This window comes from Anomaloglossus baeobatrachus, chromosome 5 (assembly GCF_048569485.1).
Source record: "Anomaloglossus baeobatrachus isolate aAnoBae1 chromosome 5, aAnoBae1.hap1, whole genome shotgun sequence".
NCBI classification, from domain to species: Eukaryota; Metazoa; Chordata; class Amphibia; order Anura; family Aromobatidae; genus Anomaloglossus; species Anomaloglossus baeobatrachus.
In genome coordinates, this window is record NC_134357.1 from 26,818,124 (window position 1) to 26,946,260 (window position 128,137).

The 128,137-nt window shown below is 46.2% G+C and overlaps 2 protein-coding genes across 2 annotated transcripts; one reads left to right on the forward strand and one right to left on the reverse strand.

Moving 5' to 3' along the window:
* Window positions 1-9,904: 9,904 nt before the first annotated feature.
* Window positions 9,905-66,418, forward strand: LOC142310723 (early activation antigen CD69-like). The gene is made up of 9 exons (XM_075348347.1): window positions 9,905-10,018; window positions 11,192-11,230; window positions 11,375-11,425; window positions 11,563-11,613; window positions 44,066-44,140; window positions 45,831-45,893; window positions 47,351-47,517; window positions 47,652-47,761; window positions 58,926-66,418. The coding sequence occupies exons 1-9, from the start codon at window positions 9,955-9,957 to the stop codon at window positions 59,038-59,040; spliced, it is 735 nt and encodes a 244-aa protein (XP_075204462.1). The 5' UTR covers window positions 9,905-9,954; the 3' UTR covers window positions 59,041-66,418.
* A 16,067-nt stretch (window positions 66,419-82,485) lies between these two features.
* Window positions 82,486-83,720, reverse strand: LOC142313237 (killer cell lectin-like receptor subfamily B member 1B allele B). The gene is made up of 3 exons (XM_075352222.1): window positions 83,630-83,720; window positions 82,955-83,067; window positions 82,486-82,825 (listed from the first exon to the last, which is right to left on the reverse strand). The coding sequence occupies exons 1-3, from the start codon at window positions 83,669-83,671 to the stop codon at window positions 82,705-82,707; spliced, it is 276 nt and encodes a 91-aa protein (XP_075208337.1). The 5' UTR covers window positions 83,672-83,720; the 3' UTR covers window positions 82,486-82,704.
* Between the last annotated feature and the right edge of the window lie 44,417 nt (window positions 83,721-128,137).

Consider the following 128,137-nt stretch of genomic DNA (forward strand, 5'->3'; position numbering starts at 1 on the left):
TGAAAGGGGGATGATCGATTTGGGGAGATTGTCCGTGACGCCACCCACGGTTTGTGGTGACGGTGGCACCACCGCTGCCGGTGACGGGGATCCTGGGAGAGATGACAGGAGGCAGCGAGGATGTTATCCCCTCCGTGGGTAGAGGGGGTTGGTGCTCCCGGGGCCCGATGGTGAGACGGGGAGGCTTGACTGGTGGGGTGCAGGGTTGCAGGGACAGCGCGGCGCGGTGCCGGACGGCACTGGTGTACTCAGTCAGATAATAAATGACAGAGTCTCTGGTAAACCAAACGGCCGGATGGACGGGTCTCGCAGCCGGCTGCAGTGCTGCTGTTGTGCTCTCCCCAGACGGCTGATGGTGGCAAACATTTTTATTAACATATGGACGGTTGTCTTCCGCTCTCCCACCCAAGCAACCTAGCCCTGGTGCTGCCCCTAAGAAGTTGGCAGCACCCCTTTACCCCAGTCCAGGTTCAGGCTGCCCGAGCGGGAACGGGTATGGTGACTCGCACCCGACTGTCACTTCAGGGCATCCCACGTCCAGGGGGACCCCTGACCCTCGGAGGATGGCCACCGGTCCAGGTGGTGGCCGGACCCCAGCCTGCTCCGCTGCGGGTCCCTCCTCCAATCTGCCTCTCCGGAGGCGGCACGGACGGAAAACGGCCCAAACATTATTTACAATCCCACAAGTTCGTGGGTGGCCTGCCAGTTCTCGGCCTTGTCCATGAGTAGTCTCTCATGCAGCAATGAAACACAAAAGGGTCCCTCCGAGGACAATGTACTTCAAACGGACGGTAATCAAATAGACAATCAGGTGAACACTCGGTTTGATTCATTCATTCAACGGTGCTGAGGGTCCCAACGGGGACAACTGTTGTGCAACGGAGGACGGCTGCCTACTTGAGGTCACACCCTTCTAGGACCCCTTCCAGTGCAACATCCGGACAGGACGGTGGAGGAGGGGGCTGGGGCTGCAACTGCTCTCCGCAGCTTTCCCTCTGCTTTACATCCAGGGCAAACCAGCCCCTCTCCCCGCAGTGTCGGGTGTAGGTGACCAGATCGCCCGGCAGCAGGTCACGACCTGGGTGTCCCGTGGGAAGGTGCGCATTTACGTCGCGATGGGCCACAAAGATTTCGGCCTCCAGGCCCGGCTCATAGATAAATCCGTACCCCCTGTGGGGGTCGAACTTCCGGACCTGACCTTCGTACACGGGGCCCCGCACCCGAAAGGTAGCATGACGAAGCGCGTCTTTTTCTCTTATGACTCGCGCTACCACTTCAGCCTTCTGCTGCTCCCTGGCGGCGATTTCACGGCCCAACCGGCTCGGTTCCCTGTCCCAGAAGGGGGCACTGGCATGCCCCTGCGCTCGGGTCGGGCCCCGCTGGACCGCGCCCACACCGGCTACAACCGGTACTCTCCTGTGGGGGTCCTGCGGTGACATGGCCTGGGGTGCTGCCTCACAGCGGCGACCCGGCGCAACCTCAGCCGAGGTGTGGAATTTGGGGACAGGGCTCCTTAGCGGCTGAACCTCCGCCTCCTCCAGGATCGGGTGGACCACCGGGGCCGGAACAGTCTCAGGTGCGGCCTCCTCTGGCGCCGACGGTTCTTCCTCTCGGACGGGCACCTCCCGCGGTATCTTCCAGGGCAGCGGATTGGATCGTCCAGGGGCATCGCTGGCAGCCCGGCCCTCCTGGGCGGACGGACGGAGCTCCACTGCTGGTTGTGGGGTTAGCGGGCCTAGTGGCGGGGCGACAGCAACCAATGCGGGTAGTGGGGGAGACAGCAGGGTGAGCGGGCGCAGACCGGGCCCCTCAGCCGCAGCGGCCGGTCCTCAGGGACGTGGGTTGTGTACCCGCTCCTCCAATTCTGCGTCCACCTTGCATTTCGCACACCCACCGCCACCTCCGCCATGTCGGCTGCCCATCCCCTCAAGAGGGCCTCTATCTGAGCCCACAGGCGGCTGTACGTCCGAGCGGTCCGGACCTCCACCCACGCCGCTGTTCCTGGCGTGGGCTCCGGGGCTTCAACGATGCCGGTCGGATGGGACATTCTCAGCAGCGATGTTCCAGGAACCATGTGGTCTGCAGGGTCCTGGCGTCCCTGCTTTTTATGCCCTCGGCTACATTAGGCAGGCCTTCGCCCGCCCCCCCTTCGTACTTTCTAGCACGCTTTCTCTCTGGGGGCGGGGCTTCCCTTTCGTGCCTTCCCTGCTCGGGGAAGACGCTCGAGCGGGAGATCTTCGCGCCAAAGATGGCGGCGCTTCAAAATTTTCTGCCGGACGCCGCCGGCGGGGACCACAAGGCGCACGTCTACTGGTAAGTAGACTGGTCAGATCCTGTTCGTGACGCCAAGTTGTCGCGGGCGGCGGGGCGCTGCGCTCGCTAACACTCGGGTCCGGCGCTGCTGCTGCTCGGTGGCTCGAGCGGTGGGCCGGATCCGTGGACTCGAGCGGCGCTCCTCGCCCGTGAGTGAAAGGGGGATGATCGATTTGGGGAGATTGTCCGTGACGCCACCCACGGTTTGTGGTGACGGTGGCACCACCGCTGCCGGTGACGGGGATCCCGGGAGAGATGACAGGAGGCAGCGAGGATGTTATCCCCTCCGTGGTGTAGCGGGGTGGGGGTCCCCCAGGACGACAAAGAGGCAGTGACCCAAAAAGTCCAATTAACATCAGTTTATTTACCGCTGCCGCACAGGAATATACGTCTTTCAGGATACATCCAGGCTATACAGTCCATAGGTTACCACGTCACACAGGTACCCGCTGCCGTAGAAGTCGGTCTTACTGTACCCCGTACTGCTTTTCAGGGAGCCCCACAGACCTGTGTTATCACACCACACGGGTCTGAACTCTCTTCAGTTTCCTGCTCTGCAGCTTACACAACACGCTCTGCCCCACCCAGGCCTTTGCAAAGAGCTTTTAAACGAGAACTGTGGCCATGAGCCACCTGCATAACCCGGCCTGGAGGTTACTGGACTGACCACTATGTAGGGCTCTAATATGTTTCTATACGCATTCTGGGAGATACGTACCGTCCGTCACATATCAATGGACCCACTATCTCACATACCCCCCCCTCCGTTCAAACCCGAGGGGATGAACGGACGCTCCCAAACAGGCCGCCCGAGACAGGGCATCGGCATTGCCCTGGGACGAACCGGCCCGATGGTCCACCGTAAAACTGAAATTCTGAAGGGACAGGAACCAGCGGGTGACCCGGGCATTCCGTTCCTTCGCATTTCTCATCCAGACGAGGGGTGCGTGGTCTGTCACCAACCGAAACTGTCGCCCGAGCAAATAATAGCGCAGGGACTCCAAGACCCATTTAATAGCCAAGCACTCCTTCTCCACTACGCTATAATTCTTTTCTGCCGGGGTAAGCTTCCGGCTCAGATAGGTAACCGGATGCTCAGTTCCATTCACCTCTTGCGAGAGTACGGCCCCCAGACCCACCTCGGAGGCATCTGTTTGCACCAGGAAGGTGTTACCGAAATCGGGGCTAATGAGGACCGGTTGACCACACAAGGCAGTCTTCATGGACCGAAATGCTTCCTCAGCCTGAGGGGTCCAGCGTACCATAGCCGCCTTCTTACCCTTCAACAGATCAGTCAAAGCCGCTGTTCTCCCGGCAAAGTCCGGTATAAACCGCCGGTAATACCCAACAATGCCGAGGAACGCCCTCACCTGTTTAGTGGACACTGGTCTGGGCCACTTTTGGATGGCCTCTATTTTATTTACTTGAGGTTTGATCACCCCGCGGCCAATCACGTACCCCAAATAGCGGGCTTCCTCCAGACCGATTGCACATTTTTTTGGGTTTGCGGTCAATCCTGCCGCCCGCAGGGAGTTAACGACGGCCTGGACCTGGGACAAGTGGGTCTGCCAATCGGTACTGAAGATGATGATGTCATCTAGATAGGCGGATGCGTACTTCTGATGGGGCTCCAACACTATGTCCATCAGTCTTTGGAAAGTAGCCGGGGCTCCATGTAAACCGAAAGGCAAGACAACATAGTGATAGAGCCCCTCTGGTGTAATAAAGGCCGTCTTTTCCTTGGCTGATTCTGTCAGCGGCACCTGCCAATAGCCTTTGGTAAGGTCAAGCGTCGTGAAATATTGAGCCTTTCCCAACCGTTCAATAAGTTCGTCCACCCGGGGCATAGGGTAAAGGTCGAACTTGGAAACCTCATTCAATCTCCTGAAATCATTGCAGAAACGTAGCGACCCGTCGGGTTTTGGAATCAGCACAATGGGACTAGCCCAGTCACTCTTTGACTTCTCAATCACCCCTAGAGTAAGCATCTGTTTCACCTCTGCTGCAATGGCTTGTCTCCGGGCCTTGGGCACCCGGTACGGTTTCATACGCACCTTTACCCGAGGCTCGGTGACAATGTCATGTTGGATAACCAAAGTACGGCCGAGTAACTCGGAAAACACATCCGAGTTCTGCTATACCAACTTCCGAACTTCACGACGCTGCGGTATAGTGAGGGTGTCGCCTAGGTGTACCCCCCCTTCGGGTCCCAGGATGAGCGGCACTACAGGATCCTCACATGCCCCCACCGGTGTTACTCCCGTCACCATACAGTCGCGGTCTTTCCAGGCTTTAAGCAAGTTAACATGATACACTTGTTCCGGCTTCCTCCTCCCCGGCTGATATATTCGGTAGTTCACCTCCCCCACCTTTTCCCGAACCTCATACGGCCCCTGCCATTTGGCCAGCAGTTTACTCTCGGCAGTGGGCACCAAAACCAAGACCCGATCCCCTACATTAAAAGATCTGAGGGTGGCTCGTGTGTTATAAGTGCGCCTTTGTGCCCCTTGTGCCCTTGTCAAATGTTCTTTTACGATAGGCAAAACCGCTGCAATGCGGTCCTGCATTAGGGCCACATGTTCAATCACACTTTTATATGGGGTGGGCTCCTGTTCCCATGTTTCCTTGGCTACGTCCAGCAAGCCCCTAGGGTGTCTGCCATAGAGCAACTCGAATGGTGAAAACCCCGTGGACGCCTGCGGTACTTCTCGGAGCGCAAACATAAGATAGGGCAACAGCATGTCCCAGTCCCTCCCGTCCTTGGCAACCACCTTTTTAAGCATGGACTTAAGGGTTTTGTTACACCGCTCTACCAGCCCATCGGTTTGTGGATGGTACACCGATGTGCGCAGGTGCTTTATTTTCAACAGTTTACATAATTCTTTTGTCACCTTGGACATAAACGGAGTCCCCTGGTCAGTAAGGATCTCCTTCGGTAGCCCAAGACGACAAAACATGGCAAATAACTCCCGTGCAATAAGCTTCGCGGAGGTATGGCGCAGCGGAATGGCCTCTGGATAGCGTGTGGCATAATCCACAACCACCAATATGTGTTGGTGACCGCGCGCGGATTTTACCAGGGGTCCTACCAGATCCATTGCAATTCGTTCAAAAGGTTCCTCTATAATAGGGAGAGGCACCAATGGACTCCGGAAACTTGCAATGGGCGAAGTCAACTGGCAGTCCGGGCAGGTTTCACAGAACTTCCGTACCTCTGCGTACACTCCCGGCCAAAAGAACCTCTGTAAAATACGCTCTTGTGTCTTGGTAACCCCTAGGTGCCCCCCCAGGGGGTGTGTGTGAGCCATGTTAAGCACTACCCGACGGTGGGATTGGGGCACTACCAATTGTTCTACTATCTCTTCCCTGATTTTGTCTATTCGGTAGAGTAAATCATTATAAACCGCCATGCGGGGAAAGACAGCTTCTGCCCCTGGTTGTTGGGCCACCCCATTCACCTTTAACGTTACCCCACGCGTGGGAGAGGGTAGGATCCCTGAGCTGTGCCGTCCCGAAGGCCTCCCGGGACGTGTCCAGCTCCGGGATCGCTACTGTCTCTTCGCTGTCTCCCGCCAATACTTCTAGGGGACCCCGGTCAGGTTCTCCCCCTGTCCCAAGGTCGGTGATCCCTACAGCCGGTATTCCCGCCTCGGGATCGTCGGGCTCTGGACCCGAACCCATTCTTGCTTGGGAAGATGTCCCATTTCTCTCCCACAGGCACCAGAACAACGGAAAATCCCTGCCCAGCACTACCCCGTATGGTAGAGTTGGCACCACTCCTACTACATGTTTCACATCTCCACACGGAGTGGAGAGGCCTACCTCTGCTGTTGGATATTTGCGGAGCTCTCCATGTATACATACAATCCCAACCTCCCTCTTCGTGGACTCCAACCCCGATACCAGCGACCCATGTACGAGGGTCACTATACTGCCCGAGTCCAACAGGGCCTCTGCCCGATGTCCATTTATATACACAGGACAGAGAGGAGGTTCAAGAAAAGGGTGTGCAGCACACACCGTATTAGCATACATAGACATTCGGCGTGTACCCACAATCCATGGCCTCCGTAATCAAAGAGCAATAAGCTGCGATATGGCCGGGCCCTTGACATCTCCAGCACTTCATAGCGGTGGCCCCACCAGTTTTTGTTACCATTCTTGGGGGGACTAGTCTTTTGCCACTCTCAGTGCGGGTTACCCCCTCAGTATGGGTTTGGTTTTTGGGGTTCACCTGCGCCGTACGTGTCTCTCGGCCCAGGTCCTGTGGCCGCCGGGCCTGACGCCCTGGGGCAGAGTCTCGTATAAAGTCCTGGGTGGCGGTATAACGCTCAATTAGACTCACCACCTGGTCCAGGTTACCCGGGTCCCCTTGCCCCACCCAGCGTTGTATAGCGACCGGCAGAGTCCGCACCAACCGGTCAACCACCACCCGTTCCACCATCTGGGCTGGAGACAATATCTCCGGCTGCAGCCACTTTTTTACCAATTGAAGTAGGTCATATGCCTGAGACCTGGCCGGACAGGTCTCCACATAGGTCCAGGCAAATACCCGCTGAGCCCGCACGTAGGTATTGACCCCCAGACGGGCAAGGATCTCACCTTTCAGTTTCTCGTAGTCCAAGGCATCCTCCCGGCTGAGGTCAAAGCAGGCTTTCTGGGCGTCCCCAATCAGGAACGGAGCCACCACTTCCGCCCACTGATCCGCCGGCAGTTTTTCCCGCTCTGCTGTGCGCTCAAATACCGTAAGGAAGACCTCCACGTCATCCTCCGGGCTTAGCTTCCGTAGGGCAGAGCGAACCCTGTCCCGGTGTACCCGTTGGTCGGAGGCAGTTGCTGGCGCTGTCTCACGCAGGGCCGCAATCTGCTGCTGTAGCAATGTGTTCGCCTCCTGTTGTTGTCACTGGGTTTCCTGATGCTGCCGCTGGAATTCCTGGTGCTGCCGCTGTGATTCCTGGTGCTGCCGCTGGAATTCCTGGTGTTGCCGCTGGAACAGACCCAGTTGCTCCTGTTGTTTCTGCTGAATGACTACCAGCTGCGGCAGAAGCTCCTCCATGTTGTCAGCGGGTTTATACAGTAGCGTAGCAGGCTTGATTATCAACATGCAGCGGTGGGGTATGCCTCAAGTCTCAATGCCCGCATTCTCCACCATAATGTAGCGGGGTGGGGGTCCCCCAGGACGACAAAGAGGCAGTGACCCAAAAAGTCCAATTAACATCAGTTTATTTACCGCTGCCGCACAGGAATATACGTCTTTCAGGATACATCCAGGCTATACAGTCCATAGGTTACCACGTCACACAGGTACCCGCTGCCGTAGAAGTCGGTCTTACTGTACCCCGTACTGCTTTTCAGGGAGCCCCACAGACCTGTGTTATCACACCACACGGGTCTGAACTCCTCTCAGCTTCTTACTCTGCAGCTTACAAAAGCAGCTCTGCCCCACCCAGGCCTTTGCAAAGAGCTTTTAAGCGAGAACTGTGGCCATGAGCCACCTGCATAACCCGGACCGGAGGTTACTGGACTGACCACTATGTAGGGCTCTAATATGTTTCTATACGCATTCTGGGAGATACGTACCGTCCGTCACATATCAATGGACCCACTATCTCACAGTGGGTAGGGGGGGTTGGTGCTCCCGGGGCCCGATGGTGAGACGGGGAGGCTTGACTGGTGGGGTGCAGGGTTGCAGGGACAGCGCGGCGCAGTGCCGGACGGCACTGGTGTACTCACTCAGATAATCAATGACAGAGTCTCTGGTAAACCAAACGGCCGGATGGACAGGTCCCGCAGCCGGCTGCAGTACTGATGTTGTGGTCTCCCCGGACGGCTGATGGTGGATGTCTTTCCCTGCACCTGTGCACTCTGTTGACTCCGATGGTTCCCCAAACGGTAGTCCGCTCCCCGGTGTATAGGTACCGTAGGAGCCCTTTTGCCCGCAGGCGCTGGCCCTTGGATCTCTAGCCTGTGGTGGTGGCTGTATATCCTCAAGGTGTGAGCGGTTGCCTTCTAACGGGACTTGGGTTGTTAGGAAACCCCTGGGGTTCCGGTCACACTCGGTATTTGACCGTTGCTGGCGACTCAAAGCCTGGTCGGGGTTCGATGGCCCTGCCTGTGTGCTTAACTTCACTCCGGTTGTAGCAATATGTATATGCTGTATGTCCCCTAGGGGCCTCTAGGGGTCTCTCTTCTTGTATGTGTTCACAAGCAAGTGGGAACTTGCTGGTACTGCAGACAGAGTGCAGGCAGCAGGGAGAGATGCAATGGCTGACAATACCACCTAATAAAGAGCCTGAAGATCACCACTGAGTGTGATTACTGAGAGACACAACAACAGAACACCGGTCCCCGGTTCGGTACCAGTGGGCCACCGCCCAGCCCCGGTCCTACGGTTCTGCGGAGATCCGTCACTCCTGCAGACGGCCACCACCGTCTGCCAACCTTGCTGTAGGCGCCTGGGCTCCGACCCAGACACCGCAGTAGTATACTCCTTCCACTTTCACCTCCAAACACTATCTAACTGCTCTCTCTTCCCGCCTCCAGGACTGTGAACTCCTCGATGGGCAGTGCCAACTGCCTGGCTCCGCCCCACCTGGTGTGGACATCAGCCCCTGGAGGGAGGCAACAAGGATTTTTGTTTGACTGCTGTAACTGCCTAGGGTGGGGGTGTGTGCATGTTGTTGCAGTCTGTGACCCCTGGCTAGTCCAGGGCGTCACATTAAAGCTATGTGCACACGTTGCGTACTAGCCCTGCAGAAATTTCTGCAGCGATCTGAAGAGCACACGTGCGCTTCAAATCGCTGCAGAAAATGTCCGTAGAGAAAAAAAAAAAAAGCCGATTCCATGCGCTCTGCCTGCAGCTCCTGCCATAGACAGAGCAGGAGCTGCCGGCAAAGCGCACTGAAGAAGTGACATGTCACTTCTTGGAACGCAGCGCTTCGGGCAGCAGCCGAAGCGCTGTGCTCTAATACGCCACGTGCGCACGGCCCCTGCACAATCTCCATAGATTATGCAGGGGACGCAGGACGCATGCAGTTACGCTGCGCTACAAAGCACAGCGTAACTGCATGTATTTACGCAACGTGCGCACATAGCCTAACATTGATTGTGGCAAATGTATGTTCTCTTAATTCTAAGGTTACAAATGTCACTGCTGAGCTGAGTGATTGGCAGCAGCTGGTAGTGGACTGATGGACAACACGGTATCATTTTATCAGCAGAGAATCCGTAGGGAGCATTCCCTGCTTTTTGTCCAGTTTTAATACATCCCACAAAATCCCTTTACTATCCGAGTCTTTCCAGTTGCATCTGTAGGAACCATGTAGAAATGAACAATTATGTAAAAACTGAGCCAATTTGTGGTACAGCAGCAGGTCTGAGCTGTTTTTCTCAATGTTGGCTATACATGTTTCATTATCTTAGTTATTTAGAGCAAGAGGCAAAGCCCTTGAATATAGAGAACAGTGCAGCCAATTCTCAGAAAGAGCAGTTTCTATTCATGTAATACAGTCATTTCCTGGTACGTCAGCTCATTTCTTGTGCTCCACTGGCTATAATCTTTGTACTGAACACCACACACTCACTGAAGATCACTGCGTCGCCTGTGAGGATCACTACAGCAGCTGTAAAATTGCAAAAGCCATGGGAGCCTGTAACGACGACGAAGATCCTAAACAGGTCATGATAGACAACAAACAGACTACTGGTGAGGATGGCAGGATACTTATAATATTCTTTATATTGTTATTATTTGTCCTGCTGCCATTATTATGTCTCATCTAGATGGTTACCCTGAATATTCTCTTATTCGGAGGATCTGATATATAGATGATCTCTTTTTGAGCTCGGTGTCTCTTCTATCCTCTACCGTCCTCAGGAGGCGTCACTAATCAGCAGAATATCAGAGATCTGAGCAGAACTCTCCAGCCCAGGACTGATACATTGTACGCAGCAAGAGCTGACACTGTGAACTCATTACTTCTCGGTTCCCTTCTCTACATACTGGAATTACTCAAGAACACTCTGAGGTTTCCACATTGCTAAGGCTACTTTCACACATCAGTTTTCTGCATTCAGGCACAATCCTTTTTTTTCCTGATCCAAAGGATCCGGCAAAAAAATGTAAAACCGTATCCACCAGATCCGGTTTTTAACGGATCCGTTATGTCGGATGCATACAAAACCTGATCCGGTGGATACGGTTTGCATCCGCTTTTGCATCCGGTTTGTCCTTTTTTTTGAAGGATCAGCTTTTTTAATTAATTTGGTGCATGCGCAGTTTACAAAAACGGATCCGGTAGCCGCATCCATTTTTTACCGCATTGCGCTGGATCCGGCGTCCATAGGCTTTCATTGGAAAACACGCCGTATCGCGCCGGATCCGGCGCGATGCGGTTTTTTTTTGCCGGACAAAAAAACGTTGCGAGACACGTTGCCTCCGGCCGCCGCTTTGATAAATTTTGCCGCATCCGGAAAAAAATGGATGCAACGCAAAGCCATCAGGTACAATCCGGTAACAATGCAAATCTATGGGGATAAAACGGATGCGGTACCGGATCCGTTTAACCCGTTTTTTTCCGGATTGTACCTGATGGAAAAAAACTGATGTGTGAAAGTAGCCTAAGCTGAAACCCATGACTTTTTCGCCATATTAACCGTCTGCTCTGCAATATTTCTACCATCTGCAATAAATGCTGCAGACCTTGGACTCCTGCTCACCTTTATCATTTATAGGTTCTTTTACTTTTATCTTTGGAACTATGGCAAACACAAACCTGACCTTTTATACCCTGATATTTATTATTTTTCTTCATTTATCATTATTACTGCCTTCTAGATTTCAATATTTTCCCTACATGCTATTCTCTTTTTTTTGCAGAATGTAATCTTATGACTATCTACCAGAAGAATGAAGCAGGTAATTAATACATGATACACTTATCCTGCTCTTTACAAACCTGACATTTATACCCTGATAGTTATTATTTTTCCACATTCATCTTTATTACTTCTAGATTTTAACATTTTCCCTACATGCTATCTTCTTTTTTTTTTTTTACAGTAAATCCAGAATATAATACTCTTCCGCCTCCCTACCAGAAGAATAAAGCAGGTAATAAGTACATGATGCACTTATCCCCCTCTTTAAAAACCTGACCTTTGTACCCTGATAATAATAAATTAGGAAAAATAATAACTATCACTGCCTTTAACATTTCCTCTGCATGCTTTTCTTTTTTTTTTTTGCAGCCAATTCAGAATATAATATTCTCAAGCATCTCTTCCAGAAGAGTAAAGCAGGTAATATATACACGATACACTTATCCCGCTCTTTACGGGCAATTGTGTGAGATCAATGATAACCAAAACTGGAGGCTGAATTTTACTGTACTAAAACCCAGAGCACAGGATAATGACAAGTGCTGCTTTTCTTACTATCAGGGAGTGGATTCAAATACAAAAAGAGTTGCCACGTCGTAATCACTGGTTTGTAACACATACCTATATTTCCAGTACTGATAATTTCCATATTGTATACGGTATATGTGTCCATGTCATAATCACTGGTTTGGAACACATACCTGTATTTCCAGTACTGATAATCTCCATTTTGTATACAGTATATGTGTGATGTTCCTATTAAAGGGAATCTGTAACCAGATTTTTGCTATGTAATCTGAAAACAGCATGAGGTAGGGGTTAAAACATAGAATTAAGCAATGCCACTCTTATCAAGGTTTGTGCTGTTGCTTATTTGCAATGTTTGTTTTAGCATCAGTAGCTTATCATTGCTGTGACTTTCTGGCTCCTCCCATGTAGTCCGGCATGCCCTCTCCTCTGAATGGCAACTCACTATCAATGTAGACTTTCTATACAGAGGATGGTGTGGGCAGGGGCAGCTTTTTTTTTTTTTACCTCTGCTGCATTGCTAAATCTAAAAAGTCAGATTGTGTCAGAACAGCTACACCCAGTAATCTAAGTGATACATCGTCTGATTCAGAATTTCCTTGCCTACATCATGCAGCTCTCAGATGAGGAAGCAAAACCTGCTCTGACAGATTCCCTTTAATACTGTCAGGGTGCTGCTATAGGGAGTGCAGATGCATTAATATTGATGATCTTGTGATAGTTGATTGTCTGTTCATCTGACTGCATATTTGGCAGTATTCTCTGTAGCTAATCCAGAAAAATTAAAAAAAGTTATGGCTGTTTGATCAGGGCCACTTCACTGTCCCCTGTTTTACCCAAATCAGACATTTGGAAGAAGTCAGAGTTGTGACAGCTCTGCCACATTGTGTCAGGAGAACCTCAGGAGAGCCAGTGCCAACATCATTGGAACGACATCTGAATTGAGTATAGGTGTTATTAATATTACAGGGTAAACAATAATTTACAAAAACTCCAATTTTTTTTAATTTTTAAGTATATATACTGTTTATATACACACATATACATATATATATACATATATATATATACATACATATATACATATACATACACTATCTATATACATACACTATATATATATATATATATACACATACAATATATGCATATACAATATATTTATACATATACTATATATATATATATATATATACGGTATATATATATATATATATATATATATATATATATATATATATATATATATATATATAATCACACAGCAAAATACAAATAAGAGGTAATGTCAGGAAGGGAGTAACTGCTAGTGATAATCAACATATTCATCATCTGCGGATCCTGTAACAGATTCCTAAAAAATTTCCCCAGTGATTCATTTGTCTATTATATCCACAAGATGAGGAAGAAGATATAATTACCTCAAAATTCCCAATCTAGAAATCTCCCATAAGAATCACCCCACACTATGATGACAGCACATGTAAGAACTTGTGATGGGTTTTTCTATAACAGTTGCTATTTTCCATCCTTTCTGCGGTAAATTCCAGGTTAATGTCTCAGTTTTGGAGTTTAGTCACACTCGGTAGATTTCTTTCAGAAAATCTCTATCTCAGGCATCTGAATGAAGCCTTCAGAGAATCTTGTGCTGTAAATAATTCCATCTAGAAGATCTGAGTTGCTTTTCAGTTGCAGAAATTTTTGACACAAATCTGCCATCTAGAGTATTATTGGATAAATATGTTGTGCGCACTTTATCCCCCGTGTCGTACAATAACCAGTGACTGCACCTTCCTGACCCTGCTGGTCAGCGTCTGCTGCTTACTGCATACACAGACTCTTGCAAGAGGAAGAAAGCAGGTCTCTAGCACCACCTAATGGAGATAGCCACCCTACAAGTCAATGTTAACCCTATAATGAGCTGTGCCGTATGATAGTTAACCATACCAGAAAAGTCTATATTTGCAGGCATCTGTTTTCAGACTCCTGCCTCTCATCAGTGCAAAACAGGAGACTGGTTGGCTGGTGAGAGGTTTACTGGTGAATAGTTTGTGAACAATAAGTATGGAGTGTGTTTGCTTTTTCACAGAATTTAAAGGGGTTGTTCACTACTCCAGCAGCCCCTTCTCAGACCCGCAACACACATCCGTGTAATTTGTACGTGTGCGGTACGTATTTGCACGTACCGGAGACACGTACACACGGAGACCCATGTTATTCAATGGTAGATGGCACACGTACGTAAAATCACACGGAACGTGTGTCCGTGTTGTAAGTACGTGTGTGCGCTTTTCTACACGGACGACATGTCCGTTTTTGGCCGGCAACACGCAGGCACGGAACCGCTTTAGTCTATGGGTCCGTGCCTACACGGACCGCACACGGAGTATGTCCGTGTTCAGCACGTATCGTCCGTGTCCGTTTTTCATCACAAAATGTGAAACACTTGTTACCAATCTGAGGTCAATTGATGGCAAACAACAACACCAGGATCTCATGATGAATGATTAACAACGTTAATTGGGTAAGAATGCGGGCCTTTAAAAACGGACAGCACACGGACAGCACACGTACGTATTTTATGTCAATAGGGACATTCCACACGCACACACGGCTCGCATATGCCATCACACGGATGCCATACATACCGGAGAAACGCCCCAAAAATACGGAACACGGACGTGAAAAACGGACCGTGTCATACGGATGTTTTTTTTGCGGAAGTGTGTTTTAGGCCTCAAGCACTGTTTCCCCAAGTAAAATAATAAGTCCTAAGACACAATGCAAGAAAATCGGAGCGAGTGGAGTGCGATAAAACATCGCATTCCACTCAGACCAATATTACTTTATGTCCCAGCACCCATGAGCGATTATTTTCTCAGCCCTAATCGGACCGAGAAAACAATCACAGCATGTTGCGACTGTAATGCGATCCTTGTTTCTCTCGCACCCATTCAAGTCTATGGGGCGAGAGAAACATCGCACTGCACTCGCAGTACACTGGTGTACCACGAGTGCAGAGCGAGAATGGCAATAGCCGGCTACAGAGGAGAGAGGGAGATAAATCCCCCCCCTCCTCAGAGCCGGCCCACCCCTCCTGAGAGCTGGCCCGCCCCCCGCAGCTGTGGTCCAATCACATGATCAGATCTCAGTCACAGTGACACTCGGCTCCTGCTGTGCTGACAGCGTGAGCCGAGTGTCATGCGAGGATCACAGTAGTCCCCCGTGTGACCCCGCCCTTAAACTTATATTCACCTCCGGTAGCAGTGCTGTTGCAATGATGTTGGAACTGGCTCTCCTGGGGCTTACATGACACAAAAATGTCACAGAAGCCCAAGGAGAGTCAGTGCTGACATCACTGCAACAGGACCAGCACCGGAGGTGAATATAAGTTTATTATTTTATTTGTGAGAAACATAGTGCTTGAGAAAGGTCTGTCTGAGTATTGAACAACCCCTTTAAGACTCATGCTCAATGTTTCATTATATTTTGCACCTTTGCTTTGGTTTTAGATTTATGCCTATATACACATAAAGGCTATCACAAGAATCAACTCATTTTTTAAAGTTATCAGATTATTTATTCCGTACAACGAATGCCTAAAACAACCACACAAAAAAAAACCCAGTAAAATGTATTTTCTTTCCATTTCCAAATCCAGAAAATCATATTCAATGATTTTTTAAATGATTAATTTGCATTTAATTGCATGAAATAAGTATTTGGTCACCGACCAACAAGCAAGAATTCTGCCTCTCACAGACCTGTTATTTTTTTCTTTAAGAAGCTCCTACTCTCCATTCATTACATGTATAAATTGCACCTGCTTGAACTCTTGCATAAGGGACACCTATCCACACACTTAATCAATCACACTCCAACCTCTCCACCAAGATCAAAGAACTGTCTAAGGACACCAGGGACAAAATTGTAGACCTACTGTACAGAAGGCTGGGTTGGGCTACAAGCCAGCAGTTTGGTGAGAAGACAACAACTGTTGGCGCAACTATTAGAAAATGGAAGAAACACAAGCTGACTGTCAATTTTACTCAGTCAGGGGCTCCATGCAAAAATCGAGCCTCGTAGGGTAAGGATGATTCTGAGAAAGGTCAAGAATCAGCCCAGAACTACACAGGAGGACCTGGTCAATGACCTGAAGAGAGCTGGGACCACAGTGTCAAAGATTACAGTTAGTAAGACACTACGTCGTCATGGATTAACATCCTGCAAGGCACGCAAGATCCCCCTGCTCACACCAGCAATTGTCCAGGCTTGTTTGAAGTTTGCCAATGACCATCTGGATGATCCAGAGGAGGCATGGGCAGAAGGTCATATGGTCAGATGAGACCAAAATATATCTTTTGGTATCAACTCCACTCACTGTTTTTGGAGGAAGAAGAAGGATGAGTATAACCCCAAAAACACCATCCAGCCTTGAAGCATGGGAATGGAAACATTATATTTTGGGGGTGCTTTTCTTAAAAGGGGACAGGATGACTGCACCGTATTGAAGGGAGGATGGATGGGATCATGTATCGCGAGATTTTGTCCAACAACCTCCTTCCTTCAGTAAGTGCATTGAAGATCAGTCGTAGCTGGATCTTTCAGCATGACAATGACCTGAAACACACAGCCAGGGCAACTAAGGAGTGGCTCCGTAAAAAGCATCTCAAAGTCTTGGAGTGGCCTAGCCAGTCTCCAGACCTGAACCCAATAGAAAATGTTTGGAGGCAGCTGAAACTCAATTTTGCTCAGCGACAGCCCCAAACCTGAAAGAGCTGGAGAACACCTGTATGGAGGAGTGACCAGATGTTGGTGCTATATAAAAATAAAATAAAGATCTCTCCATTCTTTGTAGGTGGGAATACAAGCCCTCGCAAAAATTATGGACACACCAGGCTCTGAGGATGTTCATTCAGTTGTTTATTTTTGTTTAAAAAAAGCAGATCACAGACGGCACAAAACTAAAGTCATTTCAAATGTCAACTTTCTGGCTTTAAGAAACACTAAAAACAATCATGAAAACATAATGTGCAGCCAGTAATGGTTACTTTTCAAGACCAAACACGGGGAAAAAATTATGGAATCACTCAATTATAAGGAAAAAATTATAGAATCACCCTGTAAATTTTCATTCCCAAAACTAACACCTGCATCAAATAAGATCTGGTCGTTAGTCTGCATCTAAAAAGGAGAGATCACACCTTGGAGAGCTGTTGCACCAAGTGGACTGACATGAATCATGGCTCCAACACGACAGATGTCAATTGAAATAAAGGAGAGGATTATCAAACTCTTAAAAGAGGGTAAATCATCACGCAATGTTGCAAAAGATGTTGGTTGTTCACAGTCAGCTGTGTCTAAAATCTGGACCAAATACAAACAACATGGGAAGGTTATTAAAGGCAAACATACTGGTAGACCAAGGAAGACATCAAAGTGTCAAGGCAGGAAACTTAAAGCAATATGTCTCCAAAACAGGAGATGCACAACAAAACAAATGAGGAACGAATGGGAGGAAACTGGAGTCAATGTCTGTGACTGAACTGTAAGAAACCACCTAAAGGAAATGGGATTTACATACAGAAAAGCTAAACAATAAAAAGATGACTGCCTGAAGAGAACATGTAAATTTCCACAGTCATTGATGATATGGGGCTGCATGTCAGCTAATGGTACTGGGGAGATGTCTGTCATTACATCTTCAATACATGCCCAAGTTTACATTGAAATTTTGGACACTTTTCTTATCCCATCAATTGAAAGGATGTTTGTTGATGATGAAATTATTTATCAAGATGATACTGCATCCTGCCATAGAGCAAAAACTGTGAAAACATTCCTTGAAAGAAGACACATAAGGTCAATGACAGGACCTGCAAATAGTCCGGATCTCAATCCAATTGAAAATCTTTGGTGGAAGTTGAAGAAAATGGTCCATGATAAGGCTCCGATCTGCAAAGCTGATCTGGCCACAGCAATCAGAGAATGTTGGAGCCAGATTGATGAAGATACTGTTTGTCACTCATTAAGTCCATGCCTCAGACACTGCAAGCTGTTATAAAAGCCAGAGGTGGTGCAACAAAATACTAGTGATGTATCGCATGATCGGACCTCAGTCGCAATGACACTCGCATTGCACTCTGCTCTGCTGTGCTGCCAGCGTGAGCCGAGTGTCATACGAGGATCTCAGTAGATCCCCGGCCTTAAACTAGCACTTCTCATGCAATATAAATCGCACTAAGTCAGGCAATGTGGAACCTTTTGTAAAAAGGCTACAAAACCATCTTTAAAGAGATTAGACTTTACTAATCTACAATCAGAGAGATTGTGTAGAAATGGAAGAAAATCAAGATCATATTACTATCCCCAGAAGTGGTCAACGGGAAGATATAGAGGCAGAGCTCCAACCCCTCCTCTCCTCCTATCTACATAGAATCTCATCAGCACCAACTGCCATCTCTTATCTCAGTAATGGGAAAGTCTTCACTAAATACAGACTTTACCTCAGAATTGAGAATTTTGATGACTGATCAATTCTGGCATAGAAAGAAGCAAATTTGGCTGATTAGATATATTACAGAGTTACTTATTTTCATGTGTACTATTGATTTATTAAATAAAAATTAAAACGATTACACTTTATAGTCCTGATCGTAATCTTATAGAAATGTTGTGGAAGAACCTGAAGCGAGTTGTTCATGGGAGAAAACCCACCAACATCACAGAGTAGAAGCTGTTTTGTAGGGAGTAAAGGGCTAAAATTCCTTCGAGTAATCAGCAATTAACGTAAAAGTTTAGATTCAGTTATTGCTGCACAAGGAGGTTACACCACATACTGAAAGCAAAGATTCACTTACTTTTGCCACTCATGTGATATTGGAGAATTGTTCTAATTTAAAAAAAATAACAAAGTTGTTTTTTTTTAACTCATTTGTTTGATTTGGTTCTTGTTACTAATTTTAGGACTTGTGTGTAAAAATCTGACATAGTTTTACAACAAATTTATGCAGAAATATGGAAAGTTTTTAAAAGCAGCACTCCAGCAGTTTTCTTTCAGTGCTGGTGTAGCACCTTAAATCTAAATCCCCTGCCACCCGTCTTATACTCACTTTCCGGCACTTTTGCCTCTAATTGATGCCTGCGGCAGCATCTTGTGACCATAACGCCTAACTGGTCGGAAGTCAAAAGTTACATTTCAAGAGCTCAGTGCAAGTCTAATGCGGGCGTCACACGGTACGATATATCGGGCGCTATGTCGTCGGGGTCACGGAATTCGTGACACACATCCAGCATCGTTCGAGGTATCGTAGCGTGTGACACCTCTGAATGACTGTGAACGAGCAAAAATACTCACCTAATCGTTGATCGTTGACACATCGTTCATTTTGAAAATCTCGTTCCTCCTTCTGTGCTCTGGTTGTTCATTGTTCCCGAGGCAGCACACATCGCTCCGTGTGACACCCTGGGAACGATGAACACAGCTTAACTGCGTCCCGCCGGCAATGCGGAAGGAAGGAGATGGGCGGGATGTTATGTCCCGCTCATCTCCACCCCTCCGCTTCTATTGGGCGGCCGCTGTGTGACGTCACTGTGACGCCAAACGTCCCTTCCCTTCAGGAAGAGGATGTTCGCCGCCCACAGCGACGTTGTCCGGGAGGTAAGTACGTGTGACGGGGGTTTAACGACGTTGTGCCCCATGAGCAATTAATTGCCCGTGACGCACAAACGACGGGGGCAGGTGCGATTGCTCATGCGATCGCACAATTAATCGTCCCGTGTGACGCCCGCATAAGAGAGCCGGAACGAGGTCCTCATAGACTTGTATTGAGTTGTGACCTCTGGCGCGCTCCATGAAACACCGAAATTGCCGGGAGGTCACAACAGACCGATGGCGGAAAAAGGTGAAGCCGCTGAAAGATGAGTCTAAAGCGGGCTTTACACTCTACGATTTCGCTACAGCGATCTCGTTGGGGTCACGGATTTTGTGACGTACATCCGGCTGCTGTAGCGATGTCGTAGCGTGTGACTCCTAGGAGAGATTTTGGATCGTTGCAAAAACGTCCAAAATCGCTCCTCGTTGACATGGGGGTCCGCTGCCAGTTATCGCTGCTGTCGCTGGGGCGAAGTTGATCCTCGTCCCTGCGGCAGCACACATCGCTACGTGTGACGCCGCAGGAACGAGGATCATCTCCTTACCTGCCTCCGGCCACAATGCGGAAGGAAGGAGGTGGGCGGGATGTTACGTCCCGCTCATCTCCGCCCCTCCGCTTACATTGGGCGGCCGCTTAGTGACGTCACTGTGACGCCAAACGGACCGCCCCCCTTAGAAAGGAGGCGGTTCGCCGGTCACAGCGACGTCGAAGGACAGGTAAGTATGTGTGACGGGTCCGCGCGATTTTGTGCGCGACAGGCAGCGATATGCCCGTCGCGCACAAACGATGGGGGCGGGTGTCATGCTAGCGATATTGGGCCGGATATCGCAGCATGTAAAGCCACCCTAAGACAGGGGGCAGTGGAGTTAAATTTAAAGCAACACTCCCGCACTGAAATTAAATTAAAAAAAATGCTGAAGTGGTGCTTTAAAACTACATGCCCAAGAGACAATGTACCCATGGATTTTGCCCCAGAAAGCCTGTGAATTTATCTGGATTTTCTAGATAAATCTGCAGGTTCTAGCAAGTACAGACACTCCCCATGTTATCCTATGGGACATGGAGAATGCTGTGTCCATGCTGCGTTATGTGCGGCTGCAGAATATGCTGCGGATGTCCCGCAGCCACACGTAAGTGCATGTCAATTATTCCTGCGGAAATATCTGCGGATGTCCCGCCTTTCCACTATGGAGATAGGGCCGGGACTTCCACAGGTAAGTCGCATGAATGTCCGCAGGTTTATTGCAGATATTTCACTGGAATCCGCAGCTATGGATAGCTGCGGATTCCGGGGAACAGCTGCGGGAAACCTGCGAGCTCCCGTGGGCACATAGCCTTAGAATTCACAAGCTTTTAAGCATCTACAAGTGGGCTGTGTAATCTGTTAGGCCTAATATCTGCCGACAGAGGAGCATCATGTAATTGGAGGCCAGAATGAGTATGTCCGATGCAAGTACAGTGGAACTTTGCATTGCGAACATAATTGGTTCCGGGAGTGTGCTCTTAAACCAAGTTATTCTTATATCAAAGCGAATTTTCCCATAGGAAATAATTAAAACGAAAACAATTCGTTCCACAACCCAAAAATATTTACTGTATTTATATAAACTTATTATAGTAATACAATATAATGCCAGTATTCATATAAAATTACTACAGTACACTAATACAAAATACTGTACAGTACAGTAAAAGCATAAAAAAAAAAATTAAACTGCACTTTGCTTATACTGTACCGCTCGCACACCAACAATTCTATTGTAAGCTAATGTGCTGCACTGGTTATCAATAAGAAAGTACAATACTATATCCACAAATGCAAATTAATAGAAATGCTATATAGTTTATACTGTACTGTACAATGGTATACTGTATATGTGGCGCCCCTGACCTGGTCAGGCACCACTGAGTACTGCACGCATGCTGGGTCAGTACTTCCAGGTAATCCAAAGGCTGAAATATGGTGTGTACGCACAGACACATAGCAACCAGGTCTCCCACACCTTAGAGGGGACCCTTGGGTAGACCCAAGAGGGGGCGTTCCTCCACATCTCATCTAGGGGTGCAAGGGAGGGGCTGGAAGCTAGGTTGCAGCGGCAAAAAAAGGAGGAAGGTGAGGTTAGCCAGTCTGAGGACAGTGAGTTGCAGTTGCTAAGAGAGAAGCAGAGGTGCAGACACTGTAGTCAGACCCTGCACGTGTAGTAGCCATTAGCGGGGGAGAACAGTTACCAGCAAGTCGGTCAGAAAGACGCTGAGGAAGTCAGCTGGTCGAGTACGGAGACTCCTGGGAACTAGGCATGCACGGGAAACAGGTTCCCAGAGCAGGCTCAAGTTTAACTACCTGCTAAACTTGCCGGTGAGGGGACCACAAGTCCATCACCAACCAACTAGAGTCCGAGCATCAGCAGCAACGAGGGGCCCATAAGGGGATCGAGCTTTGAGCTGTCCACCTTGGTCCATGCTGCCAGCAAACGGGCCAAAAAGGGGAGAAAAGGCAGTAGCAACTTCCCTGGATGAATCCCACGGTACTACAAGTCAGGGATTATCCCAAACAAGAAGTGCTAGTGACCCGCCCCAGGGCCGTGGGGTACTCGGTTCCGGGTGTTGGTTAATGGGATTATGTCACGGGGGCCTGTGCCCGGTTCCGTGGCCCTGGTGGTCGCTGAAAGTCAATAAATAATAAAATAAAAAAAAAATTAAAAAAAATAATTAAGAAAAAAAATATAAAAAAATAAATAAATAAATAAAAGTATTTCGTGACGCCACCTACGGTTCCAGTATGGTTACTGGGGCTGCAAGTCAGACCTCTGGGGTGATGGTTAGGCAGCCAGTTGTTTACGCTTCTCGTAGGTGAAGCGGGGTCCCCAGGGCAGTTTTAGTAGTACACAGATATGGCGGCCGTTTTTCCTCACAGCCTTTTCAACTGTCACTTTAGTGCAGCAGCCTATGGCTCCTCAGATGAAGAAATAAATTGCGTCACACCAATTCATTAACTCTGACCAGGTTTTACTTGCAGGTGTTATTAAAAATGGGTTCAGTTTCTGATGTTACAGATTTTGGGTAATCTGGGAACAGTTCAGGATCTCTGCAACAGGTCAGTTGTGTGGCATCTCTGCTGCGCTGTTTCTCCTTGGTACTAGGCTGCCTGTAGCTATACCTTGTCCCTCTCTCACGGTCTTCACCTGTATGGCAGGCGGCGGGAGCTTCTCTAAGGGGCACTGCTGTACTCACTGCGGTCCCTAAGCTCTGTGTAGCGGCTTTGCCTTCAGATGCTGCTGCGGCCAGGAGATCTGCAGTCTCCCTGGCCCCCGGTCTTTATTGCTGGACAGATTAGATCCCTCACAATCTCGGACACCGGTGTCCGATAATCAGTGCTGTTCCTTGGGGATGAACCGATCTGGCTCCACCTCCCCGGTCTCTCCTCTTTTGCCTCACTCTTGATCCCTCAGGCGGTCACACAGTTACTTGTGCGGGCTAAGCACTGCCCTCTCCATTTTGATGTCTCCCCTCACTCTCTGCTCGCACAGTCTCCTTTTCTCCAACTGTCAACTGTCTCTCTGACTCCACCTCCAAACCTGGATTTAAAGGGGACCTCACCTGAACTCGACTTGTAGAGCTCCCCCTCCAGGCTTGGAGTGGAAATGTTGTATGTGGGATTACCTGATGTGGAGATCCTTCCCTGCCCAGGTACAGGTATATTTGTGGCAACTGAACCCTGGGGTGCCACATTCCCCCTTAGTTAAATTCAGTACTTCTGGACTGGAAACACAAACTTATAAAACATTAGCAATAATAAAGAGTATTACAAAGTCTTAAAAAAAAATAAAAATTACAAAAACCAATAAAACAGAAAAATGCAGTCCTTCCCCTGCAAAATGTGAGTATGGTATATATAAGAAAGATTTTGACCACTATCAGTTCTGTGGTCCATTGGTCCAAGGATACAAGTTCACATATACAGTACATATGTACAGAAAGTTTCCTCCAGAGCGGGTCAGAGCGCGGTGAAAGGACGGACCCGGAAGTGTGCACGATGGGAGTTTGCTCTTATTGCAAATCATTGCTCTTAACCAAGTTACAAATTTTTAGAAAGCTTTGCTTGTCTTGCAAAACGCTTCCACTGTATTGCGGCTCTTAGGAACAAAGCAGAAAGTCCTAAGCAGTATGTAACAAAAGAACCGTCAAAAAGTGTAACCAACTATTAAGTGTGCTGTACCTATATTGTTGGATGGTCACCATGCAAATGTTGTTACTTTTGATTATTATCTATTTTGTGTGAATAAAGGAATAGTAAACATTTTAATAAAAAACTAATATAGTCAGCTACTGTTCATTTAAAGAGGACCCACTTGACCTTTCTCAAACTAAATAAATTGGGATACACTGTATGCAAAGTTCTCAACCAAAAAAAGCAGGAGATTTTTCACTGGTAAAAATATATTTATAATCCAAATCTATAGAAAAAAATCTTTATTAAAATATACTCACAAAAACAAGATAATAACAAATATATAACAATAAAACAATTTTGTAACAAAAGCATGCATAAAAACAAAAGGTATTTTGGACCTTAAGGCTATGTGGGCACTAGAAAATGGACTTTTCTTAAGAAAAATCTGCACCGTCTGGCAGAATACCACACCCATGGCATAAACCGTGGTAATAACGCACCCGCGGTTTACCGCGATTTTTCCGCGGGTTGGTACCTGCAGATTTTTACCATTATCTATGGCAAAGACCGCAGGTACCTGCAGAAAAGAAGTGACATGCTCATTAATTCCGCAGCGGAAATTCCGTGGGTAAATCCGTAGGTTTAAGAAAACGCAGTGTGCGCACAGCATTTTTTTTAAACCAATTGGTTTTGCTGGGAAATGACTGCAGAAATGTTAGACACATTTTCTGCAGCAAATCCGCGGTAAAATCGGCGGTAAATCCACAGCAAGCGCACAGGGCCTAAGAGAGCAACACTGTTCATGGAGACAAGGCCCCCTTTTCTCAGGCTGACATGTTGGAGGCTGCGTTGCAGACTTGATCAGAAAATTAGCATTAAATACATGTCGTTATCCAACCACATAAACAAGAAAGTGATTATTTTCTCTAGAAACACAGTATATGTGTAAACATATTTAAACATAGAATTACACTAAAGGGGCTATAGCGTCTGTATTTGTAGGAGTGCACAGCTTCTCTGCTTCATATTTTCCTTTGCTCCTACTTGATTGACAGGGAAACACCACAAAGAAGTGAGGAACCCACAAATCAAATTGTTCAATAAGTACTTAAGTACAGCCAGGAATTATACCACTGTATAAAAATATGTCAATATATGTAATGTAACTAACTGCAAAATCATATTATAAACAGAGGCGCTGAAAGATGCAAGTATCCAACACCAGGTTCAATCCACAATAAAAAACAAATGGGGAAGCGCTCATAGAAGAATCAGTATACAGCACTGATAACATGGTGGTCTGATACCAATGCTCATAGAAGGATCAGTATACAGCACTGATATCATGGTGGTCTGACACCAGCGCTCATAGGAGGATCAGTGTACAGCAATGTTACATGGTGGTCTGACACCAGCGCTCATAGGAGGATCAGTGTACAGCACTGATATCATGGTGGTCTGACACCAGCGCTCATAGGAGGATCAGTGTACAGCAATGTTACATGGTGGTCTGACACCAGCGCTCATAGGAGGATCAGTGTACAGCACTGATATCATGGTGGTCTGACACCAGCGCTCATAGAAGGATCAGTGTACAGCACTGATATCATGGTTGTCTGACACCAGCGCTCATAGAAGGATCAGTGTACAGCAATGTTACATGGTGGTCTGATACCAGCGCTCATAGAAGGATCAGTGTACAGCAATGATAACATGGTGGTCTGATACCAGCGCTCATAGAAGGATCAGTGTACAGCAATGATAACATGGTGGTCTGATACCAGCGCTCATAGAAGGATCAGTGTACAGCAATGTTACATGGTGGTCTGACACCAGCGCTCATAGGAGGATCAGTATACAGCACTGATATCATGGTGGTCTGACACCAGCGCTCATAGAAGGATCAGTGTACAGCAATGTTACATGGTGGTCTGACACCAGCGCTCATAGGAGGATCAGTGTACAGCACTGATATCATGGTGGTCTGACACCAGCGCTCATAGAAGGATCAGTGTACAGCACTGATATCATGGTTGTCTGACACCAGCGCTCATAGAAGGATCAGTGTACAGCAATGTTACATGGTGGTCTGATACCAGCGCTCATAGAAGGATCAGTGTACAGCAATGATAACATGGTGGTCTGATACCAGCGCTCATAGAAGGATCAGTGTACAGCAATGTTACATGGTGGTCTGACACCAGCGTTCATAGAAGGATCAGTATACAGCACTGATATCATGGTGGTCTGACACCAGCGCTCATAGAAGGATCAGTGTACAGCACTGATATCATGGTGGTCTGACACCAGCGCTCATAGAAGGATCAGTGTACAGCACTGATATCATGGTGGTCTGACACCAGCGCTCATAGAAGGATCAGTGTACAGCACTGATATCATGGTGGTCTGACACCAGCGCTCATAGGAGGATTAGTGTACAGCAATGATAACATGGTGGTCTGATACCAGCGCTCATAGAAGGATCAGTGTACAGCAATGTTACATGGTGGTCTGATACCAGCGCTCATAGAAGGATCAGTGTACAGCAATGATAACATGGTGGTCTGATACCAGCGCTCATAGAAGGATCAGTGTACAGCAATGTTACATGGTGGTCTGACACCAGCGCTCATAGAAGGATCAGTATACAGCACTGATATCATGGTGGTCTGACACCAGCGCTCATAGAAGGATCAGTGTACAGCACTGATATCATGGTGGTCTGACACCAGCGCTCATAGAAGGATCAGCATACAGCACTGATATCATGGTGGTCTGACACCAGCGCTCATAGAAGGATCAGTGTACAGCACTGATATCATGGTGGTCTGACACCAGCGCTCATAGGAGGATTAGTGTACAGCAATGATAACATGGTGGTCTGATACCAGCGCTCATAGAAGGATCAGTGTACAGCACTGATATCATGGTGGTCTGACACCAACGCTCATAGAAGGATCAGCATCCAGCACTGATAACATGGTGGTCTGATAGCAATGCTCATAGGAGGATCAATATACAGCACTGATATCATGGTGGTCTGACACCAGCGCTCATAGAAGGATCAGCATACAGCACTGATAACATGGTGGTCTGATAGCAATGCTCATAGGAGGATCAGTATACAGCACTGATAACATTGTGGTCTGACACCAGCGCTCATAGAAGGATCAGTGTACAGCACTGATATCATGGTGGTCTGATAGCAATGCTCATAGAAGGATCAGCATACAGCACTGATAACATGGTGGTCTGACACCAACGCTCATAGAAGGATCAGTGTACAGCACTGATATCATGGTGGTCTGATAGCAATGCTCATAGGAGGATCAGTATACAGCACTGATAACATGGTGGTCTGACACCAATGCTCATAGAAGGATCAGTGTACAGCACTGATATCATGGTGGTCTGATACCAACGTTCATAGGAGGATCAGCATACAGCAATGATAACATGGTGTTCTGATACCAGCGCTCATAGGAGGATCAGTATACAGCAATGATAACATGGTGTTCTGATACCAGCGCTCACAGGAGGATCAGCATTCAGCACTGATAACATAGTGGTCTGATACCAGCGCTCATAGAAGGATCAGCATACAGCACTGATAACATGGAGGTCTGATACCAGCGCTCATAGAAGGATCAGCATTCAGCACTGATAACATAGTGGTCTGATACCAGCGCTCATAGAAGGATCAGTATACAGCACTGATAACATGGTGGTCTGATACCAGCGCTCATAGAAGGATCAGCATACAGCACTGATAATGTGGTGGTCTGACACCAGCGCTCATTGAAGGATCAGTGTACAGCACTGATATCATGGTGGTCTGATACCAGCGCTCATAGAAGGATCAGCATACAGCACTGATAACATGGTGGTCTGATACCAGCGCTCATAGAAGGATCAGCATACAGCACTGATAACATTGTGGTCTGATACCAATGCTCATAGAAGGATCAGTGTACAGCACTGATAATATGGTGGTCTGATACCAGCGCTCATAGGAGGATCAGTGTACAGCACTGATAACATGGTGGTCTGATACCAATGCTCATAGAAGGATCAGTATACAGCACTGATATCATGGTGGTCTATTAGCAATGCTCATAGGAGGATCAGTATACAGCACTGATATCAAGTTGGTCTGATACCAGCGCTCATAGAAGGATCAGCATACAGCACTGATAACATGGTGCTCTAATACCAATGCTCATAGAAGGATCAGTGTAAAGCACTGATATCATGGTGGTCTGATACCAATGCTCATAGAAGGATCAGTATACAGCACTGATATCATGGTGGCCTGATACCAGCGCTCATAGAAGGATCAGCATACAGCACTGATAATATGGTGGTCTGATACCAACGCTCATAGAAGGATCAGTGTACAGCATTGATAACATAGTGGTCTGATACCAGCGTGCATAGAAGGATCAGTGTACAGCACTGATAGCATGGTGGTCTGATACCAGCGCTCATAGAAGGATCAGCATACAGCACTGATATCATGGTGGTCTGACACCAACGCTCATAGAAGGATCAGCATACAGCACTGATAACATGGTGGTCTGATAGCAATGCTCATAGGAGGATCAGTATACAGCACTGATAACATTGTGGTCTGACACCAGCGCTCATAGAAGGATCAGTGTACAGCACTGATAACATGGTGGTCTGATAGCAATGCTCATAGAAGGATCAGCATACAGCACTGATAACATGGTGGTCTGACACCAACGCTCATAGAAGGATCAGTGTACAGCACTGATATCATGGTGGTCTGATAGCAATGCTCATAGGAGGATCAGTATACAGCACTGATAACATGGTGGTCTGACACCAATGCTCATAGAAGGATCAGTGTACAGCACTGATATCATGGTGGTCTGATACCAATGCTCATAGGAGGATCAGTATACAGCACTGATAACATGGTGGTCTGATACCAACGTTCATAGGAGGATCAGTATACAGCACTGATAACATGGTGGTCTGATTCCAGCGCTCATAGGAGGATCAGCATACAGCACTGATAACATGGTGGTCTGATACCAACGTTCATAGAAGGATCAGTGTACAGCAATGATAACATGGTGGTCTGATTCCAGCGCTCATAGGAGGATCAGCATACAGCACTGATATCATGGTGTTCTGATACCAGCGCTCATAGGAGGATCAGCATTCAGCACTGATAACATAGTGGTCTGATACCAGCGCTCATAGAAGGATCAGCATACAGCACTGATAACATGGTGGTCTGATACCAATGCTCATAGAAGGATCAGTATACAGCACTGATAACATGGTGGTCTGATACCAATGCTCATAGAAGGATCAGCATACAGCACTGATAACATGGTGGTCTGATACCAGCGCTCATAGAAGGATCAGCATACAGCACTGATAACGTGGTGGTCTGACACCAGCGCTCATAGAAGGATCAGTGTACAGCACTGATATCATGGTGGTCTGATACCAGCGCTCATAGAAGGATCAGCATACAGCACTGATAACATGGTGGTCTGATACCAGCGCTCATAGAAGGATCAGCATACAGCACTGATAACGTGGTGGTCTGACACCAGCGCTCATAGAAGGATCAGTGTACAGCACTGATATCATGGTGGTCTGATACCAGCGCTCATAGAAGAATCAGCATACAGCACTGATAACATGGTGGTCTGATACCAGCGCTCATAGAAGGATCAGTGTACAGCACTGATAATATGGTGGTCTGATACCAGCGCTCATAGGAGGATCAGTGTACAGCACTGATAACATGGTGGTCTGATACCAACGCTCATAGAAGGATCAGTATATAGCACTGATATCATGGTGGTCTATTAGCAATGCTCATAGGAGGATCAGTATACAGCACTGATATCATGGTGGTCTATTAGCAATGCTCATAGAAGGATCAGCATACAGCACTGATAACATGGTGGTCTGATACCAATGCTCATAGAAGGATCAGTATATAGCACTGATATCATGGTGGTCTATTAGCAATGCTCATAGGAGGATCAGTATACAGCACTGATATCATGGTGGTCTATTAGCAATGCTCATAGAAGGATCAGCATACAGCACTGATAACATGGTGCTCTAATACCAATGCTCATAGAAGGATCAGTGTAAAGCACTGATATCATGGTGGTCTGATACCAATGCTCATAGAAGGATCAGTATACAGCACTGATATCATGGTGGCCTGATACCAGCGCTCATAGAAGGATCAGCATACAGCACTGATAATATGGTGGTCTGATACCAACGCTCATAGAAGGATCAGTGTACAGCATTAATAACATGGTGGTCTGATACCAGCGCGCATAGAAGGATCAGTGTACAGCACTGATAGCATGGTGGTCTGATACCAGCGCTCATAGGAGGATCAGTGTACAGCACTGATAACATGGTGGTCTGATACCAGTGCTCATAGAACGATCAGCATACAGCACTGATAACATGGTGGTCTGATACCAGCTCTCATTGAAGGATCAGTGCTCAGCACTGATATGATGGTGGTCTGATACCAGCACTCATAGAAGGATCAGCATACAGCACTGATAATATGGTGGTCTGATACCAGCGCTCATAGAAGGATCAGTGTACAGCACTGATAACATGGTAGTCTGATACCAATGCTCATAGAAGGATCAATATACAGCACTGATAACATTGTGGTCTGATACCAGCGCTCATAGAAGGATCAGTGTACAGCACTGATATCATGGTAGTTTGATACCAATGCTCATAGAAGGATCAGTGTACAGCAGTGATATCATGGTGGTCTGATACCAGCGCTCATAGAAGGATCAGTATACAGCACTGATAACATGGTGGTCTGATACCAGCGCTCATAGAAGGATCAGTATACAGCACTGATAACATGGTGTTCTGATACCAATGCTCATAGAAGGATCAGTATACAGAACTGATAACATGGTGGTCTGATTCCAGCACTCATAGGAGGATCAGCATTCAGCACTGATATCATGGTGGTCTGAAAGCAGCGCTCATAGAAGGATCAGCATACAGCACTGATATCACGGTGGTATGATACCAGCGCTCATAAAAGGATCAGTATACAGCACTGATATCATGGTGGTCTCATACCAATGCTTATAGAAGGATCAGTATGCAGCACTGATATCATGGTGGTCTGATACCAATGCTCATAGAAGGATCAGTATACAGCACTGATAACATGGTGGTCTGATACCAGCGTTCATAGAAGGATCAGTGTACAGCAATGATAACATGGTGGTCTGATACCATCGCTAATAGGAGGATCAGTATACAGCACTGATAACATGGTGGTCTGATACCAGCGCTCATAGAAGGATCAGTGTACAGCAATTATAACATGGTGGTCTGATACCATCGCTAATAGGAGGATCAGTATACAGCAATGATAACATGGTGGTCTGATACCAGCGCTCATAGAAGGATCAGTGTACAGCACTGATATCATGGTGGTCTGACACCAACGCTCATAGAAGGATCAGCATCCAGCACTGATAACATGGTGGTCTGATAGCAATGCTCATAGGAGGATCAATATACAGCACTGATATCATGGTGGTGTGACACCAGCGCTCATAGAAGGATCAGCATACAGCACTGATAACATGGTGGTCTGATACCAGCGCTCATAGAAGGATCAGCATACAGCACTGATAACGTGGTGGTCTGACACCAGCGCTCATAGAAGGATCAGTGTACAGCACTGATATCATGGTGGTCTGATACCAGCGCTCATAGAAGAATCAGCATACAGCACTGATAACATGGTGGTCTGATACCAGCGCTCATAGAAGGATCAGTGTACAGCACTGATAATATGGTGGTCTGATACCAGCGCTCATAGGAGGATCAGTGTACAGCACTGATAACATGGTGGTCTGATACCAACGCTCATAGAAGGATCAGTATATAGCACTGATATCATGGTGGTCTATTAGCAATGCTCATAGGAGGATCAGTATACAGCACTGATATCATGGTGGTCTATTAGCAATGCTCATAGAAGGATCAGCATACAGCACTGATAACATGGTGGTCTGATACCAATGCTCATAGAAGGATCAGTATATAGCACTGATATCATGGTGGTCTATTAGCAATGCTCATAGGAGGATCAGTATACAGCACTGATATCATGGTGGTCTATTAGCAATGCTCATAGAAGGATCAGCATACAGCACTGATAACATGGTGCTCTAATACCAATGCTCATAGAAGGATCAGTGTAAAGCACTGATATCATGGTGGTCTGATACCAATGCTCATAGAAGGATCAGTATACAGCACTGATATCATGGTGGCCTGATACCAGCGCTCATAGAAGGATCAGCATACAGCACTGATAATATGGTGGTCTGATACCAACGCTCATAGAAGGATCAGTGTACAGCATTAATAACATGGTGGTCTGATACCAGCGCGCATAGAAGGATCAGTGTACAGCACTGATAGCATGGTGGTCTGATACCAGCGCTCATAGGAGGATCAGTGTACAGCACTGATAACATGGTGGTCTGATACCAGTGCTCATAGAACGATCAGCATACAGCACTGATAACATGGTGGTCTGATACCAGCTCTCATTGAAGGATCAGTGCTCAGCACTGATATGATGGTGGTCTGATACCAGCACTCATAGAAGGATCAGCATACAGCACTGATAATATGGTGGTCTGATACCAGCGCTCATAGAAGGATCAGTGTACAGCACTGATAACATGGTAGTCTGATACCAATGCTCATAGAAGGATCAATATACAGCACTGATAACATTGTGGTCTGATACCAGCGCTCATAGAAGGATCAGTGTACAGCACTGATATCATGGTAGTTTGATACCAATGCTCATAGAAGGATCAGTGTACAGCAGTGATATCATGGTGGTCTGATACCAGCGCTCATAGAAGGATCAGTATACAGCACTGATAACATGGTGGTCTGATACCAGCGCTCATAGAAGGATCAGTATACAGCACTGATAACATGGTGTTCTGATACCAATGCTCATAGAAGGATCAGTATACAGAACTGATAACATGGTGGTCTGATTCCAGCACTCATAGGAGGATCAGCATTCAGCACTGATATCATGGTGGTCTGAAAGCAGCGCTCATAGAAGGATCAGCATACAGCACTGATATCACGGTGGTATGATACCAGCGCTCATAAAAGGATCAGTATACAGCACTGATATCATGGTGGTCTCATACCAATGCTTATAGAAGGATCAGTATGCAGCACTGATATCATGGTGGTCTGATACCAATGCTCATAGAAGGATCAGTATACAGCACTGATAACATGGTGGTCTGATACCAGCGTTCATAGAAGGATCAGTGTACAGCAATGATAACATGGTGGTCTGATACCATCGCTAATAGGAGGATCAGTATACAGCACTGATAACATGGTGGTCTGATACCAGCGCTCATAGAAGGATCAGTGTACAGCAATTATAACATGGTGGTCTGATACCATCGCTAATAGGAGGATCAGTATACAGCAATGATAACATGGTGGTCTGATACCAGCGCTCATAGAAGGATCAGTGTACAGCACTGATATCATGGTGGTCTGACACCAACGCTCATAGAAGGATCAGCATCCAGCACTGATAACATGGTGGTCTGATAGCAATGCTCATAGGAGGATCAATATACAGCACTGATATCATGGTGGTGTGACACCAGCGCTCATAGAAGGATCAGCATACAGCACCGATAACATGGTGGTCTGATAGCAATGCTCATAGGAGGATCAGTATACAGCACTGATAACATTGTGGTCTGACACCAGCGCTCATAGAAGGATCAGTGTACAGCACTGATATCATGGTGGTCTGATAGCAATGCTCATAGAAGGATCAGCATACAGCACTGATAACATGGTGGTCTGACACCAACGCTCATAGAAGGATCAGTGTACAGCACTGATATCATGGTGGTCTGATAGCAATGCTCATAGGAGGATCAGTATACAGCACTGATAACATGGTGGTCTGACACCAATGCTCATAGGAGGATCAGTATACAGTAATGATAACATGGTGTTCTGATACCAGCGCTCATAGGAGGATCAGTATACAGCAATGATAACATGGTGTTCTGATACCAGCGCTCACAGGAGGATCAGCATTCAGCACTGATAACATAGTGGTCTGATACCAGCGCTCATAGAAGGATCAGCATTCAGCACTGATAACATGGTGGTCTGATACCAGCGCTCATAGAAGGATCAGTATACAGCACTGATAATATGGTGGTCTGATACCAGCGCTCATAGAAGGATCAGCATACAGCACTGATAATGTGGTGGTCTGACACCAGCGCTCATAGAAGGATCAGTGTACAGCACTGATATCATGGTGGTCTGATACCAGCGCTCATAGAAGGATCAGCATACAGCACTGATAACATGGTGGTCTGATACCAGCGCTCATAGAAGGATCAGTATACAGCACTGATAACATGGTGGTCTGATTCCAGCGCTCATAGGAGGATCAGCATACAGCACTGATATCATGGTGTTCTGATACCAGCGCTCATAGGAGGATCAGCATACAGCACTGATAACATGGTGGTCTGATACCAATGCTCATAGAAGGATCAGTGTAAAGCACTGATATCATGGTGGTCTGATACCAATGCTCATAGAAGGATTAGTATACAGCACTGATATCATGGTGGCCTGATACCAGCGCTCATAGAAGGATCAGCATACAGCACTGATAATATGGTGGTCTGATACCAACGCTCATAGAAGGATCAGTGTACAGCATTGATAACATAGTGGTCTGATACCAGCGTGCATAGAAGGATCAGTGTACAGCACTGATAGCATGGTGGTCTGATACCAGCGCTCATAGAAGGATCAGTGTACAGTACTGATAACATGGTGGTCTGATACCAATGCTCATAGAAGGATCAGCATACAGCACTGATATCATGGTGGTCTGATAGCAATGCTCATAGGAGGATCAGTATACAGCACTGATAACATTGTGGTCTGACACCAGCGCTCATAGAAAGATCAGTGTACAGCACTGATAACATGGTGGTCTGATAGCAATGCTCATAGAAGGATCAGCATACAGCACTGATAACAAGGTGGTCTGATACCAGCGCTCATAGAAGGATCAGCATACAGCACTGATAACATGGTGGTCTGACACCAACGCTCATAGAAGGATCAGTGTACAGCACTGATATCATGGTGGTCTGATAGCAATGCTCATAGGAGGATCAGTATACAGCACTGATAACATGGTGGTCTGACACCAATGCTCATAGAAGGATCAGTGTACAGCACTGATATCATGGTGGTCTGATACCAATGCTCATAGGAGGATCAGTATACAGCACTGATAACATGGTGGTCTGATACCAACGTTCATAGGAGGATCAGTATACAGCACTGATAACATGGTGGTCTGATTCCAGCGCTCATAGGAGGATCAGCATACAGCACTGATATCATGGTGTTCTGATACCAGCGCTCATAGGAGGATCAGCATACAGCACTGATAACATGGTGGTCTGATACCAATGCTCATAGAAGGATCAGTATACAGCACTGATAACATGGTGGTCTGATACCAATGCTCATAGAAGGATCAGCATACAGCACTGATAACATGGTGGTCTGATACCAGCGCTCATAGAAGGATCAGCATACAGCACTGATAACGTGGTGGTCTGACACCAGCGCTCATAGAAGGATCAGTGTACAGCACTGATATCATGGTGGTCTGATACCAGCGCTCATAGAAGGATCAGCATACAGCACTGATAACATGGTGGTCTGATACCAATGCTCATAGAAGGATCAGCATACAGCACTGATAACATGGTGGTCTGATACCAGCGCTCATAGATGGATCAGCATACAGCACTGATAACGTGGTGGTCTGACACCAGCGCTCATAGAAGGATCAGTGTACAGCACTGATATCATGGTGGTCTGATACCAGCGCTCATAGAAGGATCAGCATACAGCACTGATAACATGGTGGTCTGATACCAGCGCTCATAGAAGGATCAGCATACAGCACTGATAACGTGGTGGTCTGACACCAGCGCTCATAGAAGGATCAGTGTACAGCACTGATATCATGGTGGTCTGATACCAGCGCTCATAGAAGAATCAGCATACAGCACTGATAACATGGTGGTCTGATACCAGCGCTCATAGAAGGATCAGTGTACAGCACTGATAATATGGTGGTCTGATACCAGCACTCATAGGAGGATCAGTGTACAGCACTGATAACATGGTGGTCTGATACCAATGCTCATAGAAGGATCAGTATACAGCACTGATATCATGGTGGTCTATTAGCAATGCTCATAGGAGGATCAGTATACAGCACTGATATCATGGTGGTCTATTAGCAATGCTCATAGAAGGATCAGCATACAGCACTGATAACATGGTGCTCTAATACCAATGCTCATAGAAGGATCAGTGTAAAGCACTGATATCATGGTGGTCTGATACCAATGCTCATAGAAGGATCAGTATACAGCACTGATATCATGGTGGCCTGATACCAGCGCTCATAGAAGGATCAGCATACAGCACTGATAATATGGTGGTCTGATACCAACGCTCATAGAAGGATCAGTGTACAGCATTAATAACATGGTGGTCTGATACCAGCGCGCATAGAAGGATCAGTGTACAGCACTGATAGCATGGTGGTCTGATACCAGCGCTCATAGGAGGATCAGTGTACAGCACTGATAACATGGTGGTCTGATACCAGCGCTCATAGAACGATCAGCATACAGCACTGATAACATGGTGGTCTGATACCAGCTCTCATTGAAGGATCAGTGCTCAGCACTGATATGATGGTGGTCTGATACCAGCACTCATAGAAGGATCAGCATACAGCACTGATAATATGGTGGTCTGATACCAGCGCTCATAGAAGGATCAGTGTACAGCACTGATAACATGGTAGTCTGATACCAATGCTCATAGAAGGATCAATATACAGCACTGATAACATTGTGGTCTGATACCAGCGCTCATAGAAGGATCAGTGTACAGCACTGATATCATGGTAGTTTGATACCAATGCTCATAGAAGGATCAGTGTACAGCAGTGATATCATGGTGGTCTGATACCAGCGCTCATAGAAGGATCAGTATACAGCACTGATAACATGGTGTTCTGATACCAATGCTCATAGAAGGATCAGTATACAGAACTGATAACATGGTGGTCTGATTCCAGCGCTCATAGGAGGATCAGCATTCAGCACTGATATCATGGTGGTCTGAAAGCAGCGCTCATAGAAGGATCAGCATACAGCACTGATATCATGGTGGTATGATACCAGCGCTCATAAAAGGATCAGTATATGTGGCGCCCCTGACCTGGTCAGGCACCACTGAGTACTGCACCCATGCTGGGGACAGTACAACACAGGTAATCCAGAAGGCTGACTGGGGTGTGGAACACAGGCGCATAGTGATCAGGTCTCACACATGTACCCATGAGAGGACCCCTGGGGATCCCAGGAGGGGGAAAAGCCTTGACCTTCACTGGAATAGTGGAGGGGGCCAAAAGCCTCCATCTCCTCTCAAGGGGTGTGGTAAGAGAGTCTGGTTGCTAGGTGGCGTAGGCAGGCACAAAAGGGAAAAGAGAAGGAGGAGTAGACAGTCTAGAGTCTGAAGCAGAGTGTGGAGGAGTGAGGAGCAGGAAAGTGAAGCTCTGACAGGAGCAGCAGTGAAGGTCCCAGATGTGAGCCGGTTCAGAGCAGAGTCCAGGGAGCTCCGAGGAGAGCTGACCCCTTCCCCTGGGCTGCTGTAGTCTGACAGCGTCCGCGCAGTGGCTACCGACGGGGGAGAACGGTCAACTAGGAGTGCTACCCGAAACCCATCTCAGCTAGAGAGAAGAGCACGGAGTGGGAAGTAAGGAGACTGCTGGAGAGTACCAGGCCCAAACGGGCGGCAGATCCCGAAGCGGAGATAGATCCAGCTTTCTTTTGCTAAACCTGCCGGTGTGGGGCTCTCAAAGCCCACGCCACAACACCACAAAAGCCGCAGCCACGTAGCCACAGTTAGGGCCCATAGGTCACAGGAGGCAAGCAGCTGGAGTGGCCTGGCCCAGGGGACAAGCACACGGCAAACGAAGGGGAGAGAGGCTTCAGCATCTTCCCTGGGTGACCCCCATAGGGACTCAAAGTCGGGGTTACCCCAAACCACCAAGGGCTAAGGAAGGCGAGTTAGTAGTCACCCTCACAAGTCAGCCTGAAGGACACCTGGTTCCCACTTGGTTCATCCCAGCTACGCCCGGGTTACTCACCCTGCCACCTGAAGTGAGTAAAAACCCTGAAAGACCTTCTGCCTGTGTGGAGTTATTCTGCGCCTTGTGGTACTACGCACCTACACCGGGCCCTGGGGCTTGCCTCACTCTCAGGAGGCTATTCCAACTAACTGCACACACCATCAGCCCCAGGCGACCCTCAACCTGCAGTGGCGGTCCCTACTGGCCGCAATACTGAGAGTGGCGTCACGACAAATAGAAGATCTCCTACCTGTGACAAGATCCAGCCGAGTGGAGTCCCTGAAGGTAATGCACCGACACTGCACCTGTGGGGCTTCACATCTGGCGTCACGAACAGGATAAGGACTAGACCTGTTCAGACAGGTGACCATGTGCCTGGGCGGTCCGCTTGGAAAATTGGAAGCGCCGCCATATTGCCACCATGAAAAGCGCGCTGAAAAACAACAGCAGCCCGCGCTGGGAGAAGTTACCGCCCACGAAGAGGTGTGGCTACCCAGAGATCCCCTGCAGAGTTCTGACCTCGCTTGTGAAGAGAGCGGAAGCGTCCAGAGACGTCGGGACAGAAAGGGAGCCAGAAGCCTGCTGCTGGGAGAGGAGCTGCTGAAAGAGGCAGAGCGAAAACTGAACAGCTTGCTACTAGAGGCAACGGCGAGTCCACTGCTGGGAAATCGTGCAGAAGAGGGCGCAGAAGAAATGGCGTCTGACCGCAGAAACCCAGAACCGGGCTCCGCTGCCTGGTGGTATCGGGAGCTGGCCCAGTTCTGCGACCGACTGGAGACCCGGGTCGTGGAGCAGATCAGGGAAGAACGCATGGAACTTCTGGAGATGGCTGCCGCGGTTCAGGCCTATGAGAGGGGAACCGCACGACGAGTGCCAGACCGGACGGCGACGACTCAGACCCCGATGCTGCCACCGATGGGTGAGTCCAGTATTACCCCTGCCGGCCCGGATGCCCCGACCCCTGCTGCCACGCCCGCGGTCCCTGAAGAGGCGCCCGGCGCGGCGACGCTGAGCCAGGCCGCAGCCACGCCAGGTGCGGCCCGCCAAGACCCGGCCGCCGCAGCGATGCCCTGCTCGGCCCGCCAAGCCCCGGCCGCCGCAGCGATGCCCTGCTCGGCCCGCCAAGACCCGGCCGCCGCAGCGAGGCCCTGCTCGGCCCGCCAAGCCCCGGCCGCCGCAGCGATGCCCTGCTCGGCCCACCAAGACCCGGTCCCTGCAGCGACGCCCAGCCCAGCCTGCACAGATCCCATCGCAGCTGCGACGCCGATCCAGGCCGCCGCCATACAGGGCGCGGCCCGCCAAGACCAGGCCGCCGCCATACAGGGCGCGGCCCGCCAAGACCAGGCCGCCGCCATACAGGGCGCGGCCCGCCAAGACCAGGCCGCCGCCATACAGGGCGCGGCCCGCCAAGACCAGGCCGCCACCATGCCAGGCGCGGCCCGCCAAGAGATTGCATCACCATTTTCCCCGGCCTGCAAGGCCAGAGCAGACACCGCTCCCCAGTCCAAAGAGGTCCCTGCTGGAAAGCCCACGCTGGGGGAGGACCCCGCATACTGGCAGCTAAAGGCTGACATGGAGGCCAAGTTTCCACAATGGTTGGTGGACCGGTACATGCTCCCTCCGCATACCCCCAAGAGGATTCCAGCAACCCCTGCAGCAACCACGCCAAAGAGTCCCCCGCCTGGGCCTGCTGAAGAAAGCCCATCCCCAGCACTGCCACCAAAGGAGTGCCAAGAAGAACTAAGGGGGAGAGGAGGCCAGGAAACTGAGGAGCTGACTCAGGAGCCACCAGCAGTGGATCCATGCCCAGAGCCGGAGATGTTGCCATATTCCCGCTGGGACGAGGAAGACCTGACACCTTCTGCTGAGGAAGATCTGCCCCAAAGCCTCACCTGGGAGCTTGTAAGCTGCACCTCGCAGAATCCAACCCGCAAGATACAGCGCCGCAGTAGAACCCAGTCTTTCCCTGCACCGCCATCCCCAGAGCAGAGAGAAGTCACGGCCAGAGACCTACAAGAAAAACGGTTCCTGAGAAGGTCCAAAGCCCAGGTCAGAGGACCCCTTTGTAGAGGAGTAGTGGAGGACTTCAGCCTAAAGTCAGGATACGGGTTCATTGTTGCACCTGGTATCAAAGAAGGTATCTTCGTCAATAGAAGAGATGTGAGAGCTCATTTGCCCAGAGGACATCCTGGAAGAAACCTAAGAATGGGAGACACAGTGCAATTTACAATGCATCAAGAAGAAAGGAAAGACAGTAATAAAGAAAGAAAAGACCAAAGACCTAATGATGAGACCACTACAGATGAGGAAAAAGGTCAAGAAACCAACAGGTGCCGCAGCCCTACAGGCCCAAGCCCTGGTGAAGAGGAGTCTGCATAAGTTCAAGTAAAGTACAGCAAGTTTTGACCAGTTGGAAAGTTTGTTTTGCAACGTTTTAAAAGTTCAAGTATGTGCCCACATAAACTTGTGTGAGAAAACCATAAACCTTAAGGCTATGAACTGGCTATAGCCACAAACTCTCGCAGTGTAAATAGTTACACCAGAGGGCACCACCACCACCAGAGCCAGCCTGTTTAGGGGCTTGGCTCGTCTGCAACCAGGAGGAGCCCGTCTGTATATAGGGCCTTGGCTCGCCTGCGACCAGAGAGCATGCCTGTTTATGGGGCCTGGCTCTCCACCACAAAGAGGGTACCTGGTCAGCACCAACTGTGGAGGCCGCCTCTACATCCTGCCAGAAGAGGCTGAAGGCGCGGATCCACCAAGCCAGGTATACCCTGAAACCACCAGACCATGAAAGCCGCCTCTACATCCTGCCAGAAGTGGCTGAAGGCGCGGCCAACGTGAGAGGGTTTTGGGTTGGTTAACGGACTTGTGGGTGGAGGGTGGTGATGTATGGTACCTGGTGCTTTTAAAAATGTTTTACATGTTTTAATGTTTTATGCATTTTAAAATGTTGTCTTGCAGCCCGAGGACGTGCTGGTGATAACTAAGGGGGAATGTGGCGCCCCTGACCTGGTCAGGCACCACTGAGTACTGCACCCATGCTGGGGACAGTACAACACAGGTAATCCAGAAGGCTGACTGGGGTGTGGAACACAGGCGCATAGTGATCAGGTCTCACACATGTACCCATGAGAGGACCCCTGGGGATCCCAGGAGGGGGAAAAGCCTTGACCTTCACTGGAATAGTGGAGGGGGCCAAAAGCCTCCATCTCCTCTCAAGGGGTGTGGTAAGAGAGTCTGGTTGCTAGGTGGCGTAGGCAGGCACAAAAGGGAAAAGAGAAGGAGGAGTAGACAGTCTAGAGTCTGAAGCAGAGTGTGGAGGAGTGAGGAGCAGGAAAGTGAAGCTCTGACAGGAGCAGCAGTGAAGGTCCCAGATGTGAGCCGGTTCAGAGCAGAGTCCAGGGAGCTCCGAGGAGAGCTGACCCCTTCCCCTGGGCTGCTGTAGTCTGACAGCGTCCGCGCAGTGGCTACCGACGGGGGAGAACGGTCAACTAGGAGTGCTACCCGAAACCCATCTCAGCTAGAGAGAAGAGCACGGAGTGGGAAGTAAGGAGACTGCTGGAGAGTACCAGGCCCAAACGGGCGGCAGATCCCGAAGCGGAGATAGATCCAGCTTTCTTTTGCTAAACCTGCCGGTGTGGGGCTCTCAAAGCCCACGCCACAACACCACAAAAGCCGCAGCCACGTAGCCACAGTTAGGGCCCATAGGTCACAGGAGGCAAGCAGCTGGAGTGGCCTGGCCCAGGGGACAAGCACACGGCAAACGAAGGGGAGAGAGGCTTCAGCATCTTCCCTGGGTGACCCCCATAGGGACTCAAAGTCGGGGTTACCCCAAACCACCAAGGGCTAAGGAAGGCGAGTTAGTAGTCACCCTCACAAGTCAGCCTGAAGGACACCTGGTTCCCACTTGGTTCATCCCAGCTACGCCCGGGTTACTCACCCTGCCACCTGAAGTGAGTAAAAACCCTGAAAGACCTTCTGCCTGTGTGGAGTTATTCTGCGCCTTGTGGTACTACGCACCTACACCGGGCCCTGGGGCTTGCCTCACTCTCAGGAGGCTATTCCAACTAACTGCACACACCATCAGCCCCAGGCGACCCTCAACAAGCAGTGGCGGTCCCTACTGGCCGCAATACTGAGAGTGGCGTCACGACAAATAGAAGATCTCCTACCTGTGACAAGATCCAGCCGAGTGGAGTCCCTGAAGGTAATGCACCGACACAACACCTGTGGGGCTTCACATATACAGCACTGATATCATGGTGGTCTGATACCAGCGCTCATAGAAGGATCAGTGTACAGCAATGATAACATGGTGGTCTAATACCATCGCTAATAGGAGGATCAGTATACAGCACTGATAACATGGTGGTCTGATACCATCGCTAATAGGAGGATCAGTATACAGAAATGATAACATGGTGGTCTGATACTAACGCTCATAAGAGGATCAGTATACAGCAATGATAACATGGTGGTCTGATACCAACGCTCATAGGAGGATCAGTATACAGCAATGATAACATGGTGGTTTGATATCATCACTCATACGAGGATCAGTATACAACACTGATAACATAGTGGTCTGATACCAGTGCTTATAGAAGGATCAGTATACTGCACTGATAACATGGAGGTCTGATACCTGCACTCATTGGAGGATCAGTATTTAGCACTGATAACATCGTGGTCTCATACCTGCGCTGATAGAAGGATCAGTTTACAGCACTCATAACCTGGTGGTCAGATAATAACATTCATAGGAAGATCAAAATACAGCACTGATATTATGATGGTCTGATACCAGAAGGATTATCGATGCTGTATACTAATTCTTCTATGAGCGCTGGTATCAGACCACCATGTTATCAGTTCTGTATACTGATCCTTCTATGAGTGCTGGTATCAGACCACCATCATTGCTGTATGCTGATCCATCTATGCTCACTGGTATGAGACCACCATGTAATCAGTGCTGTATACTGATCCTTCTATGCATTCTGGTATGAGACCTCCATATTGTCAGTGCACAGTGTCTGAGGTAAAACCTATCCTCTGTGTGTGAGGTAGATGACTCCACACCAGTACATGAGGTGATGGAGGAGCAGGGCACAGTGTCTGAGGTAAAACTATACTCTGTATGTGAGGTAGTTGACTCCACACTAGTACATGAGGTGATGGAGGAGCAGGGCACAGTGTCTGAGGTAAAACCTATCCTCTTTATGTGAGGTAGATGACTCCATACCAGTACATGAGGTGATGGAGGAGCAGGGCACAGTGTCTGAGGTAAAACCTATCCTCTGTGTGTGAGGTAGATGACTCCATACCAGTACATGAGGTGATGGAGGAGCAGGGCACAATGTCTGAGGTAAAACCTATCCTCTTTATGTGAGGTAGATGACTCCATACCAGTACATGAGGTGATGGAGGAGCAGGGCACAGTGTCTGAGGTAAAACCTATCCTCTTTATGTGAGGTAGATGACTCCATACCAGTACACGAGGTGATGGAGGAGCAGGGCACAGTGTCTGAGGTTAAACCTATCCTCTTTATGTGAGGTAGATGACTCCACACCAGTACATGAGGTGATGGAGGAGCACGGCACAGTGTCTGAGGTAAAACTATCCTCTTTATGTGAGGTGGATGACTCTATCCCAGTACATGAGGTGATGGAGGAGCAGGGCACAATGTCTGAGGTAAAACTACAGAATTGTCATCTGTTTGTGGGGCAGATGGCAGTAGACTAGTACATGGTGTGTTACTCAGTGTGAGGGGAATTTTCCCAGTTCTGAGCCCCAGTTTTAAGCTCCTCAATAATGTAGAACTGTTTGTCATTTCTTTTGATGAAAGTAAAAGTAAGCGACAGTAAGTTATATTCCTTCATAAACCGTACCCTCCCTACAGTAAACACCAAGCACACAGACAGACCATTATTTCTAAAAAGGCAACCACCCAACCTAAATTTATCACCATAAATATAGATAACTAATATAAGAGTGGAGGATCCCTCCTTCCTACAATTTTGTGTCCTCTTCACTTACCATAGTACTTTGGAGGTTCACAGGACAAATACAAGTAACACAGTTGTAGTACCAAGAATGACCACTAGACTCTAGATTATGTCATTGTCTTCTCGGAGATCCACAAGTAATAATCATTCTCTATATTGTCTTCTCCGCAGTGTGTCTCCTGATTGCTGCTCTCATATTGGTGATAATCGGATTAATATCAGCTCTCTTCATTGTCTCTACTTCTAGTAAGTATCAATATTTAATATCTTATAGCAAAAATAATGTAACTATTTGGGGTCTTCACTTCAGTATTTAAAGGCTAGGTTCACACAGGGCATCTTTTTCTGCGGTTTTGGTGCATTTTTGAGGTTACAAAGATGCACCCAAAAGCATGCATTTCCCAGCAAAGTTCATGAGATTTCTATTTTGCTGTCCACACTGTGCATCTTTTTTTGGTTGCATCTTGGCTGCGTTTTTGAAGATGCAGCATGTCAATTCTTTAAGAGTTTTTGCCAGCGTTCTTGAGCCCTCCCAGTCAATAGATTTGACTTATAAAACGCATTGGGCAAAATGTGGTAAAGAGGCGTCAAAAACGCTTAAAAAATGTATGCTTTTTTTAAGCCTTTTTGCTGCGGGTGGATTGGGGCCAAAAACACTGCATCTTTGTGGTCAAGAAAAGATGCAGTGTGTGAACATAGCTAAAGTTTTGTTTTTGTATATGATGGCGAAATCTATCGCAGGAGATTCATTAAGCAATATGTGCAGAAAATCTGTCTCAAATTGCTGCAAAAAAATTGATGTCCTTGCTCTGCAAAAATTTATTATGAAAGGTAAGCAAATGTAAACTCAAAAGTCAGCGCAAACAAAATTTACATCTAGAGTCATAACATAATAAGAATGATAAAGTTGCGCTTAGTAATGGACTGTGAGAGGTTACGTACAATATACATGAATTAAAAAAAGAGAAAGTGCTCAAATGCAGAATAAAATTAATAATTTTTATTAAGTAAGATTAAAAATATATAACAATTGGTAGTAACACCACAAACAGCCATCAGGTGGCACCACACTCAACTACAAATGTCAAAGAAAATATAAATGAAAATATAAATGTAATTTTAAATTGCAATAAACCAAATACCAAAAAAAATATATGTAACAATTGCACAAACCCATAATAACTCCCAAGAATTAAATTACTATTGTGCCAATATAAATTAAATTGCACTGGCCTAATGTAATATTCCACTAGAAAATCACAATGAAAATAGCCCAAAATTACTAAGTAATAATGTATAGTAAAACTTAAATAATAAGGAGGGCAAAAAGAAGTAGAAAGCAATAAATATGTGCAAAAAGTATTGCAAAAAATGAATTACTAATGCACAACATAAATTATATTGCACTGGCCCAATAGGATAGTGCACTGAAAATTCACAATGAAAATGGCCCAAATTAATAAGTAAACAAATAAATTAGAAAGTAAAAGGGCAAATGTAAAAAAAAACAAAATAGTGCTATGCCAGGCAAATAGAATGTGCAAAATTGTAAAGCAGGGGACGCGGGAGACAACAAAAATCAAGAAAGTACAGCTGAATCAGTGTAATAAAGTATTGAGTAAATGGTGATGAGTGCTGAAAAATCAATAAATACATCAAATCCAAAATATAAAGGAAAATATTACATCCATGTGATTAGCGTATTGCTGTAAAACAACTTCATCCTTTTCAAATTGAAGTTCTGCAGCAGCTGAGCCGAGTAACTTGAGGTTCTGCAGCAGCTGAGGTATGCAGAATGTTCTGGAAAAGCATAGAACAGAACTGTATACACATGGAGCACTATGTGAGATTGTAGTAGTAATAAATAATTGATTCAATATATATAGCTTGATATAACAAAGAAGTAAAATATGAAAATTACTACTGTTCTGTTTAGGATCCTTATCATGCGACCTGAATAATAAGGATGAGGAACACAATACCTTTATCAGTGTACCAGGTGAGTAGATATATTTATGATTTCCCAGTTCTCTTTCCTTAAGCGGGGTTTATACACTACGATATCGTTAATGATTTATCGTCGGAGTCACGTCGTTAGTGACGCACGATATTAACGATATCGCAGTGTGTGACACTTTTGAGCGATCTTAAACGATCGCAAAAGCGGGCAAAATCGTTTGCCGCAGAGAGGCCATCCTAAAACAAAAAATCGTTAAACGTTTATTAACGATGTTGTTCCTCGTTCCTGCGGCAGCACACATCGCTATGTGTGACACCGCAGGAGCGAGGAACATCTCCTTACCTGCCTCCACCGGCTATGCGGAAGGAAGGAGGTGGGCGGGATGTTTAAGTCCCGCTCATCTCCGCCCCTCCGCTTTTATTGGACGCCTGCCATGTGACGTCGCTGTGACGCCACATGAACCGCCCTCTTAGAAAGGAGGCGGTTTGCCTGCCAGAGCACCGTCGCAGGGCAGGTATGTGCATGTGACGCTGCTGTAGCGATAATGTTCGCTACGGCAGCGATCACCAAATATCGGCTGTACGACGGGGGCGGGTGCTATCACGCTCGACATCGCTAGCAATTGCCAGGAATTGCCAGAAAGCCAGGAATCGCTGGAACGTCGCTACATGGTCACTGGTGAGCTGTCAATCAGGCAGACCTCCACAGCGACCAGTGACCTGTGTAACGATGGCTCCCTGCTTACTCAGAACGGGCGCTCATTGGTCTCCCGCCGTCAAACACGCCGATGCGCGCTGCACAGCGTGAGACCAACGAATAAAAAATGGTTCTGATCATTTTGTTACGATCAGCGACCTCGGAGCAGGGGCCCGCTCTCTGCTGCTTTTCACATACAGCGAGATCGCTAGCGAGGTCACTGATACATCACGAAACCTGTGACTCAGCAGCGATCTCGCTGTGTGTGACAGGAACTTTACACTGGCAGTGTCTGTGTTATACTGCAGCTTTTGCAGCTTTCCAGTGTCCTCAAAGATTACAATGTAATCAGAAGCACAGGTAATAATCCAGATATGTACGATATTAGAAGGGGAAATATCCCACCCCTCCCCAATATCCACCATATTCACTGATAAGTTACAGCTCGTCTGATCATTGTATCCTCATCTACAGACACAAGTCCTGAAGCAATGTGATCTTCACAGTGTAATAACAGGATTGTATTATCTATCATATTACAGGAAATATTATATGTGTATATATATATATATATATATATATATACATACACATATATACATCTTGTTTTCATAAAATTTCCTGTTGACCATTACCTGCAAGAAAAGCTCCGAAGTGATGTGTAGAAAAAAAATCGGAACTGTCAGGGGATTGTGTGATCTACATTATTTATTGTAGAATGGACCATATAAAGCTCGAAACCTTTTACTCCAAATATAAATTGGTGAATTGACACAAATGATGATGTGTTCCTTGTACAGATAATGAAATCAGGAACCAGAAATCTGTTCCATGTGAGGATGATTGGATCTGGTATCGGGGAAAGTGTTATTACTTCTCTGAAGAACCTGATACCTGGAGAAACAGCGAGAAATTCTGTAACTCACATGGAGCGTCACTGGCGACTATAGAAAATAAAGAGGAACTGGTGAGAAACTGATAATGTACAGAATAAACATGGAATATCCACACAGGATTATACATACTTGTATAATAATAATAATAATAAAAATAATATCCACACAGTATGCTATATAATAATTCATTATTTTATTATTGCAGGATTTTCTGTTCCGGTTTAAGGGTTTAGACAATCACTGGATCGGTATGAGACGCACAAATGATAATACGGCCTGGACCTGGACTAATGGAACACTATATAATGAAAGCTTGTAAGTTGCCACAAAATACTAAATATAGTTGAACTATTGTCTATTAGATCTCACAACATTAAACTTGAGCTTTACTTTTAGTAAACTTTTGACATTGCATTGAGACATTTTTGATTAACTGTGGTCTGGGAGCTGAGAGTCTCCCATCCTTAAGGCTATGTGCGCACTTTGCGTCGAGGTAGTTGCAGTTCTAAACACATCCTCTGGCAGAAATTGTTTTTGCCAAAGTTGCTTTCTACCACAAAAACGCTGTAAATACGCTTGCGTTTTTACCACATTTTACATGCTTTTTCATTGCTTAAAGTCAGATGCGTTTTGATGACAAATACACTACTAAATAAAGTTTTAACATTCAAACACTATGTAAAAATGGGAAAAAAATGATAACAAGTGTCATGATTTAAATCATAAACAAAATAGCTGATTTTATTAAAATGATCAATATTTGTTAATATTTATGTCTAAAATAACGTTGAATTCATGTTTATCTTAATTTTAAATGTCAGACTATGTGTGTGTGTGTGTGTGTGTATGTGTGTGTGTGTGTGTGTGTGTGTGAGAGTGTGTGTGTGTGTGTGTGTGTAAAGGGACATATCATGCCTTTAATATAATGTCAAAAACGCATACAATTAAATTGTCAAAAACGCTTGTTTTCTGCATCCAAAAAGCATGTAAAACGCTAGGATTTTGATGTTTAATGCGTTTTGCAACTTCTCATTGACTTCAATGTTAGCAAAACTCTGCCAAAACGGCAAAAACAATTGACATGCTGCTTCTTTGAATGCAGAGTTTTTGCCTAAAAATATGCAAATTAAACGCTACGTTTTTTTACAGCATTGTGCGCACAAGAAAGCCCTATTTCCCATAGACTTTGCTAGAAAATCAAAACGCATGCATTTTGGCATTAAAACGCTGCAGTTCAAAACGCAAAGTGCGCACATAGCCTAAGCCCATATTCACACATTGAGCATTTGGTGAGTTTTGTTACATCAGTAGTGGTAGCCAAAACCAGGAGTGGGTGAAAAATACAAAAGTGGAGCCCTTGTTTCCTTTATACTTTTCCATTGATTGTTCCACTCTTGGTTATGGCTACAAATACTGAGGTACAATACTAACTAAATACTGAAGGTGAGTATGTGACCTAAAACAGAGTATCAGAAACCCATAGCTGAGCGCTGCTTACTTCCTAGTTTGATAACTGCCTCAATGTAAAGTTCCCCACCTCACCAGTCAGAGAAGAGCAGCACAGAACCCAGCACCTCTGTTCTGATGTCCCTATGGCAAGTTAAGACCATGTGTCCATGATGAGTGTTTGGTAAGTTTTTGATGCTGTGGACTTTCTCTGCATCACAAACGCAGCGTCTTAGGGATACTTTACACGCTGCGACATCGCTAGCATCGGCTAGCAATGTCCAGCGCGATACCACCCGCCCCCGTCGCACATGCGATATTGTGTGATAGCTGCCGTAGCGAACATTATCGCTACGGCACCATCACACGCACATACCTGGTCGGCGACGTCGCTGTGACTGCCGGACAGTCCCTCCTTTAAGGGGGAGGTGCGTTCGGCGTCACCGCGATGTCACCGCGACGTCACTAAGCGGCCGGCCAATAGAAGCGGAGGGGGGGAGATGAGCGGGACATAACATCCCGCCCACTTCCTTCCTTCCGCATTGCCGGGGGACGCAGGTAGGAGATGTTTGTTGTTCCTGCGGCTTCACACACAGCGATGTGTGGTGCTGCAGGAACGACAAACAACATTGTATCAGCAACAGGAGCGACATTATGGAAATGAACGACATGACACAGATCAGCGATTTTTGACTGTGTTGCGCTCGTTCATCGTCGCTCCTAGGATTTACACATTGCGATGTCGCTACCGGCGCCGTATGTGCATCACAACAACCGTGACCCCGACGATATCTCAGTAGCGATGTCGCAGCGTGTAAAGTATCCCTTACAATTCCAGCAGAGTGCATGGGATTTATACAACTCTCCAGCTCGCTCCACTTCTTTTTTACTCAGTGTAATCTAACCTGTAGTGTGTTTCACATCCACAACATTGCGGATACACTGAGCTATATGTGCGGATTTTCCCCATAGACTTGCATTCGGTTATGAGCCTGGTGAACTTTTGATGTGGCAGATTTTATGCACCTATTATGTAAATTTACTTGTGTTTTTTTATGTGGTTTTTATCCCATTTTTGATGCAGCAGTTTTTGTCTCTTTTTGGTATGTCATGTTTCCAATAAATCACTTTTGTTTTTGCTACCTCCTGGTATTTGTCTTTGACAAACTGTTATTGATACAGTCATGTGCTGATTACATACGTCTTTGATGTTTTTCCACCTTGGAAGTCCACTAAAATAAATGTGCATTTTTTATAAGCAGATTTTCTTGATCTAAAACAAGTCTATGGGGAAAATCTGCACTTAGGCCCTGTGCACACGCTGCGGAATTGCCGCGGATTTTGCCTCGGATTTGCTGCAGAAAATGTGTCTAACATTGCTGCAGTCATTCCCCAGCAAAACCTATGGGTATAAAAAAAATGCTGTGCGCACAAGGCGTTTTTTATACTCGCGGATTTACCCGTGGATTTTCCGCTGCGGAATTAATGAGCATGTCACTTCTTTTCCGCCAGTACCTGCGGTTTTTGTCATAGATAATGGTAAAAATCCGTAGGGACCAACCTGCAGAAAATCCGCGGCAAACCGCGGTAAATCCGCATGCTGATGTCATTGCGGTTTTAGTGCGGATATTTACCGCGGGTGCGGGATTCTTTCAGAGGGTCCGGATTTTCCTTAAGAAAAGTCACTTTCTAGTGCGCACATGGCCTCACAGGAACTAAGGCAATGTGGAAGAAAAAAAATTAACTTTTTAAATTTTCCCATTTGACACGTCTCGGGGTGGGTGGGGGAGAAAACTAAAGCTATGTGCGCACTTTGCGTTGAGTTAGTTGCATTTCAAAACGCATCCTCTGGCAGAAATTGTCTTTGTCAAATTTGGTTTTGACCATAAAACGCTAAAAATACGCTTGCATTTTTACCGCGTTTTGGCCGCGTTTTTACCGCGTTTTACATGCTTTTTCATTGCTTAAAGTCAGATACGTTTTGAATACAAATACACTACTAAATAAAGTTTAAACATTCAAACACTATGGAAAAAAAAGAAAAAAATGATTACAAATATCATGATTAAAATCATATACAAAATAGCTAATTTTATTAAATTGGTCTGTGTTCTAATATTTATGTTTAAAATTACATTAATTTATTGATTTTCATTAATTTAATTGTCGGACTGTGTGTGTGTGTGTGTGTAAAGGGACATATCATGCCCTAAATATAATGTGAAAAACGCATGCTTTTATTTTGTCAAAAAAGCGTGTATTCTGCATCAAAAAAGCATGTAAAATGCTGGGATTTTGATATAGAATGCGTTTTGAAACTTCCCATTGACTCTAATGTTAGCAAAACGCTGCCAAAATGGCAAAAACAATTGATATACTGCTTCTTTAAACGCTGAGTTTTTGACAAATTTTCAGCATCAAAAACGTTGCGTTTTTAACAGCAAAGTGCGCACAAGAAAGCCCTATTTCCCATAAACTTTGCCTGGAAATCAAAACGCATGCATTTTTGCATTAAAAAGCTGCAGCTCAAAATGCTGCGTAAACCCATGAAAAAAAGCAAAGTGCGCATATAGCCTTACTCTCTTAGGCTATGTGTTCACGTTGCTTTTTACCTGCTTTTTTGCTGCTTTTTCAACTGCAGCGTTTAATGCCAAAATTGATGTGTTCTCCTTTTCAAGCTTAGTCTATGGGAATTTGGGTTTCTAAACGCCACTATGCAGTTCAAACTGCAGCCTTTTTGTGGCAGAAATTTGGGCAAAAACTCAGCTTTGCAGTGCAAAACCCAAATGGCAAAAACAATTGACATGTCAGTTGTTTTTGCCATTTGCAATTAGAACTGCAAAGCTGAGTTTTTGCCCAAATTTCTGCCACAAAAAGGCTGCAGTTTGAACTGCATAGTGCGGACAAGAAACCCAAATTCCCATAGACTATGCTTGAAAAGCAGAACACATCCATTTTGGCATTAAACGCTGCAGTTGAAAAAGCAGCAAAAAAGCAGGTAAAAAGCAACATGGACACATAGCCTTAGGCTATGTGCGCACTTTCCGTTTTCACCTGCGTTTCAGGTGCGTTTAGGGTCAGTTTTGAACTGCAGCGTTTTTGTGCTCAAATGCATGCGTTTTGTTTTTCCATTAAAGACAATGAGAATTCATGATTTCTTGTCCGCACTTTGCGTTTCAAAACGCATCTCAAAATTTGCATAAGTTTGGTCAAAAACTATGCGTTCAGAAAAGGACCCTGTCAATTGTTTTTGCCATTTGTGGTGCGTTTTGTTAACATTGAAGTCAATGAGAAGTCGCAAAAAGCAAAAAATATCAAAATTCCTGCGTTTTACCTGCTTTTTCATTGCAGAAAACATGCGTTTTGGACTACCAAACGCATGCTTTTTGAACATCAAAATAATGATTTGATATGTCCCTTTACACACACACATAATCCGACAATTAAATTTAAGAATAATATGCATTTATTGCTATTTTACCGATAAAATGTATATTAATGCTATAATTTTATTAAATATATATTCTTCCATTATTTTTCCCATTAATATAGATTTGTCCCTTTTTTATCTTTTTTTCATTCTATTTGACTGTTTAAACTTTATTTAGTAGTGTCTTGATGTGCAAAACGCATCTGTCAAAACGCAGGTGAAAAAGCATGTAAAAAGCGCTGAAAACGCATCAAAAACGCTGTAAATGCGCATGCGTTTTCAGCGCTAAATTTCTGGAAAAGGCAACTTTGGCTAAATCAATTAAGGCTAAAATGTGCATTTACAACTGCATGTAGGACGACGCAAAGTGCGCACATATAGAAAAAACCATATACAATAGGACCAATTGAGTTCAATATACGAAAAACAAAAAACCTCAATTTCAATTAATATTAAACTTTTATTGATATATTTTAAAATTTAGACACCCATTAATAGTGAACACACAAAGGGCGTAGATGATGAAGGGGAGGAGCTAAATATATGGGGTCCCTATAGCACCCTATGGGACCTTGCTCCTACCTACCAACGGAGGGTATGACGCCGTAACTGTTTTGGGTGCCCCCGTTCCACGTCGGCTCACCCTCTAGTTGCCCTAGATAGTTAGTGAATTAAAATAATAATTACACTACGGATGGCCATACAATAGTACTAGAATGTATTAAGTACAAAGTGCTCATGTAATCACACTGTCTGATAGATAACAGCTTCCTATCAGGAAAACCAGGACAAAAAATCAAAAATTAAGCCCCAGTATAGGCAGGCTTCTGCAGAAAAATTAGTCCATAGTACATGATCCAGTACAAATTAGTACATGGTACAACAAAGTGCTCATATAATCACACTGTGATAGATAACAGCTTCCTATCAGGAAAACCAGGACAAAAAAAAAACAAAAACACAAATATTAAGCCCCAGTATAGGCAGGCTTCTGCAGAAAAATTAGTCCATAGTACATGATCCAGTACAAATTAGTACATAGTACATAATACACAATCTACATTAACATAATGGAGGAGCACGTTAACATAATGGAAAATTCAGTTCCATCTGTCAGTTTTTCCTCCCATGTCCCAGTGTGATATAGTATGGCAATCACACATGGATAAACTTTTACACAATCATAATTGCACAGATCTGCACTGCATAAACCGATGCTGATACATGTAATGCAATGCCTGAGGGCAATCATGCAGATGATTCTTATAGAGCAGAAAATAGGGGTATAGAAAACCCCACAGGGAAGAAAAAAATGCAGTTATCAGATGTGAATGTAGGAGTAATCCATGGCTGTGTGCACACAGCCATGGATTACTCCTTCATTCACATCTGATAACTGCAATCGTCCAGCCTCCTGAAGATCCTTATATCATGGAAAGGGGAAACGCGTAGAGGCGATACAGAGCATGCTGCTAAAAGGGAAGTAACCATTTTTTTCTTCCCTGTGGGGTTTTCTATACCCCTATTTTCTGCTCTATAAGAATCATCTGCATGATTGCCCTCAGGCATTGCATTACATGTATCAGCATCGGTTTATGCAGTGCAGATCTGTGCAATTATGATTGTGTAAAAGTTTATCCATGTGTGATTGCCATACTATATCACACTGGGACATGGGAGGAAAAACTGACAGATGGAACTGAATTTTCCATTATGTTAATGTGCTCCTCCATTATGTTAATGTAGATTGTGTATTATGTACTATGTACTAATTTGTACTGGATCATGTACTATGGACTAATTTTTCTGCAGAAGCCTGCCTATACTGGGGCTTAATATTTGTGTTTTGTTTTTTTTTTTGTCCTGGTTTTCCTGATAGGAAGCTGTTATCTATCACAGTGTGATTATATGAGCACTTTGTTGTACCATGTACTAATTTGTACTGGATCATGTACTATGGACTAATTTTTCTGCAGAAGCCTGCCTATACTGGGGCTTAATTTTTGATTTTTTGTCCTGGTTTTCCTGATAGGAAGCTGTTATCTATCAGACAGTGTGATTACATGAGCACTTTGTACTTAATACATTCTAGTACTATTGTATGGCCATCCGTAGTGTAATTATTATTTTAATTCACTAACTATCTAGGGCAACTAGAGGGTGAGCCGACGTGGAACGGGGGCGCCCAAAACAGTTACGGCGTCATACCCTCCGTTGGTAGGTAGGAGCAAGGTCCCATAGGGTGCTATAGGGACCCCATATATTTAGCTCCTCCCCTTCATCATCTACGCCCTTTGTGTGTTCACTATTAATGGGTGTCTAAATTTTAAAATATATCAATAAAAGTTTAATATAAAGTGCGCACATAGCCTTAGCGTCCTAAATCCTGTGATTGCTTTTTAGGGGTTTAAGCAGCCAGGGGAAATGTGGTCACTTTTGCTCCTGGTGACACTTGTGAAGGGACGGCTCCTGTGCCTGCATAATAGCCGTCACATAACTGTGCACCATACTTAGGGAAACTCTTCCCGACCATGATGTATAGGTATGTCAAGGGTAGTGAACGGGTTAAAGGATGATTGACCAAAATGAGTCAAAAATGCAGCATTAAAAATGCGATAAAAATGCAAGTAAGCTAATTTACATTATAGGTGCAGAAAATCTGCAACATGAAAAACTCACCAAAAGCTCATCATCCTACTTTAAAATGATTTTTGTGAATTTGTTGAAAAATGTATTAATAACAAAGTTATTCTATGTTAATTGAATGTTCCCAATTATGCTCTGAAGTCTCTTCAGACTCCAGAGCATTAAAATCATAGGGTGTAAAAAAAAATAAAAAAATATTGCTCACCTCGCCGCTCACCCGTTGCAACTCCTTTTTCTGTCCTTTCTAGAGTGCCCTCCATCCTCTTTTTCTGATGCACAACATCCTCTTCTGACATCTTCACAATGTGACAGGGATTCTGGCGCCTGTTAGGCCTCATGACATCATGACCTGCATATCTTAAGGCCTACTTGGTGCCAGAATCACCAGCACAGGGTACAAAAATGCCAAAAAAAGATATTTTGCGCCAAAAAAGAAAGTTTGTGGGGGCTGTGGTGGTGAAACAGGTGAGCGGCGAGGTGAGTTTTATTTTTTTTTTTCTTCACTCCTCACTCAGCATTCTACAAATCAGCAAAATAGCAGATGGTCACGGGACACATGTCATGTCACTAATGTGACATTGTGTGGCCAAGTAAACGGAAAATCCGACTGGAAGCAGAATAGTAGAAAGAAGATGAATGAGCCGATTGGAGGACAGGCGACTATGGAGATCCAAGGAGAGGTGATCACAAGTATTATTTTAATCCCTTCCTGGGTCATTCAATTTGAAACAAATTTCTTTGATGCAATTAAAATTTCCCCTCTAAGTTAAATAAATCTTCCCAAATTAAAATTCGGAAGATTTTCTGAACTCAATTTACTCGATTGTAGAGAATAAGAGGATTGTTATATTAACAAAAAGTTATAACATTTTCCAATATACTTTCTGTACTATCTGCTCTTAGTTTATAAAATCTCTGCTTGCAGTCATCCATTGTGAACAGTCAGAATTATTTCTGAGGAAAATCTATCTTGTGCCCAACACCAGGGGGGTAACGATTGCGATCGCAATTGGAGGTGGTGGGGGCTGCTGACTCTATCGCCTAAGCTGGATGTGCATCTGAGAGTCTAAGGGTGCACATCCAGCTGAAATGCATTGCAGCACTCAGACCCATTGGGTCCCTGTGCTGCAATAAATGCGACTGTCTGAACCAAGGCCGGAATCTGGCGGCGACATGCTCATGACACCATGACAGTGATATTATGTGCACACTGTCAGCTGCTGGCTACAGGAGAGAACACTGTGCAACATAGGACCCAGGGAAGCTGAATAGAATGTTTTTTGGGGTTTATTTATGCTTTAGAGACGGGAACTACATATACCAGGAAAGGGCCCAGGATAATGATATATACCAGGATGGGAGACATATTTACAAGGATGGGCCCACAATAAGGATATATATAACAGGATGAAGACATGTATAGCTGGCAGTCGTCGTTGTAAATGGTTAGTAACACACACAACACCAGAGTTCGCTTACCCAACCAGAATCATTCACTTTTATTCTTCACATCAGACAGACATGGCCTTCCTTTCCTTCTTTCCTCTCAGTGTGGGGTACTGCTCCTCAACCAATCCCAAGCTATCTTGGATCTTGTCCTCAAGCTCTGCGCCTCCTTCCCCTAACTCCATTCACCTTCGTCTGATTCTTGGCCCCTGACAGCTGTCTAGCCAGACAATTCTCTAAGCTCATTGGGGTGAGCCGTAGGCTCCGGACATCTCACTATTACTTCAGGGTTCCCTGACTGGCCCTAGCACAGAGGCCACATCTTTTCACACTTGAACCCCATTATCCACTGGTCTTCTCTCGATCCTTCCCTCCTATTCTCTTTCCCGTCATTTGCCACTCCTCCCTTCCACTACCTTAAGCCTATCTTATCTAACATCTAATCTAAAATCAACTTGCAGCTAGATGGCAGCCATTGGTACAAACATATACATCTTATAGTGTTCAACAGGCTATAAAACATGGTATATTCTTATTAAATGACAGCAAACAGATCTTGAATTGATAGTACTCGATTGAGCATTATGGTGCTCGGACACGCTCAGTGCTTGATCAAATACCATGGGTGCTTGAGCTAAATACTCAATACCGTTCTCTTACTTGCTGTGACACAGCCCTCGGCTACCAAAGTCACCACAGCAGCACACATCACCTGGCAACCTCTGTTCTGTCTTCCGGCCTCCATCAGTCTCCATCATGCGCCTGCAGCTGCCATGGCCCTGCAACTTCCATTCTAAGGCCCTGTGCGCACGCTGCGGATTTACCGCGGATTTGCTGCAGTCAAATCCCCAGCAAAACCTATGGGTTTTAAAAAATCCTGTGCGCACACTGCGTTTTTTTATACCCGCAGATTTACCTGCGGATTTTCCGCGGCGGAATTAATGAGTATGTCACTTCTTTTCTTCAGGTACCTGTGGTTTTTGCCATATTTAATGGTAAAAATCCGCAGGGACCAACTTGCGGTAAATTCGCGGCAAAACCACGGCAAAAACGCGGGTGTGGGATTCTTTCAGAGGGTCTGTTTTTCTTAAGAAAAAGACACTTTCTAGTGCGCACATAGCCTGAGGGGTACTTTGCACGCTGCGACATCGCAGGCCGATGCTGCGATGCCGAGCGCGATAGTCCCCGCCCCGTCGCAGCTGCGATATCCTTGTGATAGCTGCCGTAGCGAACATTATCGCTACGGCAGCTTCACATGGACTCACCTGTCCTGGGACGTCGCTCTGGCCGGCGACCCGCCTCCTTATTAAGGGGGCGGGTCGTACGGCGTCACTGCGACGTCACACGGCAGGCGGCCAATAGGAGCGGAGGGGCGGAGATGAGTGGGATGTAAACATCCCGCCCACCTCCTTCCTTCCGCATATCCTACGGAAGCCGCAGTGACGCCGGTACTAGATGTTCCTCGCTCCTGCGACTTCACACACAGCGATGTGTGCTGCCGCAGGAGCGAGGAACAACATCGGACCGTCGCGTCTGCGTAATTATGGATTACGCCGACGCTGCACCGATGATACGATTACGACGCTTTTGCGCTCGTTAATCGTATCATCGAGCCTTTACACACTACGATGTCGCATGCGATGCCGGAAGTACGTAATTTTCAATTTGACCCCACCGACATCGCACCTGCGATGTCGTAGTGTGCAAAGCCCGCCTAAGTGCGCAGTCCAGATGTTCCCCCCCTGGCCAAAGAAACTTGAGTAAAAAATATGCTCATGTCCTCAATTGACTCCTATTGTGCTGGGTCCCGCTCACCACTGTGGCTAAGCGTTGGAGCTTGCTCTCAGGGTTCACGCTTGGGATTTTCTGGACTGTTTTAGTGGAATGTCCTATCCCCCTCGTTGCGCTAGTACCCCGATTTTGGAGTGGGTGGAGAGCGGATCCTGAAGGCTCCGTTCTCATCGGGTAAATTGTCAGGTTTGGTCCAGCTCCTCTAGGCCAAGACCACCGTCTGCCACCTAGTGACTTCCAAGGAGCCCGGCTCCTGACCTCCTCTCTCCTTCACTTCCAACATGCTTCTCCCTACTCCTGACACTCCTGACCTCCCCTTACCAACCCCCCCTAGTGGGCGACCCTATTCCACTCAGGCCGTCCACTGGTGTGTCTGGTGGGTGTGGTGCAGGGTGTATCTAGGATTTTATTAGCTGATGTAGGCAACACCATGTAGTTGGGGACCCATAACCAAGAAGGAAGTGGATATTGCACGGGAGGGCAGATTGTGCAATACCCTGTGACGACCCGATAGTCCAGGGGCATCACACAATCACTAGGAATTGATACAGAAAGCATATTGTAAAATTGTAGGAATTATTTGCTGAAAATGGAACACAATGTAATACCTCTTTATCCATTAATATTAAAGTAACCGCAGTAACTTATTACACACAGATGCAAAGTGGTAGTCATCTGATTAAACATCTGATGTCATATTTCTTTCTTCTTTTTTTTCAGGTTTAAAATCAGAAGATCATCACCTGAAAACATTGAATATGTTTATTTGAATTCTAAAGATGTGGGAAGTGACGGAGGAAATTTTGATTTTAAATGGATTTGTAAGAAGAACTAAAGGGGTTATCCAGTCAGAATACACTGATGATCTTTTCCCATGGATGGGTCATCAATATCAGTTCAGTGGGATCGGATCTAGGACCCCTACCAATCAGCTGTTCCATGCTTCAAGATGTAAATATAATCACCCCGATTCTTCATTTGCCGATTTGTTTCAAGTCACTTTTCTTTATTGTCTTGTGAAAGTTGTTGCCATTTTTTATTCAGAATTCTTCAAAATAGCGCATGTGGTTCAATAATCTGAACAAAGTAAAAAAAAAGGCATTTTTTTCCTGTCTTTAACTCTTTTTGCAGCTCATTTGCGCAAAAATTGCACCTTCTGGTAATGCCGCAGTCAGAATAACTGATATATTCAAAATCACTATAGGGGTGACTGGAGTTTATTTGCGGCGAATTTTGACATTTTTTTAAAAAGTTTCAAGTGATCAATCCTGAATTGTAAAGCGCTGCGGAATATGTCGGCGCTATAGAAATAAAGATGCATTATTATTATTATTATATTATTATTATTAATACGGTGAACATTTTAGCTAGTCTTGCACTTACAGGCATAAGATAGGTAGAAGAAAAAAATAAAGAGCATTTTTAATTTTGTGCAAACACAAATTTGAAGTATTCGGCACAAAAAAATGGCAACGCATAACACAAGACAAAATAAAATGACAAAGAAAAAATGCAAATGATAAATGGATACCGTTGTGTGGAGATGCCATGTGAAGCGGCATTTAGTGTATATTAGCCACTGCTGGATGCTGCAAAACAGCACATACTGAGATTGTTGGGTTTTGACACATGGCATCTCCATTGATCAGCTGCTACAAGCTCAGGCGACTGCTGGATGTGAATACATTGAACAAAGCTGCATGAGAAGCTCCATTCAAAGTGTTGTGGTCACTGTTAGGTACTGCAGAACAACGTCTACTCGAGAGTGTGCAGGACCTGGTGGGGCTGCCAATGGAATAGCACCCTGTGTTTACATCCGGCCTCTACTGGAGCTTGCTGATCAGTGGAGGGTGCCAGGTGTTGGAGACCCACCAATCTGATATTCATAATCTATCTAAGGCTGCTTTCACACCTCCGGTTTTAGCAGAGCCGGCCAATCCGGCTCTAAAACCTATGCAACGGATGCGGCGACAAAACCGCATCCTTTGCATAAGTTTTTTACATGCGGCCCGTCCGTTTTTTGCCGCTTACGGCAGGCTACTGAGCATGCGCACTGGAAAAAAACGCATGCGGCGGCCGGACGCAGTTTTTGCCGCATTGCAAATCGATGAGTTTTTTTTTGCCGGACGAAAAAACGTGCCAGGCAACGTTCCATTCGGCCGCCGCATCGGCTAAATCTGCCGCATGCGGAAAAAAACGGACTGAACGCAAGCCCATGCGGCACAATACGGCACTAATGTAAGTCTATGCAGGAAAAACCGCAATCGGCGGAAAAAAACGGTTGTGTTTTTCCTGCAGAGCGCTCTATTGTGCCGCGAGGCAAAAAACGGATGTGTGAAAGCAGCCTAAGGGTGTGCTCACACGAGCGTATGACCCGCATGATTATTGGATCGCATCACCCAGCGCGGCTGCAGACTCTTCGGACAGGAGCGGATCAGATACATAGGAATACATACAGCTGACATGCTCCTGTCCAAAGAGTGTGTGGCCATGCCGGGTGATGCGATCCGATAATCATGCGGGTCATACGCTTGTGTGAGTGTACCCTAACGGAGAGGTCATCAGTGTGTTCTGACTGGACAACCCCTTTAAAGGCCCCCAAAAAAATAGATAGATGTTGATGGAACATTTATTCCACCTGTCAGCTATCTTCCCGACCCCATATAGCATTCTCTGTTTCTCTATTAATCAAACTTTTCTGCTACCTCCTTAATTCCAGAGAACAAAAGGAGTCGGGGGGGCCCCCATGTACATTAAACTATTGGCTGGTATCAGTGGATTTGACTGGCTTTAGTCTAATGTATATGGGGACATTTAAAGTAGAATTTATCAACTTTGTATCATGACTTACACATTTTTACTGAATTTGCACCTATTTCTACTAATACCACTTGTGGAAAGTGAGTAGAATTAGGCCAGCATGTCGGCAGGCTAATAGTTTATATTGGTTATGTATTCTATTTGCCACAATAACGGGTAGTATCAGGGCTAAATCGTGAGGGAGCACAAATCATGATCTGAGCATTCTCATAGTACAGATGTAGCAATAGTTATCTTGACTTACAACTCATAAATGTTATAACTTGTTACAGAAGGTTATCTCATTTAAAAAGAATAAGGCTATGTGTAGACTTTAAGTATTTGGTTGTAGACATTTCTGCATCCCTTGGCAGGAAAAATGCAATATTTTTGCCTCTTTTTGTGTTTTCTATGTGTTTTTGATGCTTTTTTTTCATATTTTTTTTAATGCTTTCAAATGGTGAAAAATGCAGCCAATAATGCTGAAACAATTGTCATGCTGCAGGTTGTTTTCTGCACCAAATCTGCACAGGAAACAAGTTACCATATGTACAATCAGAATATAATAATATCTAATTTTAGAGGTGTCACTTTTGTCTCAAAGCAAAATCTGTAAAAGGCCCCAACTACCCAGTGACATTTATATTATTGCTGTCTTCTTACATGGCAGAAGGGAGTTTTTACTCCCCAACATCAGAGCCTAGAAGCAACTGTTACCGCTGCACCCCCTTTTAGTTATTCTCCCGGACAATCTTGCTGTTCTTGCTACCCGATCTCCTGAGCAAAAAAAAACACCTGACAAACTGTGATAGCCAGTTCCAGAGAGGACATATTAAAATGTTTCTTATAGAAATAGATGGTTCATCGGTCTATAAGCAGCGTCAATCATTTGTAATTTAACAATACTGAAAGCAAGATTTTTATCAAATATTTATATTTTCGTATTATTTTTGGTTGTCACTGAACTTAGATTTTAAAGGTTTTTTTTTATACTTCAAACATTTATGATTCAAAATTTGATATAAGAAATACCACACAAAAAAAGACATTGTAACCCCTCAAATACTAAACAATATACCATTGTGGTATAGCAATCACAAGGGATGTTAGCTGCTGAAAAAAATAACAAATCTTATGTATAAAAATGTTTATTTCTTTTCTATATATAGGATTGTTTTTTCATAAATTTATAATGATACTAAGGCTCTCTTCACATTTTCTGCTGTCATTCACCTGTAACTGATCTAGTGCTAAAAGAAGAAAAAAGAATAGTTCCATTGCAGACTGAGCAAAACTTGATTGACAAACAAAATCTGTCTTTAAAAAAGGGATCTGTTTAAAAATGGTCACTTTGGTTACAATTTTGCATCTGTTTAGGTTCTGTTTGCATTTTGGGTGTTTCTGAACACCTTTAGGCTATGTGCCCACAGGACTATGCACCCGCGGATTTTGCCGCGGAAAACCTGCGGATTTAGCTGGATTTTCTAAATAAACCCGTAGGTTTTAGCAAGTACAGACACTCCCCATGTTATCCTATGGGACATGGGGAGTCCTGTGTCCATGCTGCGGTATGTGCGGCTGTGGAATATGCTGCGGATGTCCCACAGCCGCACATAACTACATGTCAATTATTCATGCGGAAGTCCCAGCCCTCCACTATGAAGATAGAGGCCGGGACTTCCGCATGTAAGTCGCACGAATATCCGCAGGTTTACTGCAGATATTTGGCTGGAATCCCGCAGCTATGTATAGCTGCGGATTCCGGGGAGCTGCTGCCTTAAACCTGCGGACATACCTGCGGATATATCCGCAGGTACAAGGTCCCATGGGTACATAGCCTAAGTGTTCTAGGCATGTGCAGTGCTTGATAAAAGGATTCATTAACTGATGAAACAATGGATTTTGATTAGTGATAGGCAAGCACAAAGTGCTTGGGTACTCGGTACTCAAATCAAGGAGCTCAAATCAATGCTTGAGTGCTCGACTCGAGTACCGAGCACAGTAGGAGTCAATGGAGGATAATTTTTTACTTGTCCCCATTCTCTACCTGCCCTGACACAGCTCCTGACCTCCACAGTCCCCATCATCTGCAGGCAGCAGACATCACCCTGCAACCTCTGATCCATCTTCCCAGTATCCACACGACGTCTGTTCCATGTGTGCTGTTAAAATGTTTCTCCTCCCCCGGCCAAAGTAACTGTGCGATTAGTTCTGCTCAAGTTCCCGTCCCTCCCTTTTACGAAATGGGGACTCGATTAGAACTAACCACACAGATACTTTGGCCCCGGGAGGGGGAGAGACATTTGTATGCTCACACGGAATGGAAGTTATGGGCGATGTCAGTAACATTCTAGATGATGGAGACTGGGAACACGGAATGTAGGTTGCTGGGTGATGTCTAGTGCTCTTGGGACAGTGGTGGCCGGGGTTGTGTCAGGGCAGGTAAGAGAACAAGGTGAAGCATTTAGGTACTTGATTGAACACCAAGCGTGCCTGAGGACCCCAATGCTCAATCGATTACCAAGCAGTGCCGAGCATGCTTGCCCATCACTAATGTAAATCTGTTATGATCTGCTTCTGTGAAGCCCCACAAGTGTTGTGTCGGTGCATTACCTTCAGGGACTCCACGCAGCTGGATCTTGTCACAGGTAGGAGATCTTCTATTTAGGTTTGTCGTGACGCCACTCTCAGAATTGCGGTCAGTGGAGACCGCCACTGCAGATTAAGGGATGCCTGGGGCTGATGGTGGGTGCAGTCAGTTGTAATAGCCTCCTGAGAGTGAGGCAAGCCCCAGGGCCCGATGTAGGTGTGTGGAACCACAAGGCGCAGAATAACTCAACACAAGCAGAATGTCTTTCAGGGGTTTTACTCACTGTTGATGGCAGGGTGAGTAACCCGGGCGTAGCTGGGATGAACCAGGCTGGAACCAGGTATCCTTCAGGCTGACTGATGAGGGTGGCTACCGACTCGCCTTCCTTAGCCCTTCTGTGGTTTGTGGTAACCCCGACTTTTAGTCCCTATGGGGGTCACCCAGGGAAGTAACTGCTCCCCTCGTTTTGGCCCGTTTGCTTGTAGCCTGGACCAGATCACTCCAGCTGCTTGCCTCCTGTGAACTATGGGCCCTAACTGTGGCTACGTGGCTGCAGACTCTGTGGTGTTGTCTTGGGGGTTTGAAGTGCCCCCTCAAGCAGGTTTGGCAGAAGAAAGCTGGATCTATCTCCGCACTGGGACCTGCTACCCGTTTGGGCCTGGTACCTCCCTGGCAGTCTCCTTACTTTCCACTCCGTTGCTCTCTCTTTAGCTGTGTGTGGATTTCGGGCAGCACTACCAGGTGACCGTTCTCCCCCGTCGGTAGTCACTGCGCGGACGCTGTTAGACTGCAACAGCTCCAGGGTCTGCTCCTCACGTCTGCTTTCCCTGAGCTGCACACTAAACTGGCTCACTCGTGGGACCTGCACTGCTGCTCCTGTCTGAGCTCCACTTCCATGCTCCTCACTCCTCCACACTCTGCTTCAGACTGCTCTTCTCCTCCTCCTTCCTCTTTTCCCTTTTGTGCCTGCCTACGCCACCTAGCAACCAGGCTCTCTACCACACCCCTTGAGTGGAGATGGAGGCTTCGCCCCCTCCACTCCTCAAGTGGAGGTGAAGGCTTTGCCCCCTCCTGGGATCCCCAGGGGTCCTCTCAAAGGTACATGTGTGAGACCTGATCACTATGCGCCTGTGTAGTCACACCTCGGTCAGCCTTCTGGATTACCTGTGTTGTACTGTCCCCAGCATGGGTGCAGTACTCAGTGGTGCCTGACCAGGTCAGGGGCGCCACATTTCCAATAGACTTCATAGTTAAAAAAAAATGTACTTGCTATCCTTTCTTTTGGACGTACAAAACAGTTGTGCAGACTACATTTTATGATGCAGCTAAAAATACTGAATTATTAGATTCCAATATTATTGGAATATTTCCACTTTTTATTATCCCAAAATGGAAATAGCTGGATATGTGAACAGACCCTAATGTGTTGTTCCCTAACACTTATCTTGAGGACATGTGCGCTGATTGCTTTTCAAAAAGCCAAAGCAATCAGTTGTGGTAGCATGTAGGAGTCCAACCTGTCTTTGTTTCATTTTGTAGGATTAGGCCCATGAAAGAGAGAGAGACCTGTTGTATGCCTACGCTGTATAGTGCAGGCACCCATCTGTATCTCCTATTGGTGCCTTTTTGTCTGCAGAGTCTTTACCTCCTGACTTAGGTGGTGGGACTCTAACAGTAGTGTGGTAGCACTTACTCAGTTTTATTTCTCTTTTGTAACAGATCTGGACATGGACTCGGTCCTCTACCAGCGGCTACCCCTTTTTACACTTTTGTGTAATGAAAATAATTTAGTTTTTTTGAGCGCTAGTGGTATTTATTTTTTATTTTACCCATCTGACTGAGGTCGCCTTGGTGTGGCAGATGGGCTCACATTTTAAAGTGGACGTCTTTAGATTTCAGAATACAAACTTCATACATTTTCAAATAGTTTTTAAGGTTATTAGACCTGTTGAACGTGATGAGACAGATGTGATTACTGAGAAAATCTAGTTTAACAGCAATATACTATTTTCTGAAAGTTTATACTCAGTCTCCACCTAGTTAGCCAGCCTGACAGCTTCTCAGTGTTTTCATAAAATGCTCATTCTAATAGGTGGATTATGCAGCCATACTGACATGGATTTTCGCAGGTATTCCTCCATCATTATACAGTAGATCTCTTAGACTGATGAAACTGATTTTGAAATGGTGAAAGCTGATGACATCCGTTTTATGAGTGCCAAGAACCTCACATTAAAATCAGCACTGAGATATCACAGGACAAAAAAAAAAAGTGTCGCCTAACTCGATATCTGCCAAAGGGTTCTTCAACATTCTTCATATTTCTTTTAAGTAAGAGCCTTCTGTGACAAGTTATCCAAATGAGTAAAATACAGCTAGTCTTTATTTGCACATGGCTTAATTAATGGGTGATGCCTCATCCTTGTGTTTGTTTTCTTATATCTGAATTTATATGTTATATTACACAAGATCCCTTGATAATAATGGTAGCTGAGTGTATGACTACCAGCTTCAAACTGTTGTAGTGAGCATGACCGGAAGTACAGGCACATTCTCATCTTACTCACTGAGCCGAAAATCAGCGGTAGCAGCAAAGAGGTGAGAGCAACTATGCCGCTGCTTTTCAGACTAAATCATACATGACACAGGGTAATTTCATTTTGTGTGTGTTTTTAAATTTTTTAATACATCTTTCTTTACTTTTTAGTATATTTGTTTATGCTTTCAGGGAACTTGAACCTGCAATCATCTGATTACTTGCACTAATATATATATATATATATATATATATATATATATATATATATATATATATATAGCAATACTTCAGTATTGCGTTACAATTTAAACATCATGGTCTCCACAGGCTGGGTTTCAATGAAGCTCTATAAAGGCAGGCATGAGGGTCTTCAGCAGACCCCAGGCTGCTATAACAACTCATTGGGATGACGTGCTTCCATGCCGGGGCGCACTGTTAATGCCTCTCTATCAGAGATTGAAAGTCGTATTTAATAGGTTAACAATCTCTGCTCCACCTGCGGCTGTTAGTGGCATATCCTAGCTGTGAGGTAAATCCTGGGATATGAAGAGGAATTATGACTAGAAGTCATAATTGCTCTCATCACTCCCTGGCAGTGCCCCCCTCCCTTCTTGTGCTCAAATGTCCAGCATCTGTGAAGGTGTCACATCCCACTTACACCTCCAACAGCCATCTCCTCTGATATGGAGATGAGATGATGTGAGGACAATGGACCCAGGATGACTCCCTGCCGTCACCCTGTAACCAGAGTTGTATCTCATTAGCAAGGCTTGGAAGTAGCCAGACAGAACGACTCCAGTAAAAAATGGTTCATATCTCACAAGCCATATCTCCGATAAATATGGCAACCATAAAAATGGTGTTTGCGCAGGCGGACGATGCTGGCACACCTTTTTTATGGAAGGGGGAGCTTGGGAAATACCCCAGGCGTGATATCAGCCATATGGGAACTCGTAGACAGGTCATGAGTCCCCTCGTTCTGTAGCTAAATTCATAACTGTCACAATGAGAGCATTGGCGTCTGCCTACGACGCTCCCAGGCAAAGTTATGGCCAATATCCCCTTTGCTGGATAATTCTGATCCATGCAGGGGGAGTGGCAGTGCTTCCCTGTGAGGTCACTAAGGTAGGAGGGGACCTGGATCTGCCCAGGTTGATAACCCTACTTCGGCCATTTTCCAGTGTTCTTCTGCTCGGGGGCCTGGTTGGGAAACATCTGTGGGAAGAATCCTAGAAACCTGGTCTACAGCGCCCCCCTGTGGCCAGACACACAAGGTAACTGATGTAATTGTATACCTGTTTGTAACCCATGCTTTATCTGTAACTGTACTCTGACATATGTATATTCTGTAGATTCCCTATTGTATATATTGTAGTTCTAGTGTGCTTTAGGCTGATTAAATTATATAATTAATCTTGGGCTGTTCTGTTATCTCGATCTTGAATCCCACGTCTGTGTGTTCGGCTAATAGTTACCGTGAAGCGGTTGGTGGCAGCGAGTTGTGCCAAGGATTATTGTGGGGAGGCCAGTGAGATTCGGGAAGATATTATATATTCCGCCCGCGGAGGTCGGGGGAATATATACCCTACTCTCACCGGGGACCCTTCAATAATCGGCATAAGTAGTATAGCGGCCTCCTTGCTTATTGTCGGGCAATTCCATAATTGGCCTGACTATAAGAGGGGCGCTAGAGAGCGCGTCACGTGCTCTGTCTGTCGGTCGGGAGGTATAAAGGAGGGGTGACCCCCCACTTGTTACCCCCCGATTGTGACGTACTGGTAGCCAGCGCGGGGGACTTCTGAGTGACCCCCCGGTGGTTTGTGACACTAGCTGTAACACACAGCCATTACCTGCTGGGTATGGGATGGGCTCAGCCTGTGAGCCGGCTTCATACAACCGCTCACAACTTGCACCATACATGTATGTTGGATGTCAAGAAGGAGTTAAACCATTACTATTGCATGAAATGGATTTATGCATCATGGAGCAGATCGGGTTGTGAGCCAACATCTTGCTGTAATAGAGTTAAGCTGAGCTTTTGAGTGGTCACCAGTGCACTTGCTCTGGCCCCCATTGTCCTAAAGCGATGTGATTGCAGAACACCAATGGATAACCATGGCTGGATGCCTTCTAAAGCTGAACCTCATAGGAAACAATTATTACTGTAATACTGCAAAACTGTTACCAAGAATCACAGAATCAAGTTCTGTAACCAACTCCAGTGCTCAATAGCCACCAATATTTTTTTATTTTTTATGCTTTAAGGATTTCCGTAGCACAAGGAATGGAATTGTCACCTGTGCAATATTAAGGAAATTCTCAAAATATGCACTGTTGGTGGCTCTTGAGGACTAGAGTTGGGGAACACTGCTGTGAGGTGCCTAAAAAAAATGCAATTTTAAAAAATGTTTTCAAAATTAAAAAAACTGCTAATCACTCACCTTTTTCTCTGATAAAAATAAAGAAATTAAAATTACAAAAGAAAATAAAAGTATTTGGAATGCTCCTATAAAGTGGCTCCTCATCAACAGAGGCAAGGAGAGTATTGCCTCCTATAGAGATGTCATCCAATTTAAGGAGTAATTCTGCTACCGTCTGTGACGCACATAAGGACGAAATACACTATCTAGATAAATACTAACATTTTGTGCAAGAGGATACGCACCTGCTACAATGGGGGATGTCCCCTTAAAGGCTTAAGGGACTTATGGATTTTAGGAAGAAAAGAAAACCTAGCAATTGTTGGAAAATTAGGAATCACAGAATCCATTTCTTTGTTTAGAAATAAATAAGCCTCAAACCTTAAAGGGAACCTGTCAGCAGAAATTTCCCCTAAAACCTAAAAGATTCCCCCTCTGCAGCTCCTGGGCTGCATTCTAGAAAGGTCCCTGTTATTATTGTGCCCCCTTTCTGACCAAAATACAGAGTTTATAAAGTGGTACCTTTTTGGATTTGGATTCTGTAAATGTGACACGGGGGCGGGCTGCCTGATGGCCGTTATTCTGCCTCCTGCCGCTTTAGGCCGTCCCCCATCACTCCTTTGCATAGCTGTGAACGCCGCCCAGTGCTCCACAGGTCCCCGCGCATGCCCAGTGCTCATCTCTCGTGGATGAGCAGTGTGCCCAGTGTCACCGCTGGTGACGTGCACGCAGGCTTTAGATTATGGGCGGTGCTGTGATGTTTATTACCAAGCAACCGCCCATAATCGCGGGACCGCGCTTTCCCCCTCGGCGTCCTTCGTTCTGCGCAAGCGCGGTGCTGCTGACACCACGTCACCTCCTTCCCATCTTGCCCTGAGGCAGGAAATAGATAGAAGGAGGTGACGTGGGGTCAGCAGCACCGCGCTTGCGCAGAACGAAGGACGCCGAGGGGGAAAGTGCGGTCCCGCGATTATGGGCGGTTGCTTGGTAATAAACATCACAGCACCGCCCATAATCTAAAGCCTGCGCGCACGTCACCAGCGGTGACACTGGGCACACTGCTCATCCACGAGAGATGAGCACTGGGCATGCGCGGGGACCTGTGGAGCACTGGGCGGCGTCCACAGCTATGGAAAGGAGTGATGAGGGACGGCCTAAAGCGGCAGGAGGCAGAATAACGGCCTTCAGGCAGCCCGCCCCCGTGTCGCATTTACAGAATCCAAATCCAAAAAGGTACCACTTTATAAACTCTGTATTTTGGTCAGAAAGGGGGCACAATAATAACAGGGACCTTTCTAGAATGCAGCCCAGGAGCTGCAGAGGGGGAATCTTTTAGGTTTTAGGGGAAATTTCTGCTGACAGGTTCCCTTTAAACAAGAATGTGAGATCATGAAACAGTATATAGTAGAGTCTCTTCTGGAACCTCATATGTGGTTTTATCAGAAAGTATAGAGTAGCATATCCATTTATATCCATCATTAACCAAATGTCCTCCCTTATCTGAAGATTTTGGAATAGTATGTGAATTGTTTTCCAAATTGAAGCGTGATGACATCTTATCACTAGTCACATTAAGCGTTCAGAGATAAATTTTGTTAGAGTATGTAATTCTTTTTTGAATACTCTATTATACCGTAGATGTCTATACAGACAAGTTTACTAACCCGTGATGTGCTCTTTTTTGCCATTCACACAATTTTTGGGTGCCCCCTCCGTGCCTTTGGTAGGGTCATTATATAGAACTATGTCCTTTGCACCCCTCTTTTTTCTTGGAGTGGGGATAAATTTTGTTTTCAGTACATCTTATGGAATGTGTTTTTAATAAATCTTTATTTTTTATATATAGCGCTATCATATTCCGCAGCGCTTTACATACATCAGGAACACTGTCCCCATTGGGGCTCACAATCTAAATTCCCTATCAGTATGTATGTTTTTGGAGTGTGGGAGGAAACCGGAGTACCCGGAGGAAACCCACGCAAACACGGGGAGAACATACAAACTCCTTGCAGATGGTGTCCTTGGTAGGATTCGAACCCAGGACCCCAGCACTGCAAGGCTGCAGTGCTAACCACTGAGCCACCGTGCCGCCCTAGTATATTATTAAATAATAACTCTTGTTATTATCTTTTAACAACATTATTTACTAAGAGGAGGTAATATTTTCTATTTGTATAAATTGTATGCATTTCCATGCACTTTAACTTTCTTTATCTAGAAAAAGCAGGACTTTATTTTCCCATATATGCAGGATATCGTAAATATACTTTCCTGATTTTTAAAATGCTGTAACAAAGCAAAACAATGTAGAAAACAAGATTGTATTTTGATTGTATTTGAACCTTTTATAAATAAAGATTTTGTACTAATACGCCTCTGCTTTTTTTTCCTGTAATGATTATACAGATACCAAACATGCCAGCTTATGTTATTTCTTTAGACTTGTATAGCATCTAATTACCTTGATGTGTTTTCAGTTTAAGAAGGGAATTGTATTTTCAAATCATGGAAAGGTGTGACGTTACTTTATAGAACATAGCATACATATAACCCCCCCACATTTGTGGCGCATAATATATGTGTATATGTAGAAATTATGGAATTATGGAGCCTCATAGCAAAAGTCCCCCCATCTCCATCCATTATGATGCTGACACAGTGACTCCAACACTTTATAATACCTCCCACAGCATTGTGCCCCCCTAAAAACGATATGATGGTCCCCACAGACCCCTATATGCAGGATGATGGCTCCACAACCCCAACAGGCAAAATTAGGTCCCGCACATACAATGTGATATCCACCACATCCACCATGAGTGTACATAAAGTCCCCCACACATTATGATATTCAGCACAGGCAGTTATGAGGGGCCCACAAAACTCTCAGCTCCCTGTGGCACCACACTATTCTACAGTATTTGCAGATACCATTAAAATTGTGACAATGGGTGGGAGGATTTGGGAAGGGAGTGACACTTTGGACCAGGTTCACCCAACTCACAGGCCCCATAGCAGACGCTTGATTTAATGAACAGACATGCATATGGGTACAGTTTGCCATTTCATCCTCAAGTTTTTTTTTCTGTATTTTGATTCATTCTTTCCAAAAAATTAAACAAAACAAAAATTTGGATGTTTCCAAAGCTGAGATGAACAAATCTATTGATTGAAAATTTGATTTCCTGCGAATCTAAAGTATTTCAAAACCTCTGATTGTACAAACAAGGTGTCACGCTGTACAAAGGCTAGTAAGACTTAGTACAATGTAATCCCCACTAGGTGGCAGCAGAGCAGTGAAGGAGAGATAAAGAAACACTGTAATTGAAAGGCAGCTGAAGTATACCAGAGTAACTCCAGCAGGCAGTTAACAGGGGAACCACCCGGGGGCAATAGAGTAGTCAAACAGTCAGGGTCTAGCCAGTAAAGTTGAGTCACTGCAAAGGGAGGATCAATATCAAAGTCAGAAAACAGATCCGAGTCAGAAGTCGGGAGATCAGGTGTGCAGAGGGAAAACACAAACAACAGGCAGGAGAGGGAAGTCAGGGACCGGGACAGGCAGACGAACGGGGGAGGGTCCAAGTCCGGACACAGTAACAGGGAGGCAGAACAGATCAGGAACACTCACCAGAGCCAGTATACATGCTGCAAGGCAGAAATATCACTGGCACTGAGCCATAGGTAGAAAGACAATATATAGCGTCCTGGGATCTAGGACGAGGCAAGGAAAGTTAACCCCTGACATGGCCAGGCCAGAGCTGGGTGTAACCACAGCAGGGAAAAGCCGGCCTAGATCATGACACAAGGACTGTGAAAATGTGCTGCTACGGTAGACCTCTGACGTTACAGTGGTGGGTCCGTGCGACCGTACCGGGCACGAGCGACAGGCTTTTATGATCGGCGTTAAAAATAATAATAATAATAATAAAAAGGGGGAGAGAGAAATAATAAAATAAACAAATAAATAGTTTGAACAGAAAAAAAAGGCCAGCTCACCACTTTATGTGCCGAGGGTATATGCCACGTTTGTCCGCTCAGGACTCCCAGGCAAAAAATAGAATCCAGCGGACCATAGGCAGAAAAGTATATAAAAAACTTCTTTACTTACCAAAGATTAAAATCTTTGCAGTATAGGCTCACACATTGAACAAGATAATAGCTCCATCTAACGCGTTTCAACAAATGAATAGTCACTACATCTTAATCATTGATACAGAATATTCTGACACAAACTCTTAAAAAGGTCTAGACATATCTCATCGCCAATGGGATGTTATGTGCGAGCCTGAACCGTGAAGATTTTAAACTCTGGTAAATAAAGAAGTTTTTTTTTATATACTTTTCTGCCTATGGTCCGCTGGATTCTATTTTTTTGCTATTTGAGAGTTTGTGGTACCAGTTTGGATTTTCGGCTGTGGTGTGGCCGGGCATTGCTGGAGGTCCCTAGGAGTTAGGTGGTGATGTGCAGTGCCAGAGGGTAGTCCTCTCGCCCTCCCTGGGTCCTGGGGATGTTGAGGTAGGGATGGCTCAGCAGAGAATAATTCAGCCAGAGACAGGACAGAAGCATTTACCTGTTACTGAAGTTCTGCAGAACAGTCCGGAACATTCCTTACAGCCTTCACAATGATGGTGGTTTTTCCTGCCCCAATGAGAGTTTGGTTTCTCTGCCGTGTGGTGTAGTGTATTCTCCTGCTGCTACGTCACTACCTGGCAAAAGGTGTCTTGAAATCCTGGAATTTTCAAGACAAGTAAACTCTGGATCTTTGACCTCTTCCAGTGAGCAGCGACTCGAATTCTGAGGGAAAACTCTTTGTTTCTTCTAGAAGTTTCCAGACTCAAACATGTCTCTGAGCTCCTGGGAAAATCCACTGCTCCTTATAAAGAGGCTAATAGCAGTCTCTCAGTTTGCCACTGACACTGGAAGTCCTGGTAGTGTGGCGCCCCTGACCTGGTCAGGCACCACTGAGTACTGCACCCATGCTGGGGACAGTACAATACAGGTAATCCAGAAGGCTGACAGGGGTGTGGAACACAGGCGCATAGTGATCAGGTCTCACACATGTACCCATGAGAGGACCCCTGGGGATCCCAGGAGGGGGCAAGCCTTCACCTTCACTGGAATAGTGGAGGGGGTAGAGCCTCCATCTCCTCTCAAGGGGTGTGGTGGAGAGTCTGGTTGCTAGGTGGCGTAGGCAAGAACAGGAGAGGAGGAGCAGTGAGCCAGTTCAGTGTAGAGTCCAGGGAGCTCAAGTGAGGAGCAGATCCCTGGAGCTGTGCAATCTGACAGCGTCCGCGCAGTGGCTACAGACGGGGGAGAACGGTCAACTAGGAGTGCTACCTGAAAGCCAGCTTCAGCTAGAGAGTGCAACGGAGTGGGAAGTAAGGAGACTGCTAGAGAGCACCAGGCCCAACCGGGCGGCAGATCCCGAAGCAAGGATAGATTTACCTTTCCCTGCTAAACCTGCCGGTGTGGGGCTCTCAAAGCCCACACCACAACACCACAAAAGCCGCAGCCACGTAACCGCAGTGAGGGCCCATAGGTCACAGGAGGCAAGCAGCTGGAGTGGCCTGGTCCGGGGAACAAGCACACGGCAAACAACAAGGGGAGAGAGGCTGCAGCATCTTCCCTGGGTGGCCCCCATAGGGACTCAAAGTCGGGGTCACCCCAAACCACCGAGGGCTAAGGAAGGCGAGTCAGTAGTCACCCTCATAAAGTCAGCCTGAAGGATACCTGGTTCCCATCTGGTTCATCCCAGCTACGCCCGGGCTACTCACCCTGCCATCAAATGTGAGTAAAGCCCTTGAAAGACAGTTCTGCCTGTGTGAGTCATTCTGCGACTTGTGGTACTACAAACCTACACAGGGCCCTGGGGCTTGCCTCACTCTCAGGAGGCTATTCCAACTAACTGCACACACCATCAGCCCCAGGCGACCCTCAACCTGCAGTGGCGGTCCCTACTGGCCGCAATACTGAGAGTGGCGTCACGATCAAAACCGAAGATTCCCTACCTGTGACCAGATCCAGCTACGTGGAGTCCCTGAAGGTAATGCACCGACACAACACCTGTGGGGCTTCACAGTAGATTAGAGACTGATACCCTGTCAATGTGTACCTGTCCCCTCTAGAGGTTTTAGCAGTCACCTCAGGACAGGACGTCTCCATATTACACACCTCACTTCACCTCACACTGACTGCAACCCTCCTATTTGTCACTGAATTTACCTCACACCTAAGCTCCTCCCCTTTCTCCTTCTAGGGCGCATACACAAGCTCCTCCCCTTCTCCTTCTAGGGCTCACACACAAGCCTTGTTATCAGCTCAGGTGAACAGCCCCAGTAACGGAGTTTGGGCGAATGTGTGTTTGTAGTGAACAGCAGAGAAAACCAAATTCATTACAGCTGGCAATACATATTATACAGATTGAAATACACATGTAACTATTATTTGTGGTGACTATGCACAGGGAACCACAAATAATTGAACAGTTTTTAAGCTCTTTAACAGAAACACATCCTTAGTAATGTCAAACTGACCTCAAAATACTGCATAAGGCTATGGGCAAATGAATGGTGACCAAAAGCCTTTTTATCTCCTTATGTAAACTACATTTTTGTCATAGGTGGCTAAGGAAAGTATGAAGGCTGCTTCATACCCCACAGATGCTGGCATCTTTCTGTAGCTGCAGCAACCAGAGGTTGCTCCAATTGCGGCAGTTTAACCATTTAAATTCTGTTATCAATTTCTGACATCTGAATTTAAATTACATCATTGCTGATGCAGCTCCCATCAGACTCCTGAGCCTGGGTTACCATGTTACTTGGGGGCCTGCTTAAGCCTGCTTTACATGCTTCAATAGATCTTTCAATCCGTCGTCAGGGTCAAGTTGTAAGTGACGCACATCCGGCATCGTTCGTGACGTATTTGCGTGTGACACCTACGTGCGATCAAGATTGAACGCAAATACGGTGATCGCATACACGTCGTTTATTCCTCATACATTGAACGTTTTGTTGTACGAACATAGTCAATTGAAATGTGTGACATCCCTCATACGATTTTGCGAATTCTACTTTTATACGTCAGAAGCTGTGCGGGTGTGTTGTTGAACGTCAAGCTTTTACGCCCATCCCCATACATGTAAATAATCGCACTTGAGTTACGACTTAATCTCTCTTTAAATGGCATCCTGCAATGCCTTGAAACACTGCCATGATTCATAAACATTATTAAAATCAAGCCATTACCTAGCAAGTTACAAAAACAAGAATGACAATTCAAGGGAAAAACAAAACAAAACAAATTTTGCAATTTTAACGCACGTGCGATATTTTTATAGTGGGTTGCCAGATTAAACATGCATTGCAAGCCTTTAATAGTCTTGAATGCAACGCACATAGTTCTGGTGTATTTTATAAAACAAAAAAATAACGTAATTGCGTCAATTGATGGTTGTAATTTAAATTAAAAAAAAAGGGTGCACAATGCATACGTCAGAGAACACATGATCTAAAAGATTGCACACAATATTGATCAATTAAAAAAAGACTACTAACGCACGTGTGACAGCAAATAAACGACCTACGTGTGATCTCATTAGATCGCATATGCGACCTGGGCGTGTCACATCGCATACGAGATCGCACACCTAATTGTAAGGTGTAAAGCAGGCTTAAAAGGCACCTATCTGCTGTGTTAAGGGCACTTTACACGCAGCGAGCGTACCTACCTCCGTCGGTTGTGCATCACGGGCAAATCGCTGCCCGTGGCGCACAACATCGCTTACACCCGTCACACTACTTACCTTCCCTGCGACGTCACTGTGGCCGGCGAACCGCCTCCTTTCTAAGGGGGCGGTTCGTGCAGCGTCACAGCGGTGTCACTAAGCGGCCGCCCAATAGAAGCAGAGGGGCGGAGATGAGCGGGACGAACATCCCGCCTACCTTCTTCCTTCCTCATTGCGGGCGGCCGCAGGTAAGGAGATGTTCCTCGTTCCTGCGGTGTCACACGTAGCGATGTGTGCTTCTGCAGGAACGATGAACAACCTGCGTCCTGCAACGGCAATGATAATCGGTAAAGGAACGACGTGTCAACGATCAACGATTAGGTAAGGAATTTTGATCGTTAACGGTCGTTCGTGCGTTTCACATGAAACAACGTCGCTAACGAGGTCGGATGTGCGTCACGAATACCATGACCCCAACGACATCTCGTTAGCGATGTCGTTGCATGTAAAGCGGCCTTTAGTTGTCCTGTGAAGCTCAGCCACAGGTATTGCAGCATGTAGAAAATGATAGAACAATCACAGACTCAAGTCCACTAAAGGGACTTCAAAGATAGAGAATTAAAAAATGAAAAAAAAACCAACAGGTTTAGTGTGTGAAAAAGATCATGCTATATAAATTATAAAATTTAAACCACACTTTAAACACCAAAAAATAAAAAAAAGATTGAAAAGACAGAATAGCTTTTTTTTTGTCATCCCACTTCCTAAAAATAATACATTATAAAGAGATGAAACTGTCACATACAGTGCCTTGAAAAACAATTCATACCAGTCATGTACTTTTTCACATTTTTTTCACATTACACCCACAAACTTATGTAGGGGCAGAGATCCTGATTCCACTTACTGAGCTGCTTTATGCCATTTTGAGAAAATCGCGTTTTTTTCTGCTGCAGATTCAGAAGTTGTTTGAATGTGTAGCTCTATAGCCCTGATTGGCAGCATTCTGCCCATCTGATAACGCTGGGCAATGGGCACTGAATAACATGTTAGCACTCCCATCTGGGTGTGCTAACATGCTAAGAGGGCAGACTGGTTGGGGGAAATAATGCCCTTATGACTAGTCCCTGCGCTCATTCGCATATCATAAAGGATCTTTAGAAATATGTTTTCTAAAGATCTCTTTATCCATACTACTAGATACTAGGACGGTTAGGCCGGGATTACCAATAGGTGCAGTTTTGCAGAGAAGTTCTTGGGGCAAACGTGCTCTGTGTCGGGGTCCGCCTGGGAAACGGGAGGTCTCCTCCATTTCGTCTTTAGGACACAGGAAGCCGCAAAGCTAAGAGACGGGGAAGGGCAGAAGTCAAACTCAGCAGCTAGGGGAATAATAACCAGGGTGAAGGCTAGACAAGAAAGTACCTAACAGAACAGCGGTAGCAGAACAGGAACGGAGAAGGAATGTGGCCATGTCTGTCCAGGAGTGGTCTGTCGTGAAGATCGCAAATAAAATAGTTTGTTGTTGTGTTGCAAAGAATCTGCCTATGTGATGTGTCATCCTACTACGTTTCCGACGGTGACCGGCAGTGGGTTGTCGAATCCACAGAAATTGTCATGCAAGTAATTGTCGCACTCCCCAGCTGGGGCGGAACACATGTGTCACGGGCAGGGGGTGCACTGCTCGACTGCGCCTGCGACTCGGGTCCGGCTGCTGCTGCTGCTCGGTGGCTCGAGCGGTGGGCCGGATCCGGGGACTTGCACGGCGCTCCTCGCCCGTGAGTGAAAGGGGTTGGTTTGGTTTGGGATTGAGTTCATGACGCCACCCACGGTTCGTGGTGAGGTTGGGGCACCACCGCTGCTGGTGACGGGGATCCCGGGAGCATTGTTAAGTAGCCTTTTCCCCCTCCGTGGGTAGGGGTTGGTGGTCCTGGGGCCCGGTAAGGGGAGAAGGGCTGGATGCAGGGCAGGGGAGGTGCAGGGTCGCGAGGGCAGCGCGGTGCTGGACGGCACGGTGGTACTCACTCAGCCAAGGATAAACACAGAGTCTCCGGTAAAACAAACGGCTGGGTGGACGGGTCCCGCAGCCGGCAGCTGTGGTTACTCCCGGACGGTTGGTGATGGCTGCCTTTCCCTGCACCCGTTGTGTGTCTTCGGTCCCGATGGCTTCCCACCGGTAACCCGCTCCCCAGCGTACAGATGCCGGAGGAGCCCTTTTGCCCGCAGGCTCTGGCCCTGGAAGCTCTGGCTCTGGCAGTAGCTTTATCTCCCTGTACGGTTTGGACGGTTGCCTTCAATCGGGTCTTTGATGCTAGGGAACCCCGGAGGTTCCCGTCGCTAACGGATTTGACCAGTTTCACGGCAACTCCCAGCCTGGTCGGGGTCCGCAGGCCCTGCCGGTTTGGTGCTGGCTTCTCTTCACTCCCCGGTTCGGTACCGGTGGGCCACCGCCCAACACCGGCCCTACGGTTCCGCGTCGATAGGCCTCTCCTCCAGACGGCCACCACCGTCTGCCAACCTTGCTGTATGTGCCCGAGCCACGTACCCGGACACGGTCAGTTTGCTCCTCTCTTGCCACTTCACTCCTCCACTTTCACTCTCCCTAACTCAACTGCCCTTTTCCCGCCTCCAGGACTGTGAACTCCTCGGTGGGTGGAGCCAACCGCCTGGCTCCGCCCCATCTGGTGTGGACATCAGCCCCTGGAGGGAGGCAACAAGGATTTGGGTGTGCGGCTGATGTGCCTAACCGGGGTGTGGGGTGTGTTGTTGCAGTACCTGTGACGTCCTGGCTTGCCCAGGGCGCCACACATGCACAACACCAAATTAAGGAAGGAGAGTGGAGCTCTGACGGCCATCAATATCACCGGGCCTCTCCTTTGAATAGTATACTGGTCTGGTTGTGGTTGTGCATTATTGCTGTGAGTGATTGTGGTGTTCACCCTTGTCCTTTTGTTGCTGCCTTACTTTTCTTGCTTTTCACGATCTCTTACTGTTTATTCCTGTGAGTTAGCAGCATGTCTGAGTTTTGGTTTACCCTTTTCTATCTTAATCTATGTTACCATCACACATCTGCCCTTTCCTTCCCTGTGGGGTAACAGATTAGATCTGATCAGGAGAATAGTCAGGCACAGGACTCAGTCATCTCCACCATTAGGGGTAACCCTGAGGTTAGGGATATCCTCGTGTCTCCTAGCATGACGGACAGTATAGGCTATCCTGCAGTTACACTGTGACAAAGACACAGACTGGTACAGAAGGAGAGCGGACCCTGCTTGTAGTCTACAGGTATACACTAAAATATATATTATACACTAAACACCCAGTACCTGGTGTGTTGATCTATGGTGTTTTGAGCCTCCAGTAAGACATTACCATATACGTAAGCTGAGTGTACATAAATATTACATGTATGTCAGCAGGATCTTCTACTATGAATAAAGTAATGTACTTGTGTTGGAAAGTAATAATAAAATATGATATGACTTAATTAATATTTAACACAAAGTGAGGTCTCATCTCTTTTGCAATTAACCAATTCCCTGAACAGCAGTGCTAAAACGAAAACTCATCATGTAGCACATTTTAGAAGTTGTAGTTTCCTAACAGAAAGTATGTTGTGACGTGCAAAATATACATCTACAGTGGATGAAAAAGTCTACAAACCCTTTAGAATTGTAGGTTTTTGACATGTGAAAAGATCATATCAAGAAACAAACTGGAATAATTTTGCGGGGATAATAAAAGTAATTAAACAAAAATAATGTGGTGGAATAAGTGTGAGCATCCTACTATAACTGGGTATGTGGTTGTGTTTAGTATTAACCAATCACATATAACTAGAGATGAGCGAGGTTCGAGGTTCGCCAATTTCATGTTCGAGTGATTTTGGGCGGTGTTCGAGTCGTTCGACGAACTCGAACGATTTGCTAAAAGTTTGGCAGTTCGAGTTATGTTCGAGAACGGTTCGATCACCAAAAGCGTGGCTTTTCACAGTAAGTATGTGCACACCTTTCAAATCTGCATGCGTCCTGCGTCCTGCGTCCCCAGCACAATCCCTCTCTCTTTCCTACTCACCGATCACAGGCGCCTCGCTGCACGGCTGTTACAAATCTCCAGCGGCAATTCCTCTTTTGAAAATGGCTGCCGCTTCATTATTCAATTAGTTATTCCTTGCTTTCCCTGCCCACCGGCGCCCATGATTGGTTGCAGTCAGACACGCCCCCAACGATGAGTGACAGCTGTCTCACTGCAAACAATCACAGCCGCCGGCGGGCTGGTCTATATCGTGCAGTAAAATAAATAAATAAAGAAAATAAAGAAAAAAAAAAATGCGGTTCCCCCCAATTTTGATACCAGCCAGGATAAAGCCACACGGCTGGAGGCTGGTATTGTCAGGATGGGGAGCTCCACATTATGGGGAGCCCACCACCCTAACAATATCATCTAGCAGCCGCCCAGAATTGCCGCATCCAGTAGATGCGGCAGTCCCGGGACTCTACCCACCTCATCCCGAATAGCCCTGGTGCGGTGGCAATCGGGGTAATAAGGAATTAATCATGACAAGCGTCTCCCAGAGACACCTTCCATGATTAAACTGTAAGTGAAAGTAAAGAAACACACACAACGAAAAATCCTTTATTTGGAATAAAAGACAAAAAACACCTCATTTACCTCTTTATTAATCCCAAAACAACAATCCGGGTCCGAAGTAATCCACACGACACTGTCAGATCTGCTACATGAAGATGACAGGGAGCGATCTGTGTCCTCTCCACGTAGCACCTGAAGTGAGCAGCGCTGTCACCAGACTTCACTCTACAATGCAGATGTCAAGATTACCAAATCTGCCTATGTTCCTCATTAGAGACAGTGGCTCAATGGTTAGAGTTCTCACCTAAGAAGCATTAGTTCACGAGTTCAAGTCCCAGCCGTCCTGGTAAAAAAAATAATTTATTTTAAATTATAATTATTATTTTTTATAATTATAATTTAATTTAATTATGCACTGAGGGGAGGAGCCGGACATCAGCTGTGAGCCGCGGGACACACCTCTAAAATCAGAGCAGTTCACGGAATGAGGATGCATTGCTCTCTCCTCTCTCTCTTCTCTCTCTCTTTCTCTCTCTCTCTCGTTTTCTTTTTCCCTCTCTCTCTCTCTCTTTTTCTCAGTCTCTCTTTTTCTCTCCCCCCCCCTCTCTATCTCTTTTACTCAGTCTCTCTTTTTCTAAGTCTCTCTCTCTCCCTGTCCAGGGCGCCACATGGGGAGCCTCTATTTTTCAATACCAGCCAAGATAAAGCACACAGCAACAGGCTACAGCCCACAGCTATCTACTTTACCTGCGATGGTTATCACAAATAGCCAGGGGACCACACCTCAGAGTGGCATAATACTCTGACAATATTGTTCCCAGAAGCGATCTGTGTTTCAGAGACGCTTCCAGGCATCTTCCCAATGCTGTTCCCATTCACATTCAATTTAAGCACTTTTCCATCCATTTCAGCCTTTTTACAGCCTTCCTGATATACTCAGAGGGTCAGCTGGAAAATTATTCAAGATTCCCAATGACTTGCATTACATTCGTTATTTGTGACGAATCACAAATAATACCAAGTATTCAAGACAAATAATTTGATATTTTAGTAATCGCCCACGTTTATCAAGCTTATGTATAATTTAAATATATAATATACCAGCAGGGAGGGTTTCATTGTATACAGCAGTGGGAACCAAACACCTTGCTGCAAGCGGTCCACTGTCACATAGATGTCCACCCCGGCACTCCCTGTGTGATACAGGGGAGGAGTATAGTCTTGCTCATCCTCCCTATTAATTGGTTTGGTTGGGAGAGGGGGGGGGAGTAAGGGTCTCGCAGATAGCATGGGAAAGAAGTCCATGTGCATTTTTCACTCATTGCACATCACAAACTATTGGAAAACATTTAAAACAGATTTTGGACATGGAATTTTGTTTGTTTTTAAAAAATTCTCACACATGCATGAACCAGACACTACATGTTCAGAAAGAAAAAAAACCCCACCAGTTTACTGCTAATATTAATGTAGCCGGTGCTTCAAGGCAATCACCTGATAATCTCGGACGGGAGTTCACGAACAGAAAATTATCAAACAGAAAAAGTCCAGGGGGCAGGCAAAAAAAAAACCAAAAAAAAACATTTATTGAAAAATATTAAAAACATGAGAACATAGCAGTAGCTGAATAATAATCTGACAGTGTCAAAAATTATTAATTAAACGATTACTCGTTTCGGCTGAGGAGCCTTCTTCTGAGGTCATACAAAGTAGACATTACATATTGTTCTTATAAAATTATTTTTCTTTCTCAACCTATACCTCCAAAGATCTAATAAAAAATATTAAAATTAATTAATAAAAAATATTCCTATTTGTATATGGTTCCATGTATGTGATATCAGATCCTCACGGCTTTCTTTACACAGATCCATCTTCTTGTAGAATTACAGTGATCCTGATAATATCTAGATCCGGTCATTCCTATGCAGCCTCCTGATTCTTGTGTCTTTATCTGGAACCTGGGGAACAAGAGAATAAAACAAGAGGAAATTATGAGAAATCAGTGATTATCAGGGAGGTCCAGACCCCGGTGATCAGATGTATCACACAGTAATGACCGGTGAGTGCTGGTGTCAGGAGTCACTTACAAGCTGCTGTTATATTGTCCTCCATCCACCCATCTCCAGACGTCTCCATCACGGTGAAGTCCGATCCAAGATGTGTCTTGTCCCCGCTGTGTGATAGATCTCTGTATAAACTCCTGTAAGAAATGAAGAACGTCTATCATATCAAATATATAATCAATATAAGGAAAGAGCAGACCAGGGTCAGTCATCTAGTCCTATATTATCCTTCTATATGGGGCCGGTCATCTAGTCCTATATTATCCTTCTATATGGGGCCGGTCATCTAGTCCTATATTATCCTTCTATATGGGGCCGGTCATCTAGTCCTATATTATCCTTCTATATGGGGCCGGTCATCTAGTCCTATATTATCCTTATATATGAGGCCGGGCATCTAGTCCTGTATTATCCTTATATATGGGGCCGGTCATCAAGTCCTATGTTATCCTTATATATGGGGCCGGTCATATAGTTCTATATTATCTTTATATATGGGGCCAGTCATCTAGTCCTATGTTATCCTTATATATGGGGCCGGTCATATAGTTCTATATTATCTTTATATATGGGGCTGGTCATCTAGTCCTATATTATCCTTATATATGGGGCCGGTCATCTAGTCCTATATTATCTTTATATATGGGATCGGTCATCTAGTCCTGTATTATCCTGTATATAAGGACATAGACATCGCACCTGCTGTTCCCGGTCCTTTATGACCAGTAGATCGGCTCCCATCGTTTTACAATAATCCCGGCTCTGGTTCCATGTTTTTGCTGTTACATCTGAGTAGTAATAACAGTGATCTCTATGTAGCCGCCAATGATAAGGACACAGAAGACAACCTGCAAGTAGTAAAAGTGTCTTTATAGTTTTAGTTATAGAAGATGTAGGACTGTATGTGACACCCTGGACTAGCCATGCGCCACAGATAGGCCCCTGCACAACACCTGCCCCCCAAAAAGGTTCTACCAGTCACCAAAAACCCTGAGTCACCCCCATCTGTTCCAGATGTCCACACCCGGGGGCGGGGTCAGGCGGTTGGCCATGCCCACCGAGGAGGATTGATGGGCAGGGGCGGGGAAAAACAAACAGATTGTGTTAGGGAGAGGAGAGGAGAGGAGGTAGCAGTGCAGAGCTGTGAAGTAAATCTGTCAGGGCCTAGGTGGGAGCCTAGGGACCTTGTGGCCAGGAGACAGAGGGTGGTGGCCGTCTGCAGGAGGCCGGGAGTAGAACCGGCGGAACCGTCAAGGCTCCGGGGCCGGGTCGTAGCCCGCCGGTACTGAATCGGGGAGTCAAACCGAAACCGGAGCACCAAGGAAGGGTACTCAGACCCCGTACGCGGCCCAGAAGCATCTGGACCGAGTCAAATCAACTGATTGCGGCTTGGATTATAGGTCCATTCCCACCCAAAGTCCCGAAAGAAGACAACAGCCCACCGAAGGGGATAGGAAGCCACCGCCCAGGCACCAAGATCCCACGGGCCAGCGCCTGCGGGCAAGAGGGCTCCTCCGGCATCTGCAAGTCGGGGAGCGGACTACCGGTGTTCAGGCATAAGTAGTCACATAGTCTACAGAGGTGCAGGGAAAAGACGACACCACCAACCCGAGTAGGGGGAGCCACGCAGCCGGCTGCGGGCACCGACCACCATCCCGTTTTTGGTTTACCAGTGACTCCAGTGTGTTTCCTCTGAGTGAGTACACCAGTGTCCTCAGGCACAGCGCCGCGCTGCGCCGCCCTGCCCTGCATCCCTCTGGCCACCTCAGCACCCCACCAGCGGGCCCCGGGTTCCACATCTCCTACCCACGGAGGGGTCAACACCTAGCTGCGCCACAATACCGCACCCCGGGAGCCCCCACCATCACCAGCAGCGATAGTGCCAACAATCACCACGACCCGTGGGTGGCGTCACGAACAATCTCCATAGCGGCTCTGGCCGCGCACCACCCGATCACCAAAACAACCACCCCTTTACAGAGCGACGTGACCCCCGGTCCGGAGGCGCTCGAGCCACCGACACACACCCGAGCCCGGATCCGAGCCGCTCGGCAGCCGCAGCCGAGTGCGGGGCGGTACATGTACATGAAACTGCATCACAGATCGGTATCAGATGGCAGGAAGGAAGTAGGATGGCACACAGTTCTTTAATGGCACATTGCCTTGATTGCAGATGTGGCGCCCCAGGACCTGGTCGCCACAACAGCATTGCCCTCCCAAAGGGTTAATGCTGAGCCTGGAGGTAATGGGGAGGTCCATTGGCCAGCAAGTTTAACACCCAACGCAGTTCTCCCTCCGGCCAGCAGGGGGAGCTCTGAACCTGGAATTCCAGGGAGTTTTCCTCAAATCTGACCTGAGGGAGGAAGTAGTGTGCAGTCTGTAGGGAGAAGTGGAAGGAAGCAGACGCAGAGTAGTGCTGTCCTGTGGATCTGGGGCCTAGAGCTAGAGTAGCTTGGCCCAGGGAAGCAGGAGTAGCAGAGAGGCAGCGGAGAGACTCGGACATCGGAGTCTGTGGCCACCAGGGCTTAACATACTCCCTGGTAGCCGAATCCGAAGGGCAGGAGAGCTGCAAGCACCTGGCCCATAAACATCCCGAAGGTACAGCTGCAGCATCAGGGCCCGGTGTGGACTCCAGCAGAGAAGCACCAGAGAGAGGGCCTGCGCAGCCTGCTACAGAGGGAAAGGGACGTACCATCAGTCCCAGCAGCAAAGAGGGCCACTGCTGGATTCAGAGAAGCGGGGTCCTATTATAACAAACAAAAGCACAGGAGTAGGCCTCATACTCAGCTGGCCAGAAAGATCACCCCAAGTACTTCCAGGCCGACCGGATCCCCATCACCACCTGTAACGGTCTCCCAGGACTGGACTGTTCCCAAAGTAAAAGAGGAAAAGGTAAAGAGACTGTTGTTTGTGCCTGGTTCTTTCATTGCCTGTCGGCCCTGCACCGTGTTAGCCACACAACCCCATAGACTTTCACGAGCACTAACAGTGTCCCCGGGGCTCCGCTCCACCTGTGGGGAGCAGTACCACCATTGCTGCTATAACATCACCCCGGAGGCCTCACACAGCAGCGGCGGCCTAATAGCCGCAGACCACAGGTGGCGTCACGAACACAAACTTTATTCATCAAACCACATATTTTACTGACACCCACCAGGGCCACGGAGCCGGGCCCAGCCACCACTGACTACCACCGGACAAGTCCGGCCCGGCACCGGGTGTCCCATAGCCCTGGGGTGGGCGAGTCACAGATCCCAGCATTTGGGCAGTATGGTTGGGGTTGTTTGCTACAGGTTCATATAAGTGTATGTGAACAAATTGTCTTTTAGATGCTGGCTTAACATTTGTCCTGAGGCATCTATTCAATCATTTTTTTTGTCATTTTCACTGTTATAATTTTCTTTTGGACATTTTAATATAAACTATTGAAAAAAACAACCTATAAATGCAAGAATATGGGAGCCAATGACTGCAAAAAAAAAAGATATATAAAACACAAACTTTTATTTCACAATTTAAAAACAGTACAATAAAACAAAGAGAGGTCACTCATAACAGGCTAAATAGGTTGTATAATGCACACATATTATACAAACAAGTATTGAACAATAGTAAGGGCTCTCTGCAAGCAGAAAATTAGTATAGTTTCATAATGAGACCATGAGATGGCAGAAAAAAATAAACCCATATAGATTCAAAGTAGATTCGATGTTGATCTGAGCACCATCCCTATGTATGCACACAAACTGGCCGTGATTTATTCATTATACACCTCCTATATAGCTATACATGACATCACAGCACACATCCCTGCAGCCCCCTCGAAGAAGCCATAGTGAAACGCACATCGGGTGCTTCTTCACACCTAGGCACTCTGCACTTTAATTATGGGTAGCATATTTACTATGTCCAGCTTGCATTCATCTTACATCTATTTCATACTTCTTATCTGTTCTTGCATCCTTCTCTACATTGCTTTTGTCCCTTCACATTGAGTGACTTGGGTGCCACCTTGTGGTTGTATTTTGTATTAATTTTGTGCAGAGGATTTGTATGCGTATACAGTTTTGGTAGTTTACAAACTACCATCGTGTGATGTGCATGAATTTAAGCTTTATTGACCCATTTTTCTTACTTTTTTGGTGATTTCAGGATGTGCTCACTGGGCATTTTAATCTGTATTCTTAATTTATTCATATAAATGTAATGGTGACACAACCCCTTTAAATCCAAGACTTGTGGGGTTAGAGGCAGAAACACTAACAATAAACAAAAAGGTTTTAATATACCAATTAATTACATTACATGTTTTTTTTTTTTTTACTATTAGTTTTATATTTTACACTCAAAAATAAAAAAATAAATCACAATTATTGAGCAAAAGTTAAACATTTCTAATGCTTTCTTAAAAAAACATATTTACATAGTTGCATAGTTATAAGGTTACAGTACATAGGTTGAAAAAAGACCCTAAGTCCATCTAGTTCAACCTTCCTCCACCAGTTCTACATGTGTACGTGTACTGAGGAAATCATCCAGCCCTTTTTTAAAAGCTGTTATATTGTCTGCCATTACTACCTCTTGTGGTCGGCATTCCACAGTCTGACTGCTCTAACTGTAAAGAACCCTTTCCTATTTAGCTGCCAGAATCGCTTTTCTTCCACTGCCCCTTGGTCCTTAGTACTGTCTTTGGAAGAAATAAGTCATGTGCCAGTCCTTTATATTGACCACACATGTATTTATACAAATAAATGAGATCTCCTCTGAGACGTCTTTTTTCTAAGCCAAAAAAATCTAACTTTTTCAACCTGTCATCATACGGGCGGCCTCCATTCCTTGTAGTAGCCTAGTTGCCGCCTTTGAACTGACTCTAACTTCTGAATGTCCTTTTTAAAATGTGGAGCCCAAAACTGGATCCCATATTCCAGATGTGGCCTTACAAGTGATTTGTAGAGGGGTAACAATACGTTGGGATCACGGGATCTAATCTCTCTTTTTATACACCCTAGAATCTTGTTTGCTTTAGCAGCTGCTGCCTGACATTGAGTGCTGCTGCTCAGCTTATTTGTAATGAGAATACCCAAGTCCTTCTCCTGTTCTGTAGTCCCGAGTTTACTTCCATTTAATGTATGCGCAGCTATAGGATTACTCCGTCCTAGGTGCATTACTTTACATTTATCAACATTAAATCTCATTTGCCAAGTATCTGCCCATTCTGACATCTTATCCAGATCTTTTTGTAATATTGTACTATCAAGGTCAGTTTTTAATATCCTACATAGTTTGGTGTCATCAGCAAAGACTGACACTTTACTATCAATCCCATCCACAAGGTCATTAATAAAGAGATTAAAAATAATCTGTCCTAGCACAGATCCCCGCGGTGCCCCACTGCTGACTATAGCCCATTTAGAGAATGTTCCATTTATGACTACTCTTTGTTTCCTATCTTTTAGCCAATTCCTTACCCAGTTGCATATTGTGTCCCCTAGTCCTTGCTTCTGGAGCTTCAGTATAAGGCTATTATGTGGTACAGTATCAAATGCCTTTGCAAAGTCCAAATAAATCACATCATTACCAATATCCATATTTGCATTTACCCCCTCATAGAACCCCAACAGGTTGGTTACACACGACTTATCTTTCATGAATCCATGCTGTCTGTCAGTTATTATATTATTTTCTGCAACATATTTTTGCATGTCATCCCTTATAGTGCCCTCAAAAACTTTGCACACTACTGATGTCAGACTTACCGGACGGTAGTTGCCCGGATCTACCCTCTTACCTTTCTTAAATATCGGTACCATATCAGCAATCCTACAATCCTGAGGCACCAACCCTTTTACAAGTGAGTCTAAAGCCTGCTTCACACGTTGCAATTAGGTGTGCGATCTCGTATGCGATGTGACACGCCCAGGTCGCATATGCAATCTAATGACATCGCACGTAGGTCATTTATTTGCTGTCACACGTGCGTTAGTAGTCTATGTTAAATTGATCAATATTGTGTGCGATCTTTGAGATCATGTGTTCTCTGACATATGCATTGGGCACTCTTTTTTTTTTTATTTAATGACTTGCCAAGCGGGTGTAATGCGTAGGGGATCAGTTTTTACTATGTCATCTGCCATTCAGCTCTGCTACATGGCCGATGACAGCAGACACAGACAGCCATGTAGCAGAGCTGAATGGCAGATGACAGCAGACACAGACAGAGCCGCACGATCAGAATGAACTCGGGTGAACTTCACCCGACTTCATTGTCATGCCGCGGCTCTGTTTGTGTCGCGTCCTGATTAGCGGTCACCTGTGAAGGACTCACCGGTGACCGCTAATCTCCTGAGTGACTGAAGTGAGCAGCGCGATTAGCGCTGCCGTCACTCAGGTTACCCGCAGCCAGCTGGATCCTCCCCCTGTGACCGCAACTCACCTGTGACTTCATCGCTGTCACTCGGGAGACTTGCTGTCACAGTTGGAGGATCCAGCGGTGGCCGCGAGTAACCTGAGTGACATCATCGCTGATCACGCTACTCACCTCAGTTGCTGCGAGGAGGTGACAGGAGCGGCGGTGTCTTCTGCAGCTCCTGTCACCTTCATGTAGCAGAGCTGTAAGCGACGCGGGACCTCCGTGGATTACGTCGGACATAGTTGGGTTTTTTGGGGACTTAATAAAGTGGTGAACGAGGGTCTTTGTTTTTGTTTATTATTTCAAATAAAGGATTTTTTAACTGTGTGTTTTTATTAACTTTAATTTACAGGCTAATCATTGCGAGTGTCTCGTAGACGCCTGCAATGTTTAATCTAGGACTTATTGGCAGCTATGGGCTGCCATTAACTCCTTATTTTCTCGCATTGCTCTACTGCGAGAAACTCGCAAGTGAGGAGCCGGCCTTAAAGTTGTATTTGCAAAATCGTATGAGGGATGTCACACGTTTCAATGACTAGGTTCGTGCAACAAAATGTTCAATGCTAGAGAATTAAACGATGTGTATGCGATCAACGTATTTGCTTTCAATCTTGATCGCATGTAGGTGTCACACGCAAATACGTCACGAATGATGCCGGATGTGCATCACTTACAACTTGACCCCCGACGATGGATTGAAAGATCTATTGAAGCGTGTAAAGCAGGCTTAAGAAGATGAGATACCGCGATCTGTCAATTAGTGAGCTCAATTCCCTCAATATTCGTGGATGAAGGCCATTTGGCTCGGGGGATTTGTCAGGGTTTAATTTACTCAGACGCAGGTGTACTTCTTCTTGTGTTAAATTAATTATATCAGGTGGTCAACTTTGATTTTTGACTTGTTGAATGATTTCTGGGACAGTCAGTTCCTTGGTGAACACGGATGAGAAGTGCCTGTTTAATATCTCAGTCTTTTCTTTGTCCTCTATAATTAACTTATTATATTTTAAGGGGCTGATACCATCCTTGTTTTACTTTTTAGCATTAATGTATTTATTACAAATTTTGGGATTTATTTTAATATCTTTGGCAATTTTTGTTTCAGTAGCTAATTTTGCTTCCTTGATTTCTTTTTTCAATTTCCTATTTATATTCCTGAAATGCTATTTCTGTATTCTAAGCCTTCAAGATTTTAAACGCCCTTTGTTTTTGTTTTATTATACTTTGTACAGTCTTATTTATCCATAGTGGTTTCTTTTTATCCTGCACATTTTATTACCAGAAAGTATACGTTTTTTACAGGACTCTAGGAGTAAATCCTTACACTTACTCCATTTATGTTCGGTATCCCCAGTTACCATAACATTGTCCCAATCTACACATTTAAGCTCTTCCCTTAATTTGTTGAAATCAGCTTTCTTAAAATTCCAGGTTTTAGCATTTCCCCTTTCAAATGTTCTGTTGAATATTACTTTGAAGCTTACCATATTATGATCGCTGGTGACCAAGTGCTGCCGCACCTGTAGATCTGAAATTGTATCTGGTGTTTTTGACAGGACCAGATCTAGCAGATTATCTCCCCACATCGGTTCATCTACCATCTGAGAGAGGTAATTGTCTTGAATTTTAGATAACTTACAGCTTTTAACATACCCAGAAGATTCTATGTCCCACTGAATATTATTTTAGCAAAAATAAAGGCTTAATATTTATTTGAGACTTTGTATTTTTTGACACCAACAAGAACATAGTTTCTTTTGCACCAATACTTGTATATAAGATCTAATTTTCTTCTTAAAAAGGTTCTTCGAGAATGTAATAAAACAGCCCAGGTCAAATAATTAAAACGTCAGCCCATCCAAGTCATTTGTCAGGACATGCTGCAGTCTTTAAAAACACATCTTCACAGATCTGTGTCTGATTTCACAAAGGTGTTGTATCATAGGCACATGTTCCTCCATGAGCCAAAAAGAAGGGCTGCGACAGTAGAAGACATAAATCTTTTCTTCAGCTGGTTAAGCATGGAGAATTGAAGCTGGGGAAAAAAAAATATTTTGTGCTCAGTCAGCCAAAGAGAAGATTTATTTCTCCTCCTGTCACAGCCCTGGTATGTATGCTTACCATACAGATCCTCTGTTGTCGAGACACAGATCTCAAGAGCTGTGTTTCTTCAGACTGCAGTTCTTCGTGGCACGTAACTATGATGGGCTGCCATTTAAATTACATGTCGGTGGCCATTTTTTTTACATGACAGTGTATGGCCCAATTTCCTCCATTTCATACCTTCTCTCCCCTCACTCATAGCCCTTTTCCAACCCTTAAACTTCATAAATAACTACTTTACACCATCTTTTGGATACATTTGGCCACAGTGGCCATTTATTAACATAAATTAACATAACTATGTAAATAATCACACATTTTTGGGGTGAGGTCATTGAAGCTACCAGATTTTGGCCCATAACCAAATCTCTTATGTAAACCTATTTTACCCCCAGCCATGAACCCCAGCTCGAAGGCACCATACCACAATAAGTGATCTGAAATGTATAATACCACCGGCTCCCAGGACACCCCCCCCTCCAGAGCCCCGATAAGTGCCAAATCACCGATTGCTCATTCCATCCGAGAGGGAATCATCCATATAAATCCAATTTCACCAACTTCAAGGACCCCACCCCACCGCAACGACCACTGTGACAGGAACATCTAAAACCTCACCCCTACATTGTTCTACGTAATACGAACAAGAAACCCAAGACGGCGGGTGGGCGGGACTCCTTTCTGCGTGCTCCTCACAAAAGGAACCCTTTTCCCGCACTTTCCCCTATATATCCCCAACCCCTTATTTTGTTCAGCTCCGGCCCCTTGTTTCTTGGAGAAACTGTTAAATAAATGTGTCTAGAGAAAATTTTGTGTGCATTTTTAAACATATCAATATTGAATTGGCGCAAATAATAAGATTGTGTCACAATTTAGAATTAGAATCTAACATAGTAAATCCTCTCTATTCTGTCTTTCCATATGTTTTATAAACTGTCAAAACAACAGAATTTCTACAACAATTTTCCAAAACAAGCACAGTGGCCACATTGCAGTTATAACATGTGAACGTAATTTCGAAGATTTGCAATACACATGCATGTGCTCTGAGTCTAATGAAGAACTTCTTCAGGATAGCACTGAGTTTTGTCAGGATATTTTTTATATTTTAATATTTTTTTGTGCTTGTTATTCATAAAAAATATATATTAAAAACCACTCATGTTTTTACCACTCATGTTTTTACCATTAAGTGTGATGTGGAATGTGTTTTAAAAACCATTTCAAAGAAATTTTGCAACTTGCAGTTTTTGAATTTTCCCGACGTGTGTACATCACACACACATGCTCTGATGAGCAGTAACGTTACTGATGTCACCGCTTATCAGAGGCATGAAGTCTCACACAGCGCAGCGCGACCGGGGGCGACCTACTAACCCAGTGACCCTGAACCGTGGTAACATTACTGATGTCACCGCTCATCAGAGGCGTCGGGTCTCACACAGCGCAGTGAGGCCCGGAATTGCCTGTAAGCAAAGTAGCAAAGTCTTTATTTTGTCAGAACGATGCTCCATAAACTGTTCGTCAAATTTGCTCTGGACTATGTTGGACTAGCTGGGATTTTTTTTTTTTTTTAATAAAGTGGTGAACTAAAGTAAAACGGGCTTTACACGCTACGATATATCTAACGAGATGTTGGCGGGGTCACGTCGTAAGTGACGCACATCCGGCATCATTAGTGATATCGTAGCGTGTGACAGCTACGTGCGACGGTGAACGAGCAGAAATACTCACCTTCTCGTTCATCGTTGACACATCACTCATTTTCAAAAAATCGAACGTCCGGTTGTTCATCATTCCCGAGGCAGCACACATCGCTCTGTATGACACCCCGGGAACAATGAACACAGCTTAGCTGCGGCCGCCGGCAATGCGGAAGGAAGAAGGTGGGCGGGATGTTACGTCCCGCTCATCTCCGCCCCTCAGTTTCTATTGGCCGGCCGCTGTGTGACGTCGCTGTGACGCCGAACGTCCCTCCCACTTCAGGAAGAGGATGTTCGCCGCCCACAGCGAGGTCGCTTGGAAGGTAAGTACGAGTGACGGGGGTTACCGAGTTTGTGCGACACGGGCAACAAATTGCCTGTATCGCACAAACGATGGGGGCGGGTGCGATCGCACACGCGATCGCTGGCGGAATCGATGCGTGTAAAGCAGCCTTAAGTGCCTTGTTTTATTTTTCTGGGTTAGTATGTTTGTGTTTTTTTCTGCTTTCCTTTTTTCACTACAACGGATTTGGTGGACATAGGCAGATTCCCTGGTCTATGCTGGAGTTGCATGTTTTTTTATAAATAACACGGTAAACAAGGGAAAGTTTTGGGGATTGTTTATTGTAATAAATTATTTTTTTTGCATGATTCATTTTTTGTGGGGATTACTGGAATAGTGATGGGGGTGTTTGATAAACGCCTCTCTCCATTACTAACCCCTTGGCTTCATGCCAGCTGAGAGTACACAACTGACACCAACCCCATAAACCATTACCACAATTTCCACCACACCAGGGCAATCTGGAAGTGCCAAGACAAAGCGCCAGAATTGGAATATCTAATGTGATGAGCAGTTCTGGGGCAGCTGCGGGCTGCTATTTTTAGGCTGGGAAGGGCCAAATAGCCATGAACCTTTCCAGGTTGATAATACCAGCCACCAGCGGTCTGATTAACTTTTGCTTTTTATCCAATATAGGAGGGACCCCACTTCATTTTTTTACTTTAAATTGTTTATTTATTTGGTAAATAGCTGTAAAATCTATTTATCTGCCTGTCTGTCTATCTTTGCACATCTTTAACATATAAAAAAAACATTCACTTCAGTGTCATGTATTTTTTTTTCTGGTAGGTCTACACACAAGATATGATCGAACCTTTCAAGACTTGATTTGCCGAGCCCAACCGAACTAACGCTATGTTCAACAAACCATTTGCCAATCTGAGCTCCGAACCTTTTCGAACCTCATTGGATTCAATGGGAGACCAAATGTAAAGCAGAGAAAACACCTCTAGGGGTGTTGACAAACTTCCAAAACAGCAAAAATATGTTTTACAGTGCAGCACCACTGTTTTAGCATAGCTATTAGCTTCCTAGACTGTTGACATAAGAAATATAGAGGTGGTGAGAGACAGGTATAGGGCTGGTGCTCCCATACCCCTGTTAATACAGACAAGACACAACTTGGAGAACCATCTTGGAGTCTTGACATTTGAAAACTATTCAGGCAGACAGCAGGAGAGTGGCATCAATTGCCCCCCCCCCCATTTCTCCATAGTGTTTGTACTGCAGGGACTTATAATCCATGCAGCAGAAAGGATGTGGGGTGGCATTTTAATTTGAAAGTGAGCACGCAGCAGCGCATCCAGGCCGGAATAGTGCCCTAGAAATTTCTGTACAACTAGGTTGATCTATTCAATGCACATGTGATATCGCCAAGGCGTAGTGCCACCACTAGGTTTGAACTGTTATTGCACATGACCTTTCCTCGCTCCAGGTTCAGTGGAGACAGTCATTGATCAAACTAGGCCTGGTCCATAACTCTGTAGCTGTGTGACTGCGTTCTCCAATGCATATTTATTTAAGCACTGCCTGATTGCCTTGATTTAAACACTGGATGTGGGCTAGCATTTTCATTTTAAAAGTCAAGAGATGCATGAGTGACAGGTGTAGGCCTCTTGCTCCCAGAACCCTGGCACTACAGACAAAAGACAATTTTGAGACCCTACTTGGACGCTCCACATTTCCAAAAGATAAGGTCAAGCAGCAAAAAAAATGGCAACAATTGGCCCAGACTATAGTCCAACAAAACAACATGGATGCTTGGACCGGGCCTGTAACAAGGCCTGAACCACCATTTCTACCTTCACCAGAGACAGCAAGGTGACAGACAGGCATAGGCGTTTTGCTCCCAGAACTTTGGCATTACAGAAAAAAGACAATTTGATGACCCTACTTGGAGTCTCCACATTTCCAAAAATTAATATCAGTGAACAGGAAAAGTAGCAACAATTGGCACAGACTAAAAATAGTGGAACACTGCAACATGGATACTTGGGACCAGCACTATAACAACGCCTGAACCAACATTTCTACCTTCACCAGAGACAGTAAGATGACAGTCAGGCATACGTCTCTTGCTCCCAGAACCCGGCACTACACTATCACCTAGTCTGCACAGGTTGTGACTGGGGTGCCAAAATCACTGGACATCCACGACTTGTTAATCTTTATGACAGTTAGGCGGTCTATGCTATCAGGGGAGAGCCGGATACTCTTATCAATATACCACCAGCAGCACTGAAGAAACTTTCTGAGAGAACGCTGGCTGCCAGCAGACCAAAACTTCCAAGGCATGACTGGTGAACTCAGGCCACTCTTCCATTTTTGAAGATCAAGATGCAAAAGGGTCTAATCCCCCCCTTATGGCATTGATATTGAGCTCTAGATACTCTTGCACCATCCTCTACAGTCGTTCACTATGTGTCAGACTTCTACTCTGTTCTGCTGGTGTACACGTTAGTCTAAAAAATGTGTGGCAAACCTCACAAAAATTGCATCTGCCGCTTGAACTGCTGCTGCTAATGTTTCTGCATTGACAACGCAACATTCCTGTGGTTTGAATTCTAGAATGCATTCTGTGTGCCTCACTGCTGTTCTGTAGAAAACTACTGTTTAGATGGTCTACAAGCTTGTTCAAAACTCCAGCATTCGCATGTTCCTTTCCAGGGGGTGAGCATCTTGCTAAATTTACTCTTGTACCGTGGATCTAACAGAGTGGCCACCCAGTAGTTAGCACTTTTTGTAATACAGTACTAACAATATGGACATCATGTTGCAGATATTGCAGCAAAAAGATGCTTATGTGTCGGACGCATCGGTGATGTGGCCTAGCATTTTCATGTTAAAAATCAACAGATGCATGAGTGACAGTCATAAGCCTCTTGTTCCCAGAACCCTGGCACTACAGACAAGACACAACTTGGAGAACCTACTTGGAGTCTTGATATTTAAAAATATAGCAGGCAGACAGCAGGACAGTGGCATCACTTTGCCCTCCCCCCATTTCTCCATAGTGTGTTTGTACACCAGAGAAGTATGGTCCATGCAACACACAGGATGTGGGCTGTCATTTTCATTTTAAAAGAATCAAGAGATGCAGGAATGACAAGCATAGGCCCCTTTCTCCCAGAATCCTGACAATACATATCTGGAGACCCATCTTGGAGTCTTGAGATTAAAAACCTTTCAGGCAGCCAGCAAGACAGTGGCATCAATTGCCCCTCCCCCCATTTCCCCATAGTGTGTTTGCACACTGGGGAGGTATGTGTGACGCCCTGGGCAAGCCAGGGGTCACAGGTCATTGCACCATCACACCCTACACCCCAGTTAGGAACACCACAGCTAAACTAAAATCCTTGTTGCCTTCCTCCAGGAGCTGGTGTCCACACCAGGTGGTGGGCCAGGCGGTTGGCTCCGCCCACCAAGGAGTTCACAGCTCTGGAGGCGGGAAAAACCAGCAGTCCAGCTAGGGACGGAAAGGAGTAGACAAGTAGTCAAGTTCAGTTAGGGAGTTGAAGGAGTAAACAGCTAAGATGAGCTAAGGAAGTGAAAGTGGTGAAGTGAAGGAAGTAAAGTGGTAAAGGAGGAAAGTAAGAAAGGCGACAGAAAGAAAGCTTGAAGTGAGTCCAGCTGTGTGCAGGACAGAGCCAGCAAGGTCAGCAACGTTGGTGATTGTCTGAAGGGGTGACCGTTTGGAAGTTCCTGGAAGGACCGCGGACGGGTAGTGGCCCGGCGGTCTGGAGCAGTGTACCAAAGGACAGTCAGCACCAGGGCAGGGGCCTCTCGGACCCCGGCAAGGCTAGGAGTCACCAGAATTTGCCAAATCCGTCAGTGAAGGGGACGTAGATCCCCCAACAACCAAGTCCCGATTGAAGGCAACAGCCCAGTGTAGTAGAAACACCGCCACCGCCAGGGCACCAGTTTCTCAGGGCCAGCGCCTGCGGGCAAAGAGTAGAGCTCCTCCGGTCCAGCTTGAAGCTGAGGAGCGGGTTACCGGTGGGAACCCATCGTTACCAACACAGAAACAAAGGTGCAAGGAAAAGGGACATCACCATCACCTACTGGGAGAGCAAGTGCAGCCGTCCGTGGGAACCGTCTTTCCAGCCGTGTGGTTTACCGTAAAACTGTGTCTACGTCTTAGGCTGAGTGAGTACCACAGTGCCGCAAGGCACAGCGCTGCCCCCGCATCCCTGCGCCCACCAGCCCTGCATCTCCCATCTCATCACCGGGCCCCGGGACCACCAACCCCTACCCACAGAGGGGCAACACAACAACTAGCTGCTCCTCCACCATCACTCCCGGGATCCCTACATCGAGCAGCGGTGGTGAAATCACCACAACCGTGGGTGGCGTCACGGACAATAAACAATCCCCACACCCAAACACCCCCTTTTCACTCCCGGGCGAGGAGTGCCGCTCGAGAACCCCCGGGATCCGGCCCACAGCTCGAGCCACCACTGAGCAGCGGCAGCCGCCGGACCCGAGCAGAAGGGGTGAGCGCGGTGTGCTGACACCCTCCTCCCCGCCCGCGACATATGGTCCATGCAACACATAGGATGTGGGCTGGAATTTTAATTTTAAAAAGTGAGCACTAGCTAACTGTATAGGAATAAATCAGTAATTCCAGATAAAAAGTTAACAAAAAGCAAAATTCCTAAAACATCAATTTATTAAATATGCATTAAAATGGTCATCGGACAAATAAACAAAAACAAAAAAGACTCCCCTTAAAATTACCACACAGTAAGAACAGATTAGGGAAAAACAAGGTAGGAATATATAGCTGCCGGATCAGATCAATCTAATACTTCAGTTGACCTGCTACTGCCCCTAATAAACTGCCCTACCTGCCTGCGGACGTCGTCACCCTAATCAGTTCAAATGGCGCCCCCGCTCACCGTGGACTATCCCTACAGGTACCTAAACTGTCCCGCTCTCACCATGTGAATACCAAACCACTACTAATAACATGAGAAAAACATCTCTATATGTCTGGTCCCTACTGTACAACCAGACTCCTGACCTCAATGTAATATCCTTGATCAACTGATAACTACTTCACATTGCAACTCTGCGTCCATCAACCACGGGATCAGTAACTGCACTAATAGTGTTAATACACCAACCAATTATTCACTTCAATGAATGTTATGCATAAAAATCTAATTCACATGCTGTATAAGATAACAGAAATGTTTGGATAAATTACTTCCCTTCAGAAGTTTGATGTTATATCGTAGCCTCAACGCGTTTCTCCTGCCTCACAGGTTCATCAGGAGGCTTTGAAAAATGAAAAAATTTCCCAAGATGTGGCAGATACTGAATGTGCTCCTGCAGATAACTTAGCAGATAACATGTGTTACATCCATCAGGGCGCCATTGCAAAGCTCTGCATGTGTCCAGTTTATAAAGCTTAAATGGGTCCTTAAATAGGTCCTCCCACTCACACTGTGTGCTGTCCCTGATTGACAAATGAACCCACCTAGGAAAAAAAAAGTGAGACACAGCGACCGTATCTTCTGCAGCAGCGCATCCAGGTCGTAACAGTGCCCTAGAAATTTCAGTACAACCAGGATCATCCATGAAGTGCATATATGATATAGCCCAGGCGTAGTGCTGCCACCAGGTTTTCACCATTATCGAACACGACCTTCCCTGGATCCAGGTTCAGTGGAGACAGCCATTGTTCAAATTCGGCCTGGATAATGGTCCTCAGCTCTCCAGCTGTGTGACTGTGTGGCGCCCTGGACAAGCCAGGGGCCACAGAGAACAACACCCACACACCCCACACTCCCAGTCAGGCACACCGAAGTCAGACAAAACCCTTGTTGCCTTCCTCCAGGGGCTGATGATCACACCAGGGGGTGGAGCCAGGCGGTTGGCCCCGCCCACCAAGGAGTTCACAGTCCTGGAGGCGGGAAAACCAGGCAGATTAGGTTTTGAGTGGAAAAGGAGAGGAAGGAAAAAGTGTCAGTTAAGCAGCCTGAAGTTGGTCCGGGTGTGTGGCCCGGATGGATCAGCAAGGTTGGCAGACGGTGGTGACCGTCTACAGGAGTGGCCTATCGGAGTCTGCCGTAAGGACCGTGGACGGGCGGTGGCCCGGCGGTACCGGACCGGTACACAAAGAGAAGTCAGCACCATCTGGCAGGGGCTTGCGGACCCCGGCAAGGCTAGGAGTCGCCGTGAATTTGCTAAATCCATTAGCGAAGGGAACCTCCTGGGTTTCCCAGCAGCCAAGTCCCGTCAGAAGGCAACAGTCCAACCGAGAGAGGGAAACACAGTCACCGCCAAGGCTAAAGTTCCCAGGGCCAGAGACTGCGGGCACAAGGGGCTCCTCCGGCCCATATCCAAGCTGGGGAGCGGGTTACCAGTGGGAACCCATTGGAACCGTTTACAGTACATAGGTGCAGGGAAAGGCAGTCATCACCAACCTGCCGGGAGAAACAATACCGCAGCCGTCTGTGGGACCCGTCCATCCAGCCGAGTGTTTTACCGAGAAGTGTGTCCTCATCATTGGCTGAGTGAGTACCACCGTGCCATGCGGCACAGCGCTGCCCCCGCGACCCTGCACCTCGCCAGGCCCCGCAACCCGCCTGCCATCCATCCCTACCCCATCCCCGGCCCCGGGACAATCAACCCCCTACCCACGGAGGGGAGAAATAACATCCGGGCTGCTCCCTGTCATCACTCCCGGGATCCCCGTCCAGAGCAGCGGTGGTGTCACCAATATCACCACAATCGTGGGTGGCGTCACGGACAATAACCAAATCCCCCACAATCAAAATCCCCCCCCCTTTCACTCACGGGCGAGGAACGCCGCTCGAGTCCCCGGGATCCGGCCCACCGCTCGAGCCACCACCGAGCAGCAGCTGCAGCAGCAGCCGGACCCGAGCAGTGGGAGAGCGCAGCGTCCCCTCCTCCGCCCGCGACAACTTGGCGTCACAAACAGGATCCTACCGTTCTACCAACTGGTGGAAGTGCGCCTTGTGTGACCGCCGGAGGTGTCCGGCCGAAAATTTGGAGAAGCCGCCATCTTGGGCGCGAAAAATTCCCGCTCGAGCGTCTCCTCGAGTAGTGGAGGCGCGAAGGCCAAAACTCCGCCCCTGTAGAGGAGGAGCCAGAAAGAGACTAAGGGGGACTGATGGTGTCTGGCCGCATGTAGCGCGCGGCTATAAAAGCAGGGACGCCAGGACCCTGCGGCCATCTTGTTCCTGGGAGAGGCCGCCAGCAAGATGTATATGCCATCTCGTAGCACCGTAGCCCCCGCGCCGGGAACCGCGGCGTGGGTGGAGAACCGGACCGCGCAGCTCCAACAACGGCTGCAGGTCAAGATGCAGCTCCTCTTGGAGGAGTGGGAGGCCGACATGGAGGAGGTTATAGCGACCGTACGGAGACGCGAAGAGGAGGGAGCTTCGGAAGGGAGGGTGAGTGACCCACGCCCCGGTACCCCTAGTGGGTCGGTCATCGTGGCTGCGGGACCCGGTCTGAACCCGCTCGCCCTGCTACCTCCCTCGCTCTGCTACCTCCCTCGCTACCCGTATCGGCTGCCGTGACCCCGCCACTAGGCCCGCTACCCCCGCAACCGGTAGCGGTACCCTGCATGTCCGCCCAGGCGGTTAGACCTGTAGCCGGAGCCCGTGACCGACCTGAAGTGCTGCCATGGAAAGTACAGAAGCCCGAACCGGAGGCATTTACAGAGACTTCCCCCGAGCCGGAGCCGACAGGCCGCTCCGTGCAGAAGGCCCAGCGGAAGAGAGCCCCTGTGCCCATTCCCCACACCTTGGCTGAGGTTGCGCCGGGTTGCCGCTGCAAAGCAGCACCCCAGGCCAAGTCACCGCGGGACCTTCCACCCAGATTGCCAGTGGTGGGCAGTGTCCAGAAGGTCTTGCGGGGCCCGACCCATGCGCCGGAGCTCGCAGCAGCACCGTATTGGGACAGGGAGCCGACACCGCTGGGCCCGGAGATCGCGGAAAGGGAAAGGAAGAAGGCGGAGATGGTGGCCCGTACGATACGGGAAAAGGAGAGCCTGAGGCAAGCGACCTTCCGTGTCCGGGGCCCCCTGTATGAAGGGCAGGTGAGGCGGTTTGATGTCCGCCGGGGCTATGGCTTCATATACGAGCCGGGCCTGGAGGCCGAGGTTTTCATAGCTCGGCGGGATGTTAATGCCCACCTGCCGGAGGAGCATCCAGGCCGCAATCTGATGCCCGGGGACCTGGTGCAGTATCCCCGGCACTGTGGGGAGAGGGGGTGGTTTGCGCTGGATGCCAAGCTGAGGGGCAGCCAGGAGGCCCGGGTGTCCACTGCATCCCCTCCCCCAGCCGACACCGAAGAGTCGGAGTAAGGGCAGCGGAGTCCCGTTGCAGTTGTCACCCATTGGGACCATTAAAAGTACCGTTTTGAAAGTTTGAAAGAATGAAAAAGAAAAATCAACCGAGATGTCATCTGATTTGCTACCTGATTGTTAGCCTGAGTGAAACCGGTCGTTGCCGGCAACTGGTCCCCGTTGGGACCCCTCATTTTGCGTAGAAACTACTACGAACAGGCCCGAGAACTAGCAGGGCAACCACAAACTTGTGGCTTGTAAATAAAAATGTTTTATGGCTTTCACCGTTACCGCCTCCGGAGAGGCAGATTGGAGGAAGGGCCCACAGTGGAGCAGGCTGGGGCCCAGCCACCACCGGAACCGGTGGCGATCCTCTGGGGGTTTCAGGGGTTCCCCATGGACGTGGGTCCCCTGAAAAGGACAGAACCCACTCGGGCAACTTGTGCTGGACTGGGGTCAAGGGGTGCTGCCTGTTTGCTTAGGGTCAGCATCAGGGCCAGGTTGCTTGGGTGGGAGAGAGCGGAAGCCGTAACCGTAACGTTTAAGTAAGAGTACCTCCCGATGTGGGAAGATGTTATTTTAATTGTAATTTGTGTTTTACCGTTTTACCTTTTTCAGTTGTGAAAATAAAACCGGTGTTGGACGGGCAGCCCGCGGACGGTCTGCATTTAACTAAGGGGGAATGTGGCGCCCTGGACAAGCCAGGGGCCACAGAGAACAACACCCACACACCCCACACTCCCGGTCAGGCACACCGAAGTCAGACAAAACCCTTGTTGCCTTCCTCCAGGGGCTGATGAACACACCAGGGGGTGGGCCAGGCGGTTGGCCCCGCCCACCGAGGCATTCACAGTCCTGGAGGCGGGAAAATTAGGCAGATTAGGTTTTGAGTGGAAAGGGAGAGGAAGGAAAAAGTGGCAGTTAAGCAGCCTGAAGTTGGTCCGGGTGTGTGGCCCGGACGGATCAGCAAGGTTGGCAGACGGTGGTGACCGTCTGCAGGAGTGGCCTATCGGAGTCTGCCGTAAGGGCCGTGGACGGGCGGTGGCCCGGCGGTACCGGACCGGTACACAAAGAGAAGTCAGCACCATCTGGCAGGGGCTTGCGGACCCCGGCAAGGCTAGGAGTCGCCATGAATTTGCTAAATCCGTTAGCGAAGGGAACCTCCTGGGTTTCCCAGCAGCCAAGTCCCGTCAGAAGGCAACAGTCCAACCGAGAGAGGGAAACACAGTCACCGCCAAGGCTAAAGTTTCCAGGGCCAGAGACTGCGGGCACAAGGGGCTCCTCCGGCCCATATCCAAGCTGGGCAGCGGGTTACCGGTGGGAACCCATTGGAACCGTTTACAGTACATAGGTGCAGGGAAAGGCAGTCATCACCAACCTGCCGGGAGAAACAACACCACAGCCGTCTGTGGGACCCGTCCATCCAGCCGAGTGTTTTACCGAGAAGTGTGTCCTCATCATTGGCTGAGTGAGTACCACCATGCCATGCGGCACAGCGCTGCCCCCGTGACCCTGCACCTCGCCAGGCCCCGCAACCCGCCTGCCATCCATCCCTACCCCATCACCGGGCCCCGGGACAATCAACCCCCTACCCACGGAGGGGAGAAATAACATCCGGGCTGCTCCCTGTCATCACTCCCGGGATCCCCGTCCAGAGCAGCGGTGGTGTCACCAATATCACCACAACCGTGGGTGGCGTCACGGACAATAACCAAATCCCCCACAATCAAAATCCCCCCCTTTCACGGGCGAGGAACGCCGCTCGAGTCCCTGGGATCCGGCCCACCGCTCGAGCCACCACCGAGCAGCAGCTGCAGCAGCAGCCGGACCCGAGCAGTGGGAGAGCGCAGCGTCCCCTCCTCCGCCCGCGACAACTGCATTCTCTAATCCATATTAATTTAAGCACTACCTGATTATGTTGACACACACAATTTGGGCTGGCATTTTCATTTAAAAAAAGCAAGAGATGCATGAGTGACAGGCGTAGTCCTTTTGCTCCCAGAACCCTGGCACTACAAACAAAAGACAATTTTGAGACCCATCTTAGAGGAATGAGAGTTAAAACAATTTCAGGTAGACAGTAGGAACAGTGTCAACAATTGGCACAGACTACAAATAGCTCAACGCCGCAACATGGATGTGTGGGACCGGCCCTGTAACAGGGCCTGAACCAGTATTTTTACCTTCACCAGAGACAGCAAGATAACAGACAGGCTAGGTCTCTAGCTCCCAGAACCCTGGCACTACAGATAAAAGACAATTTGGAATCTCACCTTGGAGTCTTGAAATTAAAACCTTTTAGGCAGACAGCAGGACAGTGGCATCAATCCCCCCCATCCCCTTTCCCTATAGTGTATTTGCAAAGTAGGGAGGTATGGTCCATGTAACACACAGTATGTGGCTTTGGTGTCTCATATTCATCAAAAACACCAGACATGGTCACTTCCATAACACCAGACGGACTCTCACTCACCCGAACTGTAACGTGTAAACAAGTGGAGATTCTGCATTTAGAGACCTGTGTGAAAATAGTTTCGACGGTGATGGAGGAGGAGGAAGAAGCAGCAGATTCAGGTGATTTGGTGGCCGATAATTGGGTAAGCCCGGTAGTCTGCATTTTAGCGCAGTAAGATTCCCACAGTAATGCATGTAGTAGGATTATTTGAATTTTTGCCTCTACTGAGTCATCGTTTACAATATTGGCAAATAACGAAAGTTGGGTCATCCTTTGCGGTCTCAAAAATGCCCGGGCTAGGCAACTCTGCCTGCAAACTGCAGATCCGCAACTGCTGCTGGCCACAGCCAGAGTTGTGGTTGAGGATGCAGTGCTTCTCATGGTTTCATCACTCTGTGTTTGTATAGGAATTGCCAAAGTAACCTCCTTGGCTTTTTCCTCCCCCTCCTTCTCCTCTTCAGCTGCTGAGCTACTCGACTGCGTGCCTCTGGGTTCACACAAATTGGGATCTACAACTTCATCGTCAGGCTCTATGTTGTCCAACTTCTCCTCTTTCTGACCTTACATCACATAACAATACGCATGTGTAGCCCCCCACGGGGCAGCTGGTTAACCTACTCGTTGCTGGGCTGGGGACGCAGATCCTCTGCAATGTCATGGGGTGGCCTTGCCCGGTTCCATTGGAAGGTGGAGGGTGGTAGGAAGGATGGAGGCGGTAGTTGGTGGTGGAGGATGGGGGTGATGGTGAGGAAAGTCTATAGATGATCGTGACGCCATCTGCGGTACACGGCCAGGTAATAGCCGCCGCTGCTGTCGCTTTCCTCTGGGACAGATGTCACTGCAGCTAGGGTGGTATTTCTTCCCTCAGGTGAAGCTAGGCCCCCTTTTACTGGTACCCGGTGTAGTCCAGGAGATAGTGGTCCGGTCAGCCAGGAAGCAGAAGGGGGATTTCTCTCTGCCTGGTAATTGTAAGCCTCCTTTTGTGTGCAGGTGTAGGTCGCTGTGGCCTGATGCCGCACAGCGTCCTTCTTCTATATGGTCTTGTAGATGTCTTCCGTCTGACGGGTAGCACAATCCGGTACTGGGGCCCACTCTGTAGCAGTGACCCTGGGCTCTTTCTTGCCACTTCGCCTCTGTATTCCAGATGGGTCAGAAAAGGTGAACTCTTCTGCCCTCCGGCATTACTACTGGACTGTTAGTACCCAATAGTCTGGGATGCCAGTGTCCCGCTCTAAGCGCTCGGTCCTGGAAATATGGGTAGCAGCTCTCAAATAGCTACTGTTCTCGTTGCTGTGTATTACTGTTCTGAGGTCTGGCTTCCTGTTGCTCCCTAATCCCTCCTCCAGGTCGGTATGTCCAGAGAGGCTCCCTTCAGCACAGGTTATTTGCTCCTCCCACTGGTCTGGAACAGGAAATAGTGTTGCATGTTAGTGTACCTGGCAGAGATTTCCCCACTATTTCCAAGCATGGCTGTTATAATCTGGCAACCGTAGACAATCATAAAAAATTCCATTAATCGAGAAAAACAAAACCACAAGAGTAGTTGGAAACTGAGCTGACCGCAATCCCCTATCGGACAACACTAGAAGTAACAGTGGGATGTTCCTAACACACCTAAACACCTTGTCACTGCATGAGAAACTTGTTACAACTCAAAGATAGAAATGAGGAATCCTAACTTGCCTCGGAGCAGTCTTGGTCAGTGCCTGATGGTGGTAATGTCCTCCGGATCGGGGGCCACTCCTTCAGTGCTCACCAGGTGTCCCAGGTACTGGACTTTTGGCTTCAGTAAATGGCATTTAGATGGTTTCACCTTGAGGCCAAACCTGGACAGGTCTTCAAACACTTCGGCCAGGTGTTGTAGATGCTCCTCATATGTCTTCGAATACACAATCACATCATTCAGCACCTTGAGGCCAAACCTGGACAGGTCTTCAAACACTTCGGCCAGGTGTTGTAGATGCTCCTCATATGTCTTCGAATACACAATCACATCATTCAGGTATAGTAGGACGGTTTCAAAATTCTTGTGGCCCAGGTAACACTCCATCAGCCTCTGGAAGGTTCCTGGTGAATTACAAAGTCCAAACGGCATACAATTAACTTCGCAGAAACCCATAGGTGTGGTAAATGCGGTCTTCTCTTTGTCTTCTTTAACCACGGGAACCTGCCAGTGCCCGCTGGTAAGATCTAGGGTAGAGAAGTAGTTAGCAGATTTTAAGACAGCCAGGGACTCCTCTATCCTAGGCAACAGGTAAGCATCCTTGTGGGTGACACGTTTCACCTGTCTATAGTGCACACACATCCTCACCGTACCATCCTTCTTTTTAACCAGAACTAGTGATGAGCGAGCATGCTTGTCACTACTCGGTACTCGCACGAGTATCGCTGTACTCGGGCTGCTCGGCGGGGACCGAGTAATCTCGCGATACTCGTGCTGTACTCGTGGTCTTCATTTCTGCATGTTGGCGCTCTTTTGAGAGCCAGCCCTCATGCAGGGATTGGCTGGCAGACCACTGCAATGCCACAGCCCTGTTAGTTGTGGAATTGCAGTGATTGGCCGGCCTGCACAGCGTGACCGAGCCTTTATATCGGCCGGCGCGCTGTGCTCTGCTCACAGCTATTCAGACAGTCAGTGTAGGGAGAGTGTCGCTGATTCAGGGAAAGCTTTGCGGCCCTTTATAGCTTTTTCAGTTGCAGGGCTGCAAACAGTGTGACCAAAAGTCCTTCTCAGGACTATTCTAGTTGTATACAGGCAGGCAGGGTATAGCCAGGTCGGAGTACAGTAGCAGAGTCCTTCTCAGGACTACTGTTGCTATATACAGGCAGGGTATAGCCAGGTCTGAATACAGGCTAGTGACCAAAAGAGTCCTTGTCAGGACTATTGTACCAGTATACAGGCAGGCAGGCAGGCAGGGTAGTGGTGACCGTATACCAGCCTTCATCATATCTGGGGCTGGTGTACACAGTGTAAAACAGTCCAGATAGTGTCTGACTTGTCTGTAATTGTCGCTCCCCAAAAAAACCTGTTAGGTTATTATTGCGTCCGTGCTTGGTTTTTAAAACCGCACGTGTGTGCCTGTTGGTGGCAGCGTACAGGTGCACTTGTGTGCAATTTCCACACACTTTGATATAACGCACAAGTAGTGAATATACACGTCAGCAGTGCACAGCATTGCAAAATGCGCAAGGGCATTGGCAAGGAACAAGGAAGTGGACGTGATGGTGGTGCAGGCAGAGGCCGAGGTCGTGGGCAAGCTCTAATTTCGCCACAACAAAGGGCCACATCTAGTCGCTCGCACGTCCTGTCCCAAATTCTTGGGGACCGCAGCAGTACACCGCTCTTGAACCAAGACCAGTGTCAACAGGTTGTTAGTTGGATAGCAGATAATGCTTCCAGTCAGATTGGCACCACCACAAACACTCTGTCTTCCACACGGTCAAGTGTCAGTAGCCGTGATACTGCACCGCACATTTCTGAACCTGATCCTCCTTCCTACCACCAGGCTGAGTACACGTCCTCCTCGGACATTAATGATCCCACACTTGGACACTCGGAAGAGCTGTTTACGTTTCCATTCACACATTCTGGCCTCTCGCCAGCTCATATTGAAGTGGGTCATGAGGAGATCGTCTGTACAGATGGCCAAATATTTGAGCAGCCACGTTCTCACGAAGTTGGCAACGTGTCTCAACAAGTGGTGGACGATGATGAGACACAATTGTCAGCAAGTCAGGAGGAGGAGCAGGGTGCGGAAGAGGAAGACGACGTGGTGGATGATCCAGTAACTGACCCAACCTGGCAGGAGGATATGCAGAGCGAGGACAGCAGTGCACAGGGGGAGGGAGGCGTAGCATCACAACAGGCAGTAAGAAGCAGGGTGGTGGCCCCAGGCAGAAGTCAGGCAACCGTTCCCCGGAACAACACGACGACACAAGGTGCCTGTACAAATGTTAGGTCTTCCCGAGTCTGGCAGTTTTTTAAGTTGGATCCAGATGATTCAAAAAAGGCCATTTGCAACACCTGCCGTGCCAGCATCAGCAGGGGTACCAAAACTAGCAGCCTGACCACCACCAGCATGATCAGGCACATGTCAGCCAAGCACCCGACTTTGTGGGAAGTACAACAGAGTCGAGGAGCAGTGCTTGCTGATGTCACTGCTACGTCTTCGCTGGTTGTGCATGCGAGCCAATCCTCTGTCCATGCTGCCTGCGAACAAGCCTCCTCCACTCCTGCACCTGCAGTTGCCTACGCAGAAAGAACACCATCATCAAGCACGTCCTTGTCCCAGCGCAGCGTTCAGTTATCCATTCAGCAAACCTTTGAACGCAGGCGCAAATACACTGCCAACACCCCACATGCCACAGTTCTAAATGCTAACATTTCGCGACTGCTTGCGCTGGAAATGTTGCCTTTTAGGCTGGTGGAGACTGAAGCATTCCGTGACCTGATGGCGGCAGCTGTCCCACGTTACTCGGTCCCCAGCCGCCACTATTTCTCCCGGTGTGCCGTCCCCGCGTTGCATAACCACGTGTCACAAAACATCACACGTGCCCTGAACAACGCTGTTTCACCCAAGGTCCACCTAACCACAGACACGTGGACAAGTGCTTGTGGGCAAGGCCGCTACATCTCGTTGACGGCACACTGGGTTAATATTGTGGAAGCTGGGACCCAGTCTGAGCGAGGGACGGAACACGTCCTTCCCACACCAAGGTTTGCAGGCCCTACCTCAGTCAGTGTTTCACCCACACTCTACAGCTCCGGAATGTCATGCTCTTCAGCCTCCTCCTCCTCCTGCGCATCCTCATCCACTGTGCCCTCCACACCAGTCACAAGCTGGAAGCACTGCAGCACTGCCTCGGCGAAGCGGCAACAGGCTGTGCTGAAGCTAATCTGCATAGGTGACAAACCCCACAATGCAGAAGAGCTGTGGACAGCTCTGAAACAGCAGGCAGATCACTGGCTCACACCTCTGAACCTAAAGCCAGGAAAGGTCGTGTGTGACAATGGCCGGAACCTGGTGGCGGCTTTGAGGCGAGGCCAGCTGACACATGTTCCATGCGTGGCCCATGTGCTCAACCTCGTGGTTCAGCGGTTTATAAAGTCATACCCAGAGCTGTCTGATCTACTAGTAAAAGTTCGCCGCCTGTCTGCACATTTTCGAAAGTCACCTACTGCTTCAGCCGGCCTTGCCGGCTTTCAGCGCCGTTTGCATCTTCCGGCTCACAGACTGGTGTGTGATGTCCCCACGCGTTGGAATTCAACTCTGCACATGTTGGTCAGGATATGTGAGCAGAAGAGGGCAGTTGTTGAGTACCTGCATCACCTAAGCCGTCGGGAAATGGGTCAAACTCCACACATAACACCTGAGGAGTGGAGATGGATGTCAGACCTATGTACCATCCTCCAAAACTTTGAGGACTCCACCAAGATGGTGAGTGGTGATGACGCCATTATTAGCGTCACCATACCGCTACTCTGCCTTCTAAAACGGTCTCTGCTGAAAAACAAACATGATGCATTGCAGGCGGAGCGCGATGAGTTGCAGCAAGAAACAGTAGTGGGTGTGGGTGATAACACACAGCCCAGCCTCGTCTCATCACAACGTGCAGTGGAGGACTATGACGAGGAGGAGGATGAAGACATGGAGCAACTCTCCGGCCAAATTGAGGATATGACATGCACACCAGTCATATCCTCGGTTCAGCGTGGCTGGCCAGAGGACAGGGTAGATGAGGAGGAGGAGGAGGAGGAGGAGGACAGCATGTTCAGTCATCTTGTTGGTCAGGCTACTGAAGTCCTGGCTGTTAAGAGTCTGGCGCACATGGCTGACTTTATGGTAAGCTGCCTGTCTCGTGACCCTCGCGTTAAGAACATCTTGGCCGACAATCATTACTGGTTGGTAACACTGTTAGACCCACGCTACAAGGAGAACTTTTTGTCTCTTATTCCCGTGGAGGAGAGGTCAACCAAAATGCAGCAGTTTCGGAAGGCCATACTCACGGAAGTAGGCAAAGCATTCCCCTCACAAAACGCTAGCGGCATAGGTCATGAATCAGTGGACAACCGAGGCGTACAGCCGAGAGAGGCACAAGTCCAATCCGCCAGAGGTAGGGGAACAGTCTTTAAGATGTGGGACAGTTTTCTCAGCCCCTCACGTACCACAGCCCCTGAGGTGCGGGGTAGTGCCACAAGAAATCCTAAGTTTGCCCAGATGCTGAAGGAGTACCTTGCAGATCGAACAACAGTACTCCGACATTCCTCTGTGCCTTATAATTATTGGGTATCCAAGCTGGACACGTGGCATGAATTGGCTCTCTACGCCTTGGAAGTCCTGGCCTGCCCTGCTGCTAGCGTTTTGTCAGAGCGTGTTTTTAGTGCCGCAGGTGGAATCATTACAGATAAACGCACCCGCCTGTCAACTGAAAATGCTGACAGGCTGACTCTGATCAAGATGAACAAGGGTTGGATTGGGCCAGACTTCACCACACCACCAGCAAATGAGAGCGGAATTTAAAGTTTGCCATGTACCTCCACTCACCCATGGGTACACACTTCTGGACTTTGGATAATCGCTGGACTCCTCCTCCTTCTCCTCATGCGCCACCATGATGATGACCGTTACAAATTGCAATACTTAGGCCTTTGTTTCAGGTATACCCCCAGTGGTAAATTTTTTCGCCCATTCTTTGCAGAATGGACATTACAACGACAGGAGACCCGCTCCTTTGCAATGGGAACAATGTTTTGAGGCCCTCATGCACGTCTCTACCCAGGGACAACGTGGAGCCTCCCAATTTTTGGCTGCCCTGCCTAAGGGCTATACTATAATACACCCACTTCCTTAAAATGGACACTTAATGTTTTGAGGCCCTCATGCACGTCTCTACCCAGGGACAACGTGGAGCCTCCCAATTTTTGGCTGCCCTGCCTAAGGGCTATACTATAATACACCCACTTCCTTAAAATGGACACTTAATGTTTTGAAGCCCTCATGCACGTCTCTACCCAGGGACAATGTGGAGCCTCCCAATTTTTGGCTGCCCTGGCAAAGGGCTATACTGAAATAGACCCACTTCCTTACAATGGGCACTTCAGGTTTACAGGCCATCATGCACGTCTCTACCCAGGGACAACGTGGAGCCTCCCAATTTTTGGCTGCCCTGCCTAAGGGCTATACTATAATACACCCACTTCCTTAAAATGGACACTTAATGTTTTGAGGCCCTCATGCATGTCTCTACCCAGGGACAACGTGGAGCCTCCCAATTTTTGGCTGCCCTGCCTAAGGGCTATACTATAATACACCCACTTCCTTAAAATGGACACTTAATGTTTTGAGGCCCTCATGCACGTCTCTACCCAGGGACAACGTGGAGCCTCCCAATTTTTGGCTGCCCTGCCTAAGGGCTATACTATAATACACCCACTTCCTTAAAATGGACACTTAATGTTTTGAGGCCCTCATGCACGTCTCTACCCAGGGACAATGTGGAGCCTCCCAATTTTTGGCTGCCCTGGCAAAGGGCTATACTGAAATAGACCCACTTCCTTACAATGGGCACTTCAGGTTTACAGGCCATCATGCACGTCTCTACCCAGGGACAACGTGGAGCCTCCCAATTTTTGGCTGCCCTGCCTAAGGGCTATACTATAATACACCCACTTCCTTAAAATGGACACTTAATGTTTTGAGGCCCTCATGCACGTCTCTACCCAGGGACAACGTGGAGCCTCCCAATTTTTGGCTGCCCTGCCTAAGGGCTATACTATAATACACCCACTTCCTTAAAATGGACACTTAATGTTTTGAGGCCCTCATGCACGTCTCTACCCAGGGACAACGTGGAGCCTCCCAATTTTTGGCTGCCCTGCCTAAGGGCTATACTATAATACACCCACTTCCTTAAAATGGACACTTAATGTTTTGAGGCCCTCATGCACGTCTCTACCCAGGGACAATGTGGAGCCTCCCAATTTTTGGCTGCCCTGGCAAAGGGCTATACTGAAATAGACCCACTTCCTTACAATGGGCACTTCAGGTTTAAAGGCCCTCATGCACGTCTCTACCCAGGGACAACGTGAAGCCTCCCAATTTTTGGCTGCCCTGCCTAAGGGCTATACTACAATAGACCCACTTCCTTCCAATGGGCACTTCAGGTTTACAGGCCCTCATGCACGTCTGTATGCAGGGGCATTGGTGAACCTCACAATTTTGGACTGCCCTGGCAAAGGAAAATACTACAAAGACTCACTTCCTCAAAATGGGCACATTAGACTCAAGAGGCCTTCATGTACGTCTCTTCTCAGGGACATCGGAGTGCCACACAATGTTTTCACGTAAAATCTTTCATGTATTAATCTCAAAAAGTAACATACACCAGCTCTATCTCACTATTGGGTATGTGCCCTTAACATTTCCGCCATGAAAAATCATTTTGGGGTCATTTTGGAAGGTTTTCTGGTGAGTCCGTAAAAATGGCGTAAAACGCGGACAAAATTGTTCACAGCTGTGACTTTTCAGTGATAAATGCTTCAAGGGGTCTTCCCCATGCTGTTGCCATGTCATTTGAGCACTCTTCTGAGACTTTTGTGACATTTTTAGGGTTTCTCCATGCTGCCGGGGGGTCATTTCACAAAAATACTCGGGTCTCCCATAGGATAACATTGGGCTCGTTGCTCGGCCCGAGTACACGAGTATCTTGGGATGCTCGGCCCGAGCTTCGAGCACCCGAGCTTTTTAGTACTCGCTCATCACTAACCAGAACCAGTGGAGCAGCCCAGGGACTACAGGTATCCCTGATCATCCCAGCCTCCTTCATTTCCCGCAGCATTTCCTTTGCCTGCTGATAGTGAGAAAGGGGAAAGGGACGGTATCTTTCCTTAATGGGAGGGTGGTTCCCGGTAGGAATTTGGTGGCAAACCCCCTTCACTTGCCCAAAGTCTAAAGGGTGTTTACTAAAGACTCTCTCGTACTCCTGTATGACCCGGTGGACTCCTTGTATTTCATGGGGTTGGGTGGAATCTGTACCAATGTGCAGCTGCTGGCACCAATTCCCCCGTGTGTCTTCCTCACTTTCCCCTTCCGGGCCGGACGAGACCAAGGGTTTTGCAGCTTCGATAGCATCATTGCCAACAGTGAGTAGTTTGGCGACAGTGGCAAACCGGGGCAAGTTAACCTCCTCCTCCCCGCAATTCAGAATTCGGATGGTCACTTTCCTCTAACGCACTTCAACTATTTCCTGGGCTGTCAGGATATTGGGCCTGTCCTCTGAATACACGGGTTCCACGAGGGCCTGGTAGTCTTATCCCCGGAGATCTACTGCCATTCTACACCAAATCATCATTTCGCTCCTAGGGGGAACTAAGATTGGGAAGGAGTCACTCACCCTGACATTACCAATCCCCCCCCCAGTCTGCTTAACCTGTAACCGTAGTTTTTCCATCAGGGCCCTGATCTCTTTTTGCAACGCCTTCTGCTGCCTGACGCTGGCAGTTTCGGCTACCTGCTCTCCTCATACCTAAGCAACCGAACTTTCAGTATCTCCTACTCTCATACTACTTCCTCATCTTGCCCCCTATCTATCGGTGTCACCAGAGGTTCAGTTTTAGGACCCTGCTGTTCTCCATATACATGTTTGGCCTGGAACAACTCATAGAGATCCACGGCTTCAGTATCACCTCTATGCTGATGATACGCAGATCTACCTCTTTGGACCCGACATCTCCTCCCTACTAACCAGAATCCCACAATTTCTATCTGCTATTTAGTCCTCTTTCTCTGCTCAATTTCTAAAACTGAACCTGGAAAAAACAGAATTCATCATCTTTCCTCCCCCTCACTCAACAACCCCAATCAACCTATCCATCAATGTCAATGGCTGCTCACTTTTCCTAGTCCCATGTGCTCACTGCCTGGGAGTAACTCTCTTTCAAGCCACACATCCAAGCCCTCTTCCCCTCCTGCCACTTCCAACTCAAAAATATTTCCCGGATTCATTAATTCCTTTCCCAAGAAACTGCAACAACCCTAGTGCATGTCCTTATTATCACCCGCCTGGACTATTGCAATCGCCTTCTCTGTGGCCTCCCTTCTAACAGTCTCACACCCCTACAATATATTCTAAACTATGCTGCCCGACTAATCTACCTGTCCCCCCGCTACTCCTCGTCCTTTCCTCTCTGCCAATCCCTTCACTGGCTTCCCATTGCCCAACGACTCCAATTCAAAACCCTAACCATGACCTACAAAGTCATCCACTACCTCTCTCCTCCCTACATCTGTGACCTATTCTCCCGGTACTTACCCGCACGTACCTTTCATCCTCCCAAGATCTCCGTTTGTACTCCCCTCTCATTTCCTCTTCCCACCATCGCATTCAAGATTTCTCCCATGCCTACCCCATACTCTAGAATGCTCTGCCCCAACATATCAGACTTTTGCCTAGCTTGACAAGCTTCAAAAGGAACCTAAAGACCAGCCTCTTCCGACAAGCCTACAACCTGCCGTAACCCTCAGCCTGACAGAGCGCTGCATGACCATCTCTACCCTAACCTACTGTATCCTCACCTATCCCTTGTAGACTGTGAGCCCTCACAGGCAGGGACCTCTCTCCTCCTGTACCAGTCTTTGCCTTGTTTATGATTATTGTACTCATCCCTACTATGTGTACCCCTTTCACATGTAAAGCGCCATGGAATAAATGGCACTATAATAATAAATAATAATAATAATAATAATCCCTATGAGCTTTCCTGTCTTCAATTTGCTCGCTGATTCATTATCTTGAATGTCTATGAGTTTTCCTGGATGAATTTTCCCTGGTGATTTATCTATCTGATGATACTAATGACTGTTTGAACGCCTATGAGCTTTCCTGGTTTAAATTTGCCTGTTGATGCATTATTTTCAATGTCCAAGAATTTTCCTTGATGAACTTTCCCTGCTGATTTATCTAAGGCCCCTTTCAAACGCATGTGTTTCAGGTACGTGTGACATCTGTTTTTAACATGGATGCCACACGTACCCATGGTATTCTATGGTGTTTCTCACACGTCCAAGCTTTCACATGGACTGTGGGGCCCCGCACGCACACACGCAGACATGTCCATTTTTTCTTCAGCAACACAGTAGTCACACGGATCACACACTGATGTGATCCGTGGGACATCAGTGTGACACGTACCAGAGAAAACACGTGCGTTTGAATTAAAATGATTTTCTATACTCACCTGTCTACAGCGCTGCTGTCATTTGCTTCTGACCTCTGCTCATTATGATCATCGCATATTCACTGTGCTGAGGACCTGGAAGCAGCAGCATCGCCGGAGACTTCAGCATCGCCAGGAACAGGTGAGTATCCAGCAAGCAGTGTGTGTGCAGTGACATCAGGAGAACAGCGGAGTATCTAATTAACTTGGACGACCTCCTGGCGACACCCTCACTACTGCGGGTGTTGCGACAGTGATTTCACGGGTGCATCAGAGTTCATTGGGAACTTCGATGAACCCGTGACGTTACTGCCATGACACCCGATGTAGCGCAGGCGTTGCTGGGGTGTCATCAGGAGGTCATCCAAGTTCATTGTATACTCCGATGAACCCGTGACATCACTGCTGTGGCCGCACACACACTACTGAGGGCACCCCTATGGTGACCTGGGCTGACCTTATGAGGTCCTGATCAACGCAGGGAAGCACACACAGCAGTGTGTGTTCCTGGAGGGGCTGCTCTCACAATCAATGGGGATCGTTCGGTTCTCCATTGAATGTGCCAGGAGTATGGGATCGATGTGGGCCCCGCTAATTGGCTTATGGTGGACCAGGATTAGGGCTTTGGCAGGGAAATAAATTGGGAAAGAGGGTGTCTCTTGTCTTTATTTATTGAATAAATTTCTCTGTTTATGTCTTTTCAGGTTTGATTTTAGGGAACATCATGGGACCTCACAATGGATTATAGCGGACCTTTTCACCATAAATTGGTGAAAGAGGGCTGGAGTCGGGTTTTTTTTTGTTCAAATAAACTTTTTTATTCTCCATTAAACTAGCAGATTAGTAATGGGGATGTCTGCTAGACGAGACGTCACCCGTTACTAATACCAGGGCTTGGTGCCAGCTGGAGCTGTCATCAGTCCCACAAATTTTACCCTGTTTGCCACAGCACCAGGGCAATGGGAAGAGCCGGGCCCAGTGCCAGAATTGGTGCATCTAATGGATGTGCCATTTGTGGAGTGGCTTTGGGCTGCTATTGTTAGGCTGGAAAGGGCCAAAGAACCCTGGCACTTCCCACCTTAATAATATCAGCCCCCAGATCTCTGCTGTACCTTGGCTGGTTTTAGGTAAATGGAGGGGACCTCACATTTTTTTTTAAATAAAAACATGTAAAATATAATCGTGGATTCCAGTCTATTTTTAATAACCAGCCCAGTTACAGCAGACAGCTGAGGGTTGAAGGCCACAGCTGCTACTGTTCCTGTGCTGGATATGAAAAATGAGGGGGACCCCACATCATTTTTGCTTTTTTAAATTTAAAAAAAATGCTGCAAAACAGCTGGTTCAGCTAGCTATCTCTCTATCTATTGATCTATTCTATCTGTTCTTTCTTTCTGTCTATTTCAAATGTTCTTTCTTATTTTCTTTCTTTAGCTCTCTCAAGCTATCTGTTCTATCTATCTATTTTATCTGTTCTATCTATGTTTCTATATCTATCTATAATTTTTTAGGCTTTTCCTATCTTTTACACATTAAAAAACCATTAATTTAAGTATCATGCATTTTTTACCGGTACCAGTCCCACGGATGTCACACGTATACAAACATGGACGTCACTCATATGACACACGGGTATTGTTCATTTCAACTATGTTCCCTGGCGATGTCATGGTTAATGTTGGTTGTGAAAGTTCTCATATTTTGTGTATTTGTCTAATTAAGCATTTAATGCCTTCTAACATGTAGGGATATGTCAGGATTAAAGGCGTTTTTCCTCTCGAAACGCGTAGACCTCTGTCTACACTGCTGTTTTAACATATTTATCTTTTTTTATGGATTTGGAATATAGTTTTGTTTTTCAATATACTCCTTATGCGGATGATGGTAAGAGTTTCTTCTTTTCATCGCTGATAATACAGCTGTATCTCAATAAATTAGAATATCATCAAAAAGTTAATTTATTTCAGTAATTCAATACAAAAAGGGAAACACATATATTATATAGAGTCATTACACACAGAGGGATCTATTCCTATATATTATATAGAGACATTACACACAGAGTGATCTGTTCGTATATATTATATAGAGTCATTACACACAGAGGGATCTATTTCACGTGTTTATTACATATTAAATAGAGTCATTACACACAGAGGGATCTATTTCACTTGTTTATTATATATTATATAGAGTCATGACACACAGAGGGATCTATTTCACTTTTTTGTTATATGTTATATAGAGTCATTACACAAAGAGGGATCTATTTCACGTGTTTATTATATATTATATAGAGTCATTACACACAGAGGGATCTATTTCACTTGTTTAGTATATATTATATAGAGTCATTACACACAGAGGGATCTATTTCACTTGTTTATTATATATTATATAGAGTCATTACACACAGATGGATTTATTTCAAGTGTTTATTTCTGTTAATGTTGATGATTATGGCTTACAGCCAATGAAAACCCCAAAGTCATTATCTCAGAAAATTAGAATATTATATAAGACCAACTGAAAAAATGATTTTAAACTCAGAAATTTTGGCGCCTCCTGAAACGTCTGTACAGTAAATGCCCTAAATACTTGCATGAATTACTGCATCAATGCGGCGTGGCATGTAGGCGATCAGCCTGTGGCACTGCTGAGGTGTTATGGAAGCCCAGGTTGCTTTGATAGCCGTCTTCAGCTCGTCTGCATTGTTGGCTCTGGTGTCTCTCATAGATTCTCTATGGGGTTTAGGTCAGGCGAATTTGCTGGCCAATCAAGCACAGTGATACTGTGGTTAGTAGACCAGGTATTGGTACTTTTGGCAGTGTGGACAGGGGCCAAGTCCTGCTGGAAAATGAAATTTCCATTTCTAAAAAGCTCGTCGGCAGAGGGAAGCATGAAGTGCTGTAAGATTTCCTGGTAGACGGCTGCGCTGACTTTGGTCTTGATAAAACACAGTGGAGCTACACCAGCAGATGACATGGCTCCCCAAACCATCACTGATTGTGGAGACTTCACACTAGACCTCAGCAGCTTGGATTGTGGCCTTTCCACTCTTCCTCCAGACTCTGGGACCGCGATTTCCAAATGAAATGCAAAATGTACTTTCATCTGAAAACAACACCTTGGACCACTGAGAACAGTCCAGTTCTTTTTCTCCTTGGCCCAGGTAAGACGCTATGGCATTGTCTATTCGTCATGAGTGGCTTGACACAAGAAATGTGACAGTTGTAGCCCCAAACCTTTAAATGGCCTTTTCTTAACAATCCTATCAAGCCTACGTTATCCCGGTTGCTTTTGCACCTTTTTCTACCACACATCTTCCTTCCACTCAACTAACCATTAATATGCTTGGATACAGCACTCTGTGAACAGCCAGCTTCTTTAGCAATGATCTTTTGTGGTTTACCCTCCTTGTGGAGTGTGTCAATGACTGCCTTCTGGACATCTGTCAAATCAGCAATCTTCCCCATGACACCTTGGCGTTGGTGGGATAGCTTTATGCTTTTTTTGATCAAAAAACAGTGTTTACTAAGTACCCTATGTTTATATGCACTATGCTTTTATTTAGTTACAGCAGGGTATGTTTTCACCATTTTTTTCCTTGGTTTCTCTTTGTCTTATGGCCAGTGTGAACATGAGCTCACAAGCTCCATGTATACCATCTCATACTCCAGCTCACTTTTTTGTTTTTATGTAGTTTTTTTGTATTCAGTACAAATAGGGTGTGGCCCCCTTCTCAGCGAGCTGGGCATTTCATTCTGTGCATCCCCTGACTGTGTGTCCTGTTGGGACCCGGTCACTCTCAGCCCTTAGCCACATTGAGGCCTATTTTAGACCCATGGTAAGGTTTTTAATATTAGAGAGTGTAGGTACTATCCCAACTGGGTACACCTTGGCGTTGGTGGGATAGCTTTATGCTTTTTGTGATCAAAAAACAGTGTTTATTAAGTACCCTATGTTTATATGCACTATGCTTTTATTTAGTTACAGCAGGGTATGTTTTCACCATTTTTTTTCCCTTGGTTTCTCTTTGTCTTATGGCCAGTGTGAACATGAGCTCACAAGCTCCATGTGTATCATCTCATACTCCAGCTCACTTTTTTGTTTTTATGTAGTTTTTTTGTATTCAGTACAAATAGGGTGTGGCCCCCTTCTCAGCGAGCTGGACATTTCATTCTGTGCATCCTTTGACTGTGTGTCCTGTTGGGACCCGGTCACTCTCAGCCCTTAGCCACATTGAGGCCTATTTTAGACCCATGGTAAGGTTTTTAATATTAGAGAGTGTAGGTACTATCCCAACTGGGTACACCTTGGCGTTGGTGGGATAGCTTTATGCTTTTTTTGATCAAAAAACAGTGTTTACTAAGTACCCTATGTTTATATGCACTATGCTTTTATTTAGTTACAGCAGGGTATGTTTTCACCATTTTTTTCCTTGGTTTCTCTTTGTCTTATGGCCAGTGTGAACATGAGCTCACAAGCTCCATGTGTATCATCTCATACTCCAGCTCACTTTTTTGTTTTTATGTAGTTTTTTTGTATTCAGTACAAATAGGGTGTGGCCCCCTTCTCAACGAGCTGGACATTTCATTCTGTGCATCCCCTGACTGTGTGTCCTGTTGGGACCCGGTCACTCTCAGCCCTTAGCCACATTGAGGCCTATTTTAGACCCATGGTAAGGTTTTTAATATTAGAGAGTGTAGGTACTATCCCAACTGGGTACACCTTGGCGTTGGTGGGATAGCTTTATGCTTTTTTTGATCAAAAAACAGTGTTTACGAAGTACCCTATGTTTATATGCACTATGCTTTTATTTAGTTACAGCAGGGTATGTTTTCACCATTTTTTTCCTTGGTTTCTCTTCCCCATGATTGTGTAGCCTACTAAACAAGACTAAGGGATCTTTTTTTTTTTTAACTTTGTTTTATTAACAGCATCAAACAAGGTACAGTACATCCAACATTGTATACAGTATTATACAAGCCCGATACATGGAAAGCTACATCAATCTAAGGCATATTAATAAACTATTGCACAACTTCTACAACGTCAGTTTATACCTAAAGCAAAGTAATATTGTTGTCCATACATCCTAACATTTATGTATTTAACAGCTAAAGGATCATTTTAAACACTTAGGAAGCCTTTGCAGATGTTTTGTGGTAATTATTCTGAGATAATGACTTTTGGATTTTCATTGGCTGTAAGCCATAATCATCAACATTAACAGAAATAAACACTGGAAATAGATCGCTCTGCTTGTAATGACTATATAATATATGTGTGTTTCTCTTTTTGTATTGAATTATTGAAATTAACTTTTTGAAAATATTTTAATTTATTGAGATGCACTTGTACCTACAAATATGATTGCATAATTTTGAACATGCAATGAAAACTGCCAAGACCTTTTTTACCTTTTTCACTAGCAAATTGCCAGCAGGCAGTACTAACTAACAATACCTAGAAATGTGATTGACTGGCCAGTAATAAGGATCAATAGCTATTTAGAGCATTCACAGGCAACTCTTTAGCAGGCACTAACAAGTAAAGGCTGCTTTACACGTTACAATTTATCGTGCGATCGCACCCAGCTCCATGTCGCACAATGCTGTAACCCCCCGTCACACGTACTTACCTTCCAAACGACCTCGCTGTGGGCGGCGAACATCCACTTCCTGAAGGGAAGCAACCCCAAAACATCAGGGAACCTCCGCCATGTTTGACTTCAGGGACCGTGTTCTTTTCTTTGAATACCTCTTTTTTTCCTGTAAACTCTATGTTGAAGCCTTTTCCCAAAAAAGCCAGGCTGGAGTTTGCCAAAACTTACCTGAGAAAGCCTAAAACGTTTTGGAAGAATGTTCTCTGGTCAGATGAGACAAAAGTAGAGCTTTTTGGGAAAAGCCATCAACATAGAGTTTACAGGAAAAAAAGAGGCATTCAAAGAAAAAAACACGGTCCCTACAGTCAAATATAGCGGAGGTTCCCTGATGTTTTGGGGTTGCTTTGCTGCCTCTGGCACTGGACTGCTGGACCGTGTGAATGGCATTATGAAGTCTGAAGACTACCCACAAATTTTGCAGCATAATGTAGGGCCCAGTGTGAGAAAGCTGGGTCTCCCTCAGAGGTCATGGGTCTTCCAGCAGGACAATGACCCAAAACACACTTCAAAAAGCACTAGAAAATGGTTTGAGAGAAAGCACTGGAGACTTCTAAAGTGGCCAGCAATGAGTCCAGACCTGAATCCCATAGAACACCTATGGAGAGATCTCACAATGGCAGTTTGGAGAAGGTCCCCTTCAAATCTCAGGGACCTGGAGCAGTTTGCCAAAGAAGAATGGTCTAAAATTCCAGCAGAGCATTGTAAGAAACTCATTGATGGTTACCGGAAGCGGTTGTTCACAGTTATTTTGGCTAAAGGTTGTGCAACCAAGTATTAGGCTGATCACTGTAATGTGATTACAGACTATAGCCAAGAGCAGCTCTCCACAATCGCCACCTGTTCCATAGACGTAGAATGAAGCAGTGCTATTTCAAATCCTCAATTCTGGTATTGGTGATGGTCCCTGTGAATAGGCAGTGACTTGCTAAAATGGGAACATACTTTTACGAACATGTTTTATATTTTTTTTGCCATTGTTCTAAATCTGTAATATACTGCGTAACAATACTTTTTAAAGATTCAAGAAACATATCAGCTTACCGGTTAATAAAAGCATTTCATGAGCGATCACAGAGGTAATTTTTTTACTAACCTGAAGAATTGTCAGTCTTGTTCATACAGAGCTCCATATATAATTCTTTCCTACATTTCTCTTTGTCCGTCTGCTGATTACCTGAAAGAAACAAAGTGAACCTGAAAATGCAAAAGTGAAAACGACTGTGTTTTCTTTTTCAATATTCAGTAATATATGAGGGCACAACAATTTTGCATGATCGTTTATGGAAAAGTGACATCTTTTTTATACTCTCCTTTTTTTTTTTATCTTTCCCTTTCTTTTCCCTTAATTTCTCTTTTTCCTTCTATTTCTATTTTCATGCCACTTTTTATTTTACATTTCATTTTCCATCTTGTTTATTAGTTTTTCGTTACTTTTATCATTCTCATGTTCCTCCTAATTTCCAATTTCCTTTGCTATTTATCCTATTTTTCCCCTTTTTTTGATCTTCTTTTTATCTCCTTTTATCATTCTCATATTTTCTCGTTTTCCACCTTGCTCTCTCTGCATGTACTAAAATATGAGCTTAGATATCCCTTGTGTCTTCACATTATAAGTCGTTAAGACATTATGTCTAAAAATTACTTCCTGATCCTGTTGACTAAGATCACTGGCTTTTCCGTGCACATAACACTGTCACCCCATTTTTACTAAACATCCAGGGGCAAAACTAGAGTGGATGTTGAGTATTTATGAATAAAGCCACCAAAACTCATATTCAGCAGTTTGCTCAAACTTGGCCAGGAAATTCAATATGCATCGAAGTTATTAAATACAAATCAAATGTTCACAGAGCTCAATATGAGCACTTTGGGGTTTATTTATCATGTGCAATACAAGGTAATATTGTGGTATCATGTTAGCCAGAAAAATCAATTGAAATACTATCTCCCAAGAATGACAAAAGTATTTTAGGAGTGATACCTTTATTGGCTAACCAGAAAAATTATATTAACAAGCTTCAGAGCATCAAGGCGCCTTCCTCAGGCTGAATTATGAGCCTGAAGGAGCCTTGATGCTCCGAAAGCTTGCTAATATATTTTTTCTGGTTAGCCTATAAAGGTATCACTTTTAAAATACTTTTGTCATTCTTGGGACATAGTATTTCAATGGGTTTATTTATCAAAACGTTTATTCCAGAAAACTTTAAATGCTTTAAAAATGCTGAAAAATTTTGCACAATGTAGAGGTAAGCAAATATTTTGCGAATTTTGGCATTTTCATAAACATTTAAAGCAGCTTTGCCACAATAGATGGAGCTGGGGAAGGAGCTATACCCTGTCAAATTAGTGTTTCTTACTCCAGAAATGCATTTGTGGCTAAGGGAGCTGAGAAGATGCACTGGATTCATTAAGAGGCGCACAAGCCCTATTCCAGCAAGCTCTTCATTAAGACTGGCATTTATATATTTGTGTGTATTAATCATTTCGGCTCCCTGTAAATTTAGGAGCATCAGGAAATAGTAATGTCAGCCTTGAACTTTATTGTCAGAGCTAGTGATGATCGGACCCGTGGACATTCGGGTTCACCGAACCAGTATCGACTATACTGGTTAGATAATTCATTTCCACTTTTCTGTACATCTGTCATGTAGCGATGAACTGAAAGAAACCAAGAATTATTTGAATTTAACCAGAACATTTGATTTTCTGTGAATCAATTCATCATCACAAATCAAAAGTAGTTCAAAACCTCCAATTGCTGTGAAAAAATGTGTGTAACTCTATGAGGTCTCCCTGAAGTGTAGTCAACCCCTTTCAAGATATTTAACAACGCCACAATCTTAGTAATGTCAGTGACCTCAACATATATTTCTATTGGTTTCTATATTTCTGTTGGACTACGGGTCACGGGCATGACCCACAATTCATCAGTCAAGCAGCGGCTTCAACTTTCACTGAGGCCAGTGGGGGAGCCCGTGAGTGACCTCCACTGAACTGAATGATATCACCTACTCAAAGCCGGGTCCCACATTGGCTGGTGGCGTCACTCAGTTCAGCGGAGATGACACCCAGCTCCCCCGCTACTCTCAGTGAAAGTGCTGTCGGAATGTCAGATTGTGGGTCATGGCCATGACCCACAATCCAACAGTCTGGCAGCACTTTTACATTGAGCAGCGGGGGAGCCTGGATTCGACCTCCGGTGAACTGAGCAATGTCACCTGCTCACAGCCGGGTCCCTCCGGTGTTGTCAGTGTTTCCCAAAGCCTGTGGAGAGTGGACATGTTTTCCCTCTCTGCAAGCTCCGAATGTAGCAGAGCTGAGGATCATCGTTGGACTTTGTATGGATTACATTGGTTCTACAATATTGGTTTTGGGGATAATAAAAGGGTGGAAGAGGGTGTGTGTATGTTATTTCAAATAAAGGATTTTTGCAGTGTTTGTGTTTTATTTCTTTTCACTTAAATAATTAAGAATTGAGGGTCTCATAGACATCTCCCATTACTAATCTAGGGCTTGATGCCAGCTGTCATTTGTTGACAAATCACAGCTGTCATTAATCCCTTATATTACCCCAATTGTCACCGCAACAGCGCAATTCGGATGAGCAGTACAAAGTGCCAGGATTGGCACATCTAATGTGATGTGCCAATTCTGGGCAGCTGGAGGCTGGTATTTTTAGACTGGGCGAGGCAATAACTATGGCTCCTCCCATCCTGATAATACCAGGCCCTCACCTATCTACTTTACCATGGCTGGATATCAAAAATGGTGGGGGGACCCTTCAACTTTTTTTCCCCTCTATTTTGATATCCAGCCACGGTAAAGCTCACAAGTAGGAGCTACAGCCTGCTGTTGGTGTTTTACCCGCACTGGCTATCAAAATATGGTGGGAACTCATGTAATTATTTTTTTCTTTAATTTATTTCTTTTTACACTACAGCAAACTTATCGCAACCAATCACAGATGCAGGGACAGGATGGAGGTCATGTATAGCAGTCTGCAACCAATCACAAGTAAGAAGACAGAGAAAGGAGCGCATGTGAAGAATTTCACGGAACCGATCATTGTGAACCGATTATAGCCGCTCACCTGGAGGGGTTGTGCAACCCTGCACAACCTCAGTTTAAGCGTGGATATTTGAGCTGTGTGCACCGCCCAGACGCTGCTCTGGATGTGTCTGTCCAAAGGGGGCTTTGCCTTTGTGGAACGGTCATATGACTGAACAAATGGAGTCCTACGTAACCGCTGGTCCCAATTAGGATTACAGCCTCCACCGCAAAAGCAGCTCCTGCCGCGAATCCCACAAGGGGAAAATAGGTATGTAGAAAACTAATATCACGGTCCGGAGGAGCGCTAAGGAGGCCAGATTATTTGGTTACTTTAAAATTATATCTTTATTTCCTCTCGTACCACAATGCATTTCGATATGTGAAATATCTTTATCAGGGGGGCAGGGGAAGCAGTGAATATTGATAAACCTTAACTAGCGGGCCTGGAATACAGTCTGACTGCAGCGTGATCCTCCAGGAAACACAGTATGTCTAACTATTCTGCTCTTACTACCATGTAACATTTGCATTTTCCCGTTACTGAGATTGGAGATGACAGTTGCTGCTTTAAAGGCGGTCGGGGTAGATACATTTTACCTTTAATTAAATATCAATCCAGGAGAAAGAAGCAGATTTTTCTGATATATATATATTTACAAAGTTTTTTATTTTTAAATGTACTATTAATTTATGGGAAAATAATAAAAAAAATAAAACAACAGTTACTCTTTAAGCCTCAATAGTGTGATATTTGAAATGAGGCTGTTTTTACGTAATAGAGGGGAGAAATGTTGGCTCTGGGACCCAGTAACAGCTCTACAGACATTTATGAGAGACATTTGTTCAAATGTTAGGAGCTATCTGAAACATGGCCTACCTAAATATCCAAGAGCAAAACAAAGGAGCACAACGATGAGGATGAGAACTCTGCTGAGGGTTTTGTAACTGCACCTCTCCAAACTTTTCTTTTGAATTTCTGCAGATAAATATAAAAGTTGTTAGAAAACCACATATAGAGTTGAGAGGGTCTAAGCAACAACAGGAAGATTTTTTTTAATCTTTAATGTGAAAAAACAATAATGTACATAACAAATTGCAAACTATTTTTAACTTATTCCCAATGCATAATGTACAGTTACATAACATGGCATGTCCCTAATTTTGATATGGACTCGCTGGCCAAGCTTGCATTTTTCTTGGCAGATGATGGCTGTGTTATTCAGCCATCATCTGCCTCTAACGGTCATGGGAGTTTGGTCCGCGACTATTTACATGTTAAATGCCACTGGCAATCTCTGATAGCAGGATTTAACATGCTCTGGCAGGGATTGCACACCATACTACGCGTTCATCAGCACCCATGACTTGATCGCGGAGCGCCAATGAATTGCCATGACAACTGGGGGTCAGTTGAAGATCCCTGTGTCTGTCATTATGATACTCCTGTGAAAGCAAATGCTTAGCTGGCGTTTATAGGAGATCGTATTTTTCGCTATACATAGCAGTGCATAGCCATGCTGTAGCACTGCTGTGTATAATACAAGCAATTGGATGATCTTAGCTTCAAGTCCACTCAGCAGACTACCAAGTATAGTAAAAAAAAATTTTACAAATATGAAAAAAATATAAAAGTTCAAATCCCCCCTTTTTCTCCATTAACAATAAGGTAATTACAAAAAATATACACATATTTGGCATCTGTAAACGTCCGATCTAAGAAAATGTAAAATAAATTACTGTAATCAAATTTTTCACCACTAAAATAAAAAAATAGACATCTTTGGACTGTGCTTAATTGTACTGACTAGGAGAATCATATTGCCAGGTGAGTTTTAACATTTATTGAACATGGTAAATTAAAAAAAAAAAAAGAAATCAATTGTGGAATTGCACTTTTTGGAATTGCACAGCTATGTGGAAGGAAAAATTAAAAAGATATTCCTCTTTGAAGGAGGGGATCAAAAAAAAGAAAAGAAAAATAGCATGGTCATGCAGGGGTTAAACCTTGCAAAGACAGACCTGAGGCTAAACTACTAAAATATTTTGATGACAGGCTTTCTTCTGCTTTCTGAAAGATATAACATTGTCATGGAGACCTAGTGTGTATTCAAATCTCCATATACATCAATATCGATATTGATATAATAATATCTCGACTTTCATTTCCTGAAAGACTCTGTGCTGCTGGAAGACAATTCTCCTTCCACTGTATAACTCACAGTCTGTGACCAGCCACAAGGTCATCACAACTCTGAAATACTCTGTCCTGGGGGTGTAACCTGCATCTTCCAGCTTCTGACCTACTACAATATCTTCAAATATATTTCTTGAAACACTCTGCTGCTGAAAGACAAGTCTCCCTCTTGATGTTCTGTACCTGAATTCTGAAACCTGATGTCTGAAGTCCCAAATCTGTGCCTTGATGACTGGAGTCCTTCCTAAAGTCCTGTGCCAGATGACTTGTGCCTGATGACCAGTTCTGGAAGTTCTGCACCTGCCTGTACTGTGCTCCTGCTCTAGTCCACTATGTGTTCCTGTTTCTTTCCTGTCAGTGCCTGTCCTGTCTGTGACTATGCCCCAGTAATGCGGTAAACTAGCTCTGTTCAGCTGCTACAGACTGGAGAATAACCTAGAAGTGGCACCTGGTGTCTACCCGGTAGGTGCTCAGTCAAGCTCCTCCCATGTCTGGCTAAGCCTGGGTCCTCCCTGTAGTCCAGTGGGTCCACTTGCACTCACCCCCTTATCAGGGCGTTACAATAAAGCATATAACTAGGAGCCCAGAAACAGACAGTCCCTTTAAGAACCCTTTAAGGTGAAGCTGATAGCCCATAGTTCTCGCACCAGAAAATTCCTATCTGAATTAGTGTCTGGCAGTATTTTTGAAGCCGTGTAGGTTTTACTTTGAACACTGCGTTACTTTAAAGAAAATCTGCATACT

Excerpts from the sequence above, each read along its gene's own strand:
- LOC142310723 (XM_075348347.1), top strand. The coding sequence starts at position 9,955 with ATGGGAGCCTGTAACGACGACGAAGATCCTAAACAGGTCATGATAGAC. Across the intron at positions 45,894-47,350 it reads TACCTTTATCAGTGTACCAG|ATAATGAAATCAGGAACCAG; the intron begins GTGAGTAGATAT and ends TTCCTTGTACAG. Across the intron at positions 47,762-58,925 it reads ACACTATATAATGAAAGCTT|GTTTAAAATCAGAAGATCAT; the intron begins GTAAGTTGCCAC and ends CTTTTTTTTCAG.
- LOC142313237 (XM_075352222.1), bottom strand. The coding sequence starts at position 83,671 with ATGGGAGCCGATCTACTGGTCATAAAGGACCGGGAACAGCAG. Across the intron at positions 83,068-83,629 it reads TAAAGGACCGGGAACAGCAG|GAGTTTATACAGAGATCTAT; the intron begins GTGCGATGTCTA and ends CATTTCTTACAG. Across the intron at positions 82,826-82,954 it reads GGACAATATAACAGCAGCTT|GTTCCAGATAAAGACACAAG; the intron begins GTAAGTGACTCC and ends CTTGTTCCCCAG.